A 144,179-nucleotide genomic window follows, 5' to 3' on the forward strand; every position below is an offset into this window, starting at 1 on the left:
AAAATTCCTATCAGGCTGGGTAGACCCAGACAGCTGTACCTTGTGCACAAGAACAGTATTTGAGGTGAACCCAGTGTACCAAATGATGCCATGGATATGAAACCCTTGACTGTAAAACACCCCAAAGTTTATTTTAACATTTTACTCACTTGCAGTTGCTACAAGATCTTCCTATGACATACATCCCACTCTGGAATAATTTAGTAAGCAAACACCTGACCTGAAAATACATGTACAAAAAAGAAAAAAAAAAGCAGTAACAGAAGTTCTGCAAAAATAGGGGTTTTTTAGCAGCTATACAGCAGTTTTCAGCTTTGGAGGACTTTGTGTTACTGCAAGAAGCTGCTCAGAAGCTCTGAAGATAATGAGAAAATACAGAGTCCTGCCAATGCAGGAGTATGATGTTTGTCATTACTTTCACCCCAAGTATTTGTAGTTAGATAAATCACTGTCTTGTCATTTAAGACAAAGCAAACTTTCATGTACATCAGAATGTACTTATGCACAAGTACACTACTTGTATACCATTACAGCATCTGTAATGAAAACAACAACAGTGACAGGTATAGTAATTTAACTCCTGCAACATCTAGGGGCAACAGCAAACACTAGAGGAACAATTACCTCATGTTTTCTAGCTTTTGGCCCAAGTTGTTTCTTGTATTTCTCTAGTTTTCTCCCATAAACACACTCAAAAAAATACTAGCATAACAGTGTTTTTTTTTTGTCAAACAAATTAATGTTACAGCAAGAACAATAGCTACCTAGCTACCACTGCAAGAACAATAGCTCTCTAGCTAAAGATAAGGACAGAAAACACTTTGAACCATTTCAAAAATCAAAGATTTCTTTTTGTTTAGCAGACTAAAACCTACCTGATATTGATTTGACAGATAGCAGTGATGCCATACAAGCTTGTATCAATTCCCACCTACTGAATCAAAATGCAAACTGGGTTTTTCCCCCCAGCAGCACTGACTGCGTGGTGCTCTGGCAGGAACTGCCAGCACTGTTTTATAGTGTGGACTGACTGGGGCCTGGATGATCGAGGGATATAAACTTGCCCATCAATAAGTATCTTTGTAATTAAGTCAAATGTGATGTCACTGACATGTCAGGCACTCAGCCAAAGTGTGCCTGCATTCATGGGGTGACCTAGAAGTCCCAACCATAAGAAAAGCCACTGAAAGGCACTAGTCCATAGAAGGCACTGCCTTCAAAGCTGTCTTTGAGTACCTGCTTCATGTGTGTGTCTGAGAGCAGCCCACATTCACTCAATGCTTTGAGCTGAGCAATAAAACAGGTAATAAAACTCTTCCCCCATCAAACCCCTATTTCCCAGATGTTCAGAAGCAAGTGACACAAAAAAGAAAATTGAACATCAGAGGATCCAGTCTATTCTATCCAATCACCCCATAAATCTGATTTGACCACGTTCTTATTTTTAATTATTAATATGGTGGAGAATAGAGTTATGAGAAAGACGTGTGCAGAGAGAGCCTACCCCAGCATGTGTTAATCATCTAAAGGACAAATCTTGTTCTGAACACTTAGTGTATTTTCTGATTCCAGAGAGGATGTAAGCAGTGGATTGAAGCAATAGCTGAGAATTGTGCAAGACATAATTGACCACACCATATTTTGCTATGATGGCAGACTTGATTCTCTACTACTTGACATCTGGAGTAGCTATTTTCACTTAGGTTCTAGGAGTGCAACATGGGTGCAACTTGATATTATAAGGTTGATTACAGAGATCACACTTGGCAGATATTGAAGGAACTTACTGTACCCAGCACATGTAACCACGAATTTCACCTAATGCCAAAAGTGCTCAGATTCTCTGGGAGGAGAGACTTCATTAACACCACACACCCTCCAGCAAAAGCTAAACTTCATGGCTAATTGTATTCCTAATTGTTAACAATTCCAAGACCAAATAAGGAAACTTAGGGGATTTAAGTGGGCATCCTATTTTCAGTCTGTTTCCTATGGGTGATTTCAAAGCCACTCCACTATTATTTGGGACAATATTAAAAAATAGGAAGTCCTGTAACCTTAAAATAGGAGGATGTGTCAAAAAAAACAGTTTTCTCAAACTGCTGGGCAACAAAACAGATTACATCACACAATCTGCACAACACTAAAATTAGCAGGAATCTTGAGGCAAGATGGGACACAGAAAAACATATTACAGAATGTATAAAAGCAAACTCAAACAGCATGAAAAAAGTAATGTTTATTTTTAATGTTTACAAAAGCATGAACACCTTATGCAAAAGCAGCACCCTGAACCATACATTTCCCTCAATCCTCCTGGGATATTGGCAGAAAGCAAGTATTTTCTCTTCTCTTCAGTGCTCAACATACTGTGCTGAGGTAAATGGGAACCAACCTCTCATTTCCATGGAGCTCCCTCTGCTTGCATTAGCAAAGGGGCCAGCGCATCAGACTGCAGTGCAATGAGATGTCATATGGGTGTCTCGCTTTAGGCATCAAATTAGATTAGTCTGTGTTTCTAACCAAGATAAATACACTATCCAGACAGTTAATTAGCTCCCCATTCTCTTCAATTTTAACTGAAACATATCTCATTTTAAATATTACTCTCAGCCCACACTAGCTTCATGCAAGGTTTAACTTTATGCACCATGAACAGTTTTATTCAAGTTTTTAAGAGATAGCTAGTGCTTGTAAGCTATTTGAGGATTGAGATCTTGCATCACAAATGCTATTTGTTCTTTCTTACCTCCCTTCCCAGCACATGCAGTTCAAGTGTTTACTCTGAAGAAATGTGCCCTTAGGTTAACCTGAAAAAATGTGCAGCATTTTCATTTTGCCTTCACCTTTTTCTCCTGGTCTGGAGCTGGAAGTAATTGATGATCCTGTAATCAAATAGGCCACACTTTTAAACTTACAGGGAAACATTTGTTTAATGGTTGGACTCAAGTCATCTTAATGGTCTTCTCCAACATCAATGGTTTTATGAATCTATGATTTATTTTTAGAAGTTTTCTGTTAAACAGAGAATATGATTGCAATTTTTCCAAAGACTCACCTGGAGTAAGTTACTCATATTAAAATGATCCCTACCATAATACAGCATAATTCCCCAGCTACCCTGAGTTGAGATCTCCCCTCAGAATCTACAACTGATGCCTCAAAATATTTATTAGACTGGTAGAAATGGCTCTGTCTTTTCTGCCATCCTATATCTAAAATACTGACAAATACTATTTATGTTTGCAAGACTGATATTGGATCTGTGGAAGGAAAACTGCTTCATTTTCCTGCTGGAGCTGTAGGAATCATTCTATTAGCTCCTGCCAATTCACATTCAAGAAATATAGTTTACTTCACATACTGAAAGAATCTGCTAAGAACCCATACATATATACACACACACATACACATGTATGTGTACACATATATACACACATGTATAGATAATTTGTATTTAATTTTACACTGAAAAAGTGCTAAAATAATCCAACAACTGTCACTGCTAGAGACAAGGCTAAATGAAATGGTATTACTTACATGGCATCAAATATTTAGAGACTCTGGTCCAAGAGCTTCAGAACTCTTAGCAAAAAATTATCATATGTTGGCAAAAAAATAAAAATTTCAAATGGTTTGAATTTAATTTTTCAATAAATTGAAAGTATTTAGAAGAACAAAACCCCAATAACCCTGTAAAGAATAATTGTACTGCAAAAGACTGTATAATCTGAATTTCAGTACTGTGCATATAGAAAATACACATATTTATACATACTTTCACAGCAACATTTTAAGCTTCCTTAGATTCAAAGATGACTCTAATGAATCTGTCAGCATTTCACATGTGCATTATTGCCTATATTTTGAAAAACAAAAAGCTGTACAAGTTGAGCCCTGTATTCTCTGAGTCTGGCTGCATAGTCAGAAACAGAAATATTGCACTCAAGACCATGCCTACAAAAATGCACATTTAATAAGGCCATTATATTCAAAATTATAATGGGACTTGAATTACATGAACAATCAAATATATCATAAATAGACCTAGGAAAGTCATACTGAAAAAGATGTACTCAAACCAGCAGTGTTCCAGTAATTTAGTAACTGGGTTTTTTTCTCCCATGAAATGGCAATCTCTCAAACTGGTTTTATGCACAGGGCCAGACAATATGATGTGTATGTACACATGCATTCTCACAATGAGTTTTTCACGTTTTTTTAGAATTTAACAATTACCCCAAAATTTGATAGTAGACTTCTACTCAAGTTCTGTCACAACAATGTTCAAGTTGCAATCAATTTTAATCCACTTCCATGCATGATGAGGGAGCAAAAATTTTGACTTTCAGTTATTTAAATATTTACCATCATGCAAGACATAATTCTTAAGTCAGAAAGTGTAGCAAAGACACCACTGAACCCATACTGGAATACTCCCCAGTATGCTGTTTCAGAGCTAGATCACATTAAGAGCATCAGTTTAGCTGATCTAGCTTATTGAATGAATGACAGAGCAAACAACCAATCTAACCCAATTCAAGGGATGATACAGATTTAGAAGTTAGCTGCCCACATCCCACGGCAAATAGAAAGAAGCTACCCTTTAATCAAAGTGGGGTAAACGACCTTGAAATTACAGCAGGGTAACTGCACTCATACCAGTCACGACCTTGGAGTAGCAGGTGTGCTGTAAATCTGCTCTGTGGTTATTTACTCCTTTAGCTATTCCAGAGTTACTGAGTCAGCCAGCATTTTGGCTTGGTTAAGGGTAGTGGCATTTGTCCAAGAAGGAAGGGTAGATCACCATCCCTCTTCCCCATGCCACACCACGCAAATACGCAGTTATGCAAATGCAAAAAGCATCATTACAAAGGCTGGAAGAATCAGAAGACACAGCAGATAAGAAACTTAATGGTCACATGCATTTGAGTTCAGCAAAGATAGTTTTTCATAATTCTACATGCTGCCCAAAAATCCACACTGGTGGTGATTAGGGATGAACCACCTTCTAGCTGAACCTACTCCAGCATTAGGAATTATTTTTTAGTACAACAGACTATATTAAAAACTCTTTTTCCTAGGACCTGTTCTCTGGGTTTAGATTTTTTTTTAATAGGAACAAGACAAACCTGAGACACAGTATGTGACCTGCTTGCATATTATAAACAGTCAATGGATGACTGAGATACAAAAATCTATTAACATGTCACTCACTTTATACTCAGAGCTCCCTGTACTCTTTCTGCACCAATGGTGCCACTTGTCAGATATGTTTGTTGCTACCTCTGGATGTGGTTTTGACCAGAGCTGGTGGGGAATGCATTTGGACAGTAACAATGCAGCTCTTGCAGTGATGGCCAAGGAACACAGTAATTCAGAATATAGTTTCTAATTCCACCCATCTTCTACTCATTGCATGCTAAGCAGCTCAAAATGTATCTCTTAGTAACCACATTATTCAGAAGGTGTATAAATCTTTCCCTATTTTCTTCACAAAAGGAATGGTAAAAAGTCCTTTATGTAACATGTAAATGAAAATCTATCTAAAAATTTCTACTTATTTTAGCAGTTTTGACTTACAATGGTGGCCTGTCTATCAGCAATACTTTGTCTGCAAGTGTCTAACAAATAGAGTTTTAACAGGTATCAAGCAATAGCAACATTTTCAAGGTTTTGTGTTTACTGTATTCTCTCTCCCAATTTTCTCTCCCAATAAACCGAATTCTCTCTTCCAATAAAGTGATGGTTGGTCTTGTATTTAACATGACTACCCATGCACACAACATTTCTAAATGGAATTACATGCTGTTTCCTCTCCACCATAGCATTATCTTGCCACAGATTTAATGCAGATCACGGACAACAAGCAGCAGGCCTATTTTTACTGCTTGCTTGCTTCAACCAATATATTAGTTCATATTTACACGTTCTTAAAATGTACTCTTGACTTGGCTCTACTAAAAGTACCACTCCAAAATTTCAGTTTACATTTAAATGATGACCTGATCAAAGGATACCACCAAAAATCCCTTTTACTCCCACAGGGAAACACACGTTCTCCTGAGTTAGTATTAACGGACATTTAGATTAGAGGACTCCATATTTCAGAAACCAGTTATTTAATGCTCAATATTCTTTTCAGCAGATGAAGAGGTAGGTATATTTCCACACAAGAAAAAATAATAAAACAAAAACCAAACTGTAACAGGTTCTCAATTATATCAAGTAATGTCTGAAAAGTCAAACACTGTTCTGACAGCACATATTTCGTCTGAAGGTACTCTCCAAGGAGAAGAAGAAAAGTTGCACATTCTGATTAGATAATACGTCATAATTTGAAATTTAATAATTTTCTGGAAAGAAAGCACAAGTATTCAAATGCTACTTCCTTTCCCTCCCCCCCACCCCCCAAGAAATGTGGGTGTCAACAAAACTGCCTGTATCAATGGTAGCATTAACTTTTGGACTGCTAAACATGGAATCAACTGCAATTCTTCCTTATATTCACCAACACCAGCAGTCTACAAGTTTACACAGAGACCGTATGCATGATAATTACATAATTACAATAGAAATTCAACTTTAGTGTTGTTCTTAAAACAATCTTCATAAATAATGAAAATATCTGTGTTCTAGCTCTTCAGTAACCTAAGGTTAATTGGTACAGATAATGTTTTTTTTTCTTCCTTTTATAAACCAAACTGGAGGTTCCTCACTGCCAACAATGGTTAAGGCCTGGATCAAGTTACTCTCCTTTTGCTTTTCCCTTTTTCTGCTTTTTTCCATTTTCCACCACCGCATTATTTTCTGGTTTGCTTACTCCATTTGCAACAGCACCATTTGCTATTTTGCCATTCTTTAGAGGTTCCTTGGGCAGCTTATATGTCCGATAGTAGAAGTTACCAAACAGGAAAATGAAGGTGATAGCATAGAAAATGACACCCCAGTGCATCCATTTAGGGAAAGGACAATCAATATAAATAGACAAGGCTGTGTGGCCAATAGTCACATGGAACTGCACCTGAAAGACAGAAAATATAGAATCAAAAACATCTGGATATATTCTGTAGGTCTGAGTGCATCATTAAGTAATGAAAACAGCTGAATTGGGAGGTGGTAGGGAAGCTGTATTTGGCTGTCACATTCATGCAGGCACATCTATGCTTGACCAGGAGCATCACCATTTATTGCAGTACCTGGCATCAGTTTTCAGAAGCAGGACAATGAGAAGATAATAATCAATCTGAATTTTCTCTACATTTTGAATGTCCTTTTGTTACTCAGTTGAAACAACCAGCAAGGAAGCATTAGACTTCAGCTCACACAACTCTTATGTATGCTGCATATGTTGTTTCAAAGCTGAATAAATGCTTCCATCTCCAGGGGGTATTCTAATTGAGGAGTGTCAGGCAGAGAACTTTTGGAAGGACCAGCATCTGATCCAAAGCTCTGCAAATGCAAATCCATGCAGAGGCAACACCTTTTATCCCAAAAGGAGGGGAATTACTTACCAATTGCAATATGGTCAAATATCGTTTCCACCACAGGTATTTCTGAAATTTAGGGCCACAAGCTGCCAATCCATAATACATGTACATAATGACATGAATAAACGCATTCATTTGAGCTCCGAAAAAAGCTGTCCAGGAACAGAAGGGAAGACCATAATGTATTTTGGAAAAGAGGATTCTTTTCTAGTATTACTCGTATGATTATTTTTAATAGTAAAAATTACAAAGCACAGGACAGGTCAGGATTCCATCTCCAAAATACTGAATAGTGTAATACAGACCTGGCTGTCAACATGTGCTGACAGATGTTACCATATACTACTTGTCATATACTACTTGCACTAACAAACAGATGTTAATGCAAGCAGCATGTCACATCTTGAATGTGACTACTTGTGCAAAAGCTTTTTATAAGATTTTTGTTGAACAAACATAAATGACATCTATTCCACATTAGTTGTTGTAGTGGAACTGCAACTGTTTTTCTAAAGGATTATTAAAAGCTTTATTTGATAATGTAAAGTATAAATTACCAGGCTCTGAATTTAAATATTTTCAACTGTATTTAAATGCAAAAGGTTCACTTCTCAGCAAGAAGTCAAGAAACTTACATGGAAGATGGATTAAATAGGCCAAAAAAAGCCCATACAAAGCAAGACTTGACTCATGTTTATAAGAACTTTAAGGCATTGCCAGGTGAGTTCGTCTAAATGAATAATCTTTAGTTTCTTTTTATGATTTAAAATATCCAACTTTCTTAAATATGTCAGTGTATAGTGTAACATTTGCCAGAATGCTCCACGTTAGATGCATGTCGACAGCTTCATTTGCATTAACATCTCTTTGCTCTGTCATGATTAGCCGTCATTTAACAGAAACACATTATATATCTTGTTAAGGTATTCTTACAGTGACAGAGAGGCTCAAAAATGCTCTAATATATAAGATTAGGGCAATACAGACAATAGCTGCTGACATCAAACAGCTCAGATGCCCGTGTGGTCTGGACCCAGTTGTTGTAATAGGGTCTAGTTTATAATAGACCTGTCTATGTAAGCAATGTGCTATCAACTAGAAAATAGAAGAGCACAGATCTATCCACATTTATGCAGTGGTGCTACATAAATGCAGAAAAGCAATGACTGCTTTTCCTTTTGCAGGCTCTAGAAACTAAGAGGCAGTGCTAGAACACCAAAACTTGAAAGAAATTTGGAAAGAGTTGCAACTGTTGTATTAAAAACTGTGGATATTTAGCATGAAAATTCTGAAAAGGCAACAAGGGCCTTTTGACATATCCAGGGAATTTCTAAGCAAGACTACAAGTAACCATCCAGTCTCCAATAATCTTATTTTATAGGTGCAATTGCAAATAAACATCTGTTTGAGTACCTGCTTCCTGCATATTACGTGAGGGAAATGAAAAGTTAGTCAGAGACACTAAATTTACATATTTCTTCCTTGCAATGTAAGTGGCCACTCAGTACTAAATACCTATAGTAAATGGGAGCATAAACCACCCATGCATTAAGTGTTAGTGCGGTTCAAAAAAACCAAAAACAAAACACCAAACCCAAAATATTAGTTTGGTGTTCATAATATGGTATTTTGTGTTTACTATATGTTATTTTCAGTGTTGCTAGCCTACAAAGCACAAAGGAAACAGGGCATTTTCCCTGTACCCTCAGCTCTGCAGAGCTTTCAGTTTGAGACAAGGCTAAACAACAGGAAGAGTACAATGTAGGCAATGACGGGTGTGGCAAGTGCAATAAACAAAAATAAAATTATTTGATGGAGGCTTCAGAGAAGAAGCAAGGGGAAAAAAAGACTGATAATGAATTTAGACGTGTGTCATTATGAATAGGTTTTGAAAGTGAATTGACAGATTTATTGGCTCACTTCCAAGGCAAGATTTCAGAATTTTATACATGCCTCTTAATAAAAATAAAAGCAAACCTCAAACTCATATACAATGCCAAAAAAAATCTCCATTGACTTCATTAAATTTGCACACAGGATGTGGCCCACAATTAGATTTTGCAGCTCTCTGTATCTGCAAAAATTAAAGTTAAGCAAGACGCATACATCTTTCTGTTTCACACAGATACAGATACTTTCGAAGGCAGATATTCAGGCTTGCAATTGATGCCCATGAGGAAGAGAAAAGAAGTTTTGCAATTCATTAGGTTATTGCCCTGCTATCTTTTCCTCCCCCATGTTTCCCACAGAAGGAGACTGTATGCATTAATAAACAGTTTTGTGTATTATTAAGTCAAGTCTCTAAAATTTTCTTCTATTGCTCCCAAACAATAATAATTCTCCCTTCTGCCCAGTCAAAAGCATATGAGAGGAAGGAAACTCACCTTGTCCACCTGCAACCCACTTAATACCAATCCACCACAAGGTGAACATGGTGAAATGGTGATAGACATGGAGGAAACTAATTTGGTTAAATTTCTTCCTCAGGATGAAGAATACTGTATCCAAATATTCAATTCCTTTGGAGACATAATACCACCATAAAGCAGCAGCTATCTGCAATGAAAAACAGAGACTACGTAAGTTTTAGTGATTCCAAGCTGAATGGAATAAAGTTCTCACCATCTAGCTACTGTAAGAGAAGGATACTGCTTCCTTCCCTAAATCTTGGTTAAATGCTGAGGTGGAGTCAAACATCTGACAGTATGAGAACAACAAAAACCACTCCTTTCATCATGGAAGAAGATTATGGAAGAGTATTCTGAGTCTGTCACTCACAAATCACATATGTAAAAAAGAGCTGATATAGTTAAAAGCTTTTGCCATATCTGAACAGTTTACCAGTTAAGCATGGGAAGTGTGTGTCCTCATTCTCTCCTAAGCTTTGCAGAAGAAGTCTGCCACAGGGCTTCCCCCTCTAATGAGGCAACACTTTGATGTGGTCAGAACAATGAGGCAGAAACATGATGATAAAATGAAGTTGCAAAGGTGAAACCTTCAGTGCCACAGGCATATGGGTGGAAAAGTATCAAAAAAAGTTAGATGCAGTACAGATTTCACATTTCTTACAGCAATATTCCCTCAGCTTCTCCTGGCCTGCTCAGTAACTCCCTCTGTAAAGCAGCAGTCCCCCAGTGGCTCTCTGCTATTCAGGGAGTAGAAAAAAAGAGACCACAGGAGTCACACAAACTGAACAGGTATCATCCATCTACCCAACAGGGAAGTGCTACACACCCAAAAGTATTTTTCTCATCCACCCATCACAGCGCATCTTGCCCAGGATGCAACATAAACAGGGCTTCCTGCTGAAATTAGGATATTGTCAAAGCAAGTAAAGCCCAGAAGCTCTGTGTAGCAATATGCTAATGCCATGATATGGGAGTATGGTGGTGGTAGGGACTCCCTCCCAGATCCCAAAACATAGCAACAAGTCTAGTTTTGGCATTGTAAGTCATCCAGCTTGTTATGCAAGGGTGGGACCAGATGGTGACTCACACAGAGAGTGAAGAGGAAAAAAAAAAGAGTTGGAATTGGTACCACCAGCAAGGAGAGCGGGCAATGTCACAACACACTATTTATAAGAAGTTGGCCTTGTCTTTCAGGATGCAGTGGATGGTAAACCAGACTTTCTTAACTTAATATGGTGTGAAATAACCTCACCACCCTCTCAGTCCACAGGGAAGACAGAAGAAAAAAGAGTTAACACAGAGCAGCTTCCATTCCCAACCACACACATACTTTTTGGTGAGACAAAGGGGAATCATAAAGAGCTGTAGAGAACAATGCCATAGCCCTGCATGGTATTTTCCTCCACCTCTCCAAACCAGTGGGAAAGGACAACATCTCTCCACAGACTGAGTTTGTCATAGCCATAACTGGTCTGGTGAACAGTTTAGGAGAAATTACAGCAGAAGCAAAAATGCAGCATAGGAGAAGAATGCTGCATATCTGCATTGCAGGCTCTGCAGCTTCCCAGAGGGACTGCACATCTTACTGATGCCAAACTGCAGCCTTCTACATATCCATTAATGAACACCCCTCTCTCTCTCTGGATGTGATTTAGCCCACTTCACGTCTTGGGAAGAGGAGGCTGATTTTTTCACTTTTATGTGAAGTGATATTAATATCTAAAGCTGAAGAGAGGCTTAATGACAGAAAAGTGACTCCCACAGATCTTGGAGTTCCCAGACACACAGGCAAGCTGCAAGAACCATTTATATATATATATGTATATATTGCTCAATATCCAGTACTGCCTCTGGGACAGGTAGTCAGGTATTTAATAACACCCACATCAAGGTTTGTCTCACACCCAGTGGGTTAGCATAACAGTCCAGCATCTCTTACAGGTCTTTGCTAAAGTTGCATCTCTTACATAAATTAAGATAAGCATCTTTTCATTTCATAAGTTAACAATAAACACTTTGGACTTGTATAGCCATAAAAAGACAATCCAGCACTGCAATGCTTTAGCTCTTTGAAGGCCCTCCCTTCAAAGAAACTTTTAGAGAGTCAGGAGGTCAGTCACAAACTGCCATAAAATCCTTTATAAAGTAAATGGGCATTTTTGTTAATTAATTAAAGGAACAAAAAATCAAATAGCCAATAAACAAACAGCCAATTTACTATAACACAGAGCAAAATCTAAAAACCCTACAAAAAATACTTCTGCCTTATGCCCAAAGTGCCACAAGTTCAGTATATGTTCTTGGACAAGTCACAAAACACATTTCATTGCTCTTCTTTTGAATTGCACCTAGCAGAGAAAGCAATTACACTCCATGGGTAAAAATAATCTGAACTTTAGACAAAAATGCTTCCCATCATTTAAGAAAAACAACAGGACTCTTTGAAGGATTACACCTGCTGATTTTGTGTTCCTGTAGATTTTTTTGCCTGTCAGCTTCTTTGCTCCCTTACTATCATCAAATTTTCTACCATTTACTCTCAAACCTGATAGGTTTTGTGTATGATGATCTATTTCAGTACTTCCAGTGACTTCTACAGATGTTTTCATCATTAGCTTATAGAAAAAAATGAAACAAATGTCATTTGCCTGAGGCCATGCATAAAATCAGTGAAAAAGGGCAGAAACAGAGAACAATACACTGATATGTAAGCTATGTCAGGAGCAGATGGCTACTAATAAATTTCTTTTTCAAAGCATCAAAAATCATGACCTAAGCTTTAGCCTTTAGACACTGCATGCAAGAAAGATTTAGTTGAAAAGAAAAGGAAACATGCATTAAAAAGGCACATCCTTGTTATGAACAATACTAGTCACAACTATATATTTTCTGGTAATTTTCATATGTACCAATCTAAGTCTGTTAAAACACCAGATGGCACAGAAAGATTACATTACAGCCTAGGATTAAGGGGGTCAACAAGAGGTCCAATCCCATGTCCTCTGCCTGCTGCAGGGTTTTTGACTGGAGGGCTGTTTTATTACAGGACTCTGTTTCTGCAGCACTTTCCTTCATTTCAGGTTGGAGACATTTCTCCATTAAGGGGTGTGAAGGGACAGGTACTTCTTGGAAGGTCACAGCAATGTGAAAATTAAAATAACTTTTATACTGAATGTTCATTTATAGAATTTTGTTTACAGAACTTGTGAAGTCAAATTTACTGAATTTTAAAGTATATTATGTCTTTTTCATAAGAGGAAACCACTAAAGCTCTAGACATAAATACTAACAATGCAGATTACAATTACGATACAGAAAATGATCATTGCTTGGCTTCATGATTACAATCAGCACACTTAAAATAAGAACCAATTCACACAGCCCCATATTCTCAATTATTCAGAAATGCTAATAAAATAGATGAACCTTGACCTGGTAAACAAGGACACACAAGCATAAGCAGAGGGGGGAAATGACTGCTGACACACACCAGCATACATTAAGTTAGACAGTGTTATGAAATCATTCACTTCAAATACTGAAGCTCCCAAAGGAGTACTACCAAGCATGGATTTAACATCTCAATCTTTTGCATTTATTATTTGACTCTTAAGCTATAAACAAAAAAAGTTTTTGCAAGTTACATCTGTAGATCCCTCTAAATACTTTCTTACAGGTTTTCTACCTCCTTGTCTTTCTTGTCTACTACAAACATTTTAATTTTTTTTCATAACAAAACCACTCAACTTCCTGCCAGCAGTCAGTACAGTGGCTGCCTACTACATTCATCAGATAAGTCCTTCACAAAGGAGTTTATTTCAGCAAATGTTTTGGCACCTAGGGAATTTAATTTTCATCCCTGCTTGCCCCAGTTGTCCATTGTTTCTTGTAGAACAGTCATGAGATTAACATGGGTAGGTAGGTCCAAGACAGTAAGCAGGAGGACCAGCTTCTTCACATTTTGTGTAAACTACCTACACAATTAACCATCAGTGGAAGTGAGAAGACTGGTAGAGTTGAAGAAAATATACAGACAAATACATGGAAAAATATCCCCTTAAAAACTGGCAAAACCAAGGAGGCTGTGTCTGACTTAAGAGGTCTCTGAGCCACAGGTTGCTGTGTTGCTAAATTGTACAGGGGAAGTGCCACCACGTGCCCTGACTTTACTCCCTTAAAATCACTGGCTTACTGTCTTGATACATGATGTGGGTTGGAGAGGCAGAAAAGGACATTCTCTGGTATCCAGGATAGCCAAACTTTTTTTTTTTTTTTGGGAACTGTTTTCTGGGAGCTCTCTGTAGTCTTGAATGACAAAGGATGGATTCCGGACCCCTTATTTTGATAAAGATCTTTACACAAAAGAGGCCACTCAATGTGATAGCAACATCACAGTGGCACATTCCCAAAAAGCCAGAAACAGGGCCCCTACCAAGGCTCCTGTGTTGCCATTTAGACCACTATATACCATTAATTTCATGTTTCTCAACATTTGCTCCAAATTTCAAAGCCCCAGATTAAAGTACACCATGAAGCTCTGCTTTTCAGAGCATGTTCCATAATGCCTTCTGGGCTCAGTGCTGTTTCCATGTGAGCTAGTCCCACTATTCTTTATCTGAGCAACCCAGGATTTATTTACTCATTCCCTTGCAAATATGGTCATTGCATTTGTAACTGATTCTACTGTTGCAGTGCAGCATTTCTCTGCAGAGCAAACCTGATGACAACGAATGCTAGACATTTAGTATCTGTATCTATTAAAAGGACATGAGAGTTGTGCTAAAATACTTATCAATTCTATACTCAAAACTGCAAAAACATTTTAAAATTGATGATGATGAACAAAATCTTGAGGCGGTTTGGATTGAGTTGTTTTTTGGTTTTTGTTTTTGATTTTTTGGTCTGACAGTATAAAAAAATAGGATACCTTCTAAATCTAGAGCATAACATACTGTAAAGCTGGACAGAAATCTATCCCACAATCCTCTATTCCAGTTCAACAAAGCACACGTGTGGAAAGTACAATTTTCTACTTGCAACTGATTTCCTAAACTGAGAATTCATTAAAAAAAGAACTACCAGAAAATGATCAAGATAAGAATCTTGACTGATAACATACTATACACTTGCTGCAGCAACTTGAGAGGACTCCATTTTCACTCCTTCCTCAACTCCCTCAGCTGCAAACTGAACATGCTGCAACTTAAACTTCAGGGATAAGTTTTACACAAATCCACAAATCTGGGAAACAATTTTATAAAATAATTAAAAAAAAAGAATAAAAACCAGGAAGTTAAAAGAGTGTATATTGCTAGAGCTATCCTTCCTATCTGGCCATATCATATAGTATAAATACATTCTTCAGGTTATTTTGCCTGTATTTCATTGTATAATAATGCTGTGCTTGTTATAACAAACAAAATGGATGATAATTCTTTTGAGCAGGTCTGACCTCTCCACTGCCTCCCACAAACAAAGTGGGAGCACCCAAAAGTGAGGCTATGAAACAGAGTACTGCTTGTATTTAGCTAATATAAAAATTCTTCCAATATATAGCACACCAGTCCTCAGCTGTCATTCAGCTAAGTACAAGGGCATTCTATTTTGCTTATCTATTAAAAACCCCAAACCTGTCAAGCACTTGCTATACTCTGCTAGATCTTGTTTTTCCATAAAATTTTTAACAGAATCATTCTAGTGACTGACATAGTGAGAGCACTGTATTGGCAAAAGCGAAAGATTGGCAGCTGCAATAAGGCAAATAAAAATCTACACACAGAGCTATTCTGCAATATCAGCCATTATAAATAAGGTGTAAGACTTGAACCTTCTGTTCTCACTACCACTCCTGCCACGTTTGACTAACACTGCCCATGAACAGCCACCTCACAGACAAACATTTTTCAAATTACCATAAACATAACACATTTTCACTGCATTTTCAGGAACACGTCCTAATCTGTACATGAAACTTGCAAGAACAGCTGAGAGATTCTCTAGTGTCAGCTCTACTGGAAGATAAGGTTTAGTGTGTGAGCTAATCAACAGCATTACGAAAATGAACAAGGAACTGCACTTTGCTTTTAATTTGGATGTTTTCCAAAACCCAGACATTTGAAATCTAAGATTATAAAATGAAATGTACTGATAATACATTTGCCAAATGCCAGCAAGACCTCATAAAGCCAAACACGGGAAAAGGAGACAAAGAGTTGCCTCACCTGTATGGGTGAAGTGCAACCGCAAGATAAGATGACAAATCTCACTTGCTTTGATCTAGCTAGGACACACCACCTTTACTGTGGTTACCCTGGTATCCCAAACTTCAGCAAATCCAGGAAGCAAAGGATGCACACAAAGTTTACCCTGGATGGCACAACTGTGGATGAAGCCAAGGATGGTATTAAGACTCCCCTCACTTGCAGCAGTCAGATGCATGTTAGCACAAATATGCTGATGCATTTTTGATTCAACCTGCTACGTACGATGTAGTCAAACCTGAAGTGAGGATGTAACGGGATACAGCCACTGCTGACAGCAGCTGTGGAAACACAGTTTTCAGAAAAGGCTTAAACCATCATGTAGTGGTACATATTACACACATTCATACAAAAGTACAAAAAATAAATACTCACCCTAACTTCATAAACATTATCTGAATAATCCACAGTCTGGCAGACATAGCTGTACCCTCGAGCTCTTGATGACAAGAACAACTGAAAATATTAAAATCATACATGAGGGGAAATACAATACAATAAAGCACATTTATAACAATTATCAGCAAATTTCTTGCTACATTAAACTTACCTGAACAGAAATACTTAAAATATTCTTATTAGTTCTGAGAATACTATTGAAGAAAGCCAATATTTAGTACTAACAACCTATTGTTACAGACTACTTATTTTTTCTTATAAATTCAAAAGAAAGTACTCATTTTTCTCTGCAAGTATCTGCCCAGATAATTAGTCTTGTAGAACAAATTCCAGAATGACCTTAAGCTATTTGGACACTAATATTCTTTCTGATGGCTCTAGCTTCAGAATCAGAAAATACTCAATTGCTTTCACTACAATTGACAGAAATGTTATTCCCAGTAGGGATTCAAGAGAACACTATTCAAGAGATAGGGATTGGATAATTTGGATCTACAATTCTTAACAAAGTACAACAATCAACATCCAGAATCTCCCCTGCTCACTTTGAACAGCCAAAGCTGAATACCCACTAAACACAGTGAGAGAAAAGGATGGAGAAAAATTCCCTATTTCGTGCCAACAAAAATGGCCTAAAGCAATTGAAGTGCTTCTGTAGGGCCTCTCCAAACTAAGCATGTTGCAAAAACTTGGACAGGAGAAGATAAAATTGACATTTGAACAAGTTCCCATTGGAAAGAATTACACTTGTCTAGAGTTGTACAAAGTTCAAGTAACACTTATCTGGGCATTCATAAATGTTATGATCCAAGAACTTTTAAAGCCATGTAATCCCCCTATTAAGGATCAAAGAGAGACGGCTGTGGAGCAGACATAAATTGGGGTGATAGAAAAAGATTTCAGAAAACCTGTCATAGACGGGCACTGACTACTCTTACCACTAACTGACTTCCATCTTATTTACAACATATAAAACCTTGTGAACCTCTGGACTTGTTTGCTGCACGTGTGTTAAAGCAGGTAAATGAAACAACTGTCCACAAAAATTATCTTAGAAAAGAAACTGAACTACTTCTGCATCATCTATATTCATTTACAAACTACTGTTTTGTAACTAACTGGAACTCCAGTGTGGTCCCACATGGGCACAAGCACATCCAGGACTAACAGAGAAGAGCAGGGAAAGTTTAATTTGCACTGTTACAGAAACCAACCTGTCTCTACTGTCACCTACTGGATCACTCAACCAAGGTTCCCTTGGTAAAAGGCAGTAAATTGACTTCACCAGACTTCCATGAAGTAGAATAAGAAATTCATGATTCTGTAACAAAATAGGATCTATTCCATTGTGACTTCTGTATGTTCTAAGCAAAATTTGCTCCAAATTTGGACCTGAATTTGAATTCAGCACATGAGTCTTGCACTGTGCTTTATGACTTACTATTTAACATAAGCTGCCACAGATGAACAAAAGAGCTTGCCATCAGCATGTTTATTTAAATAACTTTCAACGGCATTTCACATTCCAATTCTGTTCTTAGCAATGTCTGGAAACTTTACAATCACTCACAAAATACAAGCAGTATCATTTTACTCACAACAATTGCATTAAAACTCATGTGAATTACAATAGTGGCACAGTGGTATTGTAAACTTTGGAAGCAGAAGTTGCCTTGTTACAGGGAACCACTGAAATTTGAACACCTTCCTGCTATCAGTCTCTACAATCAAGAAAAGACACTTGCTGGAAGTGCTGTATCCATTGCCTCAACATCCACTGAATAACAACCTACTACTATGAGAAATGAGGAAATTAGAACCTCTGTGTATAAAGTTATGAGCTTTCAGCATATCAACAACAAATATGTATTTGCAGTCCCACTCAGTTTTATGTTAATTCAGTGACTTGTAAATGCTACAAACACACAGCCTATAAGGAACATAGGTCTGAAAATTATTTGACTGCAAGTTTGGTATAATTCAGCTTATGGATGAAACAAACAAGTTTAAAAGAGTATGTGAAAAAGCCAGGCATTGCAGTAACACTGCAGAACTAATTTCAGGATTTTCAGTTTCAGCTTGCCAAGATGATTGGATTTAATCTCTTCCTTCAACTATGCTTTCATGTCAGCATTAAATTCTTTTGTATCTGTCACACTACTTAGTTGAATAGTCCAAGAAAACAGTTTAGACAAAATGATGACTAAGGTGTGATGGTTAAATTTTACTAAACCATGTCTTAAAGAGAGGCTGTAATCATTTTATGATTAATGATTTCATGCTAGGAGCTCTGGGAAAGGGTCAAAACGCAGATCATCATCAGATAGGCCATTTCTTTCTGGCAAAAGTACAGAACAGACCTGACAGTTCTGCAATGCTGTAATTTTAACTGTTCTGTTCATTTGCTTACTTCTGGAAACAGATTTTGAAAATCTATGATCAGAGGTCTTCCAGGAAGCCAACTCCTGATCTCTATGAGCAGTCACAGCATCGTAAACTTAGCATCAGCCATATTCTATACAGCTATCCTTGAAAAATAATTACCAAACTGTTAAGTAATCCCAGTTAGCTACTGCTACACAGCTGTTCCACTGCAGTGTTACTATTCATTCCCTCTGCCCAGAAAATCCAACAAAGGAAAAATGCAGCAACACTGAAATTTATTACAAGTAGCACACTCAGAACATTGCAACCCAAATATTAGAAGACTGTATCCTTTTATTTTTATTTAAAGCTATAGTCCACTTCATTTTTATTCTTAAAGATAACTTCCAGACAAGATACTTTTCCTCACTACAGACAACGGACATCTGAATTTCTAAATATTATAAACATGTTGAAATGTAAACAGCTCAATTTCTAACATGATACATTCTGATACGCTTTTGGATTATTAAGATTAAAAAAAAAGTATCTATTACAGGCATTAAATCTACAGATTTTATTCTCTGCAGTATTTAGACTAACATAAATCTAAGAAAAATTTGGAATCCCTCAAACACAAATTCTCTCTATAGACTCATTTAGTGCAATTATTCTCAAACAGAAACTACCTATCTATAGAAACACTCACCTCAAAGGCAAACTCATCTTTAAAAGTCTGCGCAAATCATCCACTCTCAATAGACATCAAGAATATGCAACATAATTTTCATTTTGACATCCTCAAACCTCAGTAAGAACTCCCTCTGGCAAGAGGGCATACGCACCTCTTTGAAAATGAAGAAGTTGAGCAGAACCATCCCAAAGTTGTAAACAACCAGCAGGAAGCGTAGCTGGAAGGGCTCTCTTGTCTTCATCCACTTGGGGCCCAGCCAGACAGTGAGGAGATAAATAGTGCTTATAGTCAGTGTTGGAAATGGAGACTGCATCAAGGGCCAGTCATCAACACGTTTGTCTGGGGGGTGAAGCAAACAGAAGGAGTCAGCAAGGTCTGAGTAAAACATATTCCATCATCAGTTTAAGCATTCAATTTGTTAAGTATTATTTTGTCCTGGAATAGCTGCATCAGATAGTAGAAACACAATGCACTCATTCTTTCTAGGAAGGTTAAAGAAAATAGTTTTTTAGGAAAATCCCCACTATGTCACATTACTTCCCAGAGAGATTCATTGTCATTCAAGCTCTGTTGTAAAGTTCTACAATCCAAAACAATAAATCACATGAGCCAAAACACAAATCAACCCAGCAATGCCCCAAACAAATTTTGCTTATGATGAATAATAAATGCAGTGGCAGTATCACCAAATATTCATCACACTGCAAATGAAAGATACACAAATTTGGCAAAACACTGATAAAACCAGTAGCTTTTATTAGTTTAAAATTAGGCACTAGAAAGTCTCCTGTAAAGTTTATACAGGTTGTATGATGATAACCTTTGCTACTTGATGTAGGTCAGCCTCATGTTTCAGACAGAATACTAACAGTGTTACCAGAAAACAACCAAATAAAAGAGTTCTAAAGGGATGGTTCTAGTCAATCTGCGCTGCCATGTGGGAAACAAAGGTTTTATTTACAGGCTCCTTCAGTCACTCACAGGATCCAGTTACATTACACACATTTCAGAGCTGAGAATATGCTATATTAAGTTCTAGATCAGTATGAAAAAAGAAGTGTTAGCCTGATGAACCAGTGCCATCAAGGATTAGAAGGTAGCTCTTCTAGAGGAGGGCAGTGAGATTGCAGTGACATCTCTACTTAGTGCCTGTGTTGTCCCATCACATCCCCCCTGCCCTGAAGGCTAATATCAAGAGATAAAAGGTAACAACTTCATAACTATCAGAAATTCAGATACTGCACAGCTCTATGATACTAACTGGATCATTTTCCAGATGCTTAGGCCAGGTACAGTTCCCATGGAAATCACATCACAGGGCTCCTTGGGAAGCTCAAACATCTCAGACACCTGCCTTCAATCAAGTGTGGGCAAACTCACAAATGCAGCTGCCAGAGATTTACCTAGAGGACAAGTTTCTTTTAGAGAACTGTGCGTCAAAGACCACGAGCAATCCCTATACCATAAATTAGTTCCTGATCCCAGGCATACACCCAGCAAGGTAAAAACCCCTTCTTACCAAGAAAATGAGGAAAGTACAGAACACTGCTGTCATTACTTCTCCCACTCCTCTTTATTGTTTCCTTTGTTAGAACCTAATTTTAGGAACAAATTTCATGAGGCCCTCTATTTCTAATAAACAACAAGTACTGTGATCTAGGGAAAGAGAGCACGCAGAACACAGCTTATTCTTACTTCCAGATGATTTAATAATAATTGAGCTGCACATTCCAAGATGCTAGGAGGCCTAAAAAGAAATGGAAAAGCAGAAAGGGAAGCCTAACTGCTTACATTATGGCTGCTAATACCAGAAGAGAAAATTCATCCTAATGCATGGAAACTTCAAGAAAGGACACTGATGCTGCCAGAATCATGGGATTCAGCCATGTGGCCACCAAAAGAAGCCAAGAGCAAGACAGGGCAAGGACTACAGGGAGGATGTAAAAAAAAGAGGACCTGAACAGAGTGAGAGAAGACAGCTACCATTTAACTCTTCATCAAGCTCCTAAAACCACAATGAATACCACCCACCAGTCAAAATCACTACCACATTGCAATTATTACACTCTTATAGCCTTTAGAATTTAGTTCCTTCTTGCTTTTAGTGATTATCAATCTGAATCTAAAACCAAAAAAAACCACAAAAAACCCCATCCAAAACAACAACAATAACAAAAGAAAATTAAAAAAAAAAACAAAACACAAAAAAAACCACAAAAAAAACCCCTCATCATCTACCTGGTACCAAGTAATAGGCAAGGATTCATCATGAAACAAGAAGAAAGGTGTCAGTTAAGAGACAGCTCTGGGAATAGCCAATGAATGCCTTGCTTTAATCAAATCCAGATCTCCCTTCACTGTAGTGTACTGAGTTAAGAGCAGGTGAGGCAAGAGACACAGTTGCTTTCTCGGGCTTCTTGCAAAAAGGAATATAAAGAGGATAAAGAGAAAAAGACACATTAGAGAATCTGTCTTCTATTTTCTAACACAGTGTTTCATGATAATTTTACACACTAAAGTGGCAATACAAAGAAATGTGAAAGAGGAAGATTTGAATTTTAGCCAGGAGGTGAATGTTACCGCCCACTGCTGAAAGCAGGAAACCATGACCTGTTCCAGATTTCTTTTTGTGTCAGGAGACAAAGATTTCTGGACTTCTAGATGGAAAAATGAGGATTCACTAGAGGGTAAAAGAAAAGACAAAGAGACCACTTATACTAAAACCCAGCTCAAAGTAGGCTTTGCCTCACACCTCATCAGCATTGCAAACAATTCTTCCACCTAGTTTCCACAAATACTATAAATAGAAGAACCTCACTGGAGAAAACCAAGAGATATATTTCATTAACTCTGACAACTACATAAGAGCACCTGAGAAGCTGCCATTACTCTTCCATACCATGGTCTCAGCCTATTATTTTCCCTCTCCAAAGGGTTTTTGGACAGTGAGCCACCACATCTCAGAGAAGTCTTGAAGTATTTACAGGAAAAACTTATATTACTGACACAAATCTTGTAACACACTGCCCAGGGAATCTAACATTGCCATTCTGGGGGCCTGACCTCTCCTAGGACAAGTAATTAAAACACAAAATGCTTCTATGAGAGGGAACACAGTAGGCAATTCAGTTTTGGAGTACATCCTGGCCAAAACAGTAGAGCAGTCTATTCTACTGGGCTAACTACAAACACCACCTTACATTTATTTTAAGGGCACCTAGGAGTTCTGCATATGATTATTTTTAACTAGTACTGTGGCATCAGAAAACATGACACTATTAATCCCTGAACTTTTTCATCACAGGATCTCTCCTGGATAATGCAAAGTAACTTGTTGCATCGTAAGTCAACTCCATTCTTATTGCACAGAAGGTTATACAAAACCAATTCCATTTCAGTTTACCTGGCAAGCCTGCTTGTTCATGCTCTACACAGAAAACCCAGTAAAATGCAGACCCTTGCTCCAAACTTCCTTTCAAGATGGTCTCTTTCAAAGATAAATTCACTGTCTTAAGTCATCTGCTCAAGTGACAAACACTCCAAGCTACTTCAACACTTTCCTCCTTTCCATTCCCCAATCTGTTTTAGCAAAACCAGCATAATTTTGTGTCCTACTTACTAGCTGGTGCTGATGACCACAAAAGATTTCTGCAAATTACAGAGAACTATGATAGCTTAAGGGGACATACGAGCGCATTAAATCCTGCAGTATTTCACACAGAATAGGGACATTTTTAACCTCAAAGATGAAATAAGCTTGAAATAAAAAGGCCAGCTCCCTGAATTAAAAGAAATCCCTCCAACTGCTGTGAAGCAAAAAGACCAATGCCTTTACCTGATTAGAATTGACAGAGATTGACTGAATCTTTCAGGGGATTAATGCGTTTGTCTTTCAAATCCCAAGACCCAGATTCTAATTCGATCACAAATAAAATGTCTGCTGTGGTGGCACAGCCTGTAGTACAGTGCTATTCTGGCAAGGTGGGAAAAGTTTTACAACAAATACTTAGGGCTGCACTTTATAGCAAAAATGAATCCAGCCTAGACTAAGGCATCTACTAACATGTTCTTGATAGAAAATAACTGTTATGTAAGGAAATAGTAGGAAATATGTATATACACAAGGCTTTCCTGTCATTTTGTGTATGTACATTCTGAAGTTACACCTTGCAAAGACAAAAACCAGAAGAACTTGCATTTATATATTTATATGTAAGTATATTTATTATTATTTATATATATAAAAATAATTTAAATTGCCCAGAGCTACCTACCTTTGCATAATGTAATTTTTTTTTGGTGGGGAAATTAACAAGAAATACACAAACAAACCCCTTTGATTTCTTCATTCAAAGCCAGAAGAGCAGGACCAGTGAAAAGGACTGAATATCCTGCCTGGCAATGTCCAGAGAGGACATAATTTACCTACACTAAAATATGGCTGGAAAGTGAAGATGAATTTCAGTAAGTAAGGCTGCAGTGATGGTATTCTAGCATTAAAAATCACAAGAAACTTTTGAGAAACCTACTGTAATTGTTTTGATATGTACGCATTTCTGTTAAACATGGTTCAGCATTTCCTTTCTGATAGAGATTTTAGATGGTTCAATTTTCTGCATTTTACTTAGGCTATGATCAATTTTTTCTTTCCCCGTGAAAAATAAGCAAACAAATGCATAGCATAGTCACTTTGACATTCACCTAGAGAAATCCTGAAACATTACAGTGGTGATTATCTTTGCTTTTAAAATCAGTTTTAGAGAAAATATTATATCACTAAAATACACGATTATTGCAATTCCCTGTCTTCATGTTAGGTTCAAAAAAAATAGTTAGAAAATCTTCAGTTTCCCAACATATGTATTCCTTAGCTATAAGGTCGGTACTCACTAATTTATCTGGAGAGACTTTCAAAGTTATTAATAGCTATTGATACTATTCTCAGCGCAAAGACACTTACAGTGCCAATCCAGCACATCCATCTGTCCGATTACATTTCTAAAGACACTGCAGAAATGACAGCGAGCATTTAAAAGTGCTTCTGTGAGAGCTCTCTGCAGATCACCTCTATTTTAACAAAAGTACTCTCAAAGCCAACCTCAAGTTTAAGAAAGATTTCCTTAAACAAGTCAAATTTTAACTCCACAATAGAAGGAAGGCAAAGTACTCCTAATTGGAGTACTGTTCCATGAACCACAGTAGTTTAATTATCTAAGAATTTCCCACATCTTGTTAGTTCCACTACCACTATAATTGAAAAAATTACAAAATGAAAGCACATATAATATAAAAAAAGAGGTGAGAAATATAACTTCACACACCTTAAAATGTTTACAAAGTTTTCACACGAGATCCCTTCAATGATTTCAGTGCTTTAGTGATTGCCTCCCTCCCCCTTTTCTTTCTGGCTACGGATAAATATACAATATAGTTCTCTCCAAGATTTTTATTAGAAATAGTGGTTCAGTCATGTAAATATTTACAAGTGAATATAAGATTGACTACACAACTACTGCAGACTGGATCCGTTGAAAATAACTTGAATAAGCATCCAACTGAATTGACCCTGTGCTTTTAAACTAAACTGAGTAACACATCAGAATAATTTAAAAGTAGATTTACTGTTAGCAGTTTGTAGAAATTGCAAGAAAAAAGCTCAGTCTCTGACTAACGAACACCTCAGAACAACAACAGCTAAAGCTATACAATTAGCATTTAAAACAGCACATGACTACATGGGCTGCACAGTTTGAGACTGAAGACTGATAATGAAGCAGCACTGCAGAGTGAAAATTGAGAGATGGAAAAATTTGGATGCAAAATCTGTAGAATTAAAAAAAATTATATTCACTTACTATTATTTTAATAGAGCTGTTCATACGGACCCAAATGAATTTTTCTTTTAGGTTGTCATTGCTTGAATTAACTTGCCTGCTTTGCTATTGATTATTCATTGCACAAACTGCACTCTAATCCTCAATTAGTGGAATTACAAAATCATTAAAGTTGGAAAAAACCTTTAGGATCATCTAGTCCATCCTATGACTGAACACCACTATGTCAATTAAACCATAGCACCTAAATGCCATGCCCAGTCATTTCTTGAACACATCCAGGGATGGTGACTCCTGGGGCTGCCCATTCCAACACCCATTCTAACCACCCTGTCCAGTGAAGAAATTTATCCTGATGTCCAGCCTGAACTTCCCCCCACACAGCTTCAGGCCATTTGCTCTTGTTCTGTTGCTAATAATCTCAGTTTATAAAGTTTCTTTAATGAGAAATCCTGTAATAGCAGATTAAAGCTACTGCATGAACTAAAATTATATCCCTATAGACTCATACATGTTTCAGGCAAAAGAAAAGACCATGTCTTCTTAGGAGGGATTGTGCAGACAGATTGCTGCAGGAAAGCAAAATGACTGGGACAAAAAGAATGACCAGTTTATGCTTCTTTCTTATATATCATACTTGGCAATGTCTGCAGTCTTCTGGCACTATGGGTATTTCTAAGGAGTTTGACAGGGTCAAAGATACCTGTACCTAACTCAGAAATAATCTAATACCATCTACAAAGCAAAGGTCATGAAACTTCCATTAACACATGTATAAGCCAAGAGAACATTTTTAGAAGAATTTCCCATTTTAGTACAGGATATGTCTTTGCAGAGGCAGCAAGCCCAGTAGAACACAGAGCAGCTTGCTATAAAATGTTAAGTAGCATAAAGTTGCTCTCTACAGGCCAGAGAAATTAGGATTAAACTTGAACTAGTTCATATAATTTTCTTTCCTAGACCCATCATTCTTTTCCTTCCTCGTTTGGGTAGTTTTGAACAGTTATCAGGTGACTCACTAGTTGCCCTTTTTTTTATTTTCTTTAAAGAAACTTCATCTCATTCACCTGCAGGCATATTTTCCTATCATAGAATCATCTTCATGGTTCATCTCTGTATACTCAACAAACATTTAAATTGGCCTTGCACTGGTTTCTCAGGAGCCAGTCAAGCCCCTGCTGCTTTATGTCACAAAAAATTCTCTGTTATCATAATGTCACAGTATCAGTGGTGGTCATAACTGGCAAGAACACAAAGATGTGAGTATCGGAGAATCACAGAATGCCTTGGGTTGGAAGGGACCTCAAAGATCATCCACTTCAAACCACCCTGTCATGAGCAGGGACATCTCACACTAGAGGCTGCTCAGAGTAACATCCAACCTGGTCTTGAACAATTGCAGGGTTGGGGCATCCACAGCTTCTCTGGGCATCCTGTTCCAGTGCCTCACCACCCTCACAGTAAAGAATTTCTTCCCATGTATGGTATTGGTAAAGCTGAGTGTGATATGCACAGGACATTGTATGGACAAAGGTTCCCAAAACCCGGCAAAAAAAGCGTAACAGCTGATCTGGTTTAAGTAAGGTGTTTTTTTTGTTGTTTGTTTGTTTTTTTAATTAATTAGTAGATCAGTAGAGAGAAAGCAAGGTGTTTTTTTTTTAATCTTTGATAATAAATCTAAAAATCTGAGTTAAGTACTTTGTCTATCCTTAAGCTTTAACTAGTCAGGAACAAACGAATTTGTTTGGGTCAAGAACAAGAGACATCAAAATTTATGGCAAAGCATTGTCATTTTAACAAGCCATAAAACATAAAACTAAGGTGCAAGAATAAGAGTATTCAGCCTCAAGCACAATGAATAATGAGAGCACATACCACAAAAATCAAAGCAATGAAACCCACATAGTCTAAGTTTGCTGTATAAAACCCTGCTGCGGTCAGAAATAAGAGATGCCTGCCCCAAAACCAAGAGGACTATGAAGCAAGACTAACAGGTACCACCCACAACCAGTTGTGGCTTTGTTTTGAATTTCAGGGCTTTGTAATTGACTGCCTAGTCTTCTTTAAAGCTGTAAACAGCAACATAAAATCAAAATGCCACACAGCCAAGAGCAACATCTCCTGCAGCTAATGAATACCTGTGTAATGTGCATGTGTTTCATAAACTCCCATTAAAGTAACAGGAAGGCCAAATCCCAATTTGCTGTTAAAAGACCAGACATATTTTAACCAGTCATGCCATCATTCTAGTCTTCTCAGGACTCCTATCACTCAGTTATTAATATCATATTGTCTTTGTGCCTCTATACAACAATTATATTATACACGTGTTTCAAGCCGAGGATAGTTTTGGAACTACTATGAAGTTCAGGACCCATGACAATTTACCATCAAGTCTCAGGATTTTCAACTCCAAATATATCACCTTGCTCAGATTATATTTATCTCCTCTATTGATTATGATTACTTGTGGGGACAGTACAAATGCTCTGCTTCAAGTAATAATAAAAATATAATCCTCATTGAAGCTTACACAAGATACGCAAGATACAAGCCCTTGAGGCACAAAGTATTCCTCTGGTTGCCAAATCTTTTCCAAACATCACAAATGCAAGATGCATTCCCAGTGCAGTGATTCCTGCATGCTTTTTCTTAAATATTATAAGTTATGGAGTAAACAGACAAAAGCATACAAAACCCCCAACCCCACCATACAATGTAATTTTATAAACTAGTTGCAGACTTTTATGATCCAGCATATGTCTCTGTATTTCTAAAGAACTATTGCTTTAGAAGTACTGCACAAAACACACTTCAAAAAGCTTTTCTTCTACTGAAACTTCTATTCAAACATTTATGGGTTTTGCCAAAACTATTTATCTGAACTCAGACTGGACATGTCACTACTTCATACAAAAATGTTGGGTTTGGCACTATGAAAATAGTTGTAGGAGTATCAGTAAGCAGTAATACAAACACAGGATTTATGCACATTCAATGCTGCAATAACAGGTGAGTCTATTGGCCCACCCAGAGTTTTACAATGCTGAAGGGGATGGTCACAGGGTATGATGATCTTCTCCAAGACAGATATTGTTACTGAACTCCTTCAGTTTAAACATAAGTTCATTGAAAAATGTGAAAGATATTTTTATGATATTACAAAATATTATTAATATCAGTTCAATAATAACTCTGCAAGGTCTTATCGACTGTGAAGTGTTACATATTCAGCGTACACGGGACAAAAATTCAGCACTGGCACATGTCTTATATGCTAACACACTAAAAGGACAGTGATGTTTAACTACACAGCAAATATAAACTTATGTTGATGCTCTTGGAACACAGCTATTTTTAGATGAACATTTAGAGACTTTTAAATGCAGTGATTAAGGATGTATGAAAACCAGCAATGGCAAGTGATATCTACCTAAGAATAATACCAGAAAGCTACTGGAGAAAATTTCCAAGAAGCAGCACAGAAAGCTCTCTGATAAAGTACCTGTTTTTCCTGTTTGCAATATCACAAGGATGCTCCTCATCACTTTGGTTTTACAGAAGGATGAATGAGATGAGAATTTTGTTTTGATTAAAAACTACAAAAGGAGTTACTGAAATGCATTAGCTCTTCAAAGTTCAGAGGCAGAACTTCAAGTAAATGTACAGTTGTGAGATGCATTAGGTCTTCTGTTAGCTTAACACAAATACATCAGTCAAAGCCTCCATGGAAAAACAAAGCTCTTAAACATTTAGAACTTAATTTCTCAACATCCCTTTAACATCAGCAAAAATGAAAAATTGGAGGGGTGAGGAACCAGGCACAAAAAACCCAAAGACTAATTTTGAAATGCTGACTTTCAAAATAGGAACTGAATGACAAAATGTTTTTAACCTAAAAGTTATGAAAAGAATGATCAGTGTCTGAATCTTTCATTCACTAAGTACACAGCAGCAAAATCATCTGTTTGGAAGCTACATAATGTCCATGTCCAAACAATGGCTACAACTGAGTCTTTTCACTTCCACAGTTGTGTTACCTTCCATGTAACACATGGGCCCCAAGCTTCTCTAATGGTTTCAGCAATAAAGTTTCTCCCTCATGGTAAAAAATTCAGGCATCACAGAAATGGAGATTGGACAGAGTAGGAAAAAACCTGACCTAATTATCAAAGCATTTTAGGGTACTCTGTATGTGAGTATTTCTACTGGGCTCATTTGTTCCTGGTAAACCACTAAATATTAAACTGCGTAGAAAATATGATTATAAAGTCTTCTATTTACAGCCCAGCTAGTCAATTTAACTACTAACTACTTTTTTTTTTAAATATTAACTCAAACCATTTAAAAACAAGGTGTTACAGTGATGTTCTAAGAATAGGAGGACATAAAATAAAGTCAGAGAGATTTGCTGGCTCAACAGAAAAAGTGAGACGGGTTACAAATTCACTTCTTTCAGTAACATTCTAGGAATATTTAGAAAGCAATAAAACAATTTTTCTTATTGGTCATAACTGGAAGAAGGAATCAAGGAGCTTATACCTATAAGAAGATAAAAAAAGGAAATAGAAGAACACCATAGTCAAGCATGTAAACTAAGCACACTATATGCAAGAGCTGGAAGAAAACACTTTTTAGATATAGCAGAAAGAGATAAGAGGAATAGGAAAATATGATGGAAACAAAGCAAACAGTCAAGAGTTCATAATTATATTGAAACAGAAAGTGAAACTAGGGATGTGCTGGTTTGACCCTATCTGAAGGCCAGGTACCCACCAAAGCTGCTCTATCAATCCCCTGTCAGCTGGATAGGTTAGAGAAGATAGAACAAAAGGTTCATGAAAGTTAATCAGAATCACAGAATCACTAGGTTGGAAGAGACCTTCAAGATCATCGAGTTCAACCCATGCCCTAACAGCTCAACTAAACCACAGCACTGAGTGCCACATCCTATCTTTTTTTAAACACATCCAGAGGTGGTGACTCCACCACCTCCCTGGGCAGGCCATTCCAGAACTTTTATCACTCTTTCTGTAAAAAACTTTTTCCTAATATCCAACCTATATTTCCCTTGGTACAGCTTAGACTGTGTCCTCTCGTTCTGTCAGTTGCTGCCTGGAGAAAGAGACTACCTGACCACAACCAACTTTCAAGGAGTTGTAGAGAGTGATAAAGACAGGGAGTGGTCACAAATTGGTTATGGTCATGGACAAAACAGATGTGACTTGGAGAAATGACTTGAATTTATTACCAATCAAAATTGGAGTTGTATAATGAGAAGTAGAACAAACCCCCCTTCTCCCAAACCCTCCCTCTTTCCCAGGCTTAACTTCACCCCTGATTCTCTATCTTCTCCCTGCCAGTGGCAATGGGAGATGGAAACAGGGATTACAGTCAGTTCATCACATGCTGTTTCTGATGCTGCTTCTTCCTTAGGAGGAGTCTTTCCCCTGCTCCAGTGTCAGGTTGCTCCCATAGGAGACAGTCCTCCATGAAATTTTCCAGCCTGAGTCCTTCTCACAGACTGCAGCTCTTCACAGACTGATCCATTGTGGGATCCTTTCTGCCAGGAGCCTGCTCCAGCACAGGCTTCCCATAGGGTCACAGCCTTCTTATGGCATCCACCTGCTCTGGTGTGAGGCTCCTCCATGGGCTACAGATGGATCTCTGCATCCTTATGGCCCCCACAGGCATCAGGGGCACAGGTACCTCACCGTGGTCTTTCCCATGGGCTGCAGGGGAATCTCTGCTCCTGGAGCAGAGGTGCCTGGAGCCCTTCCTTGCCTTCCTTCCCTGACCTCCATGTCTGCAGAGTGGTTTGTCTCACATATTCTCACTCTTCTCTTCTCTGGCTGCATTTACTTCTGTGCCATTTTTTCCCCCTCTTGTTAAATATATTATTGTAAAATCATAGAATGGCCTGGTTTGGAAGGGATATTAAAGATCATCCACTTCAAACAACTTTATCATGAACAGGGACATCTTCCATTAGACTGGGTTGTTTAGAGCCCCATCCAACCTGGCTTTAAATATTCCCAGAGACAGGGCATCCACAGCTTTTCTGGACAACGCGTTCCACCATCTCACCATCCTCAGAATAAAGAGTTTTCTCCTAACATTTCTAACCTAAACCTCCACTCTTTCAGTTTGAAGCCATTCCCCCTTATCTTCTCACTACATGCCCTTGTAAAGGCCTTCTTTCAACTTTTCTTGTAGGCTCCTTTCAGATACTAGAAGGACACAATTAGGTCACCCCAAAGCCTTCTCTTTTCCAGGCTGAAGAACTCCAATTCTCCTAGCCTTTCCTCATAGGAGAGGTGCTTCATCCCTCTGAACAACTTGGTGGCCCTGCTCTAGATTTGCTCCATTAGGTCATTGTCCTTTTTGTGCTGGGGACCCCAGAGGTGGAAGGTCTCACAAGAGTGGAGTAGAGGGACAGACTCACCTGCCTCAATCTGCTGGCCACACTTTTGATGGTGGGATTGCTGTCACAGAGATGTCACAGAGATTTACCATCACTGATTGGCTCAGCCTTGGCCAGCAGCAGGAATGCAGAAATCCCATCTTGGAAGGGGCTGGCATTGGTTCTGGTGGACATGGGGGAAGCTTCTAGCATAGTCCCCCTAGTAGCAAACCCTTGCCATGCAAACACAATACAAGGGAAGAATCCCACGGTACAAGAAGACACAATGCCACAGAGAGAGTAAAGACTCCAGGACAAGAGTTAAGGATCAAACCACTGAAATGATTCAAGCACCTAAAGAAAGAAGTTGAGTTGCAGGCACACAAGCAAAATGAAACCAAGAGCAATTGATGCCCACAGGCATCACTATCTTGCATCAAATGCAAGCCAAACTGAGGTAGCTTATTCTCCCTCACCTTCTACAAGAGAAAGGTAATCTAGCTCATGCTTATCTTGAGATCCAAGCACACACAAAGTGACTTAATACAAACCACGCTGCACTCTACTCATCTCCAGGCTTGCCTTGCAGCTACTTATGCTTTGCCTGCTAGCTAGGGTGCTCAAAAACCCAACAGGGCTAACACCTAAGTATTGCCAAGCCTGAATTTCAGACCTGCCTTCATTTGCATCCTTAAAATTCCACAAGACTTTGAAGTTCATACACTCAGAAGCACTTGAGTTTGACAACACTGAGCATAGTTGTACCCACTTGTCACCACACAAGATGCAGGAACTGTATTCAGCATCTACATCCTCCTAAGTGAGGTGTCAGTCAGACAGACCCACTCAAAGTGTTCCTTATGAAGTGCAGTGGTAGCTCCAACTTGGTTTCCAAATACAGCTCGAGAAAGCAAGGCCTTGTCATATATTTACTACTTAGAGAAGTCCTACCTTATGGATCAGATCTGTCCTTAAAATCACACTGCCAAACTTCTGTGCTCCAGGAACACCTCAGTCATATAAACACTCTTTAAAAGCCAAAGCTGTCAATCTTTTAATGGTAAATTCTTTTTAGATAAATGAATTCTCATTTAGCTCCAGTTTTTCAGGCCATTCCTGCATTCATTCAACCCCACTTGCCTTACCTCAAAAAACTCTTCAGTACACACAACAGCCTCTTCTACCCCCTTAGCTTTGCATCCCAGTAAATTCCTCCTCTCAAAGTCCCCTCCATATCTGTTTGGAGTCTTCTCATTCATTCATCTTTTATCTAAATGCTCTCCTAATCAATCAAGTATCTCCAAAAACCTGTCTGGAATGGCAGAGGAAAAAGTGGAGTCTTGCCTCACCCACTCCTCATGACTCCTGATCTACAAGACCTCAAAAGGAACTACATCCTCTGTTTCCTAAGCTTCTTCTACTACCTGTCCTTGTGCAGCCTTTGACACTCTCCCCTGCTTGCACAGGACAGCACAGCACAGCTGCCTTGAATACAACCTCTTCTGGTGGTTCACATCTATAACAACAGCCCTGCCACAGCCTCTTCACCCTAAGCACAGCATGAGTGCAGGGCGACAACTACAAACACTCCTGACAAGGTACTCCAACTAGAGACAGCCACCTATGAACAAGAGTTCAGCCACTATCCTCAATCAAGCTACCTAATCAGTGGAGTCTCCAGGATGAATGCATCTGCTTCATAGCAAGGATATTTCAACTTCCCAAGAATTCTTCACCTCTGGTAGAAGTATGGGGCTCCAGGACCATACACTGATTTACACCTCATGATGCCTCAGCTGAGAAACATTATTTGCTTAGAACTCTGCATCAGCAATTTCCTATTTGCTGAATTCTAAACATCTAGTCATTTGGCCTCCTGCAGTAGGTACTAAGGTCACAAAATCAGCTTGGTTAAATTCTGTGTACAGCCATTTCCAGATCTTTTCTCAGGTATTCTCCTTTAAGAGTATTCATAACAACTTATTTCCTTCAAAGAGTTCAAGACATGCTACCTACACAGTTTTAGAATCAATTTTCAAATATTCAGTTATGTTCTTGCCATTTTGTCTACACATTCCCTTTTCCTTCTGGAATATGCTGATGAGTGTTCAAACAGAAGTTTGTATTACATTCTTGCTGGCGCTCTTTGAAGGTTTTTTTCTGTTTCATTTCTTGACTGGAGCTGAGATTTGCATATCATCCTTACAACTTCTCCTCCTTCATTTTAGGCAAGAGAAGTCTTCCTCTCATAACTCAGCTTCTCATCCATAGAGTTCATTTTGCTTGATCCTACTCCCTCATGACCAAGGTCTTGAAGTTTGCTGACCCAAGATGTCTAAGTAGACATTTCCCCTTCACTAATGTACTTTTCTGAATGATGTTTCCATTTCCAAAAATGCTTGGTATCTGTTTAGTTCTGGTTATGTCTTTTGAGTTGTACAATCTGATAAAATCTCCTGATGATGAAATGGGGGTAGAATTTCCCTCAAACACTCAGCAAATTGCTTTCAATAGCAAGCACAATTTTTTTTCTTCACTAATAAATTCCCTCCCTTCACTAACTGGCAATTAAATGTCAAATGAATAAAATAAACTGGATGCTCCTATAGCTCAGTTTAGTTGACAGCAGTCTCATGTGATCTAGGCATTAACACTCTTTACTTCCACAATCAATTTCTCCAAGTGCTGCTTCTGCCACAGGTATTTTCTTTGTGTTTCTGCCACAAGACAGCCAGCCCAGTTAGACAGCTTTTCCATTTCCAGTATGTTTCTCCCTGTCTAATCTGTGTTTTACCCAGTCATGGCCACAGACTGAAAAAACTGTTCCCTTGAGAAGAATATTGTATCTGCAAGACAAGTATTGTGCCAAATCACCAAATCTGATGCTCAGCCAGCCCTCTGAAAGTTTAGGAACACATTCTGCTTTGTTTCTGAGAAACAGACTTCATGAACCTTAATCTCACCCTTCATTCTCTCTCCCCATCATCATCCTCTGAAGCACTTTCACTGGGAGTCTCCTTGACTCCAGCTTTGGCACAAATCCTCAGCTGCAAGGGACTACTTGCACTCAGAGTGTTCTGCTAAGCACCCCCATGAATTTTTCTCAAGTATACACACTCAGGATCCTTTGGTCATACTTGGGTTCTCCATGGGGGGAAGGCACAAGGGAAAAGAAACGTGTGTTGTTCTGCTTCTGTTCCCTGGACTGAAAATGAACCTGAACTTCCTGGGCAATTTTAAAATTAGTCCCAAGATCTCCTAGCAAAGGTGTTCATGGCAATCAGTGTTCTCAAGGAAGCTGCTCCACTGGTTTATTTACCTTTTAGGCAAGCAGCTGTAAGTTTCCCATCTTCTCCATCCCCACTGCCTTACACTTCTTACCCAGCTGATAAAACCTACCATTGATGTTGCTCCTGAACAAGATGCTAGGTAGAACACTACCCTACCACTAAAGTGAAAGTTTGTATCTCTCTCCTTTCCTACTGATGGAAAAAGTCTGTAATCTTATTAACTGCAACAGCTGTAAATAGTTTCTGTTCCAAAGCAGTGCCACGTGGCCTGGGATGGCCCTGCCTCCTTTAAACTCTTGAGCTCCAAGAACAACCATTCTCACCCAAAGTCAGTAAAGCCTTCTGTTCCTTAGCTCAGTACATTGAAACTAAGTAGCTCCTCTAAATAAATATTTTTGTACAGTGTTTAATGAATCTTCTTTTCAAGCCACAGTCTCCCATTCCCCCGCCCCAACTGACAATGGTCTCTTCACCCACATTTTGAGATTTCCACACTCTTCTTTCCTGGATTGTGTCCTGAGTTATTCATCTTAATAGTTCCCCTGGACTCAGCCTGGAACCTCCCTTTAAGTCACTTGCTCAGTCATCTAATCATACCCTTAATCCTTCCTGACAAATCCAACCCCAACCAGCTACTCGAGCTGAGTGAAAGAAGGAAGCCCTGCCCTAGCAATTACATGGAACTGGTCCCATGCCCTTACAGAAATAAGGGCATGGAATTCCTAGATCATATTTCCTGATAGTAACTGTTCCTCTGACCACCTTTTTTTTGCTCTTGATGACTGCTAAGAACATGTTTTTGACCTTTCTATCTCTTCTTGAAGATTATGGCTTCCTAAATTATGTTATTTAGCCTCCTAGGTTAATATATAGTTACAATGGATTTTGAGCTTTCATGAAAGGGGTCAGAAAGTACTCAAGGCTGGAGAGAATAAAAGTAGTTTTTCAACAAATGAACAAGCAAAAGCTTCCTAAATTATGTTCTTTAGCCTCCTAGGTGAATAAATGGTTACAATGGATTTTGAGCTTTCATGAAAGGGGTCTGGAAAGTAGTCAAGGCTGGAGAGAATAAAAGTAGTTTTTCAACAAATGAACAAGCAAAAGCATTAAGCTAATGCTGAAAATGTATTTGATAATATATTTGGGGAAAAAGTCACAGAACATTGCTATTATTCCCAAATGCAAGACTTAAAAAACCAAAACCACAAACAAATCAGATTTAGATAGCATGCTTAATGCTAAAAGAAATTGTAACATCAACTCAAAATCCATTTAGGTTCATTATATACTTGGTCTTTTGGGGGTTTTTTGGTCTCAGAAAAGGTCGGTTGCTTTTTAAATAGCACAAAGCAGGGGAGGAAAACGATAAAATCTTTAATGTGCAAAAATAAAGCAGCACAGGACTCAATGGGATGTTCTGGCACAGTTCTGCACAAGTGTCAACACAGGAGTCCAAGGCAGCAGGAGAAAACACCTGCTGGCAAGACAATCTTGCTGAACACAGAGAACAGGGCTAAAGACACACAGGTGTTCAATAAAAAAATGGAAGTGGGAAATTGAGAGAATAAGTGTAGGAGTAGTAGTGGGAATAAAATTTCTTCACATTTTGTTGTGTAATTTTGCTGTGTAGTAGTGTTTCAGTATGATTTATTGTGTAATGCTATTGCATAGCATCATTTGTTGAGCAACTTTGCTGCGTGGTATAGTTTTTTATTTAATGATATTGAACATTAGGCAATGGTCTTGCATGCCATAATTTGTGTTTTCTGTTGAGCAACATTACTGTCATAGCTCTTAACACACAGGTGAATTGCATGAACTCATAACAGTGCTGAATTCACAATTTTAACATATCATAGAATGGTTTGGGTTGGAAGGGACCTTAAGGATCATCTACTTCCAACCACTCTTCTGTGGGCAGACACACCTTTCACTAGAATTTCAGAGCCTCATCCAACCTGGCCTTGAACAATTCCAGCGATGGGGCATCCACAAGTTCTCTGGGCAACCTGTTCCCGTGCCTCATCACCCTTGCAGGATTGAATTTTTTTCCTATTATCTAAACCTACTCTCTTTCAGTGTGAAGCCATTACCTGGTCCTATCATTATCTGCCCTTTCGAAAGGTCCCTCTCCTGCACCCCTTTTAGGTATGGGAAGGATGCTGTATGTTCCCTCAGAGATAGAAATGGAGACAATTATTTTTGTCTGAACAAAGAAACATGCAGAAAAACAGCAAACTGAGCAGATATTTTTGCAGAACTTGGAGCATTAAAAATTATTTCACTGAAGAACCACACAGCATTACCTCATGAATAACACTTTCTTATCCTGAGCTACCTTGTAACTACAATGTGACATATTCCATGTTTCACCTATCCCTACCTGACTGTAAACAAGGAGAACCTTGTTCCACATACTACTGGGTATAAATAAGAACTGTAGTGTGTTTTTCATGTGACTTAGGCTCTACCCAAAACTAGCCTTGCAGGGACCTGCTGTAATCCAAAATCTGAACAAGAAACTCTCCATAAGATAGGACTGATTACTTCATTACAATGGAATCCTGCTTTAACAGCAGTGCTGCCAAACTTAAAGAAAAAATTAATAATTTTCCATTAGTAAATCAGTAAGACTTACACACATTTTAGGGGCAATAACAATGCCATCCTACTACTGCTTAACATCCTCCAAAGAAGCAAAAGAAAAAAGTTTGTTCTATGTGTAATATCACAGTTAGTTACTTATTGTTACATTCTTTACATTTCCTTGCTCATTCTTCTTCTTTTTTTCTCCTCTGATCATTTTTGCTTGCAATAGACATGGTCTATTGACAGACTTAAATAACATTTTTGAAGTTCAGGAAGCATATCAGAACTTGAAGTATTTTTTCAAATAAATCACATAATCTATAAGGTTATCAACTTTGTACTCACATCTATATTTATATCCATCTGAAAATGCTATTGACTGACTAGAATAGCATCTCTTTCATTTGTTACCTGGCAGTCTATTGACAATTGTATGTTGCAAGAGTCAGAGAGCAAACACTGGTAGATTACAATGCAGTGCTGCTGCAAGCATTTTTATTTGCTCTTATAATCTGGCAGTTTTTAAAAACAGAAGAGAAAAATACACATGCAGACTCAATTTTTAAAATATAGCAATATACAGAAGTTATGGAAAGGGAAATTGTGAAAAAAGTGAGCTTCTTCCATCTATAACATAAGATTAATTTATTATCTGACAGATGGCAGAAAGGAGGGGGGGCAGGAAAGCAAAGACTGCTGATGCAGTGAGCTTCCCGTCTGTAATGAAGGCCCCACATTCCCACCTATCACACTGCCACGAAATACATCCACAGCTACATGCACACCAGTTTTGCTCTGGTTCAAAACTGCTAAACCTCATCGCTGCGTGGACAACGAAAAAATCAAGAAAACATCCAGGGGAGTAAACGATCCTTCCGCCAGCTGCCCGTGGCTACTCACAATAGCAACTGTGAAAGCGACTCCTTTCATTTGACACACGAGACAGAACCATTCACGCTGACCAATAACACTTCCAGAGCTACCGGTCACTGCAGCAAGGTGCCACCTCATTTGCTGTCCCAGCACTGCACGCTGCTTTTGCACATTTCTCCATGTTCCCAGACATTTACTCTTCCTTCAGCATCTGCCACATTGCGGTCGTGGAGTGCCAACACAGGAGTGGAGCACATTGGAAAAGGAAAACAGCAGGACTGACCCAAACACACTTAATATAAAATGAAAAGCTGCTGCTGCACTGGTGGTAATAACCATTTCCTCTTTTTATTTTTTTTTTTTTTTTTTTTTGCTGTACTCCACGCGATGCCGACGCGGGGCTCCCACCTGCCGCAGAAGCCAAAGCCGCCTGAGCTCCGGCACGATTTACCGGAGGGCCTCGCTTACCTCCGACATCAGATTCCCGTATGACAACCCCAAGGCACGCCGAGAAGCGGAGGACCAGGGCTTTGGGAAGCGGATTTGGCTAGGTCCACCCGCGGGCGCCCGGGGGACGCGCTCACCTTGCCGCGGATCGATGCCCCGCGCACCCCGGGCCGCTGCACGGGATTACGGCAGACAAACAAACGCTGCAGCGGGCGCGCCCGGAGGGGCGCGGGGGGCAGGCGGGAGTGGGGGGTCTGCCCCCGGCGCGGCCCCATCCCGGGAGCCGGAGCGCGCTCCGCGTCTCCCGGGAGATGGAGCCATTTTGAGCCGCTGCGCATCAGCGGCAGCGGGCGGGGGGTGCCGGGCACGGCGATGGCGGGGCCGCGGCCGCCCTGGCGCGTTACCTCGGATGCTCCAGGTCCAGCGGTAGAACTCGAGGGTGTCGTTCACCACGCTGGACACCAGGCCCATGGCGCTGGGGGGCTCGGCGGCGGCGGCACCCATGGTGAGCAGCAGCAGCAGCGGCGGAGCCGGCAGACCTCTCTCGGCGCGTGCGTCCGTGCCTCTGCGCCGGGGCTGCTGCTGCTGCTGCCCCTTCTACAGCCGGGGATGTGATTTAAATCTCTATCTCTCCGTATCTTCCCTCCAGACTCCGCCTCGCTCCCGTCACCGGCTCCCGTGCCCCGCGGGCAGGGCGGAGGGCGCGGAGGCGGGGGGCGGCGCGGCGGCGGCCGCGGCTCCGCAGCTCGGCGCTCCCGGCTCGGCGCTCCCGGCTCGGCGCTCCCGGCGCGGTGCGCAGCGCCCGGCGCGGTGCGGGCGGGGGCGTCACGTGGCCGCCGTCCCGCTGCCCCCGGCGGCGCCCGCGGTGCGCGGCCCCGCAGAGCGGAGCGGAGCGCAGGCGCCCGGCGGCCCGGCCGGAGCAGGTGCGGGCGGCGCGGGGACCCGCTCCTCCTCCTCCTCCTCCCCCTCCTCCTCCTCCTCCTCCTCCTCCTCCTTCGGAGGGCGTGCGGGATGAGGAGGCGCTTGTTATCTCAGACGGGCTTTTTTATGTTCAAATAGGATTGTTAAATTTTTATTTTACCAGAAAGGGGGGAAATTAGTGTTTCAGCCAACTTCTGTTTCCTTTCTTTCTTTTCTCTAAGTTTGGACTTTTCTTCTCTCTTTCCCTCTTGCTACCCCTTGACAGACACGCCGAGGGTCTGGCGTGAGCGGTGCTGGTGTTGCCTCCGTCTGTGAGTACTGAGGCTCTTCTGCTGCTTCCAGGAGCCTTCGCTAAGATCCCTTCTCCTCCCAGTACGGATAACACCAGCAACCGCAACGGGACCTCGCTACCTCCCTGCCCCACCACCTGGTGGCACTTCCCTGACCTGCCTTCTCCAGCTGCCACCCAGCTGCCCTTCGCACACCTCCCCTTATCTCCTGGACCAAGGCCTCCATGGTTACTTCATGGAGCAGAGAGATTCAGCTGCCTGGAGTGTTGCTGGGTGCTGCAGGGGAGCATCCATTCTGCACCCTGTGTTTCAGTCCCAGCAAACCCTCTGTCTGGTGTAAAGGCACCACCTGCTCCTCACACCCTTTGCTTCTTATCTCCTTCTTGGCAGCTTGTCTGTCCCATGATCTTGCATAGTGCAGATGGCTGCATGACACCCTTGGGAGTGAGGGGCAGGAGGGGACCTGCTCCACCCAACTTGCAAGCTTTCCTCCTGGCAGGCAGCAGATCAGATGGTGTCTGCCTTTCCCTCCTCCAGTGCAGCAGCACCTCTGTCACTTGTTGTCACTTGGTCTTGGTGAGCACAGCTCGCACTCCTCCTCCTGGGTGAGTCACCCCCGGCTTAGCTCCTGCACTGCTCTGGCTGCTGCGATCCCAGCCCTGTGGACAGGAGAGGCACACTGGCCATCACTAGTCGCTCCCCTGGAAGCAGAGTCACGGCGCCAAAACCAGGTGGTTGACAGTAGGGATCACCTGCGCTGGGAAAAGGAAGAGGAGCTTGTGGACAGGGAAGTCCAGCTTACCCCAGTGCTGGCTGAAAGTTGGAGCAAAGCAAGGATGTCACATGTGGATGTATGAACAGCTGCTACTTCTCTCACATGCGAACAGCCAATCAGAATTCTACGTGAATTACAGTGACTTGAATTATGCCTTATTGTGATGGCGCTGATCGTGGCAGAAGGTCTGGTGAGAGCTCTGAAATGGATCTGTCACTGGGTAGGGCAAGGTGAACACCAACCTGCTTCTCAAGTTGCAGGCAGACATTGTAGTGTTAGCTGTGTTTCCCACATCTCTAATAGGAGAAACCACTGGAGTGTATTCTTGGACATTTAGTATCTAGATATGTGGTTAGCATTGTCTAAAGCACAGCTTGAGAACTTTTTGTAACATTGTCATTTAAATCAAAAGGAAACCAGGAGATTGAGTCATAATCCTCAAATTGGTATGTGGCCATTTGTGTTGGCCCCATGCTCGAAACAGAATGGCTGCTGAGTGAATAACAAAGGTTTGCACTTCCCTGCCCTGTTGGGCAAGACGTGCACTCAGGAGAGTGCCACCAGTGAAAGGAGTGAAGATCCACAGTCTACCAAAGAACAAAAAAAGGAACAAGACATATTAGCAGTATGAATACATATTTCTGTTAATAATTATTTATATTATAGCTTACATATACTTCTTTATTAGAATGCCCGTTTATTCAGTAGAAGACTTTTTTGCACAACTGACACCAATAATTATTGTTTGCAAAATGTTTATATCATCCAATTTACTGTTTCATCTTTTTCCGATTAGGTAACTTTTCTTGATGGCAATTAAACCCTTTATATTAGCAATATGATTGTACATAGATAATTTCACAGAGCCATTAAGGCTTGAGAAGAGCCACAACTGAGTTGCAGAGTTTGGACAACAGGGAGAAGATTAACTATCTAACCACAGTAACTTCCTCTGTGCTTTGAGATTGCCTTAAAAAATGTGCTGAACTTTATGGCTAACTATTTTAATTAGTTTAACTTTCAGCCTGCAAATATGTGAACGTGCTCTTAAGATTAGGTCTGTGTCTGGGCTTCCAAACAAATCCCAGTTAGTTTTCTACATTTGTACACTCGGCAGAAGATGCTACCTTAAGAACACTGAGACCATGTCTTGTACTTAAAGAGAGCAGAAGGAGGAAGGCATCCAAAGGCATAGTATCAAAATATCCTCCAAAGAAATCTCCAGCATGTAGTCAGAAAATGATGATTTTTCATTATCATTAGTTGGCCAGTGTTGTCACTTTCTACTTGATAATCTACTCATTCCTAAAACCTGGACATCTCAGATGGGCAAATTTCTGCTAGGAAAAGGCAGATCTGTGGCAGCTGATCCCAGAGGAACACACATATGAATTCCCAGCTGTGCTCCAGCCATTTGCCCAGCGTGCTTGTGCTGGCAGCAGGCAACTGTGTGCTTTGGGAAGGGTGCAGAAGGTTACAGGAAGTCGTGGGATAGGTGGCTCTAGGAAGCTCTCCTCCCAGTTCCCATTCCAGATACAAACTGTTTGTATTTCTTCCAGATATTTTTGTAAAAAAACCCCAATGATATCTCATTTCAGAGCTGTTTCAAGCCATTGTCTGCTTCTTCATGAAATAAACAAACAGCGATAGAAATGTTACAAGTTCCTGATGATCAGTGCCTTTAGTTGTGCTTGTAAAAATGCATTTATTCATTAATTTCAGTGAAGCATATGCTATCATAATGACTGATGAATCAGCAGATGCTTCTGCACTAGTTGAAAGTATTCCCACTCAGGTTTTGCTTCAGGTTAGCAATGAAATTGCTGTAAGGGGAAAATGTAATGCAGGTATATTTGGTAATATTTATGAAGTGTAGTAGGAAGAAAGCAGTCAGAGCTTTGTGTGTTGCCACCAGTGATCCCTCCAGGCAGCTCAATAAAAGACAAAAATATCAGTAAAAGAACTCTGCCTTGCTACAAAGAGAATCACCACAATCAGGAACTTACCTGCTGGGAAAGCATAAAATTGCTTGAATCAACACATTTGACAGATCTGAATATGACATGATGTGGTAAGGGACAACCTATTCACTTATCAGCAAAGACGGCACATAAAGCATTGAAACATGACCAAATTTAAATGTTTAAAACACATTTAACTTTAGAAATGTGTTTTAATTACTTGAATTATCGAATTCTCATGTCTTTTCTTTTGATTCCATCAATGTCTTGGGAGGGAATTGATTAAATAAATTAGCACATTAATTTTCTGTGAATGGGATTTTCTTCCACAGCCTATCCAATTTATATGCTTCTTGCATTAAAACTTTCAAGTTGATATGCCTTATAAAGACTGCTAGCTGAGCCAAAAAAGCTCATTTAATCTTTGAATCAACAAGTACAGGCTCAAGTATATCCATATGCAATAGTACAAAAACTATCTGCTTCATTGGAGAGGCTGATTTAAGGCAGCTTTACACTGGAAAAGCTTAAAAGAAGCTGATTTCACACAACCATAATATTTTAAAATAATAGCATTAAAACCAACTATGCATCTTTCAGCACTAATTAATTTATTACATAACATACTATTAATTCCATAATTTGAGGTGGGGTAATTCTGCACACAGGTATTCCACAGCATAGAGACTCTTCCATGGGATCTGAAATAGATCTGTTTTTTTTGTTTTCTAAACCATATGCTAGATGCCATCTGTCCTTTCATACATTTAACTGCATCAAAAGAATTTTTTCCAAACCAAATATATTGGAGTGATGCATCAGAAAGTGTCCGGAGATGGTAACAGTCAGTGCAGGCTTTGCCTGAAACTTACCTTTGATGTAAGTTCCCACAAGGTTCCACCTCGCTGTTGTCACCAGCACTGGATTGGATCTCTCATATGTGTCAACTTCATGTTTTGAACATCAGCCATTTTTACTGTGGCTCTAACACAAATATGAGAATTAAAGTATGTATAATATCCTGGTTTAAATGGTCAAGGGCCAGACTGAACACTCCCAGAGAAGACAATGCAAGTTTTGTTTCCAAAGGGCTCTCTATACATATTGACATTTCTTCTTCATCTTTCTGAATAAAAACTTGGTGCCAAGAAGAAGATGAGGTAAGTGGTGGGCAGCTTTCTCCCAAGCCATATCAGGCTTGACTCTCAAGTAAATATATCTGTGATTTGACTCAGGATCATTATATTTAGAGGTTTTTTTTCTAAACTGTAGAACAAGCCCTGTTTACTGCTGTCTGGGCAGAGACTGGAAGTGTTGGCCTGCAGTGCTGGGCTGCACTTATCTTAAACTGCTGCTCTTTGGTATTTGTTCAGAAGAGGAGCCCTTAGTCCAGTGTTTCCCAGCACCATTCTGAGTGATTAATTTATAACTGATTCCTGTGTCACTAACCATGAAGCCAATGTGTATATCCAGAATATGAGATGTGTTGTGTACCCAGCAGGTACACATACATTCATAGCTTTACCTGCGTTTCACCTTTTTTCAAAAATGAGTGTTCAACAGACGTGAGGATGACAAAAACCTGTATATACACTGTCTCGCTCTGCCTTAACAATACTTTTCTTACATGGTTTCTCATACTTTTACACAGCTAAGATTTTTATCTGCAGTGATATCTGTCACAGCATCTATCATTTGTGAGGTGTGGCAGGCACACTTTTGCAATGAGGGCTTCATATGTGTACATGCTGGAGAAGGACGATGCTAAACTATGGGCTGATGTTTTGAGGGCACTGTGTTGAAATGACAGCAACATGTATAGTCAGATCTGCAGCAAGTCGCTAACTCCCAAATCCAGCCTTTTCCATAGGTGTGTGTCACTGCTACTGCACCCACTTCACTGGGTGTGTCGGCCTCCTGAAGGCGTGTAGCTGTTTGTAGGGATGATCTTGCACCTTTCCTTCTGCGCTAGTAATGGCCTGAAATGTAGGGCATAGTCCCCTGCAGAAGCTGCTTATAGCAATGCAGGCAGGTGGAAGGGCGTTGGTTATGCAAGCTGGGTGCCTCTGTGCTGTCCGGCTGCAGCTGTGTGACTATGGGTGGTAACGATGGTGCTGCCCATGCCCTTTATCTGTGTGCTGTGTGGAGGACTAAATTGTGGTAGAGGAGTTATAGAAAGGCTGTGTCAGCCTCTGGCCCCTGAACTGGTGTGCCCTGGCTCACGCTCCACCTTTCCCTCTGCCAGGGGGATACGCTGTGGAACTGCACGCTCTGGATGGACAAGCCTGAGTGCCAGTCCTCATTATAGGCGTGTTGTCTTATCCTCAGAAAATCATGTGAAAGTATTTGCCACAGGCTTACACATTTTATAAACAATAGGTTAGGCATATAGCCCTACTGAGATAATCTGGCATTATTCATTTAATTTTATGTATGGGGAAACTGAGCCTGGAGAAAAGTGATGCCAGTTCAAACCATTTGGAATTGAATAGAGCAGAAATTTTTGGCATGTCCCTTAAACTAGCTATGTCTTGGCCACTCCCTCGTATAAATCCATGGTTCACTGGTCTTCCCATGCAGTGCCATATGCAGGCATAGGCATGAGACTCAGGACACTACTTGGAAAGAACCTGAAGATCAACCAGGTAGTTGAAGGCAAGACAAACACCTACAAACCATAAGACTTCCTATGATTGTATAGTGAAAGTCCAAATTTCTTACTAAACATATGAGAACTTTTGCTCTGAGTTTTTGTTCAGTGACTACTGTAAATCTTTTAGCTGTCAGGATTCACAGGAGAAAATTTTGTAGTAGTTGTGTTTATGTGTGTATATAACACAATAGTGTGTCAAGAGAAAAAGCAAGAGCAGAAAAAGATAATAGAACATATGCATATTTAGTTGTTGAAATCAGAAACACTGTCATAACCTTGTAAAGGGCCTTGAAATCATCTTCTACCACGTCCTGCTCACACTCAGCCCAAGTTGTCATGCATCCATCTCTCCAGGGTGGGGATAGGCAGGGAAATTCCCAGGGAGGGCTGCTCTGCATGCAGACTGTGCTTCCTGCAGGATTTGCACTGCCCATTACAGGGTGTTGTGGCACTGGGCTTGGTGTTAGCCTCTGAGCCATCCATTCTTAGCGCAGGCAGCAATTAATGCTCAGGAAGATTTTACCAGGATTACACAGCTCTGGTGGGAATGAAGTCACCTGTCCCCAAGGTAAGAGTCACAGCTCTCCGTGGCAGATAAATGGACTCCCAAAGGGGAAGCTGACACCTTAAACTTTTGTGTTTTTAAAAGACAATTATTGCATATGAGTAGATGCACTAAACAAGCACGTTTTATCTACATGCACATTTTATGAACTCTGCATCTACCCACAAATCTTTATTTTACCTCAGGCCTTGTCTCAAAATATTAGGTCTTATCTATGTAATGGAGCAGGATGCTTAAAACCAAAACCTGGTAAGCATGACTTTGGAAGAGAATCTGTCTGTTTGAGGCAATATTAAAGTATGTCCAAATGACAAAGGCCCATCAGATACTGTAATACCTGCTAAAAAAATCACAAGTAATGAGATGCTCATGGACACAAAAGGATAGCTCTGTATCTGAATTATTTCAAGAGTTCATGAATCAATACTTGGAGCAGATCTTTTGTAAATGAGCAGGACTCTGCTGAATTCAGTAGAGCCTTTATGGACACCTATTTTATATTGTTTACAGCAGAAACACCAAGAGAAGTATACTACTTGTCTTTTTATTGGGGAAGTGGCCAATGTGAGGAAGGCTGAGGATGATGGATTATAAGAGTATAATAAAATATTTACAGTAGTATATTCTGATATTGATCATGCAATTTATTGATGCATGCCAAGATGAAAAAATTTTCTTCTTTTTAAATAAGATTGTTGAATAATAAAATTTGGTTTTATTTCTGCCTAGCTGATTCTAATAACAAAAGAACCAGGATTATTTGGTCTAGACCTAGTAAGCCATAAGATCTGAAGAAGGAAAACAAAAGAGGCAAGAAGTGATATCTGCTCTGAACTTAAAAGAAGAGGACCTCAGGGAGATTATTGTTGTGCAAATTCCTGGGAGCTGCTCCTTTGAAAGAAAAAGGATCCCAGGACAGTCTCAAACCATGAAGAGCATCAACTTCTGTCTGCAGGACATGATGCAGGTGTGAGGCAGCCAGACTATCTGAATGGGGAACTCCTGACAGGGCTTAGAGAGGAAAAAGGGATCCTATGGGACACAGAAGAAGGCATGGGCTGCTCAGGATAAATACAGAAGGAACGCCCATGTCTGAAATTATTGAATAAAAAAACCTAAAAGACTAGCCAGAGTAAAAATTGGTGAAGTACATGAAGGAAGCAGCAGGAGAAAGAATAATGCCAGTGAAGAGGTAGCTTAGCAATGAAGGAGTCAGAAAGGTGGAGGATTTTACATCCCAGTTTTTACAGGCAAAATTTTTTTCAGGCTTTCCATGTGGTTGGTGGAACAAATTCTCACCAGTGTGTGAGGAAGGCTGAGTTAGGGATTACTCAAGCAACTTGAACACAGAGTCAGGCAGGAAGTGTGACTGATATCACTGCAAGGCTGTTCCCTACCTCTTCAAGAGGTTACAGTGATCAGAAGTTCCTAATGACTGCAGAAACAAATGTCACAGTCATCTTCCAGGATGACAAGGAGGAAGAGCTGGGGAAATAGAGACTACCTGGCTTTACTTTCATCTTTGTGGAGGTTAAGGAGCAAATCCTTGTGTAAGCCATGTACAGGCACATTAGACAGAAGAAAGTGATTGGGAAAAAACAACTATGGATTTACCAATAGCCAATTGTGCTTGACCAACCTCATTAAATTCTTCATTGTAATGACTGGATTTGAAGATGAGGGCAGAGAAGTGGATGCCCTTCAGTTTGGCAAGCTTTTGTCTCTGCTCTTACAGCATCTTTGGAGCTAAACTAGACAGACAGGGTAGGTGGGTTTAATTTTAGTTTAATTCACTAGCTGGGTGAATTAAAGTGAGTAAAAAAAAAGGCTGGAGCAACAGGCTGAAAATTATGTGCTGTCTCTTTACAAGTGGTATTCCTTGGGCATTCCTACATCTCCATTCATGGCTTTGGCACTGGGACAGGATGTGTCTGCCACAAGTTCACAGATGGTATACAAATGTAGGGAGCAGTGATTGTGCTGGATGATATGTCTGCTGCTGGAGTCACCTTGACAAGCTAAAGAAATGGGCTGATAAACATTTTCTGAAATTCAACAAATGCAGTCCTGCATCTTGGACAGAGTAACACCATGCAACAGCACCAGTATCTGTGCAGTCTATAAGATATATAGTAGCATTCATTATACCATCATGCTCTAGGAAGGGTACCTGTAGGTACAGGGCTAGCTCCAGGGCTGTATTCAAATTCCACAGAGGCTATTTAGGTACAGAAGGGAAATGATACTTTTAATTTTTTTTGAGTTTTACACAGTACAATATTGGTACCTAAAGAAAACTGCAGTGCAGGGCAGTACCTGACTATAAGAGAACCTATCTGCTGTGTTTTGCTGACACAGGGGTAAGGGAGTGCACCAGAAACTTCTGCCAAAGTGCAGGCCCATGCATACATAACCCAGTGCCAGCCCAGAGCTGCCCAGTGGCTGTGGTCCTCAGACCTGCTGGTTATTGTGTCATGAAGCAGATGAAACATCCTTCATGGTTGCTGTCAGCATCTCTGCTCTCTTTTCAGCCCAGACTGGCTGCCTATCAAATAGCCTCCACATACCTTTCTGCAGCAAAGGAAAAGAAGTCGTATCTTCCATCTCTGTGGCATACAAGGGTTTCCATTTCTCTCTTTTTTCTGAATTTATTACTTATAAGTTGTTACTTATCATATTTTTTCTTGCCAGAGTTTCCAGCTGGAGTTTTTGTACTTAGGCAGCCCTACTGTATAGATCAGACTATTGTCAATAATCTCTTCTCTATGTAGGAATTCACTTCATATTTCTTCATTTAGTAACGTCTTGATTTTTTCTTGGACTGCAAACCAGATTAGTCTTATTTTGATGGTTAGTGTTAGGCATGTTCCAGATGTTATATCCTTCAACAAAGTTTTTGCAAGCTTTTAGTATATTTGTAGAAATGTGAATGCCAGATCTGTTAATGGTTTCTCAGAAATTATTGTGCTCCATACAGCTGATGGTCCATTTGCAGTTATGTTTACTGTCACTTAGTTACTTGTTAATCCATATAAATTAAATTAACTAGTTTTTGCACCTCTAACTTTTTAAACTCATGTAATTCAGATGCTTACAGAATCTTTATCTTACAGGGTAGTGCCGTTACCTTTTTTGGTCAGACTTCTGATCTTCAAATAGTAAGCCTGTGTAGTAAAATCTGTTTTTCGCATACTCGGTTAGTGGCCATTAATTGCTTAAATATTTTATTTTGTTTTAATGAAATAAAATTTATGCATTTTTAATTGAGTCCTGAACCTGAGTCATGTTAATGAGTTACACATTTGTGATATTAACCAATTTAATATTTGAACATGTTTTCTCTAATGCACATTAATTATTGCTTCAAGATTAGAGAAAAATCAACTTTAATATTTAAGAGAGTCATTTGGCCAAGTTTTAATGTTTTAATGTTTTAATACTCTTGGACTGTGAGTTTTCAATTTCTGTGCTGTTTGGAGTTTTTAATATTACCAATATAATTAAAGATATGCATCCCTCAAATTATAATATTACTTCAAGTGTTTCAAACGGGATAGCTTTCCTTGGTGACTTGTGAAGTGGTTAGGTGGGATGCAAATTGTATTCTGTTCCAAGTGTGCTGCATTTAATGTGTCAGAATTGACAGAAAAGTTTTTGTATGACAAATAAAAATGAAATCTATTCCTAGACGTAGTTAGGGTTTGGGGTTTTTTTTCTGATACAAGCAAAAGGACACAGGCTACAATGTTACATGACCTGAGCTGTACTTTCAGTATATGCTATCTCACAGTACATCATACAGGATTTATGATCAAGTAATGTTTATAATCCCAAACTTACTCAATTTCATTGATGATACAGACTAAGTCATACTGTGAATGAATATTTGTGAATGTACAGGTGTAATGACAACCATAAATATGTTACCATATAGGAATGGCAAGACTGTGATTAATAATAATAACAGCACTTACAATACAGCCAGAGTATCCAACATGGTCATCACAGGAATTTTGGAAGACCATTTTACCAAGAAAATCAAACTCTAAGCCATAGATAGTGCTTACAGCAACTTCTATTGCCATTTGGCTCAGATTCCATATGAATGTATAGAGATTTTTCTTGCATGACAATATCAAACATGTTAAAATATCTTGCACTATATCCTAAAATGTGAATATTCTGTATGTCTAACATAAGCTTAGATAAAAATATCTTGCAGGCAAGTCAGATATTAGCAGTTTTAAAACACTCTGACATGGTTGCATGAAAAATTCTCTGGCCATAGGAGGGAAGGCTAAAGAAAATGGCATCTGGTCCATGTTATGGGTAGAGACTGCCAAGACAATATTCCAAGATAATATATAGGTATAGTGACCTATAACAATGACTCACTGATCTTTCTGATGTTTAAATGGGTACCTGAGGTGAGTCCACCTCTTTCACTTCTTCCTACTCCTCCTTTCCTTCTTCCAAATGTGAGCTCAGCTCTGCTGTTAAATTTAAATGGATTCTTGCTCCATATTCAATTTCTGGGGCTAGGGCTTGCCATGCATTCAGTGAAGAAACCTGAGCTCATGCCTGCAGAATTTGGAGTTTCTGGAGTTTCCTGGTGATTCTCCAGTGTTGTGTCTGTATGCTTAGAAAGATAGTGTAATAAGAACCCACATGTGCAATAATAAACTGGGTATGTACTTGTATAATTTTTGTTATGTGGCTATCCAACTTGACTTTAAAAGATATGGTGGGTACAATATAGGTGATATTTTAGCCTTATAATTCTAATGAATAAGTAATAAATAGTAGCAGTTGCTTGATCAAAATGGTAATGGTTTGTGCTTAGTCTCACTTTCCTTTGTGCACCTGCAAGTTTTCTATGAGCTGCTCCAGGTTCCACAGCCAGTGGGGAGAAATAGATACTTGCAGAGGAAGATGTTTTCTATCACCCTAAGAAAACAATCTCATTGACTGAGGCTTTCCGTCTCTATCAATAATGTAAAAAGCCTAGAGCAGTGACTAGTAGGTGTTAGGTGACTAAAGAAAATTAATCCCACCCTTTATGTATAGTTTAGGTAAACTTCACCCATTCTGAGCCAGTGTGTATATTCCCTGTGTACATGCAAGCAGAATGTGCTGTCATAATATGAATGATAAGAACACTTTTCATGTATCTATCTCATTCACCCCAGGATATCCTCTGTTTATCAACATTAATTAATGTGTCTTCATAACAATCTCATGAGGAAAGAATTGCCCCCAATTTAGAGATGAAGAAATGGAGCCATAGCATATTTAAATAAGTTGTCCCCAGTTGCACAGAAAACCAGTGGCATAAATGTAAATACAAGAGGATGCCTCACAATCATAGCCCAAAGATAAGGTAATCACAAGGTGTGGTTCCCAAATCAATACAAACAGTGTAATATGGTCCTTGCTTCCGGCCTGTTCAAGGTAAATAGGTTGAGGTGTGGTGTGCACAAGGTAATTCCTGATGAGCTCACATCAGTCATACACTAAACTTGGTACAGATGTAGCCAGACTGAGGACAGAGCCACGGGGCAAGGGTCAAATACCTGTTCCACATACTTGACATATTTGTGTATCTGTATGATTCATTTATTTTGATTCTGCATAATTCAATCTTTCAGCAAAGCAACAATTTGATAGTCCTGATGAGAGGCACTAGGGGTACTGGTGGATAAGAGGCTGGACAAGAGCTGGAAACATGCACTTGCAGCCCAAAAAATCAACAATATCCTTGACTGTATCAAAAACAGTGTGACAGGATGGTCAAGTGTGGTGATTCTCTCCCTCTTCTCTGCTCTGATGAGATCTCACCTGTGTCCAGCTCTGGGGTCCTTGGCACAGGAGCAGATCCAGAGGAAGGCCATAAGAATGATGAAAGGTGTGGAGTACCTCTCCTATGAAGACAGGCTGAGAGTGGTTTGGGTCCTACTCCCTGGACAAATCTTCAGAACAGCTGTGAAGAAGCCCAGCTGGTTCACGCTGAAAGCAAGACAGAGAACATTTTAGGAGTTTGCTAGCGCAGCTGATTTCATTTCAGGATCATGAATATTTCCTGCAACCAATTTATTTTTGGGGACATAGGTATCTATTGATGCCAGGTTTTGTTCACACCTTCAGTGGGCTTGATGTCCCTACGTATGAGCTGGCCTTCAATAAAGATTTGCTGTGTATTTTTCCCCCACAGCACTCCTCTCCCCTCCTGGCTTCATGCCCTTACTGCCATTCTTGTCCTGCACTTATTTGCATGTCTAAAGCTGTCATCAGTGTGAGAAGTAGCACAAGCCAAAGACTGTAACTGTACTGACTTACAGTTCAACTCATCATTGTGTATCACCAAAGCTGCAGGAGAAATCCTGTGCAGTTAACTTATTGCTTTGCTATATGGAAAAAGCAAACACATGTTGCTAAAATAGTTTCAAAATATTATTCATGTAATTCTCTCCACATTTTTATTTTCCCTGCTTTTTCCCTTTTCACTCCTCCATGTACTGACCAACTTCCTAATGAGCTGATCATTTGCACAATGTTTCATTTTCCATTTCCGTGTGTCCCTCTCCATTTGCTACACAGTTCATCACAGTTATGCCATCCAACACAATGCCAAGTCACTTTTCCTGCTGCTATCTGAGTCATGGTACAGTTTGGGTTAGCTGCTGGTGCAAGCAACCAACAGCCAACTCCTTGAGCCACCATCATCTGCTGTGACATAACTTTGAACAGAGGCTCTCTCAACCTTTCCCTGTAGGACACAGGTGAAAGTCACTGAGAGGCTGCATGTTAATGGCAGAGAGGCAGGAGAAAAGGCCACGATGACCACGGACCTGAAGGTCAGCCTCTGGCACAGGTGATCTAGATGTTCTGCCGAATGCTACAAGAACTGAACCAACTAAAAGCTGTGTCTTAGAGAATCTGTGACAGGAAAAAGGTCCACTGACCCTTTCTACAGTTGTCATGGGTGAGTTGTAACAGAACAGGGACAGACTCATCAATTTTGCTAGAGTATTCAGGTTTATGCACTGAGTTCATTAATGGTTTACAGCTATGGGTTGTATTTGTCTTTGTGTAAGACAAATGGGAAAAGAGCATTTCTTTTGCACCACTTCTTTTTTTCCTGTACCTTGTAAACTACGGAGGAGGAAGGGAAGTGATCTAACCATGCAACTAGGGCCTCTTTTAATCTGTCTTTGCAATTTGCAGAAATATAAGAGATATAGGTATACTAAGGAAGAGTACCCATCTCTTCTGATATTTTTGTAGCTCTAACGTAGCAGTAGACTAAGATGAATTAACTAACACTGAAAAATTATCCCAAATGGATGGACTGTGGAACTCGGTACAATTACAGTCTTTGTCTTGTGCCATTTTTCAGCATGCTTTTTCTGACTGAGAGGGAAGTGGAAAGCCTTGTGAAACATTTGCTATTTTGGAGCTCCTCTCATAGTTCAGCTTCTTTTTGTGCTTCTCTAAATTTTCCCTGTAGCTGGCAAGGGACACCTCAGACCACTTCATGCCCTGGGAATGGCAGTGGTCAGTGGGATGCTAGCGAATGCTTTTTTTCAATGGTAACTCCCATAACTAACACATGTTGCAGTCTATAACACACTATTGAGTCACCAGGTAATGAAGAAATCTCCTTTACATTAACAGATGGAATTATGCTTATCTTTCCATAGTTCGCTTGTTTTCAGCCTCCGTTACTAATGTGTTCCAGGACCTACCAAGTATGAAGCAATAGTGAAACCATTTCTGGTAACATGATCATCATGCCATACGTGTTCTACTATTATTTTCCCTAGCAAATCCTGCTTATATTTTTCCAGTCATTAAAAGTTTTTACTAGTTAATAAAGAAAAATAAATTCTTAACAGAGCCCTCTGTTTATTTTGTCCCAGACTGCTAAAGAGCAGGGTTTCAAATGCACATTATTTCAAAAGGGAATAGATGCATGTCATGTTGATAACAATTCCTAACAAGGCTTTATTTACTTAGATTAAGAGGAGAATATTTTCCACCTCTTCTAATAAAAAAAAAAAAAAATTCAGTTGTTCTACACATACTTTTGCTTTTGTACATAATGGCTGGGTACCCTAAAAATGGTAATATGTTCTTGGAAATTGAAGGGGAGATATGTTGTTGCATCCAAAACATTTACTGCAGGTAGAGTCTATAAAACCAAAAGTCTCTAATGCATGACATGAATCAGTCCATAACAGCAGAGTGGATGTGCATACCACACCAGTGCACAACACACGACATGACACAGGGCTGCCTGGCATTCCTTCATTCCTAAGCCACGTCACTGAGCAATAAGGGATGTGGGAGCAGGAGGCATCCCTCATTTTCCTTGATTGCTTCCTCTTAGATTTAGAGGGAGGGGGTAGAATTTCTGTCTGTGTGTGCCAGATTTACCAGCTGAGTGTGTATGGGGAAAATGTATGCAACCAGAGCCTGCCATTATCTGCTCAAGTAATGAAAAGATAACATGTATGGTGTGCAAGTGCTCACTCTGTAAACTCAGCATTCTGCAAAGATTTGGCCAGGACTACATCCAGGTGTTTCCCTACAAAATGATCTTTTCACTGCAGCCTGCACATTCTTTCATCATCCAGCAACTGGCACCACAGTAGGAGCAGGTCAGTGGGATTCCTTGCAGCTACTGGGAGATCATGTGCTTTATAATGACCTTATCAGTAAGAGACTAAAATCCCTCTTGTCCCAAAAGGCGAACATCCTAACTCTTTCACAACGTCACAATACAAACCTTTGTTATGTCCCTGGAGGAGTTCGAGGCCAGGTTGGATGGGGCTCTGAGAAGCCTGGTCTAGTGGGATGTGTCCCTGCCCATGGCAGGGGGAGTGAAACTAAATGATCTTCAAGGTCCCCTTCCAATCCAAACCACTCCATGATTCTATGATTCTGTGACTGTGATACATACACATACTCATGCTGAGTACCACTTGAGAAAGATGGAATAGCACCCTTAGCAATTCTGTTTCTGTGTGCTTACTTAACGGATAAGCAACATATGTTTGAGTGCCATTGATGATCTTACTGACACTTGGAAAGTCCCATTCCAGACAGCTGTTATTTCAGGGATATTTGCAGAATTTTCCTATAACCTAGAGGTATCATTTCAAGGCCTGATTTTGTATGTGTGGTGTCCCACTCCTAGGGAAAGGGAGCACCCAACAGTCACAGAGGCTGGTGGCTGGAAAAGAAAAACAGAATCCAGAGGGTCCTCAAAAAGTAGTAAGTTTTATTAGTAAATTATACACTTGGCATGGGAATCAGTATGAGTTAGTCCCTTATATTTTCTACTATAAACACACACTGGTAGAATTTGAATAAGGAGTAGGGTGAAAGAAAAGAGAGAGAGAATGATTAAAGAAAGGGGTGAGGGGAGGGAGGGAGGGAGGGAGGGAGGGAGGGAGGGAGGGAGGAAGGAAGGAAGGAAGGAAGGAAGGAAGGAAGGAAGGAAGGAAGGAAGGAAGGAAGGAAGGAAGGAAGGAAGGAAGGAAGGAAGGAAGGAAGGAAGGAAGGAAGGAAGGAAGGAAGGAAGGAAGGAAGGAAGGAGGGAGGGAGGGAGGGAGGGAGGGAGGGAGGGAGGGAGGGAGGGAGGGAGGGAGGGAGGGAGGGAGGGAGGGAGGGAGGGAAGGAAGGAAGGAAGGAAGGAAGGAAGGAAGGAAGGAAGGAAGGAAGGAAGGAAGGAAGGAAGGAAGGAAGGAAGGAAGGAAGGAAGGAAGGAAGGAAGGAAGGAAGGAAGGAAGGAAGGAAGGAAGGGAGGGAGGGAGGGAGGGAGGGAGGGAGGGAGGGAGGGAGGGAAGGAAGGAAGGAAGGAAGGAAGGAAGGAAGGAAGGAAGGAAGGAAGGAAGGAAGGAAGGAAGGAAGGAAGGAAGGAAGGAAGGAAGGAAGGAAGGAAGGAAGGAAGGAAGGAAGGAAGGAAGGAAGGACAATACAACCACCTTTCTTAGAAGTACATTAAAAAGGAATTGTAGCTGAGTACTCAGTTTATTCCTTCAGAACTGTTCCCAAGTTCAGTTCTCTAATGGGGGTTATTTTCTTCTTTCTTTTTGCTTCTTATGATGCAAAATTTTGATGAATTTATAATTCCACAAAAAGCTGCATAAGTCTTGCAATAATCATGCATTCCCTGTTCAACCTAAAGGTCACATCTTAGACAACTGTCTCACAGAAGTCTTATTTTAAAACTATCTTTAATAAAGTCACCATTTCAACAGATGGAATAGAGAAGAGAGAAGACTAAGATGAATAATGGTAGAAGCCCTGATGCAAAAGAGATTTCCACAGAATATTCATGTCATATGAATTACACCTCCTATACATCCATGCAACCCAGCCACTCAGCATATGGTAAGTAATTTAGGAAGCAAAAAGTAACTAATAAATATAAAACAAACATGACAATGCATTTGACAGTTCTGGCATGTTTATCTAGAACAAAATCAACACCACAGCCAATGCTGCATTGTTAAGGATGCAGAATAATGTACACACTCAAATGATTAGTCCATGATAGCAAAAAATAGACATAATCCTATGGAAACTTCATTAGTACAAAAATTATATTGAAACACTGTTGAGTAGGAGTTTCAAAATGTTCACTGTTTAGTGGGATCTCTTCTTCTGATGAAATGATCTCATGTTTTACTAGGTTTTTCTGCCTTCCATACACTGTGTGTTTTTAATTCCTATCTAATTTTGGTGTTCATGCCTCGACAGTGATCCCAGATACCTCAGCCTTACTGGTATTCTTTAGATGTACAGCATCAACCATACCCTTCAGCACAGGCAGTACTTTTAAAGTCTGACATTGGTTTTGGCTTCAAACTCGCTGTTAGGACCTCTGGAATGAATTATGTAATAGTTTTAAGTCAGAACCATGAAATTAACATCTGTGTTGATGTTAATTTCACTGCATTTGATTGTATTACATTTGTATTGAGACAAAGAAACTTTTGACAAAAAACATTCTTTCAGAGTAAATTTTATTCAAAGATGATTATTGACAAATCCTCTTGAAAGCTTTATTTCAGTTCTTATGCTTAGTGCTGTGTTTTATCTCCAGTTTTATCTTCCAAACACTGGTTCCTTGGAACTTTTTCCCACTAACTTAGACACCACTGTAATACCTACTTTATTCTCCCAGCAAAGATTAACAGCAATCAAGTTATGTCTCAAACACCTTTTTCTTTTCTTCCTTAAATAATAACGCGTTTTGTTCAAGTCTGAGGGAATTTAGTGACTTTTTTTGTGTATTTTAATGTCTTGGTTTTTTGAAATGAGTCATTTGCTGTTGACTAATTTGAGACTCCCCAGCACCACATGCAAAAATAAGATCATGTCTGAGCCCCTACTCACTAACCACATGATTTTTATACATGAGAATTGAATAATTTGTTCTTGCAATGCCATCATAGTTCTAAGTTTTCTGTCTTTAAAATCTTCTCATATAAATCTCAGAATTTCCCAAGATGTATCAAGGTTCTGGAGCAAGAAAGAATTTTCTTGGTGGATGAGGATAATGCTAGGGACTACTTAAATAAACTGGACATACACAGTCTGTATGGGACACACCCATAAGTACTGGCCATTGTAACTGAAAAGACATTTAATTATCTTTGGAAGGTCATGGCCATAAGGGCAGATAACTGAGGACTGTCAGAAAGCAAATTTCATTGAAAATGGTTCTCTCTTCAAACATTCAAAGCAGTCCTAGAAAATGTCTCTTCTGGCCTTTACAGGGTATTCTGCAACATATTTTCTCAGAAAAGGTGTATTTTCTATAAAAAATCAACCTGAAAATCATTCCATAATACTATAAGAAAGTATTTAATTTAATCAGATCCTACTATCTTTAATATGTAGCAGCATTCACAAAACCACAGTTTAATATGCCATCTCTGTAAATAAACAGGGAAATATTTTGCTTTGTGGAGAAATCTTGAAATATACCTTCAAGCTAGATGCTGTCGGTTTCCTGAATGAAAAGATTTATTCTTCTTGATTGCAGTTACTGTCCCTGACCTACAAGCAATCAAACTTAGGAGAGCAGCAAGGGGGCAGATGGCAAGCAGTAATCCAGGGATCTGAAGCCCCCACATATCAACTACTCATCAGCATCTCCCTCTGTGTCTACCCTCACCTTGTGGTAAAAGTGAGCTCACTGAGAGGTGACCTCTTTACCACATTCTTTGGAGGTTAAACCAGACAGGAGAGCATGGTAACATGGGCAATTAGGCTAAATTCAGAGGCTGCCTGAGCCCACAGTAACTGGCTGATATGTTCCTCTCTTCAATGTACTTTCATGGTATAAATATGACCACATGTGGTTTCTTATCGGAAGACATATAAGATAAAGACCAGGGCAAAACCAGATCTGATGTTATTGTCTGCTCTGCCAGTCTTCTGGCCAGCCAATTTAAAGCATTGTGGTTTTACACCTGGGAATTCAGATTCCAATAAAAAACCAAAGCTAAGTGTAATGGTTTCATAGGTGAGAAAATTCTGCTGCGTCTGCCTAATGATGGGTGAGAACTAGGCAGACTTTTTTTAAGGTGCTTTGTGGGTCTTTTTGGTTAAGAAATGAAACAGATCAGGGACTCAGATATGATTTCAGAGAGACAGCAAGCACTTTTTTTGACAAAATGGTACTCATGGACTCAGTATTTTGTAAAGTGCTCACTTAACAGTAAAAGCTATAAGGAATGGGATTTGTTCAACGATGAACAAATTCAGTTTAACATGGAGAAGAAATTATTTCGGTTTAACATGGAGAAGAAAATCTTCCTTCCTATCCATTTAGATTATGCTGAATTTCCACACTACAGTGAACAATTCACTACTGCTCTAATAGGATGTTAAAATCTAACTTCTATTATCTTAAGCTTTAATTTATTTTTTGAAGTAATGACCGGTGAATAAGACAGCTCTTATTTGTAATCTGTGTTTCTAAGGCATCTTGAAAGTAACAGATTTCATTTTTGTATGAAAGAGTTGGTACTGAGGCATGGGGTATGCTTGTACTGGTTAGTGGCTGGGCAAGTACCTGTGAAAACACTCAGGATCTAGGCTTTACAGAAATGATAGAGATCATCTGCTGAAACCACTTTCAACATCTGTACAGTAGATTTCCTTTACATCGCTCACTGACAGTTTATATGAATTGCTAATTCTAACATATTCCATCATCTCCTTTGCACACTTTTTCTTTATGCTAGCTCAGTCCTTGATTTTTGCTGCTACCTTGTTCAAAACTCAGGCCATCTTCAATGGGCTCAGTACTTTCTAAACATCCACTGGGATTTAAGACCTTAATAGCCTAAAGTTTCCAACATAATCCTTCAAACAGAGTTAAGCCTGAAGGGTTCCTGACAGGCTTCTCTATTTGGAAGACAGCCCTCGCATCACTTCTTGGTGTTACGGGATCTTCATTTTTGACAATCAAGATATTTCATTTGGTCATAATTACATTCCCTTCCCACCACTGCAAATGGGGACGGGTTTTTCAAACTAGTTTTCATGCTCATGCTCTGGAGCACCACATGGCTACAGAACCTCCTCACTGAGAATGTGGCTAAGTGCCAATGTCCTGCTGAGTAATTATTGTAGCCAATAATCAAGTTTTCCTAGTGTATGTGGAATACATACTAGGTAGGGTCAAAATGTCAGCAACCTTGCCTACCTGTGACTGTTACTCCAGTTTTGAAGGATTAATACCAGCGATGTTAAGAACATTTGCTTGCTTAAGACAATGGTCTTAAGGCCTTCTAAATTGTCATAATCTTGAATTTCAACTTTCCCAGGGCATAAGGTAATAAACTGGATGACTGATGTGGTTTCTCTGCTACACAGCATCAGAAATGTGCACTGCCATGGTGATCCCCTTCAATTATTCTTGTCTTTTTCTCCCTGGGGACAAATCCTCTTGTGATGCACTCTAGGTATAGGATAACTGCTTATTCAGGGCCTTACTTTTAAAAAGAAGTTTTGTTTTGTCTTGTCTTACCTCTGGGTATCTATTCCATGCACAATGTAAACAAGTGTTGCTGCAATACTACCGCATGTAGGTCAGCCCTTCCAATGAGCCTGGAGTTACCTTGGCAGGCACCCAAGAGTAATGCTCTGCGTGGCATAACCCACTGCCTCCACTGGCCTCTCCACATGCTCACCCACAAATGGGATGGACAGCAGCAGCACAGGTAAGAACCACTGTGTGGGCTGTGCTCTGGTACCTCAAATAACCACAGTGCTGATAATTGTGCCATCAGCAGTCTCTGGGGCTATCCACTGAATAACAAATACATTCCTTACTGGTCCACACTGTACTGCCATATCTTGACTGTCATTTTACCTCTGCTTACTGGACTATCCTAACTTGTGCATGCCTCTTCATGCTGCTCACACCCCAGTGGAAGCAGGGTGGACAAAACCTTCTAATCTTTTATTGGTATCATGTGTCTGGACATCTAATTGCTAATTTCAGCTCTTGTATCTTGGATTCAATCTCTCTTGGTGGTTGTTTCCTTTGTGCCATTAATCTATGGGTTGCTTTTTGAGTGACCTCCTTCCTGAAGAAACCTTGGGAGGAGATGTTGCTGCAGTCAATTAACACAAGTACAGTTTGCTACTGAAACTATGGTTCCTTTCCTAATTTTCTGCTGCTCTCATACCCCATCAATTAGGGAAGTGTGCAGTCAACCTGCAACACCCAATTCTCAGGGAAATCACCTGATTTTTTCATTATTACCTGTGTTTCAAATCTGTCAAGACAGAATAGGAGAGATGGCTCTACACAAAATTATCATCACCTCTTAATCATATTCTTATGGAGAAAGCAACACTTTCTATCAGGTAGTAGTAACTATTATGCTATATATTATAGGTATTCCTTAAAAATGCTATTTGAGTATCAGAGGCAACAGTGACAGCATGCAGAACTGTGCAGGACAGTGCATGGCTTCTCAGCTCAACAGCTCCCAGCAGTGCATGGGAACCCATGCTGCTCTCTATTGCTGCCCTTGGACTGCTTTCAATAACCAGGTTAGCTCATTTAAGATGAGCTAAAATTAAGAGCTATAACGAGGATGTCCTGAGGTGGATCTTTTGGCACTCATGCTGGTATTTACAGCTGTGATAAAAATCAGTTACATATTTATTTCTAGTAATAAGATCTTAAAATGTACTTCATGTTTGTCAGGCTTAGATCCAATTTTTTTTTTTCTTTTAAATATCTCCTGAGGCTCCATTCTGGGCAATCTGCCTAGTAAAAACTTTCATTCACTTTGCTTTGCTGTGTAATCTTCAATCATATTTTCAGCTAAAAAAGGCCAGTTCCTTTTGTGGGAAAATCCTATATCACAATTTTAGCCCTTTCAATAACACAGTATTGGGGACTACATTGTCAGGATTGGTATGTTCTTTGGACAATTGTTTTGGAAAGACATCTAGAGATTTGTATTCAGCAGTACATCCTGAGAACTGGATGCCAGATCACAGTCACTTTTTTCCTGAAAAAGATAATATAAACAATCAGGGACCGACTAAAAGCTGCCGTAAAACTGACAATAGCAGCAAGCTGCATTAATTCAAGCTGCATAAATTGTTGCTTGAATAATAGCAATTATAAGTAAATCTAATCAGTTTCTTCTCTTCAGAGAAGGGAGAGATTGAAGAAAGGGACTGAAATGAGCATCTCCTGGAGCATCACAGAGAAAACCACCCATATCTCCCACAAGAGACCACAATACTCTCCGGTTCCTTCTCTTAATTAGTATTCAGTCTCTTTTGGATATTAACAAGCAAAAGACAATAAGAAACAGTATCAGGTTGTGCCAAAGCATGTTTATATTGGATATTAGGGAAGATTCTTCCCCAAAAGGGTGGTCAGGCATTGGAACAGACTGCTGGGGAAGTGGATGATCACCATCCCTAGAGGTATTTGAAAGGCACATTAGGACAGATGTGGCACTTAGGGACATGATTTAGTGGTGGATTTGGCAATGCTGGATTATTGGTTGGATTCTGTGATCCTAAAGGTCTTTTCTAACCTAAACAATCTATAATTTCATGTCTTTTTCCTTCAGTATCAATTTTTTCCTTTATGTTTTACAGAAACAACATTTAAATCCATTTTGAGGCTATTCTAAAATTTCAGTTTGCTCCTCTTTTGCTGAAGTTTGAAAACTATTTTTAATTCCAGCACTGGAAACAATCCCTCATATTTCAAATCTTACCATTCCTCACTGTTTATATATTATAAAAACAAAAAAAGTCTTTCATTTCTGTTTATTTGAACATAGCCCAAAAACAGCTGAAGACTCATTCAGTTGTCTTGAATTATTACCTTCAGTTGATCAAAGTTTTATTTTTTCATTAAATAGAAAAAACCTTTAATTTACAACCTTAACTTGCAGAGAAAATATTATTTTATTGAAACATTAAAAATCAAACCATAAAATTCAGCTCAAGGGAACTACTAAGAAAACAATTTCTACACTGTGCATTTTGTGGGAAGTGTTGATGAGATTATTTGGCTGTATTGGTAATTAAGAAACTATCTGTGTAACTCCAGCTTGAGCAGTATCCACAAACAGGTATTTTCTGAGACACTTTGCATCTCAGGTCCTGTCTTCCTCCCTGGCAAAATCTGATTAACCCCTATTTCCTATATGATTGGAAATCACAGGCTCCTCTTTCTCAACAACACTGATGGACAGGAATTACAATGTACATCCAAACAGTGCTCAAGACAATTAATACCAACATGATGCAATACAAAGCTGGCCTATCTGTATGGTACTAGGTTCTGCTGTCATTTTAAATATTGGTCCAATTGAATGTTATGGTATGATACTTTCCTACTTCTTATCTGGCTTTACAAATAAATTAATTAGATTTTGTCACTATGTAATTTTTTTTTTACCAAATACCTGCATTTTTTAAAAAAACTCTGTCCAAATTGTAAATATATTTGTAATAACAATAACTTTGTGATGAGGTGGTAATCAGGAGCCACCATGGTGCTTTTGATGCAGTCTGTCCAGGGCTGCTAAAAAAGATCAGAAAATCTGAATCTGATCTCTCTCCTAATTCTGGCAGCAAAAGTTTTGACAAGCTTTTTTGTTAGCAGATGATTAATTTGTTAGATAGTTGTGGTTTGTGCATGCTCATGGGTCATCTAACACAGGAAAATCTCCTGTTGAAATGAGCAGATGAGTGCTTTGTGTCACTGGAGTCTTCCACTAAAGCTAAGTGTGAGACAAATGTCAAATGCTGCATGCTGTTAACATCGGAGTTGTTTTCTCATTATTTTCAGCAGAAACAGTCAGAACTTTCAAGGCAGAAAATAATTTATCCTTTTCCAGGGTTAGGAGATGCTTTTGAAAGCAATTGGCCTTGCATGTTTTGATCATGCTGCTGAGAAAAGAGGTGAGCCAGTCTGAGATACTCCTCTCATCCCACAGCCTCAGGTTACTTTCCCTGTAGCAGACAGCATCAAAAGGAATGTGCATTTGAGCTGCACTGCCTCAGTGGAACATCCCACTTTCACTGGGATCAAAGAAGTACTCTGGATTCTCTATCTGCACTATAAAAGTATGGACCTCTAAAAGAAAAGGGAGAAATCAGGTAAGGGATGAAAAACAAGATTCATGAGAACTTTTTCAGAGTTCAATGCATAAAATGCCATTGCTTTGCGGGGCAGTTATGACATACTTAAGTCCTTGTGTAACATCACCTTCACTTCCCTTGCAGCATTACTGATTGCCCACTTAATTGATTTTTTTGAATGCTTACAGGGCTTTTTTTATAATTTTGGTTTCTGATCTGGTTTAACTTTTTATACTTCCAGGGTTGTTACATGTTAATTCTATTCCAACTCCTCCTATTCAGTTATCAATTTCACTAATATTTTATTTACTTCCGTCTTAAGGCCATTAGTAAAGGTTTAATTAATAGGTCAGAAGTGCAATCTCTGTGGCTTAATGATACATTGTTTGGATGCATTGATAATTCAGAGGGTGGAGTATTAATGATTAAGTATTTAAATAAATTTTGAACCCTACTTCTTCTAGTTATGAGGAGACACTTTGTCCTAGTACAAATATATTTTTATATATGCAATAATAAGAGTAACTCAATTTACATACTTATAATAGTATCTTCCACATGAGGCACTGAGATGATTACAATTCCATTACTACCATCATAATTTTCATAGATAAAGAAGAAGAAAAAAACACACTCTAAGCCTTAGCTGTATGTTAGTAAGACAGTGAAAGACTTGTAAAGAAAACACAGGCCTTTTCCTTGTTAGCTTTTTGTCAGCTCAGTTTTTAAAAAAATGTTAAAAAAGGGTTGCTGGGAAAGGAAGGAGCTGGCAAGTAAGAGGTAGCATAGAAACAGAGTCATAATTACACCTGAGGGGCAGGCAAATGTTACTATATGTTGGATTTATTCTCTGAAGACCCTGTTTAAGCTTCTTGGAACTTGACTCTACCTTCTTGGATGTAGTTATCCTCAAACATGTTCCATCTCTCTAATTCTCTAACTACTTTTTTTTTTTCTCAGCAGATGATTTCCAGAAAATTAACACTTCTGTTGTTGTTCTTGTTGGGTTTTTAATTATTATTTTAATCTTACTAAATATCACAGGTACACTGGCTAACAGAAGCTGCATCTAAAACCAGTCTGATAAGAAATGGCTTCTTGGTTAAATATTTAGAAATAATTTCATGTCCTTACGGTTAAGAGCATAATGTAGGTTACTGAAATCTAGACATTAATATCACTTTTTCAGGACCAAATTCACAATTGTATGCAGTATCTTTCCTTGCTTTCACTGTTTGTGGTAAAGGAGACTTTTGACAGTTACAATGGTCAAATTGCAGTTGGAGCACCATGGCCAACACTTCGTAGCTCTCCCAACCCCCTAAAGACCCCACATGGGCTCATGGATTAGCAGAAACAGATCTGTATCCTATTTTCTCTGCAAGATCCTATGACCTGGCAATAAACAATGTGGATTGCTATTAATCTTTTTTTTAAACAATGAAACACGAAGTGTCTGATACCACACCTGTATGTCCCATTACAGCTATAATGGTGATTGCTGTTCAGATGTCTATTACACCTCTTTAGAAAGGTACATGTTAAAATGACAGATACACATTATTGCATTATGGCCACCTCCTCTCTGAAATACTCTAATAATGCAGTGAACAATTGATATGTTGTAATAACTTTAAGCCCTGGTCTGGTATTGCACACAAATGCATCTTTCACACATGCATATCCTTAAATTTACTCCTTTGAGCTGCCCAAGTAAAACTACTTTTACTTGGTTCTTTCTGATAGTCTAAGTATTTTCTCCAAAATCTAACAATATCTAGGTCTCAAGAGAGGAATTTATGAGGGAAGATGTCAAGAACAGATGTTGAACAAACTCAGGTCTCAGATTTCTTAAACTGGGTGGCATTCACCAATTATATCCCTCTGCCCACACCCCTTGTTTTCATCAAAACGTAAATGGGAGTCTCTCAGGGCTTTCTCACTCTTTAGGGAGTGGCAAAAATAGATTCAAGTTTCTCTGGCCATGCATAAGTAGTCAAATAGGAACCACATGCAGTCTAAGGGCTGTGCATAGGAACTCTGCATAAACTAGCATACGCTGCTTTCCAGGCAGGTGTCAGAGGACTGTCCCAGTACAACTGTGTCTCTTCTGAACTGGACTTTTTTCATGCCCAACTAGACCAGAATGTAGGCAGGAGAGATTCTAATTTGTGACTATCTGACCAATTGGCCTAAACTGATCGCTTCTGCCAAAGCTTTAACCTCAGAAGTAGCATCAGCATTATTTACAGTTTTGAAGATCAAACCTCAGATTTAAAATTTCACTAAGGAATTTAATAGCACTCAGTGCAGAAAGCTTGATAGGTTTTATAGCAGTTAATAAATATCTGACATTTTTAGAAATATTCAAGAATTAACTAATATAAAGTGTGCTGCAGTAAACATGGGAACTGAACCATGCTTAGCTTCTATAAAATGGACAGCTGAAAGGAAATTTCTGACAGATATATATATATATTATATATATATACACACACGTTTTCTTTTTTTTTTTTTTTTACATGGACATTCAAAAGAACCCGTGGATCCAGCATGACCCAAAGCTGTGAACCTGCACAAGCAACATTTTACGATTTCTCAACTCTGTTCTTTTCTAGTTATTTCCAGCCCACATAAATCTGTAACTCAGTTTGGTCATAAATGAAATAAGCTGCTGAACAGCACCAGCTGGATCTGATGAAATCAGCGTGTACAGCTGGGTATTATCCTCCTACTGGAGGTACCACAACTCTCATATCATCAGGGATTTCCTGTGTGGCCTCATACATGCATTATACTGGCCAGATAACAGACCAAAAACAGAAGAGCTCCAGCTGAAAAGCCATCCATGGCAGATTACTAATTATCTAACAGGCAGGTGAGCAATCATCTTGTTTGTTGTACTCAGTGTCAACCTGGTTTACAGAATCCCCTGAGAGAAGTCCTGAGGGCAAAGGAGTCCAGGATGGTTGAAGATTCTTCAAGGAGGAACTCTTAGAGGCGTCGGAGCGGCCCATTCCCATGTGCCAAAAGGTGAGCCAGCAGGGAAATCTGGCCTGGTGGAACAGACAGCTTTGGCTGGAACTTAGGGTAAAAAAACAGTGTGTATCACCTTTGGAAGAAGGAGCAGGCAGCTTGGAGAGACTAAAGGGATGTTACAGGGTTATGCAGGGAGAAAATTAGAAAGCCAAAGCCCAGTTAGAACTTAATCTGGCTACTGACATAAAAGACAATAAAAAATATTTATATAAATATACCAACAAAAGGAGGGCAGAGGAGAATCTCATAGAATCTCACAGAATGGATGAAGTTGGAAGGAACCACAGGGCATCATCTTGTCCAGCCTCTCTGTTCAAGAAGGGTCATCCTAGAGCACTTTGCACAGGATTGCATCCAGATGGGTTATGAATATCTCCAGTGAAGGAGACTCCACAACCTCTCTGGGCAATTTCCTCCAGTGGTGGTCACCCACACAGTGAAGAAGTTCTTCCTCATGTTTTCCATCCTGTACTGGATGCAGGGGAAACATAGTGACAAAGGATAAGGAGAAGCCTGAGGTACAAAATGACTCCTTACCCTCAGTCTGCAATAGTAAAACTAGTAGTTCTCTTGGTATCCAGCCCCCTGGAACACAGGGGCCAGGAGCAGAATGAAGCCCTCATAATCCAAGGGGAAACAGCAATCTGCTACACCAAACAGACACACACAAATCTATAGGGCCAGATGGGATCCACACAAGGATACTGAGGGAGCTGGCAGAGATGCTCATCAAGCCACTTGCAATAATTTCAATTATCTGTCATCCACGTATTACAGGTGTTCTGGAGTTCCGGTGCAGTCTGGATCACTCTGTGGCAGATGGTAGGGCTGTGTTTCCACTCCCAGGACAGTCAGTTCCAGGTGTACTGGATGCCCCATGAGCAGTGTCCTGCACTCTGCTACCAAAGGACTGAGGAAAGCACACAAGCAATGTCAATTCTGATATGCTTGTTGGCTGCCTTTGACTCCAGCTTGTGTTGAAGTTCCAGCATGTCCAGTATGGCAGCACTGAGTGGTGGCATGACTTCATTCAGGCCACGATACTCCACTGTGTGTCTCCTTTCTCCGTTAGACTTTCACACTGCCCATACAGGACAGTTAAAGGGTGAGTCCTGCTGGTCACTCCTTGGCTCTCCAGTTGGTGAATCAGCTCATGGATGGGAATCAGGGAGTCTCAGTTGATGTGATAATGCTGCCAATACACTGCAGTGGTAGGAATCAGCACCTGCTGCTCTTCAGCCTTCAGCATGCCACAACAGAAGGGTCCTCTGAGAGACCTGGCAAGGTAGACAGCTGCTTAATTTCCTCCTTCTCCAAGGCAGCTATACTGAAAGCCCACCAATACTCTTTTAGGTCTTTGAAATACCCTCTCCTGAGATGTCTCTAGAGCAGATGCATGGAGCCTCTGGGCCAGTCACAGAAGAGGGTTTTTGCCACTCACTCTCAGTAAGACTTAATTCAACCTTCAACACAGACAAGATCCTGTGCTCTCTCATTACTCCAGAAACACAGGTGGATTCTGCCTCTTTGTAATCTGATGGCAGTAGTGTACACTGTGCACTGATATTTACCTGAGCCTTACAGTCCTGTGGATTTGATGTACCGGGCCACTGGGATCCACACAGTCCAGTAAACCAGGCTGTCTCCTTCTTCCACATATTTGCAGGCAGAGCCCCTCTAGTACTGATCATAGACATCTCCACTGACATGTAAAATCAGAATTAATTTTCATAGCATCAGAAGTAAGACCAACTTTTCCACTCTGACATGGGAACTGCCCACTGAAGACTGGAGCAGCAATTTTCCTGGAAGAACCCACATTTGTGGTTGCTTTACTTTGCGTCTCATGTACCCATGTCTCTAGAGTCAAGGTAGATTTTCCATCCCATTTCCTCATGTCTTCTTTGTGGTCCCTCAGGTAAAACCACAGGGTGTCTTGTGTACACCCTCTATATCCTCCCTCTTCAGCAAAAGAATGCTCACTGCAATAGCTGAGATACTGGTCTGTACAGGTGAGGAGTGCATTCTGTACAAATTTCTGCCACATGGGTCATGTACATTAGATTTCATCTTGATCTGTGGGTGACTGCATATTGTTTGGGGCAGAATAAATCATCTCTAGCATGGCTAATTCCTGAAGGTACTGGATACTTTTCTTCATGGTGGTCCTCTTGTCTTTCTTGAAGGGATACCTTTCCTTCATGCCTGGTAGGAGTCATATCCACCAGAGGCCGAGGACTTGTGTTCCCCTTTCCATTTGCCTTATCAATACTCCCTTTACCTAGAAAGCGATCCCAGCTGCTTGGCTTCCTTACCCTCTAATTCCAGGATATCAGATCCATTATCCCAGCACTGGAGCAGGCAAGTGACAAATGTGCTCATCTGGATGATGGCTGAAATCTTTTCACACATCCTGCAGATCATTAAGGATAGGGATTAGGGGGTCACCTCTTGTTCTGCTTCTTCCTCCTACTTTGTCGTTTACTAAGTGAGCTTTCATGTCCATTTCTTATTGTCTACAGAACCAGCACAGGCTGGTTCTCACATTCAGCTGCAGTGCCTGTCAAGGGAGTTGGATCAGTTGTGGTGTCTGTCCCCAGGGTTGGGGTAACCAGTGCCTGTTGTTTTGCTCTCTCATCCAGAGACTTCTTCTTCCCTGCAGAGTACTAAATAGTGATGAACTTGGTAGGTAAAAAAGTAATAATTATTAATATTTTCCAATAGATGGCTCCCAAAGTACAGTGGTGACAGTGGTGACAGCAATGCTGAGAACAAATACTAGATTTCTTTCATGACTAGCAATTCTGTCATACCATAAGCCAGTGTTACAAAGTACAGCAACGTGATAACTTTAGCTCAGTTCCCTGTTCCCATGGGTGAGCTACTGCAAGTAAGGTATGACATAGCACATCTGAAAGAACAAGCGCACCAGCTTTGAGAGCAAATTAATCAACACTGTGACCAGGGACTATTAAACTGATATAACAAATGCTTATAATAAAATTGTTCTAACACGTTCTAGTCAGATTTGTCATTGTCTCAAGACATCATGCCCCATGTTGAGAGCCAAAAAAGAACTGCTAAGGTTACGGTTTAACTACAGCATCTCTCACCACGCCCCACCTCACCACTAGTGGTATGAGGAAGAGAATGAGGAAAAAAAAAAAGGTAAAACCCATGGGTTGAGATAGGTACAGTTTAATAATTTAAGTAAAATAAAATAAAAATAGCAATGTAGTTTTAATGCAAGAAGGGAGACAAAAATAGACCAGAGAGAAATAAAACCTAAGAGAACAAAGTGATGCACAATACAATTGCTCACCACCTGCTGACCAATGTTCATCCCATCCCCGAGCAGAGATCAAGCCCTTCCAGCTTGATCTTCCAGTTTATATACAGGGCATGATGTTCTCAGATATGGGATATCCCTTTGGCTGGTTCAGCTCAGCTGTCCTGCTCATGCTCCCTCCCAGCTTTTTGTGCCACTCCTCACTGGCAGAGTATGAGAAACTGAAAAGTCCTTTCCTTAGGGCAGGCACTACTGAGCAACAAACAAAACATCAGGGTGCTATCTACATGATTCTCCTACTAAACCAAAAACACAGCACTTTGCCACCTATAAGGAAAATAATTAACTCTATTCCAGCCAAAACGAGGACAATGTGGCACTTAAGGGCATGACTGAGTATTGCACCTGCTTTTCTCTGTGTCAGTCTTCCCCATCCAGAACCTGGCTCTAATTCCTTTTTCTCCCTTGGTCCCAGTTTTGATAAATCTGGTAAATCTGATAAATTCACATCTGGTATGTCTGGCACCATCACCCAAGTGAACTCATACTTCTGTTGGCTGGTATTCTTGATGTGCTCTTCATGGTGTATGATCCTGCTACAGGAAAAATGACCTTTTCAAAATATTCCACTTCAAATACCTGTGAGGTTTGGCTGTCTCTCACACTGCTCCTCCATAACGACACATGAGATCCAGCCAACTTTCACTGTTTGATCTGTAGCTTTCATCACATGCTTACAATATTATGCTCAGCAACTTCTCATTACATTCTCTATATTTCCACCTCCCCTCAGTCAGCCTAACCTCCATCCAGGCCCTAGTCAAGAGCCTGATAATTTGCCTGCAGCCTTAACACCATCTTTGTATCAAGTTAATCACCAATCACTATAATGCGCACATCACTGTTACAGCCAATCCCTGAGGTATCCTTCCTGACATGAACAGCTTGAACACTTCTTATTGACACTTCCTTCTTGAAATATGATTAGCCAGTTTCTACATCGGTATTTTGTGTGCCTGAAAAACTGTGCATTTTATAGACCTCCAGCAGATACTGCAATCAGACAACACAAAGAAGCCTGAAAGAACAATGGTTCTCATTATTTTATTGATTGAATATGACCATCAATATAGAAAAAAAGTTTACTTTTCAAGTCCAGTCACAAAGCATGCATCCGTTCTGTAAATTAACAAATACAATGGGATAAGATCCACTAATACACAAAAACAACACCACAAATATTACACACAAATCTGAAAGTACTCAGTAGTGACAAACAGTAGTATGTCATGGAAATACAATGTGTAGGAGGACTGGGAATACTAGACATCTGGTGATTATTTTCGCTGCTCAAAAATCTTGTAGTTGTTACTTACTGCTTTCAGAACAACTTCTCAGCCGTTGAGGCAACTCTGCCATCTTGAATGTTTGTTTGCTTCTTCTCGTGGACATCCATAGGTTGTAGCAATGATTTGGGAGTCAGGAATAGTCCAGATTCTCTCAGTAATTGGTGTCCATGAAATACTCACCAAAGCTCTCTCCAAACGCACTTTCCACCAAAGCAGCTACACTGAATATCTGTCAACAGTTGCAACCCAAGACCTACCATTATTTTTTTCTTTTAGATAAGCTTCAGACATTAAACCTCAAGTACCAAATTTAGAGGATGGGTGAGTGGCTGCAAAATTTTCAAGAGGAGGAAGGCATCTCTCTTATACCTACCACAGAAAACACCATAGTGTGGTATAAAGATTTTATTAACATTTGAAAAATCCTTCATGACTCACCTGGACAATTGCTACATTTAGATTTACAATACCATTATCCAAAAGAATACAAAATCCTACCATAAGATGAGGTATTTAAAAGTCAAACAAGATTCCCCTGATTGTGACTTATTACAAAAGACTGACCTCTCTCTGCATTTGGTTGTTACCCAGTCTAGTATTTGTTTTTGCAATTCAAAATTCACTTCTATCATTCAAAGTGGAATTACTTTTAGGTGGAGACTTCAGTTCATACGCTTCTTAAATTCCCTATGAATCTATGACTTTATATTAAATGAGAAGTGTAAACATTTATAAGCAAATAAAGAATGATTCTACCAACCATCCAAAACCCATGTGTATGTTTTGTTGAAGAATACTAAATGGAGGTTCTTTTATTTTTTTTATATGAGTATTACAGCCTTTCTTTTTCTGACTCTTTTTCTCTTGTTTGTTTGGGGCTTTTTCCCCCCTCCAAGATCCATTCCATCTTCTTTCTCCTATTTATTTTGGTTTTACCAGGAATCTATATGGTACCGAGATGTCTTGTCACAGCTACAGAAATCAAATGACAGCTCCTTACAGCATTTTTCACTTACTAGAACAAGTACTACTTTCCTCCCCTTTAGCATACATCAAAACTCCTGCTAATAAAATAATCCACCTTTATGTCCCTCAAGTGAAGCCAAATGCAGAGCAGATTCATGCAACTTATGCTGTCTCTTTACATTTGCACTAGATTTGGATTCCGGTGGAAAGCAAAATCACCAACACAAGAAACCCACCAAAAACATGAAAGGAGGAGTAAGGCAATGCTGAAAAAAAAAGATCACTCACTTAGCCTTAGCTGAGAATTAGAATTGCTCTTATTTAGTAGAGAAACACAAGAATCATCCATTGCATTCTACAAAAGGTGTTCGGACAAAATTTCCTTGTTGAAATCTTTTTGTTGAGTGTAGAGTGAGACTGTATCACCAGATGACCTGAGATATTCAAGATGTAGATGAATAAAGAAGAATGAGATAAATTTCAATGAAAGGCCAGAGTAGGTATCTTATTATTAGACATCATGCAACTTATGAGATTAATAAGGAATAAATACACATCTGATTTTTATAATGTGCCATCAGAAAACAGACTACATTTAGCATAATACTGAATTCATTACAAGCACCAGAAGAACCACACAGCTGCAAAGAACACAATTTACTGTGTGCATCCCGAATGCAGAACTCCTGGGACAGCTGGGAGCAGGAGCTGCTCCGGCAGCCTTGGGCACACCGCAGGTACGGAACTATTCCTCGGAGGACGAGGTACAGGGAGACGTGCTGCTAAGGACACACAGCCCGGCTATTCCGTTACAATTCAATGAAGCTACCGAGGAAAGCATTTTCACATCAATAATTTAATGCCATCGGCGCTGCCCCATGCCCGCGTCCCCCATCCATAAACAGAAGTAGGCCGCGGCCGCCCTAGCGCGCATGCGCACCCGCCCCTCCGCTCGGGCCCCACAAGGCGCTGGGACGGGCATGGCGCAGCCACTGGCCAATGAGCGGGCGTGTTTCCCTCCTTCAGCCAATCAGCGCTCGCTTCCTCCCGCCTTCCGGCCAATGGGAAGGGCGCTCTTGGGGCGTGGGTCACATTCAAACCGGGGGCAGCGCGCGGACGCGCTCGGTCGGAGCCGCGTCCCGACCCCGCAGCGGCCTCGGTGAGGGCGGCCGGGGGCCAGCCAGGGGACAGGGACCGGGCCGGGGAGCAGCGCGGTGGGGCAAGGTGCGTGAAGGGGCCGGGGGGCAGCAGAGGTGCTGGTCTGCCGTGAGGCCGCGGGTGTGCAGGGCCGGGCTCTTCGGCGGCCCCGGGGCTGCGGCTTCGCTGGGCTTCCGCCCCTGAGGGCGAGGAAAGCTGCTTGCGGCTTCCGCCTCGCTGTCTTTGTTTTTGCCGCATTGCCTCACCTGCTCCGCTGCTGCTCAGTCTCTTTCTTACTTAGCTCTGTTTTGCATCTTGGTGTCTTATCCTTTCGGTGTTACATTAGATTTTAATATTTTTCTGTGTTATTTCTTTCCTAGTGTTGCTAATTTTTTTTAAATCGACGACGGTTTTTCTTAGTGTTGGGAGTTTTCGTTTTCCTTTTTAAAAAATCCTGATTTAGGACTTGTAAACAAAACAGCAGGAAGATTATGCACGTTTATAGTTTTTTTAAAGCATGGGTAGATGCTTCAGAAACAGGTGTTACCTCTCTATCGAAGACATAAACAGAACAAGCAGTGTAATACAGCAGTTCAAGACTGGATGCTGTTACTTCTTTTTATCATCAGTTAATATCTTTGAGTGTGTTTGATGTGGAATCTTACACCAACTTGTACTGCCAATTTATCCATTTACTGCTCTCAAGTCTCTGTCCTTTGGCTCCTTGTGTGGTGGGTCTGTATGAGGGGTTGAAGTTGTTTAACTACTACACTTTATTTAGTGGTTATTTAACTACTACACTTTATTTAGTGGTAGTTCTTCCTGATCTCTGCATTTCGTGTTCTCCCTGTTCCCTGGCTCTCCCTAATCTCCTCTCCTGTAGGCATTTCTGCATCTCAGTTATGCTGCAGTGGAGCTGTTGCAGTTACTACCCCAGCTCCTGTTCAGGAGCTCCACACCAGCGTGTGGCTGGTTTAGGTCTTTGCTGTTGTCAGATTTTAAATAAATAAATATATATATTTACCAGTGAAATTGATGGCAAGTGATTTCTTTAGGAGTAATTATGCAGCAGATTAAGAGAACACCTGTGAATACTTGCTTATGGTTGAATATTGGCATGAATAGAAAGATTGCTGGCAAATCATGACAACATGTAGATGAATATGCCCTTAGTGTGCTTTTTAGTCTCTGAAGGTCACAGCAAGCTGACACATTTGGAAGTGCTTGTCCTCATTCAAAATGTTGTCCTTAAGCTTTTTTTATTTTTTTTTTATTACTAACTGGGAATAGTTTAATTGATTTTGATGAAGACTGTATTTCTGGGATATGAAGATTAGGTAAGCTTGCACAATAAGTTTTCAATGTTTCACCCATCAATTTTTGCACAGGAACTTCAGGATGGAGAACTTAATTTCTTGCCTTTGGGTTCTTGGGATCATCTGAGGTAGTCTGGCCCTCATCCATCTTACCTTTTTGACAAGGCATATCCATTCTTCAGGGGAGTTTTTCTCTGTAACACGTTGCAGTTAAACAGCACACCAGAAATGTAAGTTTGATGAATATTGTTGCGACTTAAGATCAAATTTATACAGAAATTTATTTTTCTTTTTGTCTACTGCATTTGGGAAGCTATCACTGCAGGAAGAATAATGAACCCTTGATATTGGTGAGAAAATTTAAAGACTATGTTTAAGAAATCCGAAATCCACCTGGGAATTTTTAGCAGTTATGGCTGTAATGAGATATTGTGGTGTTTCTTAACATGAGGGGAATTTCGTTTGGTTGTCTTGGTGCTTCAGGTTCTGGAGAATCTGACTTCATCCGTACTTTGAGGGAGTGGGTGCAGCTGAAAATCAGAACTCTGTGGATAGTCTCACCCATATAGAGTTGATTTGGAGTATCTGATTTCTGGTAGTCCCTTCTACAGTATTTTTAAAAAGCAAAACTGCAATGTGTACTAAAATTTTCCTTAGGAAGTGAGTAAGTATCATCTGTAGAATGGCACATGAACAGTATTAGCTATAGTAATCACCTATGTAATTTTTAGCAGCGTGATCCCCAAAAGATGGGACAGTTTACACTCTCACAAGAGCCTAAATTGGCTCTGAGGGAGAAATACATATTAAAGCAAGTTCCAAACAAGCACTGAAATTAAAATCTATTCAGTGTATAATTTTGAATATAAATTAGAGGGGGGGTTCCTTTATTTGTCTCTGTTCAGTGAATCAAAAATAGTGTTTCAGGTATTACTGATTTAGCATACAATCTTTGGCTTTCATAGGATTTTAGGGTTTTTTTGTCATAGGTCTTGCTTGAGGCTATTTGAGTGTCCCTCCAGACCCTTGAGGTGCTAAGGCCTCTTCATAGTGGTAATGTAGATGGTGCTTTTGCTGGATTAAGTCTTGGGATTTACACAGTGAAACTGTGTTTTGAACCTAAAAAACATTTCCGTGTAGACAAGAGGAGGCTTGGTATTCTTGGTGGGCCATACCTAGTTCAGGATGAGCATGAAATGTGCCTGCTTTTGCCTTTATAAGCAAGCTCTTGTGAGCATGATAATCTTTCTGATTTATGATCCTTGCTTGGGGAAAGCTGGGAGCCTGGTGCTCTTAAAGACATGCCAGCCTCTGGTGAATAATGCTCTAAAAATTGTGGAACTTCCTGAGAGTGGTACCTGGTGTATTTTTGGATAGTGGGGTTAAAGGTAGATGAACTTCATTCCATTCAATTCCCTCTCTAGCAATAGTTCACCTAAAAGTAGATCTGAAGTTTCTAACCCTCTAGCAATTTTTGTTGATTTGTTATACACAAGTGCAAGAGGAACAAAACCCAACATTTCACTGTAGAACTAAAGTTAGTCTTTCTTTGAACCTATTTAATCTGTCTGAAGTGCATCAATTTCCTTGTTTCTGGGCCAAACTTCCCAGTAATTAGAATGTCAAACCCCCTGAATATGCACTAAATTCACCACAGTTTTTACTGGAATTCTCATGTTCATTTGATGCATGGAACATTAATGTGGGAAAAGCTGTTTATTGTAGGCAGAAAAGGAAGAAATCATTAGGGTTTTTTTTAGTTTATTTTTGCAGTCTTGCTCTGCTCAGATTGCCTAGATTCTTTTCTCTCAGCTATGTACATGTATTATCTCAGATGCTGATAAACTGTCAGTATGTTGAGGATTTGACATAAGTTTCTTATAAGAAGTCTTTGAATCTTTAAACCTCCTTTCAGAATCTTAAAAATAGGTGTCACTTGTCTTTGTCCTTTGAACAGAAGCAAATGTGAATTCTTTTTCTGCTTACCCCACTGTGAGAGCTAATTGCTGTGACCTGTGGGAAAGAGCATGGATTAACACTGTGTGCTAAACTAAAGCCAGCCTAATTATGAGTACAGAACATGATTTAATGTGATGGACTGGAAGCTATTTCAGGCAACACATCATACTCCCCATTTTATTCAAATGTTGAATATACCTTATTGGAAAGGGCTACTGTGAAGCATGGATTAGGATTTGGGTGGATCAGTTAAGCACCAATTCTTTTTATTTGTCCAAGTTGTCTTCTGTGAAGCAGTGTACTTGTATAACTACATTGACAAAGGCTTAAATAGAGTATTTGTTACATAATGTGGTTGAGTCTCAAGCTCCAAATGATACAGGAGAGGCTTTCCCATGGTAATTCCAATCAAAGTGAGCTACAACAGGGTTCTTCAGTAACTCTGTTGTTTTTTAACCTTGTGCCTGCAGATGGAGGAGACAGATCCAAGTGAAAGAGGATTGCCACAGATTACATCAATCATGAATAGAGTTAGAAACTTGAAAAACAAATACAGAAATGAAGAGAATATCACAGATGAATTTAACTATACTAAAATCTCAGCTGATACAACAGGTATTTGGTTTTGTTATTCTGCTGTCAGTTATGAAGAAGTTCTTAACATTGACTGAGTGAAAGAACCATTAACTGAAATGATTTTAAGTTTAGTGTTTCTTTAATATTAATGACGACAAAGTTACTTTCATCTCTCATTATTTCTTAGCTCTGTTGCTTTAATCTTGTTTAAAAAATAGTCAGTAACTGTCTTGCACAAAAGTTTATAAAAAGTGTTTTCTGTACATATTTGCTGCTGTTTTAATCAATCTCCTTTTTTGGATTTCTGTCAGATAACTCTGGAACTGTCAATCAAATAATGATGACAACAAATAATCCAGAAGATTGGCTATGTTTTTTACTTAAACTAGAGAAAAAGGGTGTTCCTCAGATGGATGTTAGCCTACTCAATAGACTCATTGGCCGTTACAGTCAAGCAGTGACTGCATTACCTGCAGAAAAGTACAGTCAAGATGAGAGCTATGCTCGCATCCTTGTGAGATTTGCTGAGTTGAAAGCGTAAGTATAAATTTTCAATATGAGAACTCATCATTCTGTTTTGAACTAAGATAAGAATACCTTGTTTCATTAGTGTTTTCTGCCACAAGTTATCATTTTCAGTGTGGAAGGTAAGTAGCTTTGGTTAGTCAGCTTATCTGTTGTCTCCACAGTACTTGCCTTTTTTGTATATGCTAATAAATATGATTGTTTAGAGCTATTTGATTTAGAGATGTTAACACACTACTTTTTTTCTTGGTTCTCCATGTAAGGTACAAGAGGGAATAGCCTGAAATCCTTTTTTGAGCTTTATTTTAATATGCTTTCTCTCTTACTAGACAAGATCATCACAGTTTGATTAAATTAACTGCCTTAGGATAGGAAGGATGTCTCAACGTCGTTCTCTAGTTCCACACTTTGAAAATTAGTTTTGGTTGTGGTCATTTATTGCTTTACTCAGTCCAAATTCGAGCAGGGTGATTGTACAGGTGTGTTCAGACATAATTTGGGGCAGAGTTATAATTAGAATTTTTTTCGTAAGGGGTTCTTTTGTCGCTTGAAATAGTACAGCAAATATTTTGATGAAGAGCTGTAATTGAACAATGCAGCAATCTAACAATCAGTGCTGAGCAGGTGATTTTCCAGTGAACACAGCTAATCTTTTTCTGTCATGTTCTTCCCCTGTTTGACTTTTTGGTATATGGTTTCATCTTGCAGTATAAATGTCTACAACTCTGCACTGTCCTTTGCATGGACCTTGCTGCATCACTGTTACTAAAAGCACACAGTGGAAGTAATCTGTTGAATCTCCTGTTGAGAAACAGGAGTGAATAATGACCGTGTGAATCTTTTGTATCTTGAAGAGGGAAGGTGTTTTTTTGTAAGTGGAGTAAAGAATCTCTTTAAAGAGATTTAAAGATACATTTCAAAGTGGCATTCCTGTTCAGACATCCGTTGCTTTTCCTCAGAGCAGAACCTGTGTAATATAGGCTTGTGGATCCTAGTTTGTGGAAATTCGTTTCCAGAATAGTGATCAAGTCACATCTCTTATCTCGTTGTAGGAGAGTTCAAAGTTCAGAAAAATTATTTCCTACCTCCCTAATCACTTGGACCTATTTTCACTTGATCTTTAGAGCATGGTTTGAAAGGTGGGATGCTCTTAAGATGTGTGCAAGAGCTATGTTCAGTATTCTGTGTGATGTATTGCAGAAAGCAAAACCAAAGGTGCTGTCAGTAGCTTGTGAATACATGAATAGTATGAACAGTTCTATTTGTGGTGTCTAACTGAAACATCTTCAGCTGTTTCACTGCTACAGCCTCTAGGGACCTTTTTGGGAGAGTAGTCTGTCTTGTTTCACTGTCAAAATGCACTCTACAGCTGTACTAAAATAACTTCTACTTTAGTAGCCAGCATTACAGAATTTACCTATCTCACTAGGTAGCTCAGGTCTGCACATTTTATTTTCTGCTGCATATTTTTTAATTGGCGAATATCATCAGTCACATGTTTCCTGACATGCCTAATAAAAATTTATTTTTAAAAGATGAACAACCTACTCCAAACCCCTTTTAAAAAATGTACCCACCAAAATCTGATATAGCATCAATCCCACTGGAACTTCACTATAAAGATCTCCCTAAATGATGATTCCTCATTTGGAAATTACTTTGATACCAGTTTGTTCTTAATAATTTCTATAATCTAAGGATTTCTTGTCCAGAGTAGCATATAATATCAATTATTTATATGAAACTACATTTATGAACTACGTCTGTAATCTCGCCAGCAATGAAATTACTTTTGGCTGGTTGGACCTGAAAACAATGTTGATTGTAATTTTTGGAAATTAAGTTAATCAGCGGCTCCTTACTTGGATCTTTTGTGTTTGGCATGTTTACTTGCTGCTCATAAGTTTATTATTCATAATTTTTTTCTTCTCAATTTCCCAGGTGTTCTACGCTCTACCCTCTCTGTTACTGGCTGTCAGTTTGTCCAGCACTATATATTCTGTCTTTACTTGGTTTTAGCTTCTGTTAAAGAAAATCCTCTCATCTCATGACTTTGTTGAGTGCTTCTGGTTTATTTTTGAGCTATTGCAAGTAAAGTAATATTGATGCTACAACTGAAGTGACACTGATAGGTGCTCTGATAATACTACCTTGGGTGGGAGAAGAGATGTGTTTTTCGGTAGAATTGTTTGCTGTTCTGCCAAATATTCCACCTAAAAAAGGTGGAAGAGCAAATTGGCATCACAAACTTTAGAAGCAGTGGCAGTGGCTTGAGATTTTAGTGTTTACTGCCATCAACACTATTTTGTTCTGATTGTAGAATACTAAGTGGTTGGAATGGATCTTAAATATCATCTGGTCCCAACCCCACCTGCTGCAGGCAGGGATACCTTTCACTAGACCAGATTGCTCCAGGCTTTTTCCAGCCTGGCCTTGAATGCTTTCAAGGTTGGGGCATCCACAGCCTCCCCAGGTAACCTCTTCCAGTGTCTCACCACCCTCACAATAAAGAGGATTACCTCTTTATTGCAACTACCTAACACCTAGCATAAATTTCTTCTTTCATTTTGTATCCATTTTTCCTAGTTCCACCACTAGAGTTCCTGACAATAAGTCCCTTTCTGGCTTCCCTGCAGGCCCCCTTCAGATACTGGAAGTTTGCTATGAGGTCTCCATGTAACCTTCTTTTCTCCAGGGGAACAGTCCCAGCTCTTCCAGCCCATCTTCATAGGAGGGGTGCTCCAGCTGCCTTATCTTTGTGGCCCTTGTCTGGATTTGTGCCAACAGGGCCCTGTCCTTTTTATGTTGGGAGCTGAATGCAGTGTCTCAGGTGGGATTTCCCAAGAGCAGAGGTGCTGAATTGCCTCCTGTGAGCTGCTGGCCATGCTCCTTTTGGTGCAACCCATAATTCCATTTGGCTTTTTGGGTTCCAAGCGCACACATGTTGAATTTTTCATCAGCCATCACCCCCTAGTCTTTCTCCCCAAGCCTGCTTGCAATCACTTCTCTGCCCAACCTTTAGGTGAGATACTGGATTATTCCATTCTTGGCACTGGACCTTTTTTTCCTGGTGTCTGCTTTAGCTGCAGTCTGGCTGTGCCAATACCTTTTGCCCTATTATTATACCAAGTTGGTCTGAAGAACCCTTGAGTGTGCTCTGAAATAGTTGGACAGCAAATGCTGCTATGATTTTTTGTGTTATACATTTGCAATGCCAGACCTCTCATGGAATGCTTCTGGCTGTAGCACAGTGCCACCAAGCGTGTGACAGTTGGTGCCTGTTGCTAGTGTTAGGTCTTGTTCTGTGTGTTGCTATCCAAGCCTGTTGCTGCTTTCTACAGGAACTTACATTTTAACAAACTCTTTGAAAGTGAATGTAACACATTACAGCTTAATTTCTCTGGCGCAGACTTTGCCTGCAGACAGGTTTTTCTGTGCCTTTCCTATTGCTTTGGATGATCAGAGCTGAGTTCAGTAAACCTATGTGACTCTAGTAACATGCCTAAACTATGAGAGACATCTTTCATTCAAAATTTCACAGAATTCTACTGAAAATGTTCTTTACCTTTCCATGTTGTATTTTTCGGTACTTTTAATTTTGGACCGTGGTCATAAATCTAAGTGGTACCTTTGTGTACCTGTTGAGCCAAGGGGGAACTCAGGAAAGAATTTCTTTATCTCTTGATTATAGATGTTGGTGGTAATTGTTAAGCTCCCTTTTTTTTTTTGTCAGTTGAAACATTGATGTATTTCATAGTAATGTAGATTTAGGCCTTTTGTATCTTGACTGGTGTTTGCATAGGTTGTAGTTGCTCTCGAATATTTAAAAGTGGGTGTGCTGTGTGTAAGCATGAACCTGCACAGCAGTTCATGGCTGAATGTAACACTAGGATTAAAATTTGCCAAAAGTAAATGAACTATCAAGTATGAAAGAGCTTAAGGATTGAGTCCTTTGAGTTTTGGGAAGGTTCAGCTTGATATCTTTCAATAATTGGCATTTAAAATTCTTTGCTTATTTGTAGTTCACTGATTGCTGTAAGGAGGAAAATCTTTAGCCTATAGGTGGATTGCTTTTTCAAAGTTAGTTCAAGGCTTCATCCAGTACATGGAACTTCATCCTTCTCAGCCTCTTCACCTTGTATAACTATGAATGTGCTGTCTTTACAGTCTTCAAGATCCAGAGGAGGCACGGGACCAATTTCATCTGGCCAGACTGAACTGCAAGAAATTTGCTTTTGTGCATGTGGCTTTTGCACAGTTTGAGCTATCACAAGGTTTGTAAAAAAAATAAACAACCCAAAACCAAAAGGAAAAGAACCCCTAAAACAAAGCTTGTTTGGTGCTGCCGTTCTGTGTTGTTCTCAGTCTTGTTGTTTTAAACTTCTGCTCCCTTACATAATTTCTAAGGAAACTGATAGGTATTGAATCAGAACAAAGTTTGGATTTTTTAAAATTGAAATTTACTGAGAATGTGTGCTCACTTTTAAAATGAAACTATACACACAGTTTTTTTCTGTTTTAGAAATAACTTTCAAACCAGGTGAAAATTGTTAGTAGTTTCTACTTTCCTAATTTAGATCTTGCAGTGGAAGCCTTTTGAGTAAGGCTCTTCCTGCATTGAAAAGTGAGGCTCAAATACTTGCTTGTGGAAGAAATTGTCTTCTTCCACAAAGCATCCGTAGATTGACAGAGTATTTTGGTTTAATAAAAAACAATATGCAATTTTGTTGCCCAGGTACTTGCTAGCAAGGCTGTGTTGGCTGTGCACAGGCTTGTATTTTTGGGTGCTTCTTTTGTTTCCATGGGTGATTTGAACAGTGACATATGTCACCTTGGGTATTTCTTCCTTTGATAGTTTACTCTGTACAGAAAGACAAGCTCATTCTATGAAAGCTGTCTTATTTGAATGGAAGAGACTTGATTAATATATTAATTTTTTTGTGATTTGTTTTCCTTCTTGTTTTTTCAATATCATGCAAGTTGTTTTATATTATTGTGTGTTGTATATATTTCTCATACTGCCTAGTATGAGAAATTAGCTCTAAATTTAGCTATACTAAATAAATTAATGTCTATTCTACGCTCTAAATTCTGAATATATTTTACTGTTTACTCATCTTTCTTTACTTCTGTTTATTTTCCACTGATAGTGGTTTTGTATGTACATTTTTGCTCCAGTACTACTTTTTAACTATTTTAGGATATTGTCTAGATGTTCAAAGTGGCCCATGAGGCAGAGCCATTTTGTTAAAATCAAAGTAGATACTCACTCGTCATCTCAGATTTTCCAGTTTTTCGTTATTGATAAGTTGATTGGCATTAGAGCAGGAAAGGCTATGAACCAACTCCCCCCCAAGAAGTATATCATGTTTTATGGATGACTTCTGTAGAGGTTGGGGAAAAAAAGGTAAAAATACGCACGTTTGTGTCTTGAAATGACACAGTTTCTGTGTTATGCATAATTCAGTTACCTGACCAGTCTTGTTCTAGTATAAACTTGTGGTATTGAACTTCCAAACAGTAGTAAAAAGATAATAATTTTTAAGTGAGCACTGGATGTTTATTTAAACAGACAATTAAACACTAATACTGCAATAACAAAGGTGTTGTTAAATAAGAGTAATAAAACCTATTGTGTAATTTAGTGAAGTGTAGTAAAGTTGCTACAGGTTACCGGTGACTAAATTCATCCTGTAGTTATGGGATGTGTTCATGCAGTAGTTTACCTTACTTTGACAGTAAGTAATCAACCTAGAATGAAGTCCTAATCCCAAAGGAAATAAGCCAGTTATGATCGGCTTTGTTTTATCTGCAGTGTGCTCTCTGATTTGTATCTGTTACCCTTGAGCTGATCTAGGTGTCCTTTAGTAATATGTATGGAGCCATAGTGTCCCTGTTGGGTGCTTCAAAGAGGATTAGTGGAACATGTGAGTTAAATTGTTACTTAAGAGTGCTGTTCCTTTTTCACTGTGTCCACTTAGGCTAGAGGGGAAGGAGGATAGTGCTTTGTTGCTTCTTCATCCCAGTGATTTCAGCAGTGCTTGGCACACCTGTCAGTGTTTTCTTTTGCATTAAGCAGAAAAACTTAATTGCACGTTCTCTTCCTTAGCTCACAGTTTTGCTCAAGATAAAAGCTCAAGTTGTGAAATTAGACTTGGCAAATTGATGTTGATTTCTTAATAATTGAATATTAGTGACCTGGAAATGGAGTGACACAATAAAGGTGCCAATCTGTTTTTTGTGGCTCTTTTTTTACTTAAACACTGACTGAAATTTCATTTAAATACCTCAGATGAGGAGTTGTCTTGTCATTACTTGGGTACCTTGGGTGATATGCTTGAGGACAGTTTGCTGTGAACTGGTCACAACTCATGATCGTAGATAAAACTCTACTCTTGACTGCTTCAGATCTTATGCCAGGGTGCTTGATTCAGGCTTTTGGTATGTAATGAAGTGCACTGATTGGAATTCAGAAATACTTCTGCCTTTATTTTGTGCCTTGGATCTTCATCTGTTAAGGGGAATGAAGCAGTTTTTCACATACATATTTTGGTGTCACCTTCTTTCTTACTCAACAAGGCACACAATACTAGGAGGAATTACTTTCGAGTAGCAGGTTCTGTTGAAGCAATGTGTGGTTACTAAATATAGCCAAAGGTAGAATCACAGAATGCTGGTTAAGGATTCTTAGAGCCTATCCACTTCACTGACAGTTTAGGAGAAAAAACAGTATTTGACTATGTGGTTAAAAACCAGATTCTAACAAATTAGCACAAAATTGATTTAAATGAAATTATAGCTCATCTAATTCTGATGCTTCTTTGCTTCAGTGTTTGACATCATCCATTTAATATTCTTAAAATAGGTTACTTAAAGCATAAGTTCCTGGTGCTTACACTGCACTTCCACCAGCCTGAACTACAGGCAATAGTGGTGTCTAACTTCTTTTTTGAGTGTGGGGGACATGGTGCTCTTAAATATGCTATTATGCATATACTTGACTATTGTAATATGTATGTGGCATGCATGTAAGAACAAAGTGGTTCTGCTGCTTTGGAAAGGAGGAAGAAGGGCATTTGGGGTTTCAGGGGCATTGACAGCTGTAGCAAAACATTGCATCATTTTGCCCAGAGTGTTGTGGTTACAGCACACGTTTTTCCTTATTTGACTTTTTCTAATAGATGCCTGTGTACATGATTACATATGTAAATTGTCTGCTTCAATATGTTTTGTTAACACATTCCCTTTCCCACCTCAGCTCTCTTCAAAGTTCTCTGTTTATGCCATTTAGCAATGTCTGAAAAGGTAACATCCTTGCTTTTCTCTCCTCTTTTCTTAACTGTAGTGCTGTTTTATTTAATAGAGTTGTTTTATTTAACAACAGCTGGTTTTAAATGTGATTTCTATTAAGTGGATTAAAGATGTTTCATAGTATATACATAATAACATTTTTACCTGGTCACATCTAAATGGAAGTCCATAAAAGTCATATTTCCTTACTGAAATACTACAGAAAAAAAATGGATTTTAGAATGAGTACAATTTTCTTACAGTTCCTACAACACTAAAAAAATACTGAGAATGCATATTTTGCGACTTGGTGTTCAATTTAATGTGAAAAATTGATTTGTGTGATTCACTTGCAAGTATTTCCAGGCAGTTTCCTTAAAATGGCAGTGTAAGGAGAGGTGTCCCTAATGAACAATGGCTTCATAGAGCTATGCAAAGTGAATATAAGACAACATGAATGTAACTATCTCGCTTAAAAATCTTGCACAGTGTAATTGGTTTTTTACTTCTGTGATTTCTAACTCTGTTTCTTACACTTAGAAAATGAGAAGAAGTGTAAGCAGATCCTTCAGAAAGCTGTGGAGTGCTCTGCTGTTCCTCTGGAATTGTTGGAAACTGCTCTGCAAAACTTACATTTGAAAAAAAAGCAGTTACTTTCAGATGAGGAGAAGGAAAACTTTGCAGGTAACTGCAGTTTCTTAAAATACTAGTTGCTTTTGCATGTTGTGATTCTAAGTTGGAAAGAAAACTAGTGTTTGTTCCTTCTAGATACAAACTCAGAATCTCTATTGTCCAATAAACAGATATATTTTCCTATATTATAAATCTTATTCCTTCAGTGCTTGTTTTCATCTTCAGTGCAGTGAGTGTAGTTTGCAGGAGCTGTGCTATGGTCAATTCTGTAATTCTGCAGTGTTCCTTTGGCTGTCATCAGGGATTTGCAGTTTGTACTAGAGACTCACAGCTCTAAGTGTGAAGTAAGAACTGCTGTTGGTGGAGAAGAATTAGGACTGAAATATAAGCTAAGCTACACATCTATAGGTTGCTTGGAGGTGTATCTTGTGACAGACTGGGAAAGCTTTGACAGTCATTTCAGTGAAGTCAAATCTAGAAAAAATAATCAGTTTCAACTTTATGTTGGACAAAACCCATATGTTTGTTGTACGAGACTGAAATGCTCGACTGTGTCATAAATCCTAAGTAATCCTTATTGCTGGATATATAACTTCAAAAAAGGGAACAGTTATTTCTTGAAGTTTTCAACAGAGCAATTTATTTGAAGTGGAATTGAGCAAAAAATATAGTTTGACTTCAGCACTGAAGTGTGTGTAGCTAACTCTTTCAAGAGTGATGTCTAGCACTTCCATATTTTTGCATTGTGTAAGGACAGAATTAATGTAAAAATAGGTCTGATTTAATTTCCTTAGGGATATATCTTCAGAAGTAGTATTTGAGATTTGCTTGGCACCTATTGAATCAACCTTTGAAACACTAGCAGGGTTGAACCATTTTAATAGTATTCAACTATGGCATTCATTTCTAATAAACTCTATTTTCTGTCTTATTCTGTTTATCATTAATTTGCTATAGACATCATAAATGCCACTGCTTATGTACTGTGCCACAGGAGAATATCATGAGGGATACCAATATCCTTCATGGTTTGTATAATTTTTTGCTGACATTATTGACTTCCTGCTGCAGACCTAAGGAAATACCTGTGGGAGTGAATGGCAAACCCTGCCTCCCAGTTAGGAAGCAATGAACTTTGGGGCAAGAGTAGGCTTATTTATTTTTCATATATATACGTTTGTAATTAGTTGTTTGAAAAATGCAAGCTATAAACTTTTACCTTTTAAATTTAGTTATTTAAAGAATAATAACACCAGACTTCAAATATCTCAAACTCTGAAACATACAAGGGGTAAATCACTGAATTTGGCTTTAAGTGAATTTGTTCAGTCCTCTGGAACAACAGAGGCAATTTTAGTGTATTGGCATTTAGGTATTTTCTGTTTTGTATTGCCATTTGAAGAGGTGCTTTTGAAAATTTATTTGCAAATATGAATACTGTGTATGTAAATGCATTCATTCACAGCTTCAGGAAATTGTGCAGAATGCTTTTGACAGTTGTATGCAGTTAGTGTTGTGAAGCAAATATAAAACACGCATCAAGTCTAGAAACCTTTGGTTTGATTTCTTTTCTTTCATTCATGCGCCGCAATCTAAAGTATTTGACAGACCAGGTGAAATCAAACATGTTTAGTTGGGAAAAGATAGTTTAGTATTTCAGAAATGTAGATTGCAGAACCATTTTAGAATAATTTTGGGTGGAAGAGAGCCTTAGGTCATGGGATCCAGCTGTGGTCAGGAGTATCATAAGAAGCAGATAGGCTGTCTTAGACTGTGGAGGAATGAAAGTATTGTAGATCACCAGCTGGGTGTGAGAGTGTGAGAGTCCAGTGGCCAGCTGGTGGTTTAAAAAAAATATTTGGGGAAAAAGTGTGGGTTGCATTTGTGATATGGTGATGGTCCTGGGTTGGTAATAAAACTACACTTTACATTGAGGCACTTGTTTTATTTAAATGACTAGTTAGGTCTATTAACATAAGTCGTTCATAAAACATTATTAAAAATAGCCAGTACTGCACTATTCATCTACCAGAAATCTGACTTCTGGCTGAAAGTAGAAGAGGGATATGGGAGAGTTCAAAAGAAAAGTAAAATCCATTTAAAAGAGCTGATAAAATTTAAAAAATGTTAAGTGCTATATAAAAGTCCTTAAATTGTGATTTATTTGAAGGCTGTGGGTAGCCATGGATTTTGTTGGACAAGCAGAAAATTTCCTATACTGATGGAACATAGGGCCTATTATGTGGAAGATCATATTATATAGTATCTTAGTTGGAATTTTTGAATGGTTTGGGTTGGAAGGAACATTGAAGGTCATCCAGTTCCAATCCCCTGCTATGGGGCAAGAACACCTTCCAGGTTCCAGAACACCTAGACCAGGTTGCTCAAAGCTTTCAACCTGGCTTTGAACGCTTCCTGTTCACTTAGATTTTTTTTTTCAAATATGCTTTTTGGTGTCTTTAAAAAAAATAGTAGTATTGAAGAGATCTTAACCAAAATAACCAGATATTAATTTACATTTGTAAAAAATGGTTTGTCAGGAAAATAGCTGAGTTCAAGTGATTGTTGTTTATCTGAAGGTGCTTAAAATAGCTTGTATTCACATTGTTCTCTATATGAAGAATTAAACTGTTGTAAGGTGAATGTGTGTTCATTAAGGTGCTGATACATTTTCATTAGTGTATTCAGAGTTCTTGTGATTTCTTTGTCTCTGAGAAATGACCTTCCCTTCACCTGTAGGGAAAAAATGTGCAAGACAGTGTTGTTCTGAACTGTTTATTTGTGGGTTTAAGTTTCTAGAATGGCTTTTCAAGTAACTTGATTTCTGGTTGTGTTTACTGTAAAGCATATCTGAAATATATACTTTCACAAAGTTTATTAAATTGACTTGACATTTAATTTTACAGTTAATGTACAACTTAATAAAACTACTGTTAAATATTCAATAATCAAGCAGGAGTCTCTTATGGATTAAGATGGGGCTGGTGAATGAGCTTTTTGCTATTGCCTGCCTTGGTACTCCCTGACATCACATAGTTTATATGACCGCTCTCAAATTTGCTATCAGTGAAATCAGTTGGTTTAATTTAACCCAATTAATTGCTTAGAATAATTTAGTTGAATTTGTCTGATATGATCTAAATGATTCCAACTATTTTCCCTACAGTATCAAGTACACAGGAGTCTGGACTTCAGAATACAGGTGGAAATCACAGAAGCTTAAAAAAGAATGATTCTAGTGAAAATTCTTCTACTATTACCAGATCTTTATTTAGGTAATGTCTTAATTTCTTATTTAATGCCTCATAACAGCATGTAAACCAAAACCAAACACATGCATTACAGTGTTGTGTGTTCTGTTTTGTGGGTTTTTTTGGTTGAGTTTGTTTTTTCTTTTAGGGAAGAGAAGTCACAGGAACTGGGTGCCCTAGTTAATTACCACAATCCATTGAGACCACTAAACAAATCTAACCAGGTAAAACATGTAACGTTTTGTTTAGAATCTTAGTCTTTACTCTGCTTTACACACCTGATAACTTTGAATTTTGTTCTAAGATTTGCCCATTTGGGAGGATTCCTGTTACCCTAGTATCTGATGATGGTGATGACATGGAGGATTCAGATGTCCCACTCACAGCTAGTGTTATGAAGAGGTATGGTTATTGGGTTTACCTAGAGCACAACAGATTTCAATACTTCTTTTCAATGGTACTTTGATTGCATAGTGGAAATGTCAGATGTCTGTCAAATTTGACCTGAAGGATAAGAGACAAATAGTTATTATAGTTGCAACAGATACTGGAGTAACCTACTTGCAGTCTTATGGAAATTTTTTGTATGAAAGCATGTGAAGATGAAGAGAGAGTGTTGTGGCTAATCTGTAAGCTCAAAATAAATGGAAATTAAAGTGGAAATAAATTTTGTTCAAAATATCTTTATGAAATTCAGTTTTTAAAATAAGAGATAAGACAGTCTTGTAACTCCAGATATTTTTAGATCCCCATTTTGTGGGACTTCTTTGTATTGTTTCTCACTTTGCTGTTCGAGTGGACCTGCTTTTCTGTGTATTTGAAACTTGTAGCCAAAGTCTTCACACAACTACTTTTTTTATCTCATTCCCAAAAAAGACCATTGCCACGCTGTATTGATATGTGATGTAATTAAGAATATTACTTCAACAGGCAAACATCCAGCTCCAAACAAACAGCTTTTGTTGCACCTTTTCCACCATCAGAACCGAAAACTTGTGGGCGTGATTCATACAGCCTGGGAGATTTGCAGGTAACTTAAGTGGTTTTAAATATATAAAGGAATTCTAGCTATCCTATGATATTAGTAAGAATGATAACACCTTTTTCAATTTGAGAAGGAAATAATGTAAGATTTCCCTTTAAGTAATCATTTGTGGATAGAAACATTCATTGTGGCTTTTAAACTTGAAAATTGTTATGCATAATAGGGCATTAAAAAAGAGCTTTCTCTGAGCAGTACATCTGATGGGAGGAATGGGAGTAGTGTTTGGAATGTGATTTTTGAAGAGGGGATAAACAGATTTCAACTTGACTACAGGATCTCTTTCAGCATTGGTCATGAATTTTACCATGGGAAGTACCTTATTTAATGAAGTCTGTTCAACAAAGTTAGTGCTCTATGGAGCCATAAATTCCAGCTTTTGATAGATTTTTTTCATCAAAAAACAAATGTCTTTCATTACTGTGTCTTACATTTTCATGTTCCATGGCCCCATCCCCTAAAAGAAAATTTCAGAATAATAAGCATTTAGGCTTTTATTATAGCAACTGGATTATGAAAATTTAGAATGCTGATGTATTTAAAAACAGAATCAGTAATACTTGTCTGTGTAACCTGCACAGTTCCCTGAGGCATGTTTGCTTTGCGGTGCACCTGCCACTTAATCACCTTAAGGAAATGTCTCTTGTATACTACTCCTGAATTTTCCTTTGGTTCTTTTTTTAAGATGCTTTTTATGTTCTTTAGTCCTTACAAGAAAAAACAGCTTTACAGTTGCAGATGTTGGATGAGGGCAGCTCAGAAACAGCTACCAGTTCAACTGTAACTCTCAAAACCAAAGCGGATGCAAGTCTTGTGACGAAAAGAGCAGGTAACTATTAATGTCATGTCTGAATAGTTTGAAATAGAATAAGCATGGAAAATGTGCTATTCTGTATTTTTAAAAAATACATTGCTAAATGTTTTTTAAAAATTGGAAATTCCTGCATTATTAACATACTTTTGGAGAATGAGTCTTAAAGTTCTTTTAAAAACAGTTTTGGTGTATTTCAGAAATACTTCACTAGATATTACATGGATTTTGACTGTTGTGTGAATTCAGCTAGAAATAGGGATGGTATTAGATTACATTATGTTGTATTTCTGGAAAATGTTCTAACCAGCTTTGATTTATAGCAAGGATTTCAGGGCTAGTAAAATCTAAAAGATTGTTACTATTTATTTACCAACTTCATGGAATATGAAATACATGTACTAACCTCCTATGGTTAGTTGCTAACTACTTCAGTGTTTCATCAGAAGGCTGGTTCACTAGGTGGCTGAAAAAAAAATCCTGCTGAAAAAATTAGGTGAAAATGTCTAACATTGCAAGAGTTAGATTTAGGATTGTATAAATACATATGTATTGTAGGCAAGAAACATTTCAGTTGAAAAATTGTGATTTTTTTTTTTAACTTCATTGTCACCTCAGCTCCTCAGTGAACTGTTCCCAATGCAAGTCAGTGGGAAAAATTCACTGAACAGTTTGGGTTTCAGGTCATACTTGCCCTGTTTGTGCTTCATTCATGTTTCCAGGTGAGGTATTGGTTGAGGTAGTTCAGTCCTTCAGCAGCTGACTTGCACTAAGCTGCTCAGCATGGGATGCTTTCTAGTAATTTGAAAAGAAAACTTTTCAGGCTCATGAAGGAACACTCTAAGTTGTGCTGTTTGCAGCCTGCACCGTCACATCCCACCGTTTCACTCTAGTACTACCTGTGCAAAAGGAGCTGGGAGACAGTGCCAAGTCCCTTTAGGCCTCTGGCTTCAGTCATTGCACTTGGATTATAGGTTACTTATTGTTGCAGACAACAGACTTCTAATTTGGAGTATGGTAGTAAGCTTATCTTCAGTGCTTTATCAACCTGCTCAGTATCCCGGGATTTGTAGTACAATTTGTGTACTCTTATTGCTGTGTTGGTGTAGGAAACAGTTGCATCTCTGTTACTGTCACAGTGTTATCCTAAGACATTGAAGAAAGTTGCCATTTTACTACCCTGAATTGAATATGGAGCCTGAGGACTTCATTAAAGTCTTTAAGGCCTAATTCCAGTAAATCTGTGTTTTAGTCTCAGCTAGAAAATGAGGTAAAATTATTCTAGAAACTTTTCAAGTGTTGAATGTTGAATCATTTTAATATTCTGGTTTTTGGGTTTTTTTGTTTTTTTTTTTTGTTTTTTTTTTTTCTTTTTTCACAGAAAATAAAGTTCAGCATCTGGAGCTGAAGACACCAGAGCCCAGGAGTCTGGAAAGTCAACAGCAACAATCTAGTTTTGGGGAAAGCTATAGAAAACAGTTGGAGCAGATTAAACTAAACTGTGTTAATGCCAGAAAAAAAATGCCAACTCAAGATGTGTCACAGAAAAGCTGCTATGGTGAGGTAAAGTAACAAAAATACATATCACATGTGTGGTAGCAGCAGCCTTCTCATGTTGAAGAAATTATTTCTGTATTCTTAATTGTGGTTCCTTGTGTGATATAATATCTTGCTTTGCCCTTTGTAGGGAAAACAAATGAACATTGAACAGTCTGGTCATCCTGTTTCAAGACGATTGTCACCACCAGATGCTGTTTCTAAGAAAATTGACCCGGCACACGTTTATGGAACACCAAGAGCCACATCTAATGATTACATGGCCTGGTAAGCCTACTATAAGATGGTAGTTGATCTCTGGAAAGGTTTAAGCAGATTTTTACAAGGTTTGTTAAATTTTCTTTTAGATAGCAAACATTCTAAGTGCTTCTGTGAAGTGCCTGACTTTGAGATTCAGATTGCATTTAGGGGCCTTTGCCTTTTTGGGCAGCTTTTCAGCATTTGAATATTTACCATCAAATCATTAAGTCCCTAGTAGAGCTATTACCTTTTTCACCAATCCCTGCTATATGACACTTTCTTTTGGGTAACTTTATGTGGCTGACAGGCTTTTTAGGTTGATAATTATATATCAGTTTATTTCTCATGATGCAAGTGTCTGAGGTTTTTTTAAAAGTACTTTGAGAAATCCAGAAGCTTGCAGAATTAAGCACTTATGTTAAGAAATTATAGCATTTGTTTATCCATGTTACCTTAAATAAGGCATAAACCCCTATGCCTGTGTTAGCAAATCTTTCTAATTATATGATTACTTATTGTTTTCATAAGTCTCTAGGATGAATCATATAGGCCAAGGTTGTATGCTGAGTAAGCACTGTTCCTGTTGTAGGACCTCTGTCTCTACAGCTGTAGAATTCAGACTATAGGTAGGGCATGAACCACATAATTTCATGAAGGAATGTGATAATAGTCCTTGAATAAATTCGCTTTACTTAGTTTGTACATGCTAAATGTGCAGAATTGCTGAGTGTTTCTATATTTAAAGTCATGCTTTGGACTGGTTTTGTCCTTTTTTTTTACTTCTGTGGTTTTACTCTACCAAATAAATCCTAGTTATATACACTTTTTCCAGTTCTGATTTTGGCCTTAGTTTCTGTAAATGCAGTGGGAGAAAAATAAAATATGTTCAGAAATATAACTAAAAAAATGGTAGACACATCAAGAGAACAGATTAAAAAACCATAGGATTTTTTTTGTAATCTTTAGTTTTCTTAAATCCATGATCTTCCTGCTCATACACAGTGTAGCTAAAGCTCTAAAGGCAATAGTGAGAGTTTTTGAAGTTGTCTGTCTTAATAGGCTTACTTTAAAAAAGAGGTCATTTAAAAAGTTTTTGAATAAATAACAATAAGCTGGAGAAGAGTAACTGGCTCAAAATCTCTTATAGTCAGCTCTTCTAGCTTTATAGTTCTTTCACTTTTCAGTTGCTGGGAAGTGCCAGATATTGTCTGAAGATAGGAAATACTTTTAAAAACACAAACTTACTGAGTATGTTATTTCAGTGTATTTCTAAAAGGACTTCTAAATGAAGAAGTTGAAGTGGTCTTAATGATAATTATTGAATGAAGTTGAGGCTTGAGCTCTTGCTAGTCAATAGGGTTTAACTTTCAAGAAACATTGAAGATTTCAACTTTGTTGTTAAAATAATCTTAAGGAAATACAACTATTGCAGATATTATTAATTTTTTTTGTTAGTTTCAGCACACCAGTCGTAAAGGACAAGTTTCTACCAGGATGTCAAATTTCTACTCCCTACAGCCAGTTCCCTTATTATTTACCACATACTCCAGCAACTCCATTTCAAAATCAAGTTGGCTTGCAGGTAACAATTTTGTCATTTTTAACACATTTTCATTGGGAATTTGTTAGGTAAAATAAATGTGTATATATTTTTTTTCACCTGGTGTTACTGTTCATCTTGCTGGAGGAGTAATGGAAAGTAGTCTAGTATTCCTAAAATAACTTTGTTCATGTGTATGTGTGAATTTAGATGACCTAAGTCAGATGTTGAAAAATCAATTCAGTTTTGTCAAAATACTAGAGCCTTTATGTCTGCAATCTAAGCCTTTTCAGGTCCTACTTAATGACAGTAAAGCACAAGAGCCTCTATTTTTGTTCTGCAGTGCTTTTACAGTAGTGTTACCCAGTACAGTACCATTAAAGAAAAGCAGTGTGTGTTGAAAACCATGAGTTTGAGGGAGGTAAAAGATTGCATTTCTCCTCCATTTTCTTTTTTTTTTTTAGATTTCACAAATTTTTATACTTTTGTTATGGCCTGACATAATGTAAAAATGGGTTACCTTAGATGTGTTGGATATTCAGGTAGGAACCATCCTAACTGTAGATAAAACTGGGGGATAAGTTTAAGCTTCCTACTAGATAAGTGTTGACAAATTACTAAATCAAACTTGAGGCCTTTCTATGGCTTGGTGTAGCAGATATGGGCAGTGCAGGCTGTTTCAACTTCACACTACTGTAGTCTTTTAGCTAGTAATTAGCTTCAAATAGAAAGGTAGATTATTTCAGTACAGCTCTTAAGTTTCATGCTGAGACTGACAGTCTCTTGGATAATGTAGTTTCTGACGTTATAAGTAAAGAGGGAGGTGTCTCTAATGATCTGGGAAACCTTATTAAAGAAGATCCTTTCCTTGATTTCCAGTGTGAGGAGCGTTGGCACTTTTACAAGAGTGCAGATGTCACATGCCAAATGATCAGCGTATGGGGATCTAGTTTTCATTTGGAGTTTCTTTACTGCTTCTAAACATCTTTATCATCTTCAGAAAGAGCAAGACAACTTAAAGCATTTTAACTTAATGAAAAGTAGAGCTCTTTTAAGTTCTGTTGCATGTACCAATATTTATTTCTTAACCTTTTCAATGTGTACACAGGTTCCAGCTTCTGTGCCTTCGCATGAATGCCTTGTCATCAATGGAAGAGTTTACACAGTGTTAAAGCAAATAGGTAGTGGAGGCTCAAGTAAGGTAAGGTGCTCCTTTATCCTTTTAGACAGTCACTCATTTACACAGTAGTACAATCTATTGTAAATACACATTGAAATCACCTAATGAGTGCCTAGTGTTAACATGTACACAGTGTTTGACCCAGGGAATCTAGAACTTTGCTGGTTTAGTGCTATGCTTAGACTTTTTCTTCTTGAAGATAATTTCTATGGTAGAGTAAGCATTAAAATTTCTGGTAGAATCAGCTCTTCTGTTGTAAGAGATGTGCTGCATTGTGGACATCCTAATAATGTGAGAGGCTGTTGTTTAGAGCAGTGTGATTACACTGTTGGGAAATGGGTGACTTGTAAAGTTGATTGAGAGCCTGAAGGAGACAGACCATCTCTTAACTACTTCTGTAACTTGTGTGAGAAGTAGAGTTGTAGCTATGTCTGAAGTGGTGAGTGAGCTGCTTTTTACATGGAAATTTGGGGTCATGGGAGCTTGGGAAACAATATTGGCAAAATCTCTTGGGTTTGTTATAGTTCCTTTCTTAACAGCATAAGTAGTTTAGCTGGATGCTGTGGGGGATTAAGTCAAAGGCCTTACAGAAGTCCAGATAGATGACATCTCTATCTCTTCCCTTGTTCACTGGTGTAGTCCTTTCCTCACAGAAGGTCACTGGGGTGGTCAGACTTGCAGGTGATGAAGCAGTGCTGGCTCTTTCAAATTGCCTCCCTGTTCTCCATGTGTTTCAGCATAGCTTCTAGGAGGATATGTCCTAAGGACAGCTAATTTAACTAATTACTTAGAGGTCTTTCTCATTGTGAATCCACGTTGACTGTCTGATCGTTGCATTTCAGTAGTACCCAGTAGGATATTCTCTGTAATTTTGCCAGCAACTGAGGTTAGGCTAACAGGTTTGTGGTTGCTTGGGTCTTCCCTCCCATCCTTCTTGTCAATTGGACTAATATTAGCCAGCTTCCAGTCAGCAGGGAACTCCAGAAAGAGGCGCTCTCTGTGTTGCCAGTGTATGGTTGTAGAATGAGGTAGGATGGCAGGGACTTCTGTGTGTCAATTTCTCATAGTCTGCTTAAAACAAGGCTAAAATAGAGCAGGGTATGCATTTTGTGTTTAAATATTGCCAAGGATGGAGATTTCTTAGCATATCTGGACAAGCAGTTTTCCTGTTGGACTGTATGACAGAAAAAACCAAAATATCCAATTGTAATTTTCCTTGTGTTAGCTGTGTCCATTGCATCTCATACTTTGATGGTTCAAGAGGAGTCTGTCATATGTTCCCTTTAAATAGGGAACAATAGAAGACAACAGTAGAATTTCTTGCAGCCTTCTCATCTTAAGACTGAATGAGATTTTGTGCTCTCAACCTCTTCTAATGTGCCATGTGATCTAACCTCCACATGATTTTGGTGTGACAAAGTGAATGTGTGAGGGCAGATCAAACCTGTATCTCTGGGAGTGTTATTTCCTAATCTTTATCTTAGGCACACTGCAGACTCATGATGTACTACACCTGGTGAAATATAATGTGGCACCAAGATAGCTTCTGATAGAGGGTTGTTTCTGTTGTAAGTGGTGTCTTGATTTTTTTTTTTTTTCATGCTGACTTGTATGAATTTCTTTGTATTGTTTCTTTCTTTTGAAAACGTAGACTTCTTTTGGTATTCTGGCTGAGTTGAGATGAAGGACCATAGTACATTGGAATTAGGGATGAATGAAGTTATTAACTGATACTGTTTTGTAGGTGTTTCAAGTACTGAATGACAAGAAGCAGCTGTATGCTGTCAAATACGTGAATCTAGAGGATGCTGATCAACAGACTGTTGAGAGCTATAAGAATGAAATTGCTCATTTGAGCAGACTGCAGCAACATAGTGATAAGATCATCCGCCTTTATGGCTAGTGAGTAAATAATAACTTTATTTAATCAGTATTTCTCTATAAAAATATATTTCCTTCACTTTTAACATACATGTTTTATTTTTAGTGAAATTACTGATCAACATATCTACATGGTAATGGAGTGTGGAAATATTGATCTCAATAGCTGGCTTAAAAAGAAAAAAAGGATGGATCCATTGGAGCGAAAGAGCTATTGGAAAAATATGCTGGAAGCTGTTCACACAATCCATGAATATGGTATTCTTAAATAATTCTAGGTATTTGTATAGGATATATGGTAGATAATATGGGTCTGGTTTAATTTTGGAGGTGGTATTTAGTATTGGTGTAATCTTGGTGATCTTCAAAGATGGGTATTTACTGTATTTCAAAAAAAAGCAGTGAAGCATAAAAACAAGGGAAGTCTTGATCCAGAAATAGACTTAGCCAACTGAAGAAGGATTTCATAAATATCACTGTTTCTGTAATGCTGTCTGCTTTCTTGCCACAGCTAGAAAATATTTTCTGTTTTAGACTACATTGTATACTCCCAATTCCACTTGTTCTCTTAGACTCAAATTTTAGCCACTCAGTCTTTCCAGACATAGCTTTGACATTAATGACAGCTCTATCTACATTTTGACAAAGTGTTTTCAGCTTTCTCCTAGAGTTCTTCAGGCCTTCCTCTCATCTTTACCTATATAATTGTGTATGCATCTATATGCTGTTTGTCTGTATACTATAAAGGAGAGGGCAGACTTGGATCTTTTCCTGTATAATAATGAAGTGAAGACTAGTACATGTAGCAGAAAGCATCATCTATTTTCAGGATTAGAGCATTCAATAATATAGCAAACAGAAAAACCTGCTGAAATTCAGGGTGCATACATATGTCTGATGTTTTGAAAGTCAGCAATTTTTGTAAAATAGCAAGGTAGATTGGTTGATTATATAGATGGTAACCAAAATTCATGTTAAATTGTGCAAATTTAACAAATTTAGTTTGTGAGAAGTCAGTTGTGTATATTCCTCAGTGAATGGTACCTTTAATCAGACTAAACAATATAATTCTTTTATTGTAACTACCTTCTTAGCTAATTAAAGGGAGAACTACAGGCATGGACAAGCCACTGAACTACTCCAGAGCAGCAGTCCAGTGTGGCTATGTGCACACAGAGCTGGAGTGTCTCCCAAACTGAGACAAACTGTGCAACTCAAATTGCTTGGAGCTGTTCTGGGGTACCTGCAGGTTTGAATAAGTAGTAATTCTAACTGCAAACTCATGCAACTCTTAACTGTTTAGGAAGAAATTGAAGCACTTTCATGCAATCTGCAGAGACTCAGATAAAGCCAATCTGCCCCTTCTCTCTGTGCAATGGTTATGGGAATTGAGTAATGCTAAACCTTATGGTAGTAATTTGGATTTACTTTAAACTCTTTTACAGGCATCATTCACAGTGATCTGAAACCAGCAAACTTTCTGATAGTTGATGGAATGCTAAAACTGATTGACTTTGGCATTGCAAACCAAATGCAGCCCGATGTGACAAGTATCATTAAAGATTCTCAGGTGAAATAATTCTGGAAAATTCATGTCCATTTTTCTGTGAAGTGCAATAGTACCTGCTGATAATTTTGATTGTAATAACCTTAAGTACTATTTTATGCTGAATGGTTTTATATGTGTGCATGAATATTCATGTATGTTGGTTTTTATGGGTGTTTTAATGAACAGAATAATGGCATTCAGCCTTAATGGAAACAAACTTTTAAGATACTTTTCAGTGTTTTGGGACAGAAATCTAAGTTTTTATTAAGTTAATTAAATTTAATGCATGCTTTACTTAAAATAATATTCTTTGATTTTTATGGCTAGGCTGGCACAATGAATTATATGCCACCTGAAGCAATAGAAGATAGGTCTTCCTATGGAGAAAATGGCAAGCCTCGTTCTAAGGTAGGAGGAAAAAAAATCATACTATTACCTTCATGTTTAGAAGAAAGTAATTCAATCATGTATCTTCAGATTAGTTTTTTTCCAAAATCTTCCACTGAAACTTAAACACAAGAGATATCGTGCCATTATGATGGTGTGCAGAGTTGGAAGGTTTAGCCTAATCTCCCTAACTACCTAAAAGCATTTGGCAGATGGTGTTTAGAAAAATGTAAGTGCTCAATTACTGAGGAAAATTGAAAGTAAAACAGAGGTGCAGGCTTGGGCATTTTAGGGACAAATGTATGAGTTCAGTGTATCCCATTAATTTTTCTTTGCTACAGAGTATTGCGTATTGTAGAAAATTTTATAACATAGCCAGGGCAATGGAACATGAATGATGAGAAAAGTACTGAAGGGTAAAGCATTTTTCGCATTGGCAGTCAAACTTCAACTGAGGGTTACATGGTTTGGTGAAAAAGTATTTAAAATTCATATGTACTTGCATGGATGTGAAGATTAACTTTTTAACAGTTGAATGGAAGTATTATTATGTAATGAAATACAATCTTGTCTTCCTAAACGGAGAATACAATATTTTTAAAGCAGATTTCTTTTTTAAGGACAACTTTTTAGCTTTTGTACTTTTAAATTAATACTGCATGCAAAGTGCAGATTTGTTCAGCTCATCTAAACAAAAATCAAACCATTGTGCTAGGAGTCAGGTTCTCTGTATGTATCTTCTCCACTTCCCTCCTCTCCCCCACTCTGTGCTTCTCTAAAAGTACTTCAGCTTCAACAGGACAAGTGCAAAGTTGTCCTGCAAGGAGCAGTCTGAGTGTCATGGTTGAAATCTGAATCCTTTAAACCCAGGGGAACTGAATTGTGGCTTTCCACTTAGGAGACTTAGTGGTGATCTCTCACTATTTCCTGGATTTAAATAATTTAGTGTGCTTTTAGTCATGTTTCTTTTAAAATCTGAAATTAGAATCTTGCCGTTTGCCTTGTTAAGGACTAACTTCATTTTTAAGTTTGTTCTTAAAGTTGATTTTCAAAAATAGTTTAGAAAAGTTTTCTTATGAAATGTCAGTGAAGGAAGCCTCATTACTGTCTTAGTAGATAATGGCATGCTGCCTCGGTGAATTTGTGTAAAAGTAACAAAGATCCCTTATGTAATAAAAGCTGTACAAATGCATGATGAATTGACTGAAGGGCCCGTTCCTTAAGTAGAGAGTAATCTTTTTTGGTTTTTTTTTTTAATATTAGATAAGTCCCAAAAGCGATGTGTGGTCACTGGGCTGCATTTTGTACTGCATGACATATGGAAGGACTCCGTTTCAGCATATAACAAGTCACATCAATAAAATGCATGCTATTGTTGATCCAAGCTATGAAATAGGGTTCCCAGATATTGCTGAGAAGGATCTTCAAGATGTGCTGAAGGTAACTGTTCCTTTTGTTTTAAATAAGGTTCATTTCTTTATTTAAAGCATATTTTCTAAAACTGAATGAGTTGTGCTTGAGAGACTTTTCCCACAAAGAGATGCTCACTGCTACTTGTAGTGACAGGCCTTTTTCCAAAAAAAGAATGAAGCTAGAGCTACTTCATGTAGTTTCCATATTTAAGTCTCTTTTCAGCTCAACACCAGATATGTAAGCACTGACTTAAGTGCTTTGGTTCAACAATCTAAGTTAATACTGTTAATTCCTAGGACAATTCATAATTTATAGGCAAAACATTCTTCCTCTTTTTTCATTTGCAGCGCTGTTTAATAAGGAATCCTAAAGAGAGAATTTCTGTTTCGGAGTTGCTGGTACATCCCTATGTTCAAATTCAAAGCCATTGTCAAACAGGTACATTTATTTTAAAATAAATTTTATTAAATAGTATTTGTAACTGTGCATTAGAAAACACTTCACTCTTAGAGGTACTATGAGCTTGTTGGCATGATTCACTTTTGTTTGGTGCTTACATCTGCTTCAGAAAAGACTTCAATATTTTAATTTTTAAACCTCTTACAAACTGTTCTGGCAGTTTTTATATTGATAATGTATACCATTTCAGCATAACTATAAATTAACTGCAGGTGTCTCAAATGCAAAAGGAACAACAGAGGAAATGAAACGTATTCTTGGGCAGCTTGTTGGCTTGAATTCTCCCAATTCTATTTCTAGAGCTGCGAGGGTAAGTAAATGGTCTTTTCTATTTTGTGTAGTAGTACCTGCTCATTCAGACAAAGGTTAGAATGTTTCTGAAAGCTGAAACAATACATATATGAAATCTTTAGCCATAGCTGGGAAAACATTGCTTGTCTTAGTGCTTTTATTTACAAAGATGCAGAATCTCTCTACATTCTTCTGAATTGGAAAGGCTGAAAATGGTGCCAGTAATATTTACCTTTTTTTTTTCTTTCCTTTCCACCTCCCAGTAGATTTGCTTTGCTTTTAAAGTGCCCCCATGTGGGGGTCTTCTAATTTAAGTACCCTCAATATGGAAAAATTATCTAAATTGATCTGTTAAGTGTGCACACTTCTGGACTGCAACTGTTCCTGCTTCCTGGAAGTTGCTGAGCTGTTAATGCAGTGCTGTGTGTAAATTAGTTCCTGTGTGTTGAAGTATTGCAGCCTCTCTGTTTATTGCCTGAAAGAGAAGCTTGATGAATCTTCAACTCTGTTCTTTCTACCCGTGTCTCGGAAGTGATGGTGGTGAAGTATACATAAGAACTAGAGAATGCAAAGCTGCTTTCATGGGGAGGAAAGCAAATTCAATGTTTATTAAATCTAAAGGAGTTCATGCTTACACTTCTAGTTGCACTTGATCTGTTTTAAATGTGAGGGTGACCAAGTAGTTACTCTTCTAACAAAATGTTGATGTGGCTGTTTTTGGGCATCTGAGTATCTTGTGTAAAGTTTGCATGCCCCCAGTACACAAATAACTCTCTCCTTCCATGCTGGGGTTTCCATAGTGGAGACATTTAATAGAGTAAACTTGATTTTTTACATCTCTGCAGCTCATTTGTTGTCTCATGACTTGTGAAGATCTATAGCTTTGCCCACACTGCTAAGTCAGCGTATGTATTTTCCCCTGGGCACTGCACTGCATTACAGCTGGTACAGCTAAGCTGTCTTAAGTGTGTTTTCAGTTTTTGATTTGACAGAGCAATTTTAGTATGGAATATTTCAGTATGTGATGATTTATTTCAAAATAAAATGTTTGTTATGTACCTTGAGTCCATGTGCAGTACAACTGTGTTCACCTGTGTGTTTGTTAACTTTCAGACTTTATATGAACAGTGCAACAGTGGTAAAACTCTTGATGTATCAGCATTTGCCAAACCTGGGAGTCAAAAAACATGGACAACAAAATGATGTACTACTGTTCAAGAGGCAACAGATGTCTGGTCTGTTCAAAAAGTATTTTGTGCTGCTAGCTTTTAAAAGGACACCCAGCATAAAGTTTGCATTTTTATATGTTCTTTGTGTTCTTTTGATAATGATTGCAGGTCATTAAAAAGAGCTTAATGGAATGAATTTTTACTGTGGACTCTTTCACTCCTTGCACGCTGCTTGGGTTGAGCAACGACAATGGCTACTTGGTGATTATGGTCTGTGTTACTTACAAAGCACTACACTGTCTGGAGTACAAAAACAGAATCTTTTAAGATGAGATCTTAAGAGAAGCTAATATAAAAAAGTTCCCAAAAAATGCCAATTGATGTACATGAAAAACATGAAATACCTTTTGAAACATCTCCTCAGGCATTAACAGAGTATTATGCTGTTCTGTCCTTTGCTAACAAATACCTTGGAAATGAACACTCTGTATAAGCCACCAGTTACAATATTGGTAGATGCATGTAAATATCACCCAGTTTTTGAGCTGTTCCTGTGGTCAAGTGTTATGATGGAATCATCAGTACTGTGTTGAACTTACATGAATAAAATGGCTCTTGTTGTATTAAAAATGCTATTACAAGTTGAGTCTGCTTTTCAAATTTCAAAATAGAAAATCCTTCAGGATTTACAATGGTAATAAATTACCAATTTGGATTTTAAAAAGCATTAATGCTAAGCATTCTCTAAAATGCAGTGAATGTAGGAAGGGGATTTTACATGGTTGTTATTGGATTGGTCAGGTTTTAACTGAATTACATTTCTGGTGTGAGTGTATGTTCATACCTGCCCTGCCTTGTTTTGGGTTAGCTGTGATTCTCCATGTTACACAGGGAGAGTGATCAGAGTGGGAATATTCCTGATAAGGAGGAGGGCTGAAGCAGGGACAGAATATGTGCTCCACTGCAGTGTTGGAACACACAAAACAGCACATCTTCCTAAGAGCAAACCTGGAGTGATAAACATAAGGTGTTGGTATCATTTTCATTACAATTATGTGAAACAGGGTGTGGAATCTCAGTCACCTGTCAGGATGGGGGTAGTTGTCCCATGTTTCTAGTGAAAAAGGCTTGTTCCCCATAGTGGTGTTGTACTTGCTTATTTTATTTAAAGACTTAGTGCTGCTGCTGCAGAAGTTCAGAGGTATTTCAGACATAAGGAGTACCTATGCTAATTGTATATCACCTTTTGTTCATAGTTTGTTATATAGACGTTAAAATTTTCAAAGTAGAAGACAGTGAAGAAAAAAGTTATTGTTCTGCACATTTCATATTCTAAACAGTTCGAGAGACTGCCAAGGTATGGGAACTGAAACACTTGGGCTTTCTCTGGATGGGGGAAAAGAAGTATCAGCCTCTTCAGAGAAAAACCTGTGAAGAAAATCTTTACTCTGCAGAAATGTCTTTTCATAAAATGGAAAGTTTCCAAAGTCCTTACAGAGCTTGAAAAATATTATTTGCAATTATTCTAATGTTACAATTGTCAACTTTTGCTGTTTTACTTCCCTAGTTTGTGTTGAATATTGAGAAGCAGTGCTACATTACTGCACAGCAGTACTATAATAGCTACAGCTATTTTTCTTTTGTAGTGTATGATTTATCATACCTTTCTCTTATTCCATAGCTGTTGAAGAACCCACAGGAAATATAACTGGCATGAGAGGGAGCTTATGAAAGAGTCCTGGGGCTGATAAGAGGCAGTAGGTTGTTATCAATCTTCCCTTTGAAATAATTTTTTTCCATTGCAGATGGGCAGTTGATTTATACTCTTTCCCCACCTCAATGGCATGCAGCAGGACATCTGTCTACCTTGGTAGCTGCCACTTACAAGTCTTCAATCTATTCCAGGTTTTTTTTCTGCCTTATAGACAACTATCTCCCTTCTCAGGCTCTGCTGGAGTCTTAAAAGCATAAGTCAATTACAGAAATGTGTGATTAGCTTTAAAGGACAAAAAATAACAGTCTTAACTGTTTGGTAGCAGGTAACTGCTGGAAGCTTTTTCAAGGTTACAAAATGTCCATCCTGCTTTACTGTCCATACCCTCAAGGCTGCATTTCAGGATATTGTATATAATGGAGAGAGAGCATGGCTGGTAAAGCCCAGTATGTCTCTGTAAAGGGATAAATATACACTATAATACTGTATCAGCTAATCGTGAGATTCCACAGCTATCTGAAGTGTACAAAGGTAAATGAGAACACTTCACTAAGTTCCCTGTTGTAATTCGTGTTGGAAAAATGGGTTTGGGAACTTACAGCCTTTAAATCTAAAACTGTGGCCCAAAAGCTCTGCTCAGCAGCTGGCACTATAAAAGAAACCTAACTGCAGAAGGGTGATTTCCCTTTTCATTTATGAGTGGGTATAGCATGAACTCAGTCTCCAGATTCCTCACAAGGGTAAGTGGAGGGCAGAACTGACCTCTCCTCTGTGGTGATGGGAGCTGAGGGAAAGGCAGGAACTGTGTCAGGGGAGGTTTAGGTTGACTATCAAAAAAGGGTTCTTCACCCAAAGGGTGGTTAGGCACTGGAACACACTCTCCAGGGAAGTGGTCATAGGACCAAGCCTGACAGAGTCCAAGAAGTGTTTGGACAGTGCTCTCAGGCACCTGGTGTGACTCTTGGGGTGTTCTGTGTAGGGTTAGGAGCTGGATTTGGTGTTCCTTGTAGGTCCCTTCCACCTCAGGACATTTTCTGGTTCCATGATTTTATGACTCTGCATGAACTTTGCCCTGTAAGGTTAGTTGGAATTCAAACACTAGATAGTTTAAGTTTTGAAGGCTCTGCTCATGCAGTCATTCTTGTGACAACACCTAGAATTGAGTCCTTGACAAGTACAAGAAAAGAAGGCTGCTTGCATATACCTGTGCTCGAAGGACACTTGACCAAGGAACAAGAAAAATCTATTTACGAATCCATCACCATGATGCTGGAGGAGTCAAACTCCTGCTTCCCATCTAGTCTTGTGGCAGGCATTCTTAAGATGCTACTGCTGTACATGTAGCTGTGCAGGAGGGAAATAATAAAATCCCTAACAGCAGAGTACAGAGTGTGAGTTAATCTGAAGGTAAGTTGTCAAATTGTGACTATTTCAGCCCTTCCTGTGGGTTTCTACCTGTTAATGGTCACATGCTAAACAGTTTTAACTCATTCTTGGAGTGGTGATAAGTATCAAGTTAAAAATTCAACAGTTGAAGAAACTTGAGTTCTAGCCCAGGTGTGAAGTCTAGCTTGCTCCCTGAACCCTTCAGCAAGGATCTCTGGCTAATCCTTGCAGGATGACAGCAGTTATGACAACTCCTTGCTTCTCTCTTCCAGTTGTTTACACTCTTATTGCTTTGCTGCTCACACAAAACTGAGTTCTCAGCAGCAACCAATAAAACAAATATCACCTTTTATTGTATTTCTCTCTTTAACACTTTCATTGCTAAGGCATGTCCTGTTTCAGCTAAGGATAAACTGCCAGTATGGGAGTATTCCCTTCCTGCTTTTCCCAATTTGGTTATCTGTCCCACCTGCCTGGAGCACAAGGCTTGTCAGTCTGGCAGGGAGCTGGTACGGTGTGCCCTTGTTTGCTTACTGCTTCACATAAAGTAATTAGGAGATAAATCTTGCAAGATAAAGGCTATAAAGAATGGAGCAGACACTGCAGCCTGGTTTACTTGTAGGATATAGAGGTGTACACCTGTATGGATGCAGAAGAAGTCTTTATACAGCCTGTCCATAAACTTTCATGGGAGTTGCTGAAATGAAACCTGAGATAAAAATCTGACTCCTCACCTCAATTCCTTCTCTTGGCAGGTAGAATACTCACAGCTAAACAATGATGCAATTTGAAGATTCTGGCTCTAATCAGATGAATTGCTAAAATCCAGGCAGATTTTGCAATGAAAGATATGACTAATTTGATGTGGAATAGTGGTACCATGTTCTGAACCCTGAATAAACACAAGGACTAGGTCAGTTTTAAAAACTATCTGTCCATTGGTCTTGTGTGTTGTAAGGCTCTCTAGCTTGTCTCTGTACCTGCTTAATGTGTATGTTATGTGGTAAGTGCAGACATGCTTTGAATTCTTCTTTGTAACATGTTCTGTGTCTGGCTTTTCTGCTATTTTATGTCACTATTGGTTGTATTTCTAACTGGCTTTTAATTAGCTATATTTAAGGAAATATTAATTGGATTTGCACTTGCTTCCTTTGTAGTTTTGAATAGACTAAATCTGAGAGGTCCCAAATGATTCTGTTAGCCTAGCACTGCCAAGTCACAGATAAAATATTTCTGTGAGTCTTAGCTCTTTACATTCCTTGTTTGCTTGGAGTTTGTCAGAAAGCTGTTCAGTACCACGGATCTGTACAGTGCTGCTTGTGTTCAGTGACTCATTGGGTCATGAAGCTCTTCACTGCTATTGCAGAGTGGCATTGTACTTTAAAATACTCTTATCAGGCATAAAATATGTGTTAGGATGTTCATGCAGTGGGACACATAGTTCTGTGCAGCAGAAGGCAGTGAAGTCCCCTCCACAGTGGTGGGGAAATGCTAGATTCTGCAGCAGCTGCTGTGTGGTGGAGAGACTTCTGAGCCATCCAGCAGGCAGCCCTCATCAACATGTCAGGAAGGTACCCAGCAGGTCTTGGGTACCTGAATGAAAGGTGAGTGTCTGCCTAAATCTCTTTCAGTCTGATCTTTGGCCTTAGCAGATGTCCAGCGGTGCAAAGGTGAAGACACTTCCTAACTGCAGTGATTGATGCTGAGCAATGCAAATGTGAACAGAGCATTGGTTTTCAGGACAGCAGATGAAGCTTTAAAGAAACCCTGGCTTTTGGCTTGCTGAATGCTCCTGTTGCTGCTCTATCTTCTCGTCTGGAAAGAAAAGCCAAGTCACATGCATCAATGTTCAGAGCTGAGAAAGTTGGAAATTTTCACGTCAAGCTGTGCTTTGTAAGATATTAGTCTAAGGAACTACTTGAAATTGATGTACCAGTAGCAGCTTTTTAGGGCAGTTGATAAAGCTCTCCAGACCCCAGTGGCTTTGACTGCTGGAGTCTAAAGGAGTTTGCAAGAGCTGTGTGAGGTGTTGTCCTGTGTTATTTTTAAATTAGCCTTAGGAACACAGAAAGGGAAGGTAGTAAATATGATACTTGTCTTCATGCATGTTGAAGCTTGTAAATTAGACTACCAAATAATGTGTTCCATAGTAAATAAAGCCTATGTTGACAGAACACAAAGGAATTCACATGGGAAAAAAGTATCTCAACATACATACAACACAAGGGGCTGTGGAGTGGTATTTGGGGATGGTTCTCCTCTATTATGCATAGTTTTCTGAAAATGTCTGCCCAAACCTTGTACCAAAGGAACCAATTAGAATATTAATTATTGGGAAAGGACAAGAATGCAAGAAAATACTGGTGTGCTGCTATGTAAATATATTTGAATGCTGTCTGCACTCCTTGAAAAGGTTTAATAAATCTAGAGAATATGGAGAGACCCAATGCAGGTCTTCAAGGAGATGGAAATTACTTCCATACAAAACTAAAAGCTGTATGACTTCCTTAGGAAACTCTCTGGCTGGCTGCTGGATAGGAGGAATCATCATTGTGCAGGCTAGGAGCTGATGAAATGATCAGTCAGACTGTTAGAAATGGATGAAAGGAAGATCCTAGGGTTTAGTATGCAACATGTAAGTACATCTGAAGTATTGTGGAAGCGAAAGATACTAGTGTATTCAAAAAGAGATTGGATATATTCAAGGAGGTCAGGATGATCCTTGGCACTGTATGTAAGTGGTGAGATGTAATCTCTGGCTTGGGAATTCCCCCTATATATATCTAAGTGCCTGGGATGTTTTGCCAGAAATGACGTTGCTTACCTTGCTCAAAGGGTTCATGATAAAAAAGTTTAGCAGACCACGCTGCCTTGTGCTCTGATCCCTGTGACAGTAGATTCCTTAAGTGGTTGGGTGTCTTTGGGCCCTGGGTACTTGATTTCTGACTCCATGCCTGTCAGTGTGGCACCTTTTGCAAGCGGTGTTCGAATGTATTTGCTCCATCAGTGTTAATGGAAGGTAATCATGTTTTAGCAGGTATGTGTACCAGCAGCAGCTTGGCCAGAGCTGTGCTGCCTTATCTTGCTTCCCACCTGCCATCTGAGCCATTGCCTCAAGGAGTCAGGCAGGTTTTGTAGCTGTGCTGTAACTTCCCTGCTGAGATCATAGCTGTACCTCAGAAGGGCACCTGGAAGCTGGGATTGTGGCAGGCAGTTGCCTGGGTGTCAGCTTTGGAGCAAGGCTGCAAGAAAGCAAGTAGCTAGAACAGACAGCCACAGTGGTGGTAGAAGGAGGGATCAGATCTGCTTGTCAGAGGTTTGGTCCCACAGATGCAGTTTTAGGTTCTGTACACATGCTGTGACTTTCTGGACTCTGCTTGTAACCACGTCCTGACCTAGTTGGCACTAGGTCCCACTTCACACGCTGCCTGCTGATAACACCAGCAGCAATTCCTGCCAGCAGCTTAGGTCGGTGCAGGTCGTGATGTTTCAATAACCACTTTGGCACACTGGTGGGTTTTTGTACATGGGTGGGTCCTGCAAAACTTGTTTAGCTAGCCCTTCTTTTTCAGAGCTCCCTGTGTGCTCAGTCTTCCCACAGCACCTTGCCTCACACTTTGCTATATGCATGTCCTTACGCCCTGTTTCAAGGCAATAGCTGGAACCTTTCCAGTGCTGGTTTCATGGGGAAATGCTAGTTCAGGGAGTTCACAGTGTTCCTTTCAAATTCTTCTGGGTTTCACTTTAGACAGGGGCCTGGTATCATTTGTGTAGACTCCTGCCACAATTGTGAAACATAAGACCTCCATGTCCTGGAGTTTAGGTTCTCCCAGGATCTGGAATAAGAGCTGAATAATAAGGACCCCAAAGCACTTGCTCATCACTTTGTGGTCTGTCACTATATTGGAGTATTAAGTCTTGTCCATTCAGACTCTGGCCAAGGATCTTTTTGAGTTCAGGGAGATTCTGCTTCATGGAAGACAAGTGAAAAATAAACTTTCCTACATGTTGGACATCCTGTTTTTGTTCTGTCTGAAAACCTATAAATTTTCAAAACGGATAGAGCTGTATGAGTCAATTCATAAACATTGCTAATGCACGAGTTGTGCATCCCAAGCTACATCCAAGCACATTTTCCGTAAAAGCTTATTCATTGTGTCTGATTACAGTGAACAGGAGTCACTACAAGTGGAGGCTTACTCATTCTATTTACTGAGATATTGTATCTTTTTCTGAATTTTGCGATTATAATAATAACTTGAGGTCTATATCGACACAGGAGTTAATTGATTTTCGTCTTGAGCATCTCTTAGAACATCACAGCCTAATAATGAAGAATTTCCCTAAGACAGGCCAAGCATAAAGGAAATATGAAGATATAAATCCAGGACTAGATGAAGCATCTACTTGGTCTAAAGAAAAACCCCGTTGTAGTTGCTGGTGTGAATGGATCCAGTTAAAAAAACCCACACACACAACAAAGAAAAAAAGTCCAGCCAGAGACAGGGAGGTGCTACATCCTCACTGTTCTGCCTTGTGAGCTGTTATGAGCCCTCTGGGATGGTTTCTGCTCTCCTTTCTCCCAGAGTTCCTTCTTGGCTGAGTGAGTCAGAATTTTCTATAGAGCATTTTCCTGATCCACCTACTGAACTATCTTTGCCCTTCTGTGCATCCTGGTAGGCCACATTCAGACACAAGGCATTGAAGATGAAAGCATTTCAGAAGTTTCACCAGGAGCCTTTTCAGAGGGAAATATTTATCTTTTCAGAGAATACTTTTCAAAGTACAATCCCTAGGCAGCATTTTTTTTTCTTGGCTTAAGCAGATATGCTTCATAACTAGTAAAAAAATTACTAATGCAGAACTCTTCTTCTGTCTGCCTTTTTCACTTCCAACAGTTATCTTACAGCACACAGTGAAAGGCTCTGGCACTAGGTACTTAACCTGCTCTATGTATGATTGAGGTTGTTGTGGCTTTTTTCCTTATCACCTAGACACAAATGACTGATCCTGAATTGAGGATGATAAAGATAGAGGTAAGAATAAATTTTATTAGACTGTTGGTGGTGTCATTAATTATCTGTGATCCTTAAACTTTGAAGGTGCTCCAAGAGCCTCTTTTCAGGTTACTGAAACTGGTCTTGCTTTGCACTGAGCAACTCGGGCTTCTGATTTCTTTCTGACCAGAAGGATAACATCCAAAGTCACATGATGAACATAAATGTTAGTACTGTATGTTGTCATCTATCTTAATGGTTCACTTTTCCCTCATTTCAATCATTAAAAAGTTGTGCTGGAAGATGGGAAGATATATGCAATGCTTCCTGTTCTTCTGATTGTCATAAGGGAAGAAACTATTCAGTAGGGTCTCATTTATCATAAATACCCAAGCTGAATTTTATGTCAATTTCTACATTATTGTTACATGTTTTCAATCATTATATACTTTTGAGGTCAGGCTAGTTAGTCTTGCATGGATCAGTACATTTATTGCCTTTTGTGGTCTTGGTGATCTTCAACCATGTTACATTCACTTCAAAATGAGTTTACCTAAGCTGCAGTTTCATTTGCCAATCCTTGCAAAGTTTCTGAAAGGCAGCTTGTTTGGGTTAGAATTAAGGTCCATGCTGCCTCAGAGCTTGTGTCTGACCAGGATGGGATGCTGAGGAAAGAGTGGCCTGGGGCAGGTGTGCAGTGATGCTTCTGAGATGGTGATCAGCACCTTCTCTTCCTTGCAGATACAGCTGCTCTTCCAGTTCCAGGACAATGGAGTTGTGCAACAGCATGCTCAGTTTCAATGGCTACCATGCCTTTGCCCCAAGGAGGCATCACAGTCCTCACTGAAAACTGAGGCAGAGAATAGATTTCTTTTGGGGTTATATGTAAATTTAGTTATGTGTCTATTGTCCTCATTTTCCCTGTTTCTTTTCATGTGGGAGAACATCCTGTTCATTTTGATTACCTCTTAGATGAAAAATTTTTTTTTGATAAGTCCTAGAACTCCCCTCCTTTTTTGAAATAAAGTCATGAAATGTTGTATCTGGAATTCCTGTTTTTTTGAGTTTTTTAGAAATCAGAAGCTGTATTCCTTGATCTGCATTTCTTTGTCCTGCTACTTTGACTCTGATCACTTGTTTCTAATGGAGTATCTTGCAATCCTTCTATCCTCTTTGCTTAACAAAATGAAACTGCCTGGCTTTTGCAGTTACAGATTTAGGAGCTATCTGGTAAGGAGAAATGTCTCTCTCCAATTTGTGTCTTGAACATTTTATTTTTGAGGTTGCCAGCCTCCCAGAGGGTATGGCATATGGTGATATTAATCTCTTTTTTAGCCTCTATGTCTCTGGAGAGCAGCTCTTTCCTGTAGGCAGTGTGGCTGCCCAGGGCGGATGTCACCTGCTGGCCAGAATGGTCAGAAAAGAATCAGAAGCCTGAGGAGCTTAGTCTGAGGCAAGCCATAAATGAGTGCTCTGCTCATGCTTCTGGTTTGGTGTGGCCACAAGCCTGCCCTGGGAAGTGCATTTCAGCTTGGGCCAGGACTGGTGCTTGGTGAGCACTAAGGGCCAGAAGAGATCTCCTCAGCAGAAGGATATTCTGCTGCATCTTCTACATCCTGAACTCAACTATTTGCCTTGAACAAAACATCACCTTTTAATTGCTTCATGTTTCATTTCTGCAAGTAAGTTAATATATTTCTGTTGCAAGTGACTGCTGCTTACTGGTTGCCCTTGTATTAATGAGTGCAAACTTTTAATGTGAGCTGTATCCAAACCAGGTGTGTACCAGCAGCAGTCAGAGAGCAGGTTTGCTTCCTTCAGCTGTCCCAGTGTCACAGTCAGAACAAAGTGCCAGGAGTGGGCAGGGATTCTTTTTGTGCTGTCCTGGGGTTTGTTATTAGTGATGATGCTACAGAACAATATGTTGTTGTCCAGCCAGTGCCAAATTGATAGTGGCATTGGTGTGAGAGCTGCTATGGCAATGTCAGCAGTCCCTCCTGTTCTCTGCATAAGCCTGTATTTTTTGGCATAGAACTGGCAGGTGTTGACAGTGTCCTCAGACCACCTTAAAGCAATATGAAATGTCATTTAGCTTTCTTAAATCTCTATAAAAAATAATTTTATTACTCAGAGTCTAGGTGCCTTTTAAACATGTTTCTACCTGTACTGACGGCTTCCTTATCTGTCCCTAAGACATTATGAACAATCATTTGTATTCCTAGCTCTGCCTTCTTTTGGTAAGGTTTTGTGTTTAGTTATAGCTCTTGTAATGGTTGGCTGAGCTGTACAATACTGACATGCCCCTGGCTCTGCACTGTAGTTTAACTCACTTCTGATGCATCCCCAGGGAAAAATTTCTGCACTCACCAAATATCTCCCAGGTTAGCATTTGATTTATGTGTTACCTACCTTGACTTAAAGCACACAGAGCTTTTTGACTATGTCTGAAAGGCATGTTTTTTGAGGACAGGGATGGAAAATGTTTTTTGTCCAGAGTAAACACTGGTCTTCCAGTAGTGAGTCTAAAATCTTCTGTGACAATAGGCTGTGGTCAAAGCTGCTGTTTCTGCTCAAACATGCTGCTTACTGGGGTCTGTTTGTGCCTGGCCCACATGCTAGAAGCCCCATGTCCTGCTGGTTTTTTGGGAGTGCATTACCCATGCACTCCTGCAGTGACTCACAGGTATTGTAATCAGGTTCTTTAATTAACTTCTTTGAGACTTAAATCTTTACCAGGTTTTTAACAGTGGCTTGGATAGTTTTGCATAGGAATACTCCAAAACAGCTGATTCAGAGAACTAACTTAGGTAAGCCATTTCTGAACTTAGTTCACTGCTTTAAGAAGTTTTGTATTTATTCCTGTTCTGTTGGACAGCTGCTTCTGTTTGATTCTGGTTGGCCATGATTCCTCCACGCACATAGGAATGTTCTTTCTAATCAATATGGTTTGAGGTAGCTTTAGTCTTGTATTGCCAGTTCTTTCCACAGCTGCTCACAAGATTAAGTCATGCTAGACTAATCTGATGGCCTTCTGTGGTGAAATGACTGGATCTGGGAATGAGGGGTGAGCAAGAGATGATGTTTCCTCTGACTTTAGCAAGACTTTTGGCACTGCCTCCCATAAAACTCCTGTAAACAAGGCAGGATATTAGGGATTGAGTGGAAGGGTGGATGGACAGCTAGAAAATAGGTGAAATGCTGGCTGGATGACTGGGATCACAGGGCAGTGGTTAATGAGTTGCACTCTCAGACCCCTTGCAGTTCTCTACTTGTTGCTCGGGTGTGTCCTATTCTACATCATCAATGGCTTGGAGGAGGCAATGCAATGCACCCTCATCAAACTTGCAGATGATTAATGCTTGAGGTCAGGGATGCTTTTCCCAGGCTGGAGGAATGGATAAACAGGAACCCTATAAAATTTAGCAGGGGCAAATGCCAAGCCCTACCCTGAGCACCAGGATAAACTGGGACTACTGGGGAATAGCTCTGTGGAAAGGGCCATGGTAGGCAGCGAGCTGGGAATGTGTGTGCCCCAGACCAGCACCTGCAGTGCTCTGCCAACAGAACCTCTGCCCATGGAGTGTTTAGCTGAAGAAAATTAACCAAACACTGCTCTTAAGTTCTGCATCATTCCCCCATGATTCAAGTTCTCTCTAGCAGTAGCATGATTTGCCCTGTGACCTCTGAGCAGTAAGCACAACCACGCCCACTGTGTAGTCTTCAAAGTTAGGAATTTTTAAAAATTATGTGACCTGGGTGTCAGGATGTTTTTATTACCGTTCCAGCCTCTCAAGGTCTTCCCTGTCTTCTTTAAGGCTGGCTGTTGGAGCCTGTGCTGCCCCTACATCTTTGTGATGTGACAAAAAGCACAGTATATAGGAAGAGCAATCATGAGAATGAGGAAGCCCTGCATGGGTAACTTGCCACCAGTGAAGCAGCAGGTGGGAAACGGGGTATTTCACATCTGCTGGCACTGAGAAGTGGTTGGATGGCACACTGGTAGGGGCTGATGTCAGGCAATTTGGTATCTACTGCCAATTTCCAGAAAAAGGCCAGCAGTACTACATCTGGTGAGGAGAATCAAGCTCAAGGGCATTTGGTCTGTGGTTGGACCCAAAAGCATCTCTATTTTCAGCTTCCTTGGAAATATCATGCTGTAACTAATCCCCCTTTTGAAGTTTTTTTCATAAATCAAAAAATGTCTTGAAAAATAAATTTTTCTCAAGTGAGAAATTTTGGTCTGGCAGTCTTAATCTTGAAGCACATTTATTCCTCTGGCATTGCAAAGAGCTCTTGTGGTGAGCAGGAGCTTTGCAGCTGGGTTTGCGAGACGGGGAGCAGGGACTGCAATGTAGCACATTTCTCTGTGTTCTGCATCCACTTGAGGGCACCACAGCATTGCCGGTAGCAGGGATTTTGTTAACTGCGTGGGGGACTGTGTTCTGCACTTTAAAGGAATCTTATAGAAAAAAAAAAAAAAGGCGACTGAATAATTTATTTAAAACCACCACCACATTGTAAGAATGTGTATTTCTGCGCTGTTTGAACTTCCCTCGGTTTGTGGGCACTTTGCCCCAGCACAAAAGCTTTGACCCTCTTGTGGTGCACAGTTATACCAGCCCTTTCCCTGCCAAAAGGGACGTGCTTTGTGGGTGAACAGACTCAAATGGAGAAAAAACAAGGAGTAATTTAGTTCTTAGTTCTGGTGAGATAACAGCTTTTCTGGGAGAGCCAGGGCAGTGTACAACTTATTATCTGAGAAGGGCCTGTGAGCCAAATGCAGACACTGTGCTCAGCATGGGGAGTGGGCTGGGCATGCAGCCCTCTGCACCCTCCCTCCAGCAGGCAAAGCCACTGCTGCCACTGAGGAGCCAAGCCTCTTCTTCCTTCCTTTTTGCATTCCATGTCTGCATCCTGTGCTTTCTCTCCCTTTAAGAATGGCTTTACTCTCAGGCTCTGACCTTTGCATACACAACCAGCCTAATGCAGTCATGTTTGTTACTGGCCTCTGCAGCATCTCCTGCAGGCACGGCACTGTCCAGGCTTGGGTGTAGCTGCCTTCCCTCAGCCAAGTGAGTTCTTTTGACAATAAGGTCACCTTTGAGAGGCTGAGGAGGTCCCCCCAGTATGGCACAGCTCCTAGAGAAGCAGAGGCTGAACAAGCCCCAGAACAAAAATGACCATGGTTCATCCTGCATCCCCTCAGAGGTGCAGCTCCTTGGTTTGGCTGCTTGAAGGAGACCAATGCTGGCACTGGCTGAGGGATGGTTACTTGCTGGTTTTAGAGGAAGGTTTCTGAATTTTCATAGAATTATTAAAGTTGGAAAAGACCTCAAATCCAACTGGTAACCCAGCAATGCAAGGTCCATGTCCCTAAATTCCACCTCTGCAGGCCTGTTGAACACTTCCAGGGATGGTGATTCCACTACTTGGCTAGGCAGCTGTATCTAATGTCTGACCATGCTTTCACTGAAGAAATTCTCCTCTAATCTAGCTCCTCAGCATGACTTAAATGCATTTCCTTTCATCCTGTCATTTGTTACATGGGACAAGAGACTGATCCCCAGCTGGCTACAGCCTCCTTTCAGGAACCTGTACAGTTGTAGGCTGACAAAAGGTGTCCTCCAAGCCTCCCTGTCTCCTGGCTAAATGCCCCCAGCTCCCTCAGCTGCTCATTATCAGACTTGTGCTTCAGACCCTTCACCAGTTTGTTGCTGTTCTCTGGACATGTGCCAGACCCCAGTGTCTCTCTTGTGGTGAGGGGCCCAGAATTGGCACGGCACTCCAGGTGTGGCCTCACCAGGGCTGAGTAGAGAGGAAAAGTTGCTGCCTACACCATTTCTGATACAATCCAGAATGCCATTGGCCTTGGCCACCTGGGCACACTCTGCTCATGGTCAGCTGCTGCCAACCAGCACCACCAGGTCCTTTTCCTCTGGGCAGCTTTCCTGGAACTCTTCCTTCAGCCTGCAGTGCTGTAGGGGGCTGTTGTCACCCAAGTGCAGGACCTGGCACTTGGCCTTGACCCATTGATCCAGCCTGTCCAGATCCCTCTGTAGAGCCCTTGTGGCAGAGAGGGTTGACTGAGGATCTGACTAAACCAAAAAGTGGTCTGCTCCTGCTAAGGCCAATTGCTAATGGAGTCATTCAAAGCACTGTAAAGAGCTGTCTGGTGAAACCTCCTGAGGGGTGCTTTGAATTTAAGCTTGTTACCTGAGAGGAATAAAAAGGAGGAGGTGTGTGCTGCTCTGGCAAGTGTTGCAGACCTTGGAGTTGTGCCCCAAAAGTGTTTCTGTTTGCTTTTCAGAGGCTGGGCCACTGCAGGCTTGTCAGCACATGAATGGGCTCCCAAATGCATAAAGCTTCAGTTGGAGAGATCTGTCCTACAATGCAAGAAAGAATAAGAATTTATTTAATCTGGGGCTCAGCCCAGGACTCCAAAGGGCCCTGGCTGGCAGGGTGCCAGGCAAATAAACAGGAAAACTGGGTTTGGGTCTCAAATCTACCACCAGGTTGTGTGAAAAACTGTGTGTCTTCTCTGAGCTTCAGTTGCTGCACATTGCACTTCATTATGTTCACATTCAATGGCCCAAAATGTAGGGGTGACATTGCTGTCTAGATTTGTTATTTATGGCCTCATTGAGAACCTTATCTTTCTCAGTGAGTCATCTCTTTCAGAACTCCTCTGCAACAGATGAAATTTCACCCGATAAAAAGACTTTGGGTAGGCTGGTGTTGGTCTAAAGGGTGGGAAAAATGAATGTCTCTTGCTCCTGGGTCAGCTGCTTCCTTGCCAACTATTATCTCTCTTTTAGCTTTGTTGAATGAGGTTGGTGATCAGGCTGTGAGATTTGGGACTGCCAGTCAATCTGCTGAGCTTGTGCCAGCTGGGAGCGAGGTGCAGCCTGCCCTTCCCACAGAGGCTGCAAATCAAACAACAGCTGATTTTAATGAACTGTTTGAAGAAAAAAAACATTGATATCCCTGGGTTTCTACAGTGAGAACCCAGAAGTCTCCCTGTTGCACTGGGTGAGCTGTGTGAGGGTCTCCCACTCTCCCAGCCAGCCTATGCACTGGGATGTCTCTTGCTTCTTGAATCAAAGTGTGGTCTGAAAGCCCAGAGATCAACTCCACAAGTTGTTTTATCTCTTTCCTCTGTCCAGTGAGCTAACCAACCAATTTTCTGGAAAGAAAACAGAACTATGTGCTGTGAACATTGAATCCAGCAATGTTCCATCACCCTTTTTAAGCAGTTTGGTGAAGGTCAGAAGAGACTCCTGTTCCCTGGCATCTGAGAGATCACTATTTAAAAGGCCTCTGCACAGTTCAAAGGGGCACTGAGAATTAGGCTTGACTGTACTTTTGTGGTGTATTTCTACTACCTTGGGAGGCCCTGGGCTCTTCTCCGGTTGTCTATGAACTCTACTCTCCCTCTGAGGTGCTGGGTAGTGCAGTTCAACTTCTAAGTCTTCAGTTCCATCCTCTTCCTGTCCAATTGCTCCATCCATGCCACAAGGAGTATCTGCATGCAAATCCCTCTGGCTCCTGGTCTTCTTTCTTATAAATCCATTAGCTTGGCAGCTTCTAGTACCTTTACACCTGCCATGGTTCAACCCCAGCCAGAGGCCAAGCCCCACGCAGCCACTTGCTCACTCCCCCACCTGCAGGATAAGGAAGATAATTGGAAGGGTAAAAGGTAGGAAACTCGTGGGTTGAGATAAAGACAGTTTGATGGGGAAAGTAAAAGCTACTCACATAATCAAAGCAAAGCAAGGAATGAATTCAATGCTTCCATGGCCAGGCAGGTGTTCAGCAGTCTCCAGGAAAGCAGGGCCCCATCACATCTGGTGGTGACTTGGGAAAGCAAACACCATCACTACAAACATTCCCCCCCATTTCTCCTCCCCACCTTATACACTGAGCATGAAGTCATATGGTCCCGAGTATCCCTTTGATCCATTGGGACCACCTGTCCCAGCTCCTCCAAACCTGCTGGGCTCTCCCAGTCCCCTCCCCAGCGTGGCAGCACAAAGAGTAAAAAGGACTTGGCTCTGTGTAAGCCCTGCTCAGCAATAATAGAAACATCTCTATATCATCAACCCTGTGTTCAGCAAACACAGGGATGATGATATAAAGCCCAAAACACAGCCCCCTACAAGCCACTTGGAAAAAGCTAACTCCACCCCAGCCAAAACCAGCACAACACCTATTTTTCTCCAGTGCATGTTTTTCATTCAAGTTCAGGTGGTCTCCTTGGCCTCCCTCTCTGCTGCAGTGAGATACAGATTTCATCTCTGTGTCCAAGGAGAGGTCATTGCAAACCTGTTCTGTATTTCTAATTCTATACTAATGATTCAAACTGCCTGGAATATCTACATGCAGTGGAACACAGGGATGAAGGTGCAAAGGACTCTGTTAATAAATTTAAGTGAGGTTACGCCGTTTACCTTTTATTTTTCCTACCTATATCTCCTGTGAAGATAAATGGAGAAATTAGTATTAGAGTTATGTAACACTGGATAGAAGTACCTGCTTGTGTTTAAATACATGTATGCGCAAATGATTAAAAAAAACCCAAAAAAACCAAAAAACAACTTTTATAAGTGAACACTAAAGCAGTGGTTTCACAGTGTAAAGGCAAAGCCAAAGCAGTCCAACTTGAGAGTCAGTATTGAATAATACTCACTGCACTGTGGCTTCACAGGGTAAACAGGTCATGTTAGACCAGAGATTAACATTTTCCATTAATTTTACTTGTCCCATAAACAAGACAGGACTGTGTGATTTTTTTTTGCTTTTAAAGCAGCATATTAACAAGCACATGCTGCTGCTGGATCTCAGTTAAAGGCTAACTGCAGTCAGCTGTTATACTGTGGCTTATCAGTTGTTTTCTATCTGTGAAGTCAACCTGAATATGATTCTCTGTCCTTGGATTTTGCAATTACATCTGGGTAGTTTGGTTTGCCTTTAAGATGGTTAGAGTGAAAATAAATAACATACTCATGGAGGTAATTGTCAGATCAAAAGTCACGGGGTTCTTGCAGAGAATTACCAGGTGTGTGGTCATCATCCTGTTTGTAGCTAATCTAGCTGTGCATTTTAAGGACTCACAAGTATACCTGGATTTATCCAACGATGGAGTGAGAAAAGAAAATAGGGAATTTTAAAGGTGGCAGAGCAAAGCTTCATGATCCTCTACAAACAGGGAAGTATTTTCCTATCAGCCCTGCTCTTGTTATGTCTACTGTCATAAATAGCACCTGCTATGTGATACAGACAAGGGCATATCACAGAAACTGTCTTAGAAATAATGATATTTGTGTGTCAGGGTTAATCTGCCTTCCTTCTTTACTTTCACATTTAGAAATTTTTGGGCTTTGAGAGCAATAAGCAAGGATGCACCTGTAATTTACTGGACTTGTTTACTTCTTGTCTTAATTTGTTTTGTGATAAATCCAAATAAGGTCAAGGTCAAGTTGTTTTACCTGCTCAAACATCCAGTGACAAACAAGCAAACAAAACAGAAGGCAGGAAAAAAAAAGGTTTAGAAGAAAACATTTGTTTATGAAGTAAATTAATGCCCATTTTGATGTCTCTTCATATATCATTGTTTCTTTTACCAGTTTTGAACCACAGTATCAGCTATGTGCAGCTAAGGCACATCCAAACCCAACCACTTGTGTGGTTTTGTGTGGACATCAGTGGTAGCTATGCTTATTTGAAGGAAATACATTATTTTGGTCTTGGAAAAAAAATTAAAGGGAGAATAAAATCTTCCCACCTTCCTCTATTTTATCTTCTTTAAGATTAACACTTCCATAGTAAGCTCTTGGCTCAGGCAGTGAAGTGCTAATTTCTTAGTAAACAATAACACTGAAAACAAGCAGCCAGTACTAATAATTTTTTCACAATAATTTTATTTGCTTGCCAGTTTTCTTCCTGAGTTGTTCACTTCTTCTAAATGCCTCCATGTGTTGAGGTTTCTGTGTCAGGACAGGATTTAATATATAACAGAATGCACCAAGACCTCCCACTTAATCTCGCCCTTATCCTTATAAAAATGTTCATTTTTCAGAAGGTTTGATATTCCAGAGACCTCTTCCTCTTCTTGTATAATTATTTAATGGGATTTTCTATCATCTACTGATTTTTTCCCTGTTCTCTTGCTGCCTAAAATGACATTTTGGGTCAAGATGTGTGTTTTCTGAGGCTGTATTAACAATCTGCCAATCCTCTGGGCACATTGAAACACAAAGAGTCAAAGAGAAGGTGAGGAAGGCCAGCTAATAAAACAACTCTGCTTGCTTTTTTTAAAAAACATATTGCTTGCTGTGAACACATGAATTGGGGCTGGGAGTAGTTCTTCCAAAATTAAATCTTTTTTAGCTATTCTGCATGCTGTTTTAAAATACATTCCATGTTATTAGTTTTAACTTTGAAAGTTTTTTGGGTAATGTCTTGTTTTGACATTACAAATAATACCAGAGTTACTTTTCCCTCTATGTGTTTTGACTTCATTTTTGCCCCAGATTTTCGGGATTTAAAGGTGACACTTGTAGTCACAATAAATTAGACATCCCATGTGGATGTTACTCAAGAAAAAACATGTGTGAAATTAAAATTTTCACAGATTTGTTTTCTACTGGGTGTTCCATTCCAACATTTGTTCTGAAAAACAAATCTATTCTTTGTCACAGTTTATAGTTTATTAGTAAAGCAATGTTAGCATGACAGCAGAGCAAAGGTGAGTGCTGCCCTTCCCAAACTCTGCTTGCAGAAGTGTGGGAGACAGAGATCTGAAGGGGTCACCTCCTGCCACAGGATGGGACCTGTTGGGCCATCTTAGTACAGCTTGTCCCAAAAGCTTCTCCAAACACTGGGCTGGGAACTGGGTTGAGGTACCCTCCAGAGTCCTGTCACCACAAGTCTCCAATGAGATCAATAATGAGCTGTGTCATTTGTTCACACTTATGAAATCGTAGAACACACGATGGGCAGGGTACTTGGTGTGGGTTCAGAGGAGGAGTTCTAACATGAAACATTTATATAATGGGATTTGGGCTTTTCCCAGATCAGTTCTACTTCATGCTAAGCTGAGAACTTGGTAAATCCTGGAATAGCTGTGAACTGTGCATGGAGAAATCCTTCTGCCCTGTCCAAAAGAGAATTTAATCTCCACAACAGATGGCATCAAGTACTGACTTAATGGAAGCAAATTTTAGTGCCTTTCCTGCTTGACCTAATGAACCAGAGGAATATAAGGCAGGAGGAGGGAGGAAAAAGGGGAGAGGTTTGGGTCAGAAGGACCTGCACTGTTGGATCTGAGCGATAAAGGGAAACAGGTCCTGGGGGTATAAATGCTTCAGTCCATCTGAGTGTGACCTCTCACACATTTGGATGTGACCTCTCACACATTTGGATGTGACCTCTCACAAGATTATCACAGAGCTTTCACCATCCTGTCACAGGAACTGGGGAGGGTGAAAGGACTGTTGAGCACACTGCAGACACATGCTTCCCTTGGTAATTTCTTTCTTGTAATGCATTCACACAAGCCTTGCAGTTAAACTGATGTGATTTGTGGTTTTCAAACCCTGCCTTTCTGAGCACATTTTCAGTGCACAATGGCAAGACTCTAAGGTCCTACCTTCAAGGTGGGAGATTTAGGTTTCAGGCACACTCCTGAGGACAAAACAACTCCTACATATGTTTCCCTGGGTAGCTAAGGGAGAAAAAGGTATGTCTCTGCTTGGTTTCAAAGGCTGCCTTGAGAGGTCACAGTGGATGTATCTCTGAGGGAAAAAGACCTTCCAGTAGCCACTGTGAGCTAGGAGCAGTCACTGGCATGTAGCATGATAAAATCACGCTGGAGCCGTGTGGGTCCCAAAGGAGAATGTTGCACACTTGATTTCTTGCCCAGTTTTATCATGTGTTTGAAATCAGCACATTGCATACATTTCAGTTTCCATTGCTCTAACGATCTGATGATTTCCTGAAACACTTTAATGGAGTTTCCACTGACCTTAGAATAATAGTATTTTTTAAAAAATGGTTAAGTGCAGACTTTTATGAGACAAGTGGAGCCAGACTTCTCTTTCAAAATATGATTTTTGCAAATGTGCATGGTTCTAAAAATCGCAGAGCTGTTTTTCAGAGTGACAGAAATAACATAAATGCCAGAGTAAGCAGCAGTTGACCTTGCAGCACTGAAGTTTCAATACTAAGTCATTAACTGTGTACAGAAACAGGTCCAGAAGAGGTCTGAATATCTTTCAAACTGCCACTGAACAGCACGGAACTCCCTGTGTCTTGTGGCCACCTTTGACTCAGCAATTCACATCTTCATGCAACTATTTGCATTTATCCTGTCATAATCTGTTCTTTTTAAATGTGCTAAGATTGATCTTTCCCTCCTTTCCCCTCCTTTCTATTTCTAACCTCTACTATTTATCATTTTCGGGTTTCAGAATCTTTTTCTTTCTACAGAGGTACCGTGGCTATCCTTCTCTGAGTTTGAGCATTAAAAATCCATTTCCTTAGCTTTAATTTCACTTGACTGTTTACTCAAAACCATACATCCTCTCAGGAAAGGTTTTCAGTCTTTCTTCTTCACCCCTGCTGCACTTCATGGTTCTCAGAAAGCTGTTTCTTTCCCCAAGGTATCTTGACAGCTGAGTCTCTAACATGGAGATAAAAAAAGAAATTAATTTACAATTTACAGTATGACTCAACATCTTTTTTTTCTCCCCAGTTTTGTCAGACCAACCTGTTTCTAAAGAAATAATTGCCTAAAGGCAGGCAGACTCGAGCCTTTCAGTGCTGCCAGTCAGGTAAAGGTTTGACAGACTAAGTATCCATTGTTTGTAATACCAGGGAATTTTCTGTTTTTAAGTACTCTGAGCTCTTAGAAAATCCAAATTTTGAGATAGAACTGCTTTCTTCCTTTCCCCCAGTCTGAATAGACAGATATTTAAATCAAGAATTATTAGTAAAGAAATTATCCTGTGGCAAACAGCGAGGGAAGTTTGGGCACATTAATTTTGTCACAGGGAAAATTCAATACATTAGTTCAATGTTTCTCAAAGAAGACATCTTCTGATCTTTTTGTTCCCTATATATTTCAAAATAAAATGAAACAGTTTGGGATTCAGTTTCTTGGGCCTTGCTAATCTGACCATAAATGAAATGTAAAAGGCAAGTCTGAAGATATACACCACATATCTAATCTGCCATCTAACCTTCACTTGCCAATCTGTGGTATTTACAGAGTGCTAATCACTAAATTAGACATTTATCTTCAATGATACTAGACAGACTAAACTTTAATATGATAGTGGGCTCCATATACATTAAAAAGTTGATAATCTAAACCCCTCTTCTCAGCAGGGGAGGGGGCTGAAGGAGGACTCCTTTTCAGTGCCACTCTGGAGATGGCATTGCTATCCAGGAACATTTTCTAGCTGTGCTTTGCATAATTTTTCACTTGCTGAGCAATAATAAGTGGTACATCTATCTGTATTTAAAATGACAGATGGTGCCTGCCCCAGTGCTGATAGGGGTGACTGTGCACACACCATCTCCTCAGTGGGGGAGCTGGAGAAAAATGGAGAAAAACTTGTACAAGGTCACTTCTGGTTTATTTTAGAATCTCTACATCCCAAGGTGTGCCCTTATAAAAAATTGACAATTTACCCTTGTAAAAATTTTAGTATGAAGAAAACAAACAATTGGTGTTGGGCATCTTAAAAGCTATTAATGTCTCCAGATTCATGCCCATTTCCAAATGTAGAAATAGACTATGTCTTTTTTTAAAGGGATTTAAACCAATCCCTTACCTGTCACCTGTCCCAGAAGCAGCACACCTGCTGTGGTGTGCAAAGGCTCTGACCCCATGTTTCTGTGAGGCAGGTTAGAGCTATTAAAAATTGTGGAAAGAGTTTACTTATCCAGCTGGGCTTGTTTGTTTTTGCTTGTTTATTTGTTGTTTTGTTTGTTTGTTTGCTTGCTTTTTTAAACAGCATGAAGAGCCCTTTTGGGTTTATTTATGCATATGTATTCAAAGAAATCTATTGCTTCTTCAGATTTATAAGAAGCTGAAGAGTTAAGAAATATGTTCCTGTGTTATCCCATCTTCTGCCTGAGGAGAGCTGCTGAGCTGTTATTTACTTTCTGTGCTAATATTTTAGTCTCGTATTTGGTTATAGCTCCAGATGGCACATGTTTGCATTCACATTTGCCACAGCTGAGATATAGTCAGGCAGCATAATATCTCTAACAAAATGTACTCGGATTAAAGTGAAGATAAACTTTCTCCCTACTTCATCTAGTGAGCAGCACCTGCCAAAAAGTCACTTTAAAAGTCACTTTACTCCAAGGTTTCTTGAAGTAAAGAACAGGCATACATGAGTTAAATATGGTGCCTTGGATATGTTTTTAGGGAGGGGGCTTCTCAGAAGTCCTGTTTTGCATCAAGATTTGGGGCAGAAGTTCAGAGACATTTGCCTTCTATCTAACTCAGTCACCAGAGGCAAATTTAAAACAGGCCTAGTTTCAGTGTTAGAAAACATTTCATGGCAGGACAGCTGCCTCTCTATTAGTTTGCTAATTTATTCAAATGGCTCTCATCAAAAAGATGCTGATTTTATCAGACATAACCAAGCAAAGCATTTTAAGCACACGCTTACCCTCAATCACTTGAGCTTCAAGGTAGGCTGAGCATGTCTAAATTAACTGGATTTGTTATTCATGTAGACTTCCTTCAGATATTAGGGTCAAATCCTACTTTACCATGGCATTCTCATAAGCTAAAGACACTGTTTTAGAACTTGTTTAAAAGCTAAGCAGGCTTCAGCATGGACCTAGTATTCCCCAGTATCTGCCTAGTCAAAGCTGGCAGTCTGAATGGTAGCTTTTAGTTTCTCTAGCTGAGAAATGAATGCCTTTATTGCTCAAGAAAGATGGAGGCAATAGAGCCCTTCTAGAAAGATAATGGTTTCATTACTGTTTCCTTTTCTTAAGGCTGTCAGAGAGGTCAGCTGTCCTCAAAAGTGCCAGTGACATGGAATTCACCCAACCTCTCCCAGAAAACACATGTATAAAACTCCTGGATTCCTGCTCTGAAGTCATATGGATGTTTATAGGCCAATTAAATGTTTGCAAGTGAGACCAGAGTGATAAGAGGTCACTGAATCAAGGAATATGCGCATATATCAACCTGGTGTGACGCCAGAAAGGCTGCTCTCAGTTTCCTACAAAGCATTTCCTTCTTAAAGCCCATATGAAATAATAGCAGAAGATTCTTCTCCTCCAGAAATGCATCTGCCTCCAATATCACCTTTTAGGAAAGTAGGAGAGCCCACATCAATGTGTGGTAAATAACACGGTTACTATATGCATGATGTACATTTGTATAGTCCAACATTTATGTGCTTGTATGTATGGACAGTCTAGTATAAGGACAGTGTCAGATTTTCTGCCCCATAGTTAAAACTGTTATAGTCTTTTAAACAACTCATAGCATTGAGGGAATTATTCTGAAGAGCAGTGCCTTCCAAGTTTGAGAATATCAATGTCTGCTGATGGTACAAAATTATTTGGAGGAAGACAGGACTGTCAGAAGAATTGCAAAAAGGCTTTCTGAAAATCATCAACTAGGTGTCAAATGATGATTAAGTATATGTGTATATGCATATATAGCAAAAGATGCACATAAACCACTCCTGACTCCTGATGAAGTTAAGAGCCTCTGAACTGATGACCATCATCCAGGAATAAAACCTGGGGGCTGTGACTGTTCCACGGCAACAGCACCTCATTGTTCAGAAGTGACTTCTGAGAAAGGCAAAACAGAGAACTTCATCCTGTCTCTGTATAAATCCATGCTTTCCTAAGTCCTGGACACTGTGTCCTATCCTAATATTTCCTGCACCTCTCCCTAAAGAATATCTTAGAAAAGCTGTAGGGCTAGGAAAGATTCAAATAAGAATAACAAGATGATCAAAAGACTTGTGTCACTCTAAAGAAATAAGCTACATCTCTTTATTTTGGACAAAGAGTGACCATAGGAATTATACTGAGATTTATAAAGTCGGCCAAATAATAGGATGAATAGGGACTGATTGATTGATTGATTGATTGATTCCCTTTTTTTATCCACAACAAAAAAGCGAGAAGGCACCAGATCCTCTAAATGTAATGTTTGATCAAGTTTTGTCTCACTTACAAGCATCCACATCCAATTCCTTGACATAGGCTGATGTGGATGTTCTTGTGGCTTTAGAAGCAGACTGCCTAGGAACATAGGTTAGAAATTAATTGAAAGTTATTAAATGCATAAAACGATTCTTGTTCAGAATTTTCCTAAGACGTAAATTATTGAAGGCAAGAAAATAGTCATGAGAAGAGTGGTATATATCATACATTCTTTCTGAAAGATTCATGTTTGGGTACTGCCAAGGTAAGAATAAGTTTGCCATGTAAGCTGCTCTACTATCTGGCAAGTCTCTTCAGACTTGCAAGTATTCCATTAGGTGATTTAATGTTATGGACTATGAGCCAAAAATAGTACGTGTCTTATATGTTTGGACCCAATGAGATATTTATTATTTTAATTCCCAGCAATGGTGTGAATATAAAAGAGCTGTCTGCAGCAATCATAGAATGGCTTGGGTTGGAAGGGACCTTAAAGATACATAGCTCCAATCCCTCTGCCATGTGCAGGGGACACCTTCCACTGAGCAGGTTGCTCAAAGCCTTTCTAACCTGGCCTTGAACACTCCCAGTGATGGAGCATCCACAGCTTCTCTGAGCAGCAGTGCCTCACTGTAAAGAATTCCTTTTGTATGTCTAATCTAAACCAACTCTCTCTGTGTTCTTTTAATTTTGTGTGTGAACTTAGGACAAATTTTATTGTTGTCCAAATGGCAACACTTGTGCTGTTTCAGAGAGAACGTCGTGGCAGTGAGTATTTGTGGGCATGGGTGTCTCCTAGGTTGAAAAAGTATATAAATGCAAAACAGAAAAAATAACACTGATGTGATTGTGTCTTATTGTTCTCAAGCCAGCATGCTAGAGACCGCTGAAATAGATAGAAATCCATGGGGATTTATCATATCACAAAATTGGGTTTTGTATTCTGTGCTTCCTTAACATTTGAAAGTACCAAGTATTGCTACTGCAGTATCAAGACTTAGATGCTTTATATCTAGGTGCATGTGGCTGCAACCATTCTATAGGTAAAATTTGGAAAGAAAAATTAATAGTTGCCTAATTTATGAGTATAGAGCTAAATTTGGCTGCTGGTCTTCTACCTCTGATAAAATTGGGTCACACAGGAAGTTTGTGTCAGTCAATTTTGAATCAGGATGACCAGGATCAGTTTCACCTGCAATTCAGTGTTGACTCATAACTCTAAGTAATCATTTTCTCAGGAAAGCTGATAATTCATAATGCATCCTAGGCAGTCATACTGGTGCAGTGACCTTTACTCTTATTTTTTGGTAAATAGTCATAAAGTTATTATATTATTATATATATATATATATATATATATATATACTGGGAATTTCTGATAGAAATATAATTTGCCTCTGCCTCTTAGATCTATACACAACCAAAGGAAATAAATGATGACAAATAGAAATGTTATCCAATACCATATGTTGCTGACGTCAGGACTCTGCATATGACTGATGGAGACCTCAGAAGGAAAAAAGCAGGAAAAGAACCAATTTAACCTGAAGGAGAATTTTCATAAGCACAATTAATAGGAGCTGTGAAATAATGACACGAACCAAGAGAAATGGTTAACCTTGAGATGTTTCTCTTGGAGCACAGGAGCTGGGATGCTCAGAACTCTGCTGCTTAGATTACTGAAACACCACCACTCTCTCAGCAGTTAGGAGACAGAACTTCTTTTCACAAGCAAACACTTTGCAAGAATGATTTTAGCAAGCTCAGTCTGTCTTTCTAGTACAGCCATTAGCCAAGCAATGCAATTCATGCTGAACCTCAGATGACAATGGCCCTGTAACTGGAATTCATTCCATTCAACCTCATTCCAGCTCGAATTTTACATCATGAATAAGAAGGATGGGATTTCTTGGGGACTTCCTGGGGACTTCTCTGTTGCAGTGCCATTTAACTTGCAAAGCTCTTTAATACACCAGAATGGACAGCAACAGGGAGCTGTTGAATGGACAGAGAGGTGGACACACAAATACCACCAGGTGTTCAGTGTGGTGTGTGCCTTGAACCTCCACAGCAGTTAGCAGCCACTGCACCTCAGCAGCACTACACTCCTAAATTTCTCAGCTTTGGAGCACTCATCTCTTCCTCCACTTTTCATCTCCTCAGAAGGGGCAAATTTTGCAACATAAATATCATGAAGAAATAAAGAATGTAATTCTTAAAATAGCTCAGCATGGAAAAAAACCAAACCTGGTGTAGCAAAACACTAATTTGCAGTTATGCATCTGATGGTAGGGGGGAGGCCTTTACACACCAAAGGCTTGGAGATCTGGCAGATAGAGACCTTCAAGTGTTGTTTTTAATGCCCAGTTTTTGCTGAGACACGCTAAGAGCCCAGATGGTAAGAATGCATAAACATCACGCTTGTTAAAAAAAAACTTAGCACCTTTTCTTCTGTATAAGAGCAAGCAAGAGAGTAGAGTGTGAAGTAACAAAAACTTGAAGTATCAATGTCTTCTTATTAAGGCAGAGTTCCTTTTTTTCATTCCTGCTACCTTGTGTTCCCTTATGTTGACTGAAGAGTCCCGACAATTCAATCATTCAGCTCTTGAGTTGCTATAAATTTCACATGTACACTAGTATGAATTACCATTTTTTCCTCATCGGTTTGTGAGGAAAATTTAATTTAATATTTTTTTTTAAATTATTTAAAAAAATTAATAATTAAAAAAAATATTCTCCCAGGAAGCTGTACTGGATGTCTTGTGTTGTCTTGTTCTACATCAATGCCCAGGTGCCTAGGCTGCTCAGGGAAGTGGTAGAGTCACCACTGCTGGAGGCACTTAAAAGCATGTAAATGTGGCACTTGAGGACATAGCTTAGAGGTGGACTTGGAAGTGTTGGATTAATGGCTGGACTTGATGATCTGAAAGGTCTTTTCCAACCTAATCAATTCTATGACCCTAAGCCCTCACATTCTGTGTTTGAAATGATCATTTGTGAAATGCAAGAGAGAACACTGTTGTGAATTCCAACAGCTGACCTTCTCTGAAGTTTCTCTCAAATCTCACAGAAACATGAGGTAATTCTGAAACACAGGCTTTCCATCCCCAGGACTGGTCCATGCCACCCACTCCCCTGGGGCTACAGCACCCAGGGACACCAGCAGCCTGCAGCCACGCCCTGTTTGAAACACCCTGGTGCAAGTAAAGTTCAAGGTAACCTTATGGATCAGGGTCATATTACTTTTCAACACCTGCCCAGGTCTATATAACCGCACAATGCCTCCTTGTGTGGCACAAAGGCCCTCCCCTGCTGCTGACGCACAGCTCCAGACATGCTGTTTCCTGCCACAGGGAACTCTGCCTCCATGGCCACCAAGATCCCAGCTGAGAAATTTGGGAAATGTCAGTGTGAGACACACCATTCTGAAAGCATCCTGTACCAGATCCTTAACAAGGAGCGTGGAAGTGAGACCAGGTGGCACCAGCAGCATTGCAGTGCCCATTGCTCTGCAAGAAGCAAAGGCTGCCCCTGTTTGGACAGGAGAAGGGTTGTCCTGAGAACACCAGAAGCCACATGCAGAAGAGCTTCTGAAGTGCTGTTGAAGACTTCAGCTTTTATTAGAAACTTACCTTCTTTTTATCACATGCCTTGGGAGGATCAGTTTGTCCTCATACAACAGAACTGGGCCCCTCTTTTTGTCCTGGGCATGGCACAAGAAGGAGTGGATTTTGAGCTGAGAGAGATTCCAGCTACCAGTTTATTGAAAAAAATCCTCCTCAATCAGTCTTCAACAGCTGTGAATGAAGTGGGCAGCTCATCAGCAGGAGCATCTTTCACAGAAGTTCAGAAGATGAAGAATTTATTGTGGAAATTCTGGGACCTGGACATAAGTGCAAAAGAATATGCCTATCTTAAAGGAATTATTCTTTTTAATTCTGGTAAGTCCTCCCAGAAATTACACAAATTATTATTTGCCTAGAAAGATATTTTACATTTTTTATTTATGTATAGAACATGTTTTGTTTTACTCATTTCTAAGAATATAGTTAAAAGTTCTAAAAAAACCTGTATTCCATGATTTAACCGTTTTTCTGCCTGATGTGGTTTATTTTGGTTCCTTGGATATGTGCAGTACGTCACCCACTGTAAGTCAAAACAATCTCTATCTGACAAATTTTAAGTCATAAAGAATTGTGCAACTTCAAATTGACTTCCAGTTCAAAGGTAATGCAGCAGCCTCACCCTCACGTCACAGCAAGGGAGAGAGGGTACATGGGCACATGATGTGAACTTTAGAAGTATTTTAGCAAAGGCTTCTTCAGTAACAAAAACATTGGAGAAAATAACCACCTGATTTTCATCAGTGAGGCAAAAGGATGCTGTGTTGAGGTTACACAGCTTTTATGTATTTATATCCTTTACTTATATAATTTAGTATCTCTGCTTTCAAAGCCTGGGACAGCAAACTAAGACTTCTGATTGCATCCTTTCACTTGTGATGCCAAGTTCAGCTCCTTAGGAAGGAAGGTTGCCTCAGTCAGCACCATGGAGTGCATGAGTCATTAAAAGCTGAGCTCTAAGTCCACTAAAGTAAATGGAAAGATTTATTGACTCCAGCCTGCTCTGGCTCAGATGCCCAGCTCCTTCCGCAGCAATCGCTGCTGCTGGCTGCACTGTCAGCAGTGTGCTGTACTTGGGACTGCACCAGAAGGATACTTGAATGCTTCAATTCCATTAAATTTCTCGTGGTGGATGGTTTATAGGCTGCTCAAAGGCTGTGTGACTTATATATTTGTTTCCAATGGGATTCAAATTTTGATTCTTGAGGTGAAATGTCATCCAGATGCTTGGTATTGCCTTGAGTGTCTATGCCACAGCATCAAACCAGAAGAGTTTGTTTCAGTGCAAGCTTTTTTCACAATAAAATCAGGCTAAAAGAAACCACTGTTTATATCCAGGGGGTCGATAAGAGGCCTCATCTGCAGCAGCTTACACAGTTTAACTAGCTGGCATTTTTATTGTCTCTGTGGGTAAAATGCAATTTTCACTTAAGGAGAAGTAGTAGCAGGGTTATGTTCTGGATTTGTGCCTCCTAAAGGCCTGCTGCTTCCCCGGGGTGCTGTATGAGAGAGCCAGCAGCCCTCAATGCTGTCAGCAGACACATTCCAGAGTTTCAGGAATGACACTCAGCTCTTAGTTGGGATGACCCTGTTCCCTGGAATATTCCTCCATGAGCTGCAGAAGGCAACCTGGAGAATATTAGTTAAGCTTAGATTCAGCTAAGCCTCTATTTGAAACAGTCACCATCTAAGTTTGGGCTGAAACAGGTACTCAGGGCTTATACACAGCCCAAACCACCCTTTGCTGCAAACAAATCTGTACAGCTGTTGTTCACAACTACTACTTTTAATAGTTTTTCAACACTTTCCACCAAACTCAGAAAATGTTTTCTACATATTTGCAACACATTTTCAAACTTTTCAAGTTTTGGCTTGATGTTTGGCAAAATGCTACTATTTTTACAGGCCTCAGTTCTAAAAGGCTTTCAGGAAGTCACCAGCAGTGACAATGGTTAACTGACTCCCTTTTGGATTACAGAGTACCTCATTAACACCCTTAATGTTTTACTTCTGTTGGGATCACCAAAACTGACTGAAGCAATGGGGAAGGGCCAGGACCAGAGCAGTCCAGAGCTGGGTCATGAGTGGAGTTCAACAGGACATCCAGGCATGCAGCTATAGCAGCCATCACTTGGATAAGAAGCATGACAACTATGCAAAGCTTTGCTTGTACCGAGTGAACAACAACCCTTTGCTTGTACCCTGAGTGAACAATGTCTTGTGACACAGACATTGTGCTTACTATCGTTACAAAAGTCCCTTTGGCAAGAGGGTGGCAGGCAGCACAATGGAGTGTAGGTCCTCCTATAAGAATCATAGAATGCTTTGCGTTGGAAGGGACCCTAAAGATCATCTAATCCAACCCCTCTTCTATTGGAAAGGACACCTTCCACTAGACCAGGTTCCTCCAAGCCCCATCCAGCCTGGCCTTCTGGCCAGCCCCTGGGCCTGTGGCATTCACAACATCTCTGGGCAAGCTGTTCCAACACCTCACCACTCTGACAGTTAAGGATTTCTGCCTACGCATCTGACCTAGGCCTACCTACCTTCTTTCTGTTCAAGGTCATTTCCCCTTCTCCTGTCATTATAGCCCCCTGTAAAAAGTCTCTGTCCAGCTTTCTTGTAAAGCCCCTTTAGGTACTGGAAGGTCTTTCCAAAGCCTTTTCTTCTCCAGGCTGAACAACCCCAGCTCTGTCAGCCTGTGTCCATATGGGAGGTGCTCCAGCCCTCTGATCCTCTTCAGGGCCCACCTCTGGAGTAATTCCAGCAGGTCCATGTCCTTCTTATGCTGAGCGCCCCAGAGCTGGAAATAACAACAGAATCTGTGCAGCGCCTCTGTGTGGGAGGCTCTGGCTGGGTTACTGATTGACCACATCTGGGCTAGCAAGAACCTGCAAAGAAGAAATTGTGCACCAGCCCCTGAGGGGAAACTGGCACCTTGCATCAACAGAATCCAGACTCTCCAGAACATATTGGCATCCCCAAGCTGCCCAGGGGAGCTTTGGCTGGGTGACTTTGGAGCTGTCTCAGTGTTTGTGGGTGAAGGGTCCAGCTGCAAGGCTTTCCCTACTTGGACCCAGGCAGTAAGTCAAAGGAAGGAGCAGGTAGGACTGTTCAGCCACACAGGAACAGCACAGAGTGAGGTGAAAACACTTTTGTGTTTTTGTCAGTTGTCTGAAGAGCAATTGGGACTGAACAGTGAAGAGATGGGAGCAGTGAAAAAAAGTGCTGTTATTATATCAGTGCCATACATATACATATTTATGTACACATATGTATTCAAAAATTCCATCAAGGCTGTGACAGGGCTTCTGTTAAAAAAAGGATACTCTTAAGAGGTTCACAGTTCAGCTGGAAACATGTGTTTGACTGAATGTTATTACAACATATCTCAGAACAAGAAGTGTCTCATAATATGTAAATTAAAGCCAGTGTTTGGTTACACAGAAAAGAAGACCAAATGGGAAAATTAAGTATATTTGAAGAGATATAAACTATTGCAACTTCATCCTGAATCCACAAAATCCCGACAATTTCCTTTCCATGAAAAATCTAACATTTGGAATCATCCTCACAGCTTGCAGCTGCTGGTAATCCTGGGGGAGATGATGACTTTTGCAAACACTTAATTTCTGGCTAGCCTGGTTGCAGGTTTGGCTGTGGCTTCTTCTCCTCTGGCAGTGATGTCTAGGAAGAAGAGAGTTGCTGAAGGCTGACAACAGTCAGCCAGTTACAGACTGCAGGAAACCCAGCCAGGTTGGTTTTGCCCTGGTACAGGGCACTAGGCAAGAATGCTCAACTTCCCACACTGAAATGAATGATCCTGTGTGAAACACACCTGGTGCGAGCTATTCAGATCCTGTTCCAGAAAGATATGGGGTCAGTCACTGTAAAAGTTGCCAAACATTGTGTTCTACCCTCTGTCCAGACTGCAACAATTCCAGGAGGGAAAAGACATCCTTAGAGAGTGAGGACAGGAGGCAACAGGTTGCTGAGAGCTACATGGCAAGGCAATCCCTCCAGAGGCAAAGGATGAACACAGGGTGTCCTTAGCACTGAGTTCAGGCACCCACAAACACCTTCAGTGAGCCAGCATGTCATATGCTGTGGGAGGTATGTGACTGAGGCTCAAGACCTTGACTCCATAGGGCAAAGGCCTCTCCTTCTTCAGGCACTCCTCATGCTGAGGCACTCCTCTTGCTCTTTTTAGACTGTAATTGAAAATACCTAGATAGTATGGTGAACCACAGTGCCCCAGTTTGCAAGCAGAGGCTTACAGACTGTTAGTCTAGTAAGCAGAGGCAACAATAGGATGGAGATGGGGCTGGGTGTACTGGAAACATACATCTTCAAGCTGTGAGCCACCATCTCCCTCTCCTGGTGTTACCTAGGTAGGGTAGATTAGAGCTGGAATATTTCCACCAGCCCAGACTACTATTTCAGCATCATTTGGTGGGTAGATGGTAGACGACACTACAAAACTTCTTCTGTACTGAGTCAAAATTACCTGCTGTTACCATTTCAAAGCTGGATTTTAATGTAATGGGTTAGATTCCAATGTGATTACAATGCTGCCAAATGCTCATTTAAATTATTGAGCTACACATACCTTCTTTTTCCAAAAAACATGTTTAGGAAGTGTTTATTTTTTTTCTCTATGGAGAAAGTAGTGCTATGAGCCAGAAATCCAGACACCCATCATTACAAAAGGCACAGAACAGAAATGTTTACTCAGGATTTGTTATTTTCTGTTTTGTTTTGACAGAATGTTGTGTCCTGAAATGTCTCCCTTATGTACAATCACTGCAGCAGGAAGCTCAGAAAGCCCTGATGGAGTTTATCTCAACAATGTTCCATGGAAGCCTCAGCAGGTTTTCTTCGATTCTTCAGCTAATCACATCTCTTCAAGACATTGATGCAGATGCTACTGAAGAGCTCTTCTTCAGGCCCATCCTAGGAGAGGCCACCCTAAATGCAATACTTCTAGAAACCCTATATATCAATCCAGACTGGCTTTGAAAGCAAATGACATCTAAGCAATAAAAAATTTCATTTTGAAGAGATGAGAGAATATTATGAGCTAAATAAACATGTTTCAAGCAAATCATTGATGCATATTTGTAAGCCATATATGCTTCAACGATGAAGTAATTTTTTAACATTTTAGAATTAAAAACAGAGAAAATGAAGCATTTCATGATACTCTGTGCTTAAAAAAACCCTTAGTCTAAGTATTTAAAGATTGTCTAGGAACACCAGCATACTTTCCAGTTGTGCTTGGTTCAACTGTATTATTTCTAGTGAGCATTTTTCCAGCTCTTTATACTTTATGCTTTTGGCTTTAAGGAACAGGGGCAATGGTAAATTTTATTCAGTTGAAGATAGATACATAAAAGCCTGGTCAATAGTAAAATCAGTATAAATCCTTCCTTTTCTTTTTCAGTCTCTGACCCCAATCCTTTTTCTTTTCCACTGTGAACTCTAGTCCTTGGCTGTAATTGCTGGATGGAGCTCCCCCTTACTAACTGCTTCTTGTAGGTTCTTTTCTAAGTCTTGCAGTAAACTGTGGGCATTAAATCCCTCTCCCATTATTTACAAAGTCCTTCCTTAACTAAGGAACTAAACAACATGAATCAAAAAAATTGTTGACTGGACAAAAGTTGTTGTTCAGGATTGTTTACAGAATGGGAATAACAAAGGCTGAAAGTTACTGTGTCATGCCATAAGAGACAGAACTAATGTAGCCCACTTTCCTACACATTTAAGCCCTTTTCCCTTTAGCCCTGCCTGCACCATTCTATAATTACCCTCACTTCCTTCCAAATAGATGTCAGATGGTCCTAGGACAGCAAAAATGCTAATATATGGTTTCCTACAGATGTGTGCAATCTGTTCCTCCATTTCTCACTGCAAGAGTTCTGTGTTTCCACCTCCAAATGCACTATGGCATGCCCCAAAAATGTCTCTGTCTCCTACCCGTCTGGTTGGAGAAGAGGCAGCATGTGTTGGGGTGGGTGCCAAACGATGTGTGTGCTGACTGCCCATCTGTCAGGATGAAAAAAACATTCAGCTTATACTTCAGCTGCAACGGGGAAGTAATTTATGTCCATTTCCTATCCCACTCCTTTCGCAATGGTTTCCATGAAACTTAAGGGAATTAATTTCTGAGTTTTTTCAATAGTGGATCCAGCCTAGTTTTGCTTGGCAAGAGGGCTCATATTGACCAAATGGGGGCTGACAGACACGTAGACAGACAGCACAAGAGTATGACAGCTTAGAATTCCTTAGATTGTCAAGCTAAAGTCAAAGGAAAGAGAACTTGTAAATATATATATATATAGATATGTAAAAATGCATATCAACAGAGATGGATGTTGAAAGGACTTCTAGAAGTCAAAAAACTAAGGATAAAAAGAAGTTTGAATAATAATAAGAGCTTAGTACCTATCAGTTTTGACAAAAGAACACACATTTTTCTCCCACTTTGTTAATCGAGGAGTAAATTGCAAAAATCGAGGGGAAGAAGTAAACCCCAAACAAGACAAACCAACTAAGCCTCTGGGTAGTAGTGATCACAGAAGTAACAATCTCTATGGTAAACACAACTCACCTTCTTATGTTCTTAAGCTAACTAAACTTTACAGAACTGTGGATTTTTGGACTGATATTTTTCATGGGAAACCCTCAGAGTCAAAGTTTTCAATAGCTTTTCTTTCGTTAAAATGGTTCAACAGTACTGCCACAGATCTGCTGCAGTGCAGGGTAACAGGATATTCCATGGTGAGTTGTTTGTGATGCTGAATGAAAACATTAGTTCCAGACATTTGCTTTTTTTCTTCTCAAGATTTAAGCAAGCAGAATAGATCCAAAACTGGCATTTGTAAAATTGGGTATCGGCAACATCATTTGGTAGCAGACATAAAAGCTCAAACACCTCCCAAGTCCTATAAGCTTCTACCTCTACTACAGATGCTCCACTTTTACCCAGACAGTGCAGCACAGGCTGGGCTGGAAGGAGCAGGGCTCAGCTGGCCTCGCACATGCAGCAGCTTCTGCAATGGAAAAGGCAAGATGGGCTATGCTCTCATCTCAATGCTCCCACTGCCACGTAGAGAGGGGAAGGAATACCCTCAGTTCAGTGGGAAGAGTGAGGAATTTTAGAAAGAGGTAAAATGTATAATGAAAAACAGTCATGGGGGCTTTTGGAAAGGAGCAAAAAGGCTGAACAAAACAAAATAAAAAAGGGGAAGCGAGGGACAGAAGCAGCTTATTAATAGAGTTCATTTCTATGTAGAATCCAGCTTACCTTCATATGTCAAAGGCCTGCTTAATGACTCACCAACAACCTGAACCCAGGACATGGTTCATGGTTCTGTAGCCTGAATTTCAGGCTAATGAGAGCACACCAGACAGTCTGCTCACAGCTTTATTATAAAAAATCTGTTCAAGGTCTTTGGCTTTATCTACATATACAACAGCTTCAAATCATCTCTCCTTGAATTGGAGGGCACGATGCCAACAAGTTCCATGGCTTGGCTCACCTGGAAGACAATGCTGTACGTGCTGATGTTTCTTTTAGCCTGGTAACCATGTCTGAAAAAAGTGCCTAGTGCTCCACAGGGAAGATTGTGGTCAACGTCTTGGATTTTCAAGATGACTTCAACTTCCACCATGAAGGCAAGTACTAGACTTCAAATGGAGCTTTCACAAGATCTGATATGCATGGATCTCACCTCACTGTGCTTGAATACAAGATTCTTCAGAAGATCAACAGATGTTATCTTGGTATCCTGTTCAAAGGGGCTGAGGTACCACTTGTCTTGCTGAGGACAGAGTAAGAACCTGTATTTACTGTATTTAAATGTCACATGAAGCTGGAGGCTGTGCAGGTACAAGAAACTCTCAGGAACAGGAGAGGTGAGGGATTGTGAGCAGAGGTCAGGAGCAAAACCCTGGAAAGCCAGGAGCTCTCTCTGGAAAGTGGAAAGGCACAGCACCAGACAGCCTTTAGAAGTTGATGGAAATAATGCATTGGAATGAACAATCAGAGACAGAAATGAACAGAAGGCAAGAGGATGACAACAGAAAATCTCTACTCCAAGGAAAAAAAAAATTGAGAGAGAGAGAGACAGGGAGAGAGAAGCAACAAAGAAAGGTTTGTCACCACTTCATTTAGCTTCTGGGATTGGAAACAGAAGCGTTGTTTCTCCAGCTGTGAAATCCACCAATGAAGCATGTGTATCCATCCCCCTCTAGCGCCCAGGAGACGGCAGTATTGCCATCCCCTGGAGTGTGAGCTTAGCTGCTGGAAGCGCACCCGAAAAAGCACCTACTGCTGCTGCTGGCCAGGCAGAGCTTGCACTCAGGGACACCTCTCCTCTCCCATCCTGACTTGTTCAAAATAATGTATGGCAATATTTTTAAGTTGTTAGAAGAAATCTACATTTTCAAAATCAAGAATGAAAAAGTAAATTCAAATTGCTTGTGAAACCTTATTCCAGCCTCCTTCTGAATATGATCATAAACTCTTTTTATGACCTGATTACAAACTCCTGTGGTTTTCCCTCAGGACTCCCTGCCTTACCTGGGGCAAAGAATAGCCTGTAAGTGCTGTGGGAATTTGTTAGGACTGTGCAGTGGAGGAGGCTGCTGTCAGCTAAGGCTCAGCTGCTTCGGTTGCAGCACCATCATTGCAGAACCTGAACTAAAATGGATCTGCGGTGCCAGAAACAATACTCTTACAGTGAAATTGGTTGAATGACACCTTATGGAGTGTGGGTGAGCCACGTAAATTGAAGTGGCATTATTCCAGAGTGCTATTGTCCCAGAAAAAGGCTGCTACTAACAGTGTTAACTGGAGTAAAAGGTTATAGTTTTTCACAGTGGCAAATAGAAGACCTGGGAAAGGGTAGTTTGTAGAAGTCAGACACTCTCACAGTTGCAATCCAGGTCACAACAGGCCATGTCTCATGCTTCCAGAATGATGTATAGTGCTGTAAGCTGTGAAAAATCAGTCTGTGCACACCTGAAATGCAGGAAGTTTTCATCAACTCTAATCTAGGTGTTTTCATTCCTCCTTTGTAAAAAGAAGTGGTAGTAATAATGCATTCACATCTTTGAAGATTTTAATCAGTGTTTGTAAAGAGGTAACAAATACCATACTTGAGAACACGAGGGAATTCCACTGAAAATTAATCAGTTCAGTGTTCTACGCTAAACTGAGCAGCACACAGTAAAGTAATGGAGAAGCCTACACACTGCAGGGAAAGGATAAATAGAGAAGATATTGAAGATCAAGCTTTGTAAGCACCAAGTAAGGCAGTGGTCTAGCAGTAAAAGTGACATGACATTTCCAGTGGTGGGATCCATCTTGCAAGAGAGTCACTTGCACTCTCTCTAGAGCACGGGGACGGAGATGCTCTGAGGGAGATATGCTTCCCTTCCTCAGACGCCTGCCTTAGTTTTGGATGAATCACACCATGAAGTGCTTTACTTCTGCCTGTTGGTACAGCTAAGGAGCCCACCTGACCATTTGAGATTCATTGCCTAACTTTCACACAGTAAAAATGAGATTAATCCTACCTCTATGGCATATACAGAAGCGGTCTGATCTGGTTTGCCACTGCAATATTAACTTTAATGTCTTCTAATTAATGTCAGAAGCATGCTTGGATTTGCAGTCCTGACCATTACACAGTAGGTTTTGGACTTAGGCTTTCAGCTAAACATGTATTTCTAATAACAAAAACCTGATATAGGCTTGGAAACAAAGATAATTCTGTGATTTTATTCACCTGCCTATACATGACTAAGAAGGCACACATTGGACATCACATGTATAAATCTATGTCCTATCTATGCTATCTATATTAATATTGCTATGGAGTTCTTTTTGTTTGGCTGGGTTTTTTGTTTTTTCCTGTGGATTGCCTTTCTTACCTCTTTTGCAGAAACAAAGGCATTTAATTCAAAACCTAAAATTTCACTTTTGCTAGAAAGCATGTGCAAGTCATAATCTCAGACATAATTTTATTTGCAGACAGGGCATGGGTATGTGAAATGTGCAGTTCTTCACTTCATATTAATAGAGGCACACAAGGAAATATATGCTCCTTTTCCATCACAGGTCTGCTGATAAAAGCAGCCTGGCTAACGGGAAAAAATGGAGTAAAGTTTCTACAATAAATGCATAGTCTAAAAAAGCAACAATTCCTGTAATGACAAAAAAGGGTCTCATTTAAGCCAGTGTTACTATTTGTGAATAAATCCTCAGTCTTTCCCAGTAGGCTAGGAGAGAGGAGGGTGAGTCAGTAGTTTGGTTTTGCTTGGGCTTGTTATCAGCTGTTGTCCTTATGAGATTGTGATTTTGAAAGTACAAGTTGTCATTCTTCCTGTGTTCTCTCTCTCTTTCTCTGCCTGGGGGGGTAGCAGAAATGTTGCAAGATGAAGCACTCCACATCTCACCTAAGATAAGAGCATCTTTATCTAAGGAAGACATGGCCACAGCTATCTGCAAGTAATCTCACGAGCCAAGAACGCAAAGCTTCAAGCAGCGTGGGAATGGTCCCATTCCAGTCACAGCGGAAACAGTGCAACCCACGCACACTCATAACCACAGATTTACTAGGAGGGAAAAATGGAAATCTAGTGGGAAAAATAAAGATCTTGTTTGTGCAGGTGACCACACAGTGAAGGGTCCAAAATTCTTTCTTTACTAGGATCTTATTAGTAATGAAAAGTAATCTGCCACACACCTGTAACAGAAAAATGTTTGCTTCCAAATATTCAAATATCTGTTATTGCCTTGGAACATAATTTGATGCAGTAGATGGCTGTGGCCACTGCAGCGTGAGCAGGGGGTTACACGTCTGTTGAGGAGCAATGCAACTCCTGGGAGCAAGATACAAAGTATGACAATAGATGAGGAAGGGATACTCTAACCTGGAGGAACGGAGCACCATCTCCACTGTGCAGCATTGTCTAGGAACTCAACACAACTGGAAAGGCAACCAAAGATGTAAGAGCATGATGTGATTCCTGGTGACATGGTACACGCTGGTGGTGTATCAGACTAGTCTGCTACAAAACACCACACTGTCATACAGAAGCGACCACAGACATGTTACATGTGGCTCCGGACCATGCTGCTGTGGCACCCTGGACTGGCAGGGTTGTTCCTATGCTTCTTCTGGGATCTTGAGTCCCCTCAGTCCTGCCACATCACCCTGTACAGTCCCTGCATCCCTAATCTCCGTAGTTTTCACACTCCTCTAAGGCACTGAACATGTGAGCTCTGCACAGCCTTCTGAGGGTGTATGGATAGGTGTGGACTCGCTCGCCCACACTCCAAGTTAGGCGAAAGCAAGCCAGTTCAGATCTGAAAGTCATGTATTTGCACAGATTTAACAACTTGGGTACAGCCCTGGGCCACTCCAGCTACACAGATTCCAGAAGTGGGTGGCATCCAGTTGGCTTGGAAAGTGAGTGAGGCAAATGTGTGTCTGTCTGCACCTGTCCTGGTCAATACATATGAGTCAACAGCATCATTATTAGGAAAATAAGATTAGGGCAGGGACGAGGAAGGTCCACCTACAACATCCAATCCGGTCTCACTCATCGTGGATATCAACTGTGTGTATGATTGCATCCCCAAACTCATCAAGCTCCACCTGAAGATAATCTAGGATGTGTTTGCATACCCTGTTCCTAATAGAACAGTACATAATGGGACAGAGCCTCCTGATCCAATGGTTAGGAACTTTCTAGTTCCAGAACTTTTAATTCTAGAAATAATTCTAATTCTAGTTCTAGATTACTAACATTTTAGTATATGCATCCTCTTTCTACTACCAGTATCAATTCAAATTGCTTTTCTCACTCAAGGTGTTGGATAGCCAAGAAGTTTGCAGACAACAGTGGTGTCCCCTATCCATCTGCCTCTGGCAGTTCCATCTGTCATCCCTACTCTCTTAGTTTGCAACTTCTGGTCCACATCTCACTCTCTTGTTTTTGACTGACGAGCTAACATTCTTCTCACTTGACCTCCCTGATGAAACTCATTGATACAGAGGTGAATCTCAGATTTGCTTCCATCTGTTCTCTCCTTCACCTGGAGGTCGTTTTGTTTCCTGTTCTATGTCAGTATCACATAAGGCTTCATTGCTCTGAGACTCCACCTCTTAGCTATCTCAAACATATCTCCCTCTCCTCTGTTGCAACTGTCTTCCCTAATTTTCTGTTTTGCCATTCCATCATCTGCCTGATTTTTCATATCCCTTTCCATTATTGCAATTTAATTTTTCAATTCTTTCTTCTCTATCAGTTAGTATTTTTTATTTTGTTTTAATTTTGCAACTGCATCCTTCTTCCTCTCTTACCCTTCAGGTAAGTTTCCTAGAGCCCAGCCTTAAAGAAAGGATGAAAATTCTCAGATCTCCTCCTACAAATTGCTACACAAGCCACCCTTGCTGTTGTTTGTTTTGGGTAGGTAGAGCATTGCTTGCAGAGTAATTTTTCCTTTGGTCTTGCCTGTAACAATCTTTCACAAGAAGCTGAATGCGTGCAGTCGTAGGCAGTAGCTTTGACAATACATATGAAACCACCAGTAGGTCTTGTACCACCTCCTGGCATGTTTGAAGGAAAACAACCCTAGGCATTCTTCTACTGCAATGTAAATCGTTCCAGTATCTTCAGACCTGAGCAAAACCACTCCTGTTTTCTACTCATCCTACTTCTTGCTATCACCTTTTCGGCACACTAAGGAAAGTGTCCTAGGAAAGCCTACTTATTTCTTTCCACTAATCTCCTTTCTGGGTGATGTGGGAAGCCTATCAGGAAGACAGAGAAAGATGTTAGATAGCTTAAGTGTTCACACAGTCATCATATGCCTAGAAAATACACTTTGTTCTGCTGACCTCCAGAATATTTTGACTTCTCTAGCTAACTTGCTTCTACTGTGCTGCCTGAGATCCCTCTTTCAAAGGAAACTGTTTTCATTCAATAATCTGAGTTAGTTTGGACTGATGGTTTTGTATTTTGAAATATGTTTTAGTTTACTGAGGTCTCTTCAAAAGAAAGGACAGGAAAGTACAAATCTAGAGTTTATTATACGGGCAATTTAACAAAAACAAAACCAAACTCTTTGGTGCTTTCTGTAAAAAGGAGATCATACAGAACACCAATAGTTTGGGGTTTTTTGAGGGGGGATAAGGGGGTTGAGGCAGATGATTTTTCAAGTTCTGTTTTTTATTATATCCACCTCAGAAAGTAGATGGAAGATGCAGTTCTGCAAAGGAGGCTGAAATTTTTCCTCTTGGACACAGATTAGAAGAAATCAAAAAGGTGGTTGTACCCACTCTTGCAAACAACTGTAAATTCTAAGTAGAATCCAGGGAGACTGCTTGTTTAGGTCCTTACACTCTCAAAATATGACAATATCTCGGAACATATTTATCCTCTTCAGCAGACTTTCACATCTGATTGTATAGCAGTGAAAGGACCAAAGGTACAAAAAGAAATATTCAGGATTTTGGCTCAGCTGAGTAAGCA

The 144,179-nt window shown here is 39.8% G+C and overlaps 3 protein-coding genes and 2 long non-coding RNA genes across 9 annotated transcripts; 3 read left to right on the plus strand and 2 right to left on the minus strand.

Annotated features, from left to right (window-relative positions):
* Positions 1 to 2,221: 2,221 nt before the first annotated feature.
* Positions 2,222 to 39,953, minus strand: ELOVL4 (ELOVL fatty acid elongase 4). Of its 3 annotated transcripts, none has more exons than XM_064412515.1 (6): positions 39,456 to 39,953; positions 19,767 to 19,954; positions 16,534 to 16,614; positions 9,875 to 10,046; positions 7,515 to 7,642; positions 2,222 to 7,024 (listed from the first exon to the last, which is right to left on the minus strand). In XM_064412515.1, the coding sequence occupies exons 1-6, from the start codon at positions 39,553 to 39,555 to the stop codon at positions 6,749 to 6,751; spliced, it is 945 nt and encodes a 314-aa protein (XP_064268585.1). In that variant the 5' UTR covers positions 39,556 to 39,953; the 3' UTR covers positions 2,222 to 6,748. The 3 variants fall into 3 exon arrangements, with proteins under 3 accessions (XP_064268585.1, XP_064268586.1, XP_064268588.1); XM_064412516.1 differs by lacking the exon at positions 39,456 to 39,953 and adding an exon at positions 39,189 to 39,391; XM_064412518.1 differs by lacking the exon at positions 39,456 to 39,953 and adding an exon at positions 39,073 to 39,391.
* Positions 38,743 to 42,790, plus strand: LOC135296311 (uncharacterized). The gene is made up of 2 exons (XR_010358384.1): positions 38,743 to 38,932; positions 40,238 to 42,790. It is a non-coding gene; the product is annotated as an uncharacterized LOC135296311 (long non-coding RNA).
* Positions 42,791 to 73,613: 30,823 nt separating this feature from the next.
* On the plus strand, positions 73,614 to 102,916 carry TTK (TTK protein kinase). Of its 3 annotated transcripts, XM_064412521.1 has the most exons (24): positions 73,615 to 73,738; positions 75,040 to 75,197; positions 77,397 to 77,541; positions 77,814 to 78,039; positions 82,195 to 82,301; positions 85,858 to 86,001; positions 89,117 to 89,225; positions 89,350 to 89,425; positions 89,506 to 89,603; positions 90,132 to 90,231; positions 90,949 to 91,072; positions 92,436 to 92,617; positions 92,742 to 92,878; positions 94,307 to 94,433; positions 95,500 to 95,592; positions 97,316 to 97,473; positions 97,559 to 97,710; positions 98,898 to 99,022; positions 99,329 to 99,409; positions 100,652 to 100,828; positions 101,149 to 101,239; positions 101,473 to 101,570; positions 102,665 to 102,786; positions 102,889 to 102,916. In XM_064412521.1, the coding sequence occupies exons 3-23, from the start codon at positions 77,397 to 77,399 to the stop codon at positions 102,752 to 102,754; spliced, it is 2,640 nt and encodes an 879-aa protein (XP_064268591.1). In that variant the 5' UTR covers positions 73,615 to 73,738; positions 75,040 to 75,197; the 3' UTR covers positions 102,755 to 102,786; positions 102,889 to 102,916. The 3 variants fall into 3 exon arrangements, with proteins under 3 accessions (XP_064268590.1, XP_064268591.1, XP_064268589.1); XM_064412520.1 differs by having other exon boundaries at positions 73,614 to 73,673; positions 102,665 to 102,916; XM_064412519.1 differs by having other exon boundaries at positions 102,665 to 102,916.
* LOC135296313 (uncharacterized) lies at positions 77,138 to 80,963 on the minus strand. Its single transcript, XR_010358385.1, has 3 exons — positions 80,709 to 80,963; positions 80,178 to 80,240; positions 77,138 to 77,390 (listed from the first exon to the last, which is right to left on the minus strand). It is a non-coding gene; the product is annotated as an uncharacterized LOC135296313 (long non-coding RNA).
* Positions 102,917 to 130,291: 27,375 nt separating the features above from the next.
* On the plus strand, positions 130,292 to 136,497 carry LOC135296314 (nuclear receptor subfamily 0 group B member 2-like). Its single transcript, XM_064412522.1, has 2 exons — positions 130,292 to 130,949; positions 135,397 to 136,497. The coding sequence occupies exons 1-2, from the start codon at positions 130,343 to 130,345 to the stop codon at positions 135,648 to 135,650; spliced, it is 861 nt and encodes a 286-aa protein (XP_064268592.1). The 5' UTR covers positions 130,292 to 130,342; the 3' UTR covers positions 135,651 to 136,497.
* The last annotated feature ends 7,682 nt before the right edge of the window (positions 136,498 to 144,179 follow it).

The sequence above is a fragment of the Passer domesticus genome, chromosome 3 (assembly GCF_036417665.1).
Source record: "Passer domesticus isolate bPasDom1 chromosome 3, bPasDom1.hap1, whole genome shotgun sequence".
NCBI classification, from domain to species: Eukaryota; Metazoa; Chordata; class Aves; order Passeriformes; family Passeridae; genus Passer; species Passer domesticus.

Bases quoted from the DNA above. Each gene is read 5' to 3' on its own strand.
- ELOVL4 (XM_064412515.1), bottom strand. From the start codon at position 39,555: ATGGGTGCCGCCGCCGCCGAGCCCCCCAGCGCCATGGGCCTGGTGTCC. The intron at 16,615-19,766 runs GTGCGTATGCCC...TAATATTTTCAG, and splicing joins ACTTCTTCATTTTCAAAGAG to TTGTTCTTGTCATCAAGAGC. The intron at 7,025-7,514 runs GTAAGTAATTCC...TCTGTCTTTCAG, and splicing joins ATTTGACCATATTGCAATTG to GTGCAGTTCCATGTGACTAT.
- TTK (XM_064412520.1), top strand. From the start codon at position 77,397: ATGGAGGAGACAGATCCAAGTGAAAGAGGATTGCCACAGATTACATCA. The intron at 78,040-82,194 runs GTAAGTATAAAT...CTGTCTTTACAG, and splicing joins AGATTTGCTGAGTTGAAAGC to TCTTCAAGATCCAGAGGAGG. The intron at 97,474-97,558 runs GTGAGTAAATAA...TTTTATTTTTAG, and splicing joins ATCATCCGCCTTTATGGCTA to TGAAATTACTGATCAACATA.
- LOC135296314 (XM_064412522.1), top strand. From the start codon at position 130,343: ATGCTGTTTCCTGCCACAGGGAACTCTGCCTCCATGGCCACCAAGATC. The intron at 130,950-135,396 runs GTAAGTCCTCCC...TTGTTTTGACAG, and splicing joins AATTATTCTTTTTAATTCTG to AATGTTGTGTCCTGAAATGT.